Source organism: Camarhynchus parvulus, chromosome 1A, assembly GCF_901933205.1.
Source record: "Camarhynchus parvulus chromosome 1A, STF_HiC, whole genome shotgun sequence".
NCBI classification, from domain to species: Eukaryota; Metazoa; Chordata; class Aves; order Passeriformes; family Thraupidae; genus Camarhynchus; species Camarhynchus parvulus.
Window position 1 is genome coordinate 70,512,361 of NC_044586.1, and position 109,000 is coordinate 70,621,360.

The window sequence follows — 109,000 nt, forward strand, 5'->3', positions numbered from 1 at the left end:
GACGAGGCGGCCAAGGAGCCAAACGGCGGCAGCAGAGCTCTGGGTGTGTTTTACCTCCTTGGAGGGACTGAGCTGTGTTTGGGGGCTCCCCCGCCCCAGCCTCAGCTCCCTCTCCCTTTCGCTGTTCCAACAGCGCTGCCTCCCGGGAGCGTCTCCCCGGCTGGCGCGATCCCCGTGTTCCCGATGATTCCATGCCCAAAGCCCTTTGCTTTTTATGGGCAGGAGCAGCATGTTTGGAGCTTCCCTGGCTGTAAGATCATCCGCGGGCCAGCGCCGGGGCCGGAGCGCTCCTGCTGGGGGCCAGGCTCGCCAGGCTATTTGGGGGGTGCTGAGTTCACGGAGCCGTGACGGGATGTTCCCTGGGCGCTGCGAGGGGCTGGGCGCTGGGAGCCAGCCCCAGGGAGCTCTCTGGGCTCGGGTGACCAAGGGCAGAGCGGGAATGGGCGCTGAGAGCTGCTGGGCAGCGGGAAGCAGCCGGGGCAGGCAGGGCCGCACACGGGCACACACAGGAGCGGGCACAGGGACCGAATCCAGGATGTCCTGCAGCACAGGCACCGTGCCACGACAGCCACACGCGGGGACTGGAGCTCCTCAGGGCACTGGGGACACACGATTGTCCCTGGGCACTTCCACCCTTGCTGGGGCACCGGCCTGGCCTGGCCACTGCTCCCGTGACCTTTCCCTGGGGAAACAAACCCGAGGAGGGAAGGGCAGAATTGATGGGGGGTTTCTCATTGCATTGATTTAGCTGGCGAATCACTTTAATATTTGAAGTGGTTTTAATTAAATTTGGCTGCTCTGGAACCAGGAATTCCCCGGTACAGTTTCTCCTTTTTGGCTGAAACTCTCCCAGTCAAAGGCCCAGTAGATGGAGAGAGCTGGGAAAATTCATCGCTGATGGTGTCATCTTTGACCTCCATCCGTCATCCTGCAGCGGGAGAGGAGGGCGGGGAAAGCCGCGGGGTGGGAGCTGCCGCCTCCCCGCAGCCCCGGGATCCCGGGAGCTCCGAATTCCAGCGGCGTGGAGTTCGGGCTGTACGTCCAACGGGAGCGTGGGGCTCAGAGACCCCCGCGGCATTCTGGGGTGCAAGCGGGGAGCGGGAGGTCTGGCCATGGCCTCACCAGGAACAGAAATCTCTTTTCTTCCTCAAAACACGCCCGAGGCGCGCGGAGCCGCCCGGGTACCGCCGATGTTGCCCCGGTGCCGGGGGCCAGCGGCGCTGTCCCGGGCCGGCAGGACAGTGCCGGGTGACCCGCAGGGGACAGCGCCGTGCCGGGACAAGGACATTTCGGGGCTGGCGCTGCCGCAGCTGGGCTGGCAGCGCCGCCGCATTGCTGCTCCCTGAGATCACGGCTCCAGCGCCCGGCCCGGGCACACGCGGCCGGCCCCGGCAGCGCCCTCCGCTCCCCGGGCCCGGTGCCGCTCCAGCGCCGGGAGCGCGGGGCCCAGCCCGGCCCAGGGCAGCGGCGCAGCCGGCCGAGGCCGGCCCGGCCGAGGCGGAGCGGCCGCACGAGGGGGCGCGGGCCCGGGTCCAGCCGCGGCGGGGAGCGGAGCCAGGGCTGAGCGCGGCCTCCGCGGTTCTTCCCTAAATAGCCGGCGGCGGGCGGGAGGATTAGCCGGGGCATTCCTCGGCCATCGTGCTCCCACCGCCGCCGAGCTCCCCCGGCCGCGGGATTCCTGCTCCTCCCTCACGCCGCCCTTGCCCTGCTCCGCGGGGCACCCACAGCCACCGAGCCCGCCTGCCCTCGTCCCTTTTGGCTGCGGCCTTTGGGCTTCCCCGGCACGCCCGGCCCCGCCGGTGGAGCCCGGGGCCCTTCAGAGCCACTGCCCGTCCCCGGGGGTCACAGCAGTGCCAGCCCGGGGACAGAGCCCAAGGACAGCGTCCGGGGACAGAGCCCAGGGACAGTGCCCGGGGATAGAGCCTGGGGATGGTGCCTGGGGACAGTGCCCAGGGACAGGGCCAGGGACAAGGCCTGGGGACAGTGTCCGGGGACAGAGCCTAGGGATGGTGCCTGGGGACAGAGCCCAAGCAGTGCCTGGGGACAGGGCCAAGGGACAAGGCCTGGGGACAGTGCCCAGGCAGCACCGTGTGGGGCCAGGCCTGGCTCTGGGTTCTCTGGGGTTGGGATTGGGCCGAGGCCTGGGCTGGGTTCTGTGGGATTGGGCCGAGCCCAGCCGTGGAGCTCAGCTCTGGAGTGTGGGATGAGGCTGTGAGGGAATGCCCTGTGCCCGCAGCGGGTCCCACAGAGGGTCCCACCAAGGCACGGGCACTGGGATGGATGGATGGATGGATGGATGGATGGATGGATGGATGGATGGATGGATGGATGGATGGATGGATGGATGGATGGATGGATGGATGGATGGATGGATGGAGGAGGAGATGATGGATGGAGATGAAAATGGATGGATAATGGATGATGGATGGATGGATGGATGATGGAGGGATGGATGGATGGATGGCTGGGGAGGACGGCTGGGGGTGGATTGGGGTGGGGGCTCCGTGGTTTGGTTTCCTGGCACCACCTTCCTTCCCATGGGCTGAGGGAAGCTGAAGCAGAGCACGAGTCAGCCTTTCCCATCGGGATACACCTCCCAGGCAGCCTCCTTGATGGAGGTTCTGCATCCCAGCTTCTCCATCCCTGTTCTCTGTCCCTTCTGTACAAATTCACCCACTGCAGGTCCGTGTGCTGGACCTGGACTATGCACACGCTCATCCAAACCCTCCCGCATTGCTAAAACATTTCCATATTTCCTTTTTTCCCCACATTTCAAGCTCAGGTTTCTCATCCTCTCCTCACAGAGGCTCTGGCACCTCCAGGGGCTGTTCTCATATCCCCCGTGTTTTGTCCCTTCCCAGACCACCCCAGCTCTTCCCCCAGGGGTTCCTCAGGGAATCCACAGAGGTGAAGCCGGTGTGGAGTCTGTGTCCAGGGCCCCGTGGTGGCTGTGGAGGGCGGAGGGGATCGATCAGAGGCAGACCAATAAAATTCCCTCTCCTTTGCCCAAATCCCGAGGCAATCCTCCCTGGAGCTTTGCTGGCCGGCGTGTGTGACAATGAGGCAAACATGGCTGCAGCCAAAAAGCTGGTTAATAAATAACATGCACTCCTAAATTCTGGGATTTGGAAGTGTCTGAAGGTCCCATTAATAAATATCCAGCTGGGAAGTGTGTTAAAATCAGAATTTTTACCCAATTTGGGATCTGCTCTCACCGACAGCTGGGAGTGGGACAAGACCATTGGGGAAGGGAAACGTTGTCTGTCAGTTCTATCTGAGCAGAGAAACCCCTAAATGTCCACAGTTTGGGCAAAACCAGCGGAATTGAGGGACTGGGGAGGTCAAGACAGCAAAACAGGAATTGGGAGTGGGTTTTGCTTTATGATTAATACAGGCAGAGAAGAGGATCCAGCTGCAACTTGTCAATGGCTTTAAAAGACTGAGAACCTGGAAGAACTGAAAAAAGAAACAATGGGAATGGTGTGAGATGCAAAAAAAAAAGAGATTCGTGAGGGAATTGGAGCTCGGAGGTCATTCAGCTCCTCTGGAAGGGGAGGAAAAGGGATTTCCATGAGCACTTCCGTAAGGAAATGCAATAAATCACTCCCAGGGCAGCGGAGAGCTCCGGGCTCAGCTAACATGAGAAAAGGCAGCTGTGCACTCAAAAGGTGGGTGGATCAAATGGGATTTGCTTCCCCAGGAGTGGTCAGACGGGGCTGTGGGGGAAGAGGAGAATCGTCCCTGCCATGGGGAAAGCTGATGGAGGGCACAGAAAGAGCCTCAGACTCGCCTCAGGCCTCGGGGTTCTGGTGGGCGTTGTTGGGCCATGGCCAGGACACCGGGAGCTGCTCCGTGTCCCTGGGAATGGGCACAAGTGCCCACCCCAGAGCCTCCCGGTGCCCGACTCCAAACTGTATTTCATTCAAAAAACCCCTCACATTTCAACCTCCTAAGGCAGTTTTGTTTAAAAAAAAACCAAACCAAAACCAAAATGACCCTCAAACCATTTTTTAAACCCATCTAAACCCCCTTGACTTACATTTTAATAAAAATTAAAACATTTCAACCTTCCTGAGCCAGCCTTTGTTCAAAAACCCATCTCAACCCCCAAGACGTATTTTCTTAGTAAGATACAAATCTCATGCTTTCAGTGCCTGTTCCCCATATCTGGGACCATTTTGCTCTCCAGACTGCGCACTTCCAGCACCAGGGGAGATTTAACGAGGGGAAAAACACAGTGGGCGCTTTTCCAAGGAATTCTGGGCTGCGCTTTTTCAGCCCGTGACTTCACTGCGGGGCCGTGTCCGAGTGTCAGCGCTGGCAGCGCTCCCGGCGAGGCTGGAATTATGGAATTATCTCACTGACTGTAAATATCTGCCGGAGGGAGCCTCTGCCCGGCTCCCCGGGAGAGGAGAGCGCAGCCCCGGGATGCTCCCGCTGCCCTAATTTAGGCATTTCTGCAGGGCGGGTGAATCACGGCGCTGGAAGCCGTGGCTGCAGCGCTGCTGGTTTCCCCGCAGTGTGTCTGTGTCCGGGGGCTGCTCCGGCGCTGACCTCAGCCCCGATGGATGTGTCACGGAGCAGCGGCAGCGCGGGGAATAGAGCCTGACGCTGCTGGGAGCCCGTGAAGCGGCTCCGGGCCCTGGGGACATTCCCTGCCGATGGGGTCACACCCTGTGCAGGGAGCCCGGGCACCGCGGCGAGTGTATTTATAGCCGGGCCGTCAGTGCGGACGCCGAGCCCGGGGGATATTTTGGGATGATGTGGTCATGGCTTGGGGCACGGCTGGAGTGTGGCTGGGAGCGTGGAGAGAGGGGCGGGAGTGTCCCGGGAATGGAGCTGGGAAGGGGCTGGAGAACCAGGAGGGGCTGAGGGAGCTGGGAAGGGGCTGGAGAACCAGGAGAGGCTGAGGGAGCTGGGAAGGGGCTGGAGAACCAGGAGGGGCTGAGGGAGCTGGGAAGGGGCTGACCTGGAGCAAAGGAGGCTCAGGGGCCCTTGTGGCTCTGCACAAGTCCCTGCCAGGAGGGCACAGCTGGGGGGTCGGGCTGTGCTCCAGGGAACAGGGACAGGAGCACAGGGAACGGCCTCAGGCTGGGCCAGGGGCAGCCTCAGGGGGGATTTTGGGGAAATTCCTCTTGGAAAGGGCTGTGCAGCCCTGGCACAGGGTGGAGTGCCCATCCCTGTTGGGGTTTCAGAGCCGTGTGGATGTGGCACCTGGGGACAGGGTCAGTGGTGGCCTTGGCAGTGATGGGGAAACTCGATGCTCATGGAGCCTTTTCCAACCAAAATCAACTGTAAGCTGGCAAAAGTTATCCCAGTTTTCAAGATGGCCCAGAGGCACAAGCTGCAAGCTCCAGGCCTGTTGGTGTCCCTTTGGTGCCCTTACAACCTTGGAATGGATTCCTCTGGGAGTTATTGAGAAGGCTGCAGCCCCCAGAGAACATCCTGATTGCCAAACCTCCTTACCTTGTGCCACAAGGTCCTCCTGAGCTGATCCAGGGAAAACAGAAAAAATCATTTTGCATCTCAGTAAAGCTTTTCCAGAATCTCAGAATCATTGAGCTTGGAAAAGCCCTCCCAGCCCATCCAGTCCCAGCTGTGCCCAGTGCCCACCTTGTCCCCAGCCCAGAGCCCTGAGTGCCACCTCCAGGAATTCCTGGGACACCTCCAGGGATGCGCACTCCAAAGCTCCCTGGGCAGCACCAGCCAAGGCCTGACCCCCTTTCCATGGGGAAATTGCTGCTGCTGTCCAACCTCACCTCCCCTGGCCCAGCCTGAGGCCGTTCCCTCTGCTCCTGTCCCTGTGCCCTGGAGCACAGCCCGACCCCCCCGGCTGTCCCCTCCTGGCAGGGACTTGTGCAGAGCCACAAGGGCCCCTGAGCCTCCTTTGCTCCAGGTCAGCCCCTTCCCAGCCCCCTCAGCCCTCCTGGGGCTCCAGACCCTTAACATCTTTCTTGAAGTTTGAGATGTTTCAGCTCTGTCTCTTTCCAGATCTTTCTGGACAAACTGCCCAGCTCAGTTGGATAAACACCTCAGGATGAAGGGAACGGCTGGAGCTGTGCCAGGGCAGGGATAGCATGGCCATCAGGAAGGGCTCTATTCCAGAGGGTGCTGGGCACTGCCCAGGCTCCCCAGGGAACGGGCACAGCCCCAGAGCTCCAGGAGCGTTTGCACAGCGCTGCCAGGGATGCACAGGCTGGGATTGTTGGTGATAGGATAGGTGTGCACTCATATCGTTACAAACAGTTCCACGGGTCAGGGGGTGGGTGCTGATGTCTTTGACGTGGGCTGAATGCCTGCAGTGGGTTTGTCACAGAGCCCAGCGAGCCCGACCCCTGAAATGACACAGGTCTGCACAGGGCTGAACTGATGGATTGCTGCAGGACTGCTGTGTCCCCTCCATGACTGCTGTGTCCCCTCTGTGCCCACTGTCTCCCCTCTGTGCCCGCTGTGTCCCCTCTGTGACTGCTGTGTCCCCTCTGTGCCCACTGTCCCCTCTGTGTCCCCTCTGTGCCTGCTGTCCCCTCCGTGACTGCTGTCCCCTCCATGACTGCTGTCCCCTCTGTGCCTGCTCTGTCCCCTCTGTGCCCGCTGTCCCCTCTGTGCCCGCTCTGTGCTTTGCACAGCGGGGTTTCCCGGCACTCTGGGTCAGTGTAGGGCCGGTATCTGGCTCGGTGACCCCCGCGGGTCCAGCTCAGGGGGTCTCTGAGTGGGCACCTGTGACTGAGTCTGCAGCTCCACAGCAGCCCGGCCCTTCCACTGGGCCACACTGACCAGCTGGGAAAGGCTGCACTGACCAGGGGTGACCAGAGGTGACCAGGGGGTGGCCAGAGGTGACCAGGGGTGCACACTGACCAGGGGTGATCAGACAGTAACCAGGCACTGACCAAGCACTGACCAGGCACTGACCAGGGGTGATCAGACAGTAACCAGAGGGTGACCAGGCACTGACCAGGCACTGACCAAGCACTGACCAGGGGTGATCAGACAGTAACCAAAGGGTGATCAGACAAGGGTGATCAGACAGTAACCAGGCACTGACCAGGCACTGACCAGGGGTGATCAGACAGTAACCAGAGGGTGACCAGGCACTGACCAGGCACTGACCACAGCGCACACTCGCCCCCGCTGCCCCAGCCCCGCCTCGGCTTTCCCGCCTTTCCCGCACACGTGACTCTGCCTTTCCCGCGGGCGCGTGCGCAGGGTGGCGCGGGGCGCCCCGGTGGGCGGGGCCGGCGGTCGGCGCGCGCCTGAGGACGTGGCGCTTTCCAGCCAATCAGCGCCCGCGTCCCCGGCGGGGTGGGCGGGGCCGGAGGGAGCGGGGCCGGAGGCGGGCGCGGGGGGCGGGGCGCGGGTCGGGGGGCGGGCAGAGGGGCGGAGTGGCGGCAGAAGAAACCAATCGAAACGCGCATCGGCGCGGAGGAGGAGGCGTGGCCCACCCGTGATTGGTGGGCGGGGAGGGCGCGCGGGGGCCGTGCGGCGTGGCGCGGCGCCGACTTCCGGTGCGCGGAGCGGCGGCGGCAGCGGCGGCGGCGGAGGGGACGGTGAGGGACGGGAAGGGACCGGGATGGGCACCGCGGCCGGGGCCGAGGCTTGGGGCGCGGGGAAGCGGCGGGAGCGGCTCTGCGAGGCCGCTGCGGTGTAGCGGTAACGCGGCGGCGGCGGCGGCGCCGGGCCCGGTCTCCATGGGAACGGGCGGGAGCGGCGGCGCCGCCGCGTCCGCGACTCCTGCGGCCCGTCCCGCTGCGCGGTGCCGTGACCGGGCCCAGAGCGCGTGGGCTGGGCCGGTCGGGACCGCCGGTCCCGGGGACGGAGCCCCGTCCGCATCTCGCGGCCCGGGCGGGACCGGCCCGCGGGAATTCATTGCCTGTCCCGGGCGTTATCCACCGGGATAACGGGCTGTGGGACCCCCGGGACACCGGGATAGCGGGCTGTGGGACCCCCGGGAAAGGGGGTGCGAGACCCCCGGGACACCGGGATAGCGGGCTGTGGGACCCTCGGGACACCGGTATAACGGGCTGTGGGGCCCGAGGAGGTGCCGCCCCAAGCCCGTGCTCCTCTCCCGCAGCTCTCGGTGACCCCAAGAGGCCGGGGCTAGTTTGGGCAGGAGCAGCCCGTTTGTGCCCCGGGGTTGTTCTGGCTCCCCCACATCCGAACATCCTTCTCAGGGCCCGAATTCCCCTCGGCCTCGCCGTGCCCCGGGGCGGCACCCTGGGGTCCCAGTTAATTGTTCCCTGGCTGCTCCAATGGGATCCATCCCGTGAAAAACCAAAGCAGGCTGATTCCCAAACCTGAACAAGTTGCGTTGCCTCGGGGGGGTTTATGGGATGCTGTTGGCCTCCCACATGGGAAATGTGTGTCCAGAGGGGCTTCTTCCCATCAATTTTCTCGAAATGTCACCACAGTTCCAAGCCCAGTGCAGGATCCTGAATTCCATTGTCAGTATCCTAGCAAACTCAATGGGAGTTCTGGGTTTTTCCGTCAACATTTCAGCAAACCCACCTGGAATCCCAAGTTTCTCCATCAGTTTCCTTGGAATCTCAATGTCCTCCATCTGTATCCCACCTAGCCCCGCTGGAATCCCGAGTTCCTCCCCAGCTGAGGGTCTGGGCCCCCATTCTGACCCCCACATCTTCCCACCACTGGTTCCTGCTCCCGACATCCCTGCAGCCCACCCAGACACCCTTTATCTGGGAGGAAAGGGCCAAAGGGCCCCTGGGAGGAGAGGGGCTCTGCTTTCCCTCAGGTTGGGATCTCCACAGGGAGTCCAGGGCCCATCCCTTGGTCAGCAGGAGCTGCTGGTGCTGCCAGGCTTTCCTGGAGAATTCTTTATGGATAACTGTGGTTTGTGGGTTTGGGTGTCTCTGAGCACCTTTCGTGGCACCCGGCCCTGCCCGGAGCTGGGATTGTCCCTCTTTGGTCACTTCCAAGTGCCTCGGGCTCTGTGTGGACACTGGCAGATAAAATCGGGCTGTTTGACCCGCTCCAGGTCACTCTGTGCTCCAGGCTGGGCTGATCCTGCGATCAGCACGGAGCTGGGCAGGCCCTGGCTGCTGGGATGTGCCCAGAGGAGCAGGAGTTGGATCCTGGGGAGGGGCCCCGGGCTGCTGGGATGTGCCCAGAGGAGCAGGAGTTGGATCCTGGGGATGGGGATACCCAGGGGAGCAGGAGTCAGCTCCTGGGGATACCCAGGGGGAGCAGGAGTGAGCTCCTCAGAGATACCCAGGGGAGCAGGAGTCAGCTCCTGGGGATACCCAGGGGAGCAGGAGTCAGCTCCTGGGGATACCCAGGGGAGCAGGAGTCAGCTCCTGGGGATACCCGGGGAGCAGGAGTCAGCTCCTGGGGATACCCAGGGGAGCAGGAGTCAGCTCCTGGGGATACCCAGGGGGAGCAGGAGTCAGCTCCTGGGGATACCCAGGGGAGCAGGAGTCAGGGATACCCAAGCAGGGTCTCCTGGGGATACAGGGGGAGCGGAGTCAGCTCCTGGGGATACCCAGGGGAGCAGGAGTCAGGGATACCCAGGGGAGCAGGAGTCAGCTCCTGGGGATACCCAGGGGGAGCAGGAGTCAGCTCCTGGGACAGGGATACCCAGGGGAGCAGGAGTCAGCTCCTGGGGATACCCAGGGGGAGGGAGTCAGCTCCTGGGACAGGGATACCCAGGGGAGCAGGAGTCAGCTCCTGGGACAGGGATACCCAGGGGAGCAGGAGTCAGCTCCTGGGACAGGGATACCCAGAGCTCCACGTACGCCTGGCACTGGCTTTCCCTCCTGGAAGGTTTCTCCTCCCCAGAAACACTAAAATAGTGACTTTTACTCTTTGTAACCCAAATCCCCTCACCATGCCTCCTCCTCCCCCACTTCCAAGGGATTGAAGCTTGTGGATTTTCTGAATGGTCTGAGAAATCCTCATTCAGAAACAGGAAGGAAAGGGCTTTTCCACGTCCTTTCCCCCATGTCCTGCCACCACTGCCTTGGTTTGATGTGGGACCAGTCCCAGGTCACTCCTGGTCATTCCTGGGTCACTCCCAGGGCAGAACTCCTTGGTGTGAGTTCAGGTTAAAGGGCTGAGGTTCAGGCTAAAGGGGAATACCTGGATTTTAAACCACACACTTAAAGAGATAAGGAATGGCAATACCTGGGTTTACAGTTATCTTTAAGAGCTCTGGATGTGCGAGACCTGGATGTAAATATAAAGGGGTAAGGATGGGGAATATCTTGGATTTAAATTTAGTTTAAAGCAATAGAGGTGAGGAATATATTGAATTAAATTTGCATTTAAGAGCTCTGGATGATGACTATCTGCATTAAATTTAGAATGAAAGAGTTAAAACCCAGAGATGTCTTGATTAAAATTTAAGGGTAAATACACCAGGATGATGAATACCTGGACTGAAATTTAAAGAGATCAGGATGGGGAACACCTGGATCTAAGATGGGATCTCAATGATGAGCACGGGGAACACCTGAGTTTCTGCTGGGATCTAAAGGGATGAGCCTCTGGAATCCTTCCAGAGCTGCCATGGGTCCCAGGCCCGTTTGGGTGGTTTGGCCAGGCGGGTCCTGGTGTGGGGGAGCAGGTCTGTGGGGAGGATTCACCCGCAGCGGGTCTGGGGGAGCACCAGGGCTTGGGGAGGGGATGTGGGGGAGAGCAGGGGGTTGTGTGCACGTCCTTCATTCCTCCATCTGGATCCTTCCCTTCCCCTTCCCCTTCCCCTCCTTTCCCCACCCCTGGATCCCTTCCCAGCCCAGCTGCTGCTCTGGGATGGGGTCGGGAGCAGCTCTGGGGAAACGGGACATGGCCCACGTGCACGGGGGCTGGAAATTCACTGTGCCCCATAATCTGGGTTAATTAATCCCTGTGCCCCAATAAGCTGTGTTAATTAGTTACTGTGCCCTGATAATCCGTGTTAATGGATGCCTGTGCCCTGATAATCCGTGTCAGTGAATCACTTTTGCCCAGATAACCCATATCAGTTCATTACAGTGCCCTGATAATTAGGATGAGTTCATCAATTTGATCTGAGACTATTCATCATTTTCCCCAATAATTTGCATTTATTAGTCATTTGTGCCCACACAAATCTGCACTAATTCTCTATTTTCCCAAATAATGTGCAGTAATTCCCCATTTTTCCCAGACAATCTGCATTAAATCATCATCTTTGCCCAGACAATCCACATTTATCATTTCATCCAGATCATCTGGATTAATTAATCATTTTTGCTCCCATAATCTGTATTAATATTAATCTATTTTTTCCCCGAAAACATGCCCTAATCCCCATTTCTCCCAGATAATTTGCCCTAATCCCCAATTTTTCCAAGATAACTGGCCCTTAACCCTATTCTTCCCAAACAACCCATCCCACAGCGGTGTCCCTGTCCCACAGCGGTGTCCCTGTCCCACAGCGGTGTCCCTGTCCCAGTGTCCCTGTCCCAGGATCCCTGTCCCATGGCAGTGTCCCTGTCCCAGTGTCCCTGTCCCACAGCAGTCTCCCTGTCCCATGGCACTGTCCCTGTCCCATGGCAGTGTCCCTGTACCCTGGTCCCTGATCCACGGTGGTGTCCCTGTCCCATCATGGTGTCCCTGTCCCCTGTCCCCGTCCCACATTGGTGTCCCTGTCCCATTATGGTGTCCCTGTCCCACGCTGGTGTCCCTGTCCCATCATGGTATCCCTGTCCCACGCTGGTGTCCCTGTCCCATCATGGTATCCCTGTCCCATCATGGTGTCCCTGTCCCATGTTGGTATCCCTGTCCCACGCTGGTGTCCCTGTCCCATCATGGTGTCCCTGTCCCATGTTGGTATCCCTGTCCCACGTTGGTGTCCCTGTCCCCTGTCTCTGTCCCACGTTGGTGTCCCCTGTCCCACGTTGGTGTCTCTGTTCCACGTTGGTGTCCCTGTCCCCTGTCCCTGTCCCATGTTGGTGTCCCCTGTCCCACATTGGTGTCCCTGTCTCTGTCCCACATTGGTGTCCCTGTCCCACGTTGGTGTCCCCTGTCCCACGTTGGTGTCCCTGTCCCACACTGGTGTCCCTGTCCCATCATGGTGTCTCTGTCCCACGTTGGTGTCCCTGTCCCCTGTCCCACGTTTGTGTCCCTGTCTGACGTTGGTGTCCCTGTCTGACGTTGGTGTCCCTGTCCCCGCAGGCAGGCCCGGCACGATGCGGTTCCCGTGGCTGCTGCTGTGCGTGGGCGTGTGGGCGCTGTGCGGCTCGGCCAAGCCCACGGAGCGCAAGGAGCGCGTGGTGCGCGAGGCCCCGCTCAGCGCCCGCGAGCACGACGACGCCCAGAGCTTCGACTACGACCACGACGCCTTCCTGGGCGCCGACGAGGCCAAGAGCTTCGACCAGCTCACCCCGGAGGAGAGCAAGGAGCGCCTGGGGTAAGGGCAGCGTCCCCACCCTGCCCGGAGCGGGAGTGCACACACGGGCACGCTCCCCCTGCGGGAATTCCCCAAAAAGCCACCCTGAGCCATTTCCTGTGCCCGGCATTCCCCAAAACTCCAGAGCAGACAGGGGCGTTCTGCATTGTGCTGTGCTCGCTCCCTGTTCTCTGGGTGCCTCTGGAGCCCCTGGGATCACTGGTATTTCTTGGTTGGAAGCTGGCTGGGAGATGGGGAAACAGAGCCTGTATGGAGATTCCCCCTCCAGGGTCTCTGCTGGGACCCCAGGATGATCGTGCCTGCCCTCAGATCCAGGATGGCCATGCCTGGGATCTGGCCGTGCTTCCCCTGGGATCCAGCCGTGCCTGCCCTGGGATCTGGCTGTTCCTGCCCTGGAATCTGGCCGTGCTTCCCTTGGGACCCAGCCATACTTCCCATGAGGATCCGGCCATGCCTGCCCTGGGATCCAACGGTGCTTCCCTTGGGATCTGGCCGTGCCTGCCCTGGGATCCAGCCGTGCTTCCCTTGGGATCCGGCCATGCCTGCCCTGGGATCTGGCTGTTCCTCCCCTGAGATCTGGCCCAGGATGGTTCCGGGAGCCGTGCAGGGCCGGGTGCCCCCACAGCAGCTGCTGCCACAGTTGTTCTGGGGCTCAGGGTGGCTCAAACCTGGGACCTGCAGCCTCCAGCGGGGTGGGGGGCCTGGGGCACAGAGGCTCCCTGGGGAGCTCGGGACATTCTCAGGATGCTGGGCTCCAGTCACCTTGGAACTGGGTGCCTTTGGCTAGGTTTTCATGGAATGGTTTGTGTGGGAAGGGACCTCAGAGCCCCTCCAGTGCCACCCCTGCCATGGCAGGGACACCTCCCACTGTCCCAGGCTGCTCCAGCCCCAGTGTCCAGCCTGGCCTTGGGCACTGCCAGGGATGCAGGGGCAGCCCCAGCTGCTCTGGGCACCCTGTGCCAGGGCCTGCCCACCCTCCCAGCCAGGAATTCCTCTCAAGATTCCACCTGATTCTCTCCCCTTTTTTTAGTCAGACTTGATTTTTTCAGCCAAGCATCCCAACCTTTCTCTGCTGCTGGAGCAGCACCTACCACAGCCCATGGTGAATCTTGGGCTGTTTTTTCGGAATGCTCCCCGATGGGAAAGAAAAGCTCAGCCACGTGTGGCTGCTGGGGACACCTCCAGAGTGAGCCAATTCCCACAGCAGGATGTGCAGGGCAGGGGGTGCCAGGTTCCATCCCTCCCTATAGATCGTCCAGGCCCCCAGTGGGAAGGAGGTGCTGGCCTCTCCCCCAGCACTTCGTGGCCAGAGGGAATTTCCTCCCTCCAGGGACAATTTAAACTGGAAAACCCCTTGATCCCTTGGAGCCAGGCCCTGGTTCCTCCATAAGTTTCAAAATACAGGATCCAGGAGGCGTTTTGTCTCCTTTTTTGCCTCCTGGCACAATCAGAGGGAGTGCCTCGATGCCCCTGGAGCAGTGTCAGATGGGAGGGAAGCTGTGCCTCTGCCGATGCCAGGGCTGGGTCCCAGAGCCCGTCACGGCTCAATCCCATTGTTCTGCCGAGTTACCCGGAACGCCTTTCCATGGGGGATTTACAGCCCTGCGCACAAACAGCCCAGGGCTGTCGGCAGGGCCAGCTCCGGCCATCCCAAGCCCAGGAGCTCTGATAAACCCCTTATCTCGGGGGGTTCTCTGAGCTCTGTGTCCCAGAGGGGCTGTGCTGCAGCAGGGGCCGCTTTTCCTGCCGGAGCTCTGCCTCGGCTCGCTCCCCTCCTGCCCTGGGACTGCAGCTTGGGAGCGCTGCTTGCCCCGGTCGGTGTGTCCGTGTGTCCGGAGCAGTGCCCGTCCCTTGGAGCGGGCAGTGGGAACAGGAGTGGGCAGTGGGAATGGGGAGCAGCTGCCGCCCTCCCCAACATCTGCTGCCCGCCCTTGCCAGGGGCAGGACGGGCCTTTGGCAAAGTGAAGGGGTTTGGTGGCTGCTGCCCTGGGAAAGCAGCCGCGAGCAGCTGGTGCCAGCCCCCGGACCAGGGTGGGGAGGAGGTTTGGGAGCTTCCTGAGCACTGGAGAGGGTTTGACTTCCCTGGGAAGCTGTTCCCTAATTAACCCCGTAGAAACTGCCCTGGAAAAACTGCCTGGCCATCAACCCCTGCCGGCTCTGGTCCTCCATTCCAGGGATTTTCCCTAATAAATCCCATGGATTGCCAGTGGTGTACCTTCTTGGGAGAGGGCAACATGGAATTTTTTCCCTGAAATAGGAAGGATTTGACAGATTTATTTGTGGTTTATATGTTTACATGGACAAATGTTTAATATCCATGTGATATTTTACATAATTCTATAATATTGATTGACTTGTTATATATTTATACAGAAAATTTTGAATATTTGTGTGACATTTTGCATATTTCTGTATTTAATCAGAAATATTGGAAGGGACGCTTTGCACGTTGATATATAAAATTCTGAAATATTTCTATAATATTTTACATATGTGTGCATAAATTTGGGCACTATTGATGAGCTATTTTTTATATTTACATATTTATTTTATATATTTCTCTATAAAATCACTCAGGTCTCCAAGCCCTGCCCACTGCCCCCACTCTGGCCTCTCGCTGTCAGAACTAAATTCCACATTTTCCCTTTGTTCTTCCAGTCTCTCTCCAGCTTCTCATTGCCAGGAACATCCTTTGTGCCACAGAGGAATTCCTGGTTTTCCTAGACCAATGCAATTCTGAAACACGGAAACCTGGGCGTGAGCATGGGTGGCTCCGGTGCCCGGTTTTCCCTTTGCGTCAATATTTTTGGAATTAATACTCCTAGCGGCGATCTAAAATTTAAAATTCCTTGTTTTCCACCTGTCTTCTAAAATTCCCCAAATACCTGGGCTGGAGCTCAGGATTCCTGACCTGTTTTCTGTTAAACCTTCATGTTAGAGGAGAAAAACAGGATCCTGCTTCACCAGACAAAGGATTTTGGGAGCGTTATCCCTGATTTTGATCCGAGGAGCCCGAAACATCCCCAGCACAGAGGCAGGAGTGCTCCGGGGAGCGAGCGCTGCTGCGGATCAAGCAGCCCCCACCCCCCGGCTCCATCTGCCCCTGGATCCCGCATTCCTGCCGGCCTTTCCTACAGCTGCTGCTAAAAATAACGGAGGCACGCGGCTCCGGAGGCTCCGGGGCTGCGGCTCTGGTGTCTGCCCGGCCCAGCTCCGGCCTGCTCTACTCCGCTGGGCTTGGGCGGCCCCCGCTCCTCCCGCAGAGCCAAACTTCCCCAAACTTCCCGGCTTTAGCAGAAATGTGTGTCCATGCTCCTCGCCCAGCGCCGGCGAGGCAGGAGGACGTGCAGATGGAGCTTTCCTAAGGTTTAACAGGGAAGGTTTACCCCTAAAACTCATAATTCCTGAAGGAACCACAACCTGAGTGGTTCAAGAGTGGCCAAGCTGGTGATTTCTGTGTCTGAGCCAGTGTTTTCTGTGTCCAAAACAGAGTTTTGGCAGCTGACCTTGCTTATCGGCAGCTAACCCAAGCGTTGGTTTTAATGATAAACTTTTCAAATGGAATTTGAATTTGCAAATTCATAATTACCTCAAACTTTCTCCTGGCATCACCAGGAGAGGCAGAGCCGATATTCCCATTTTTAATATAAATATGGGTCCGTACTCATCACCTGCACCATCTTGGTCGAAGGACGCATGGATGGGTCTTTCCCAGGGGCTTGAAAGGAAGCTTTTCCCCTAAAACTCAGAATTTCTGAAGAAGCCAAAACCTGAGCGGTCCAAAAGCCAGGGATTTTCATGTCTGAGCCAAAGTTTTGGCAGCTGAACCATACATTGGTTTTAAGGATAAACTCTCCAAATGGTTGAATTCCCAAATTCTGTAATGACCTCAACTTTCCCCCTCTGACCCTTCCCATTCTCCCTGCTAACCTCTCATTTTTTTAACTTCTGCTGCATTTCTCTGTGTTTCCCTTAGGAAGATTGTAGGGAAAATAGATGAGGATGGAGATGGATTTGTGACAGTGGAGGAGCTGAAGGCCTGGATCAAGTTTGCCCAAAAGCGCTGGATTTACGAGGATGTGGAGCGCCAGTGGAAGGGCCATGACCTCAATGAGGACGGGCTTGTTTCCTGGGAGGAGTATAAAAATGCCACCTATGGATATATCCTGGGTAGGTCCTGGCTCTTGGCATGGCCCTTTCCTGGAGCCAGCAGCTGGGACATCCTGCTCTGCTTTGGGTCACCAAGGGTCGGTGGGGTGGAGGTGGTCGGGATGGGTTTGTGACACTGTGGTCAGTGGGGCTCAAGGAGTGATGGTCAGCGGGTGGTCATGGCTCAGGGTTTGCTCGTGGCACAGTGGTCAGTGGGTGGTCATGGATTTGGTATGGGCTCATGGAGTGATGGTCAGTGGGTGGTCATGGATTTGGTATGGGCTCATGGAGTGATGGTCAGTGGGTGGTCATGGATCAGGGTGGGCTCGTGGAGTGATGGTTGGTGGGATGGATGTGGATCCAGATGGGATTGTGGTGGAGGGGGAGTTTGGGGCCTGGATTAGGGAGGCCCAGAGGAAGTTGTGGTTGAGAATGTGGAGTGGTGCTGGGCTGGCACTTGGCTGACCTGAGATGGATTTGTCCCCTGGGGTAAGCACAGGAATATGATATAGGATGTGGCCTTGGTATAGGTGGGGCCAGCTGGAGCAGATGTCCCCAGTGTTACACTTTAAAACGTCTAAAACTCTACAAATTGACCTCCTGGTGGCATTAGCAAAGAGAAATCCAAGGAGAAGAACCCAAAATACATGGAAATCTCCCCAACAGAAAGTTTACCCACCTCACACCCTCCATTTCCCCTCTGCAGCCACACTTGGGCATTAATAATGGCCCTGGTGACAAATGCAGCTCTGGGCTGAATCCAGGTGATTTTGGGATGAATGGCATGTGGGAATGGGGGTTTCCAGCCCTTTGGAATTCCTGGTTTGTGGGGGAATTTGGGACCAGCAGGTGGAACTCACTGATCCGCAGTTGTGGAGTTGCCTTGGTGTGTCCATTGTGTCCCTAAACACAAAAAACCACTAGCAGAGATTTCAGTTGCTTTCCCTTGTCCTGGGAGCAGTGTTAGAGCCCAGAACTCAGGGATTTTGGGACAGGTGCTGGGCCAGCAGTGTGGCATGGCTTCAGACATCCCTGGGAGTGAGGGAAGCAGCAGCTCTTTTGGGGTTAAAACCTTAAACTGTCAAGCCCTGTGCCAGCTCTGGCCTCCAGCGCTGTAGATTGGCCCGGGTGGAGGAGCTGCAGCTCTGGAGTGTTGAATCCACTCTTAATTTCCTAAATATTGCCAAAAATAGTCAAACTGCTCCGCGGGATGTGCAGAGGGGGAGCCGCTGCACAGGAGGCTCATCCATCTCCCTTGGGATCCGGGAGGATCTGGATTTGCTGTGCTGGTGGCCAGGGAAGGCCCTGTGACACCCCTGGGCTGGGGCAGCACCTCCCAAAGCTCCCTTTGCCATGGGTTTCTGGGCTAATCTGCCTGTGTGAATCCAGCCTGGAAGGGGCAGAGAGGTCCTGGGAAGGCTTTGAGCTCAGTTTGAGGGGTCTGGGGTGGCATTTCGGACCTGCAGGTGTTGGATAAGGAAAAGTGAGCATTCACGAGGAAAAGCCGTAACGAGAGAGCCCTGCATTAACAGAACCCCCTTGATGAGCTGGAGGAGCAGTTCCCCCGCAGTCTGGCAGGGTGTGGGGAGTGCCCAGCCCCCAGCACAGCCAGTTCCAGAGCTGGAGCAGCTCTGTGCCCCTGGCAGGCCCCGTGCAGCCTCCACTCCTGCTGCTCCCACATACTTGTGTCCTTACGGAGCGCCGGGAGGATCCTGCCTCACGCTCTGGCTCTGGCTCCTCTCGGCAGGAATTACTTTTCCACAGCTCCTTGCTGCTCAAATGTTCCCCTGTCTTCTCCTCGCTCCCCTCCCTGGCCAGAGTGGGGCTGGAATGCCTCTGGAAGTGCCTCCTGAGTGTAGACCCGCGGCCAAGGGATGCATGGGGCCAGGCATTGCCCTCAGCTGCTCTGGAGCATCCAGAATGTGGTGTTTTGTCAGCAGAATGAGGTGCTGGGAGTGGTTTTATTAATTAATTAATTACTCACCAGGATGAGTCACTGGGTGGCCCCCAGAAGTGTCACAGAGCAGTGTGGGGTTGTGCTGGGGGGAGACCTGGGAAGCAGGGAATATCAAGTGATAAACGTCCAAGAGCTTCATCTGAGACTGAAAATTCCTTTGAGACTCCCTTCAAAATCAGAATATTATCATCATCATCATCATCACCACTCCTATTTTTGTTAATTCCTCAATCCCATGGTGGGATCCAAAACCAGGACACAAGATGTTGGGTTGACTTTGTGGCTTTGCTGCCATACTCTGAGCAAAACTCCCCGGCTCTGTCTGCTCCTCTAAACCTCTCCCAGCCCAGGGACCAAGGCAGGAAGTAACTTTGGGGGCTTTGGGAGGGTTTAACCCTTTTTAACCCATCTGCTCCGCCACCACTCCCCCATCAAACCCATCAATTAGGTTTCCTTGTTTGGGGCTGTGCTGCTTCTCAAGGCCAAACCTTGGGAACAGAATGGGGAATTTGGGTTTCATTCTGCCCTAGAGTTGCCGTAAAGTCAAAATCTTTGGATATTTAATGGACGCTCCAGAGTTCCTTAATCCTGAGCCCCTTAATCCAGGGCTCTCCAATGCCTGCCTTTTGTCCCAGGTAACAGAGGAGGGACACAGGGGCTTAGAGACCTTGTTAGATGGGGCCTAGCTCTGGTTTAACTTCAGCAGAGCGTGGCAGTGTCCCCCAGGATCCACATTCTCCAGGGCTGCTGGACACTCTGTGTCTGTAAGTGCTGTCCTGCTGCTGGCAGGGCTGTGCCAAGCGGCCACGCGTGCCCCGCGGTCCCACCCGGCCGGTGCCTGCTGGCCCTGCCACTGCCGGCAGCGAGTGAGATCCCCTTACACATTCCCCTCCCAAAATAGTTCCCGTTGAGCCTCTGGCCGTGCCGGCCAAAGCCCCCAAGGCCTGTCTTTTGGGGCCTCTCCCTGGGAATGTCATGGTCCCAGGGCTTGCGCAGCTCCTCCTCCTCCTGGGAGTGGGCACGGCAGAGAAGGGGTGGCTGCAATTGAGCTTTTGCTGGCAAAGCATCAGGAGGTTGTGCTGAGAGGGAGGAAGTTGAGTTTGAGGTTGGGTGGAGGATGTTGAGGTTGCATTGAGGAAGTTGAGGATGAGAAGGTTATGTTCAGGAGGTTGAGTGGGGGAGGTTGAGGTTGGGTTGAGGTTGGGTTGGGGAGATCGAAGTTGTCTTGAGGTTGAAGTTGAGAGGAAGCCGAGGTTCAGCAGAGGAGGTTGAGGTTGAGCTGAGACTGTTGAGCTGGTTGAGGCTGTGTTGGTGGTTACGAGTGCTCGCCCTGCCCGAGCTGACCGGGTGCTCCCTGTGCTCCCCAGACGATCCGGACCCTGACGATGGCTTCAACTACAAGCAGATGATGGTGCGGGACGAGCGGCGCTTCAAGATGGCCGACAAGGACGGGGACCTGGCCGCCACCAAGGAGGAGTTCACGGCCTTCCTGCACCCCGAGGAATACGACTACATGAAGGACATCGTTGTGCAGGTGGGGCCAGTGCGGAGGCACTTGGGGAAGCTCTGGTGGCGGGTGGTCACTGAGGGGCAGGAATTGCCTCGGGCCTGGCTCACACAGGCACCTTCTTGCAGGAAACCATGGAGGACATTGACAAGAACGGCGATGGTTTCATTGACCTGGAGGAGTACATTGGTGAGATGCTGGTGCTGCTGCTCCGTGTCCTGTCCATGTCCCCTCAGTGTCCCCGTCCCCTGGGAGCCACTGCTACCATGTCCTTCCCAGTCCTCCCCCTCACAGAATGTTCTTCTCTGTCTCAACTTCCACCTGCCTCTAGGCCTCCACCGAGGATTTTCGGGTGAAATCATGACCCAGGTGGTGCTTTGGGGTTTTGGGGATGGATTTAGGGAACTCAAGGCTTTGGGTCAATCCTTGGGGTGAGGACAGGGCCGTGGGGCTGATGCTGCTGTCCCCCCAGGTGACATGTACAGCCAGGATGGTGATGCTGATGAGCCTGAGTGGGTGAAGACAGAGCGGGAACAGTTTGTGGAGTTCCGGGACAAGAACCGGGACGGGAAGATGGACAAGGAGGAGACCAAGGATTGGATCCTGCCCTCGGACTACGACCACGCTGAGGCTGAGGCCCGGCACCTCGTCTACGAGTCCGACCAGGACAAGGTGGGCCAGCAGCTCTGGGGGGATTTGGGGAGCAGGAGGAGGAGTGGGGAGATAATAGTGGGAAGTGGGATGGGGAAATAGCGGGATGGGGAAATAGCGGGATGTGGCGTTCCCTGCAGGACGGGAAGCTGACGCGGGAGGAGATCGTGGACAAGTCAGACCTGTTCGTGGGCAGCCAGGCCACGGACTTCGGGGAGGCGCTGGTGCGGCACGACGAGTTCTAGGCTCGAGCCGGCAGCGCTCGTGGGCTCCGTCCCTGGCCGAGGCCGCTCCTCCGCGGAGAGACCCCATCCTGGCTCCCGGGGATGGGGCTCGGGAAAGCCACACTCCCCCGGCACCTGGGGCTCGTCTCGTTGTGGGTTTTCCCCGGATTTTAACGACTTTTGGGTTATTTTTGTATGTTTTGGTTTTACCACGTGTGGGGACAGCTCCCCTGGCGCACGGGGCAGCGACGGGGCTGCCCAGGGCTGCGGGGCCCGGGGGCCTGGGGGGGAGTGGGGAATTCACAGAGGGATTGGGGTTGGAATTGCAGTTGGAATAAAAATTAGAATTGGAATTGGAATTGGAATTAAAGTTGAAATTGGAATTGAAATTGGAATTTGAATTGGGCTGAAATTTGAATTAAAAATGGAATTGGAATTAAACATTGAAATCAAAGTTGAAAATTGAAATTGAAATGGAATTGGAACCAAATAAGCGAAATTGGATTAAATGGAAACACTGATGTGAAATTGGAATGAAAAGTGAGCACTGAAAACCCAAAAACCATCAGGGCAGCAGCAGGACCCAGGGGTGACCTGGAGGTGACCCCAGGGAGGTTGGACCCTCCTCCCCTGTCGCTGCCCCTCCCCCCAGCCCCGCTCCAAGTGCCTTGAATCCCCCAGACCCCTGGGGGAGGGCCTCATCCCACCCCGCTCTGGGACAGTTCCCGAGGTTTTCTCTCTTCTGTGTTGCTTGTCCCCCTGCAGCCACCAGAGCTGCGTGGAATCGGGCCCGGCCATCTCCAAATCCCCAGGTTTTCCCTTAAATCCTTTCCCAAAGGTTTCCGAGGGCTGACCGGATCCTCCCATCTCCTCCTTCTCTTTCTACTCCTCCTTTTCCTCCCCTCCCTAAATCCAGTGGTAAGTGGGTTGGGAATATGGCCCCATGCAGGGCTTGGGAATCTGGGAATGCTGGGGGTGATCTGGGAATGGCAGGGTTAGTTTGGGACATCAGGGATGATTTGGGACAGCAGAAGTGATTTTTGGAACCCTGGGAAAGCCTCTGGTGCAGCCACCCAGCCCTGCAACAGCCCCTCTCCTAACATCCCCCGGCTCCCATCCACGAGGATTTAGGCCCCTGTGGCAACTCTAAACACGGATTTTTCGCCTCCTCCGGGTTTATTCCTCGGTTTTCTCCTCGGGCTGATTGAAGGGATCCGGATCGGTTGGAACTCAATAAAACTGTTCACCCCCCGATGGGCCGAGGGGGACGGACCCTAGTTCCCTGTTTCCCCCTAAGCCGGGGTCTGGGAGGGCCCCTTGGACTGAGCCTGAAGGGTTCGGGGAGAGGGGGCCTGGGTGGGGTGTGGGGACACACGAGGCCTGTGGGAGTTCTGCCCCTGGGGCTTGGGGCCCTCAGCCCCACAAAGGGAATCCAGCCCCATGGATGGGGCGGCTCAGTCCCACCCCCACCCCACGGGGGGGGGCCCAGCCCGAGCCCCAGCCCCATAGATGGGGAGCTCAGCCCCGCAGATGGGGGCCCTTGGGTCCCACCCCAGCCCCACAGATGGAGATGGGCGGCACCATCCCACCTCCCTGCCCTCCCTGTGTGTGAGGCCTAAAGGGGGACAGGGGAGCAGGGTCCCACCATGGCACCACTGTGGAGCATGGCCACCTCCGGGACCCATCCTGCCCCACCGTGGTGCACAGTTTCCCCTGGGACGACCCTCTGTCCCTGCCGTGGGGCACAGCCACTCCCAGGACCTGTCCCGCCCTGCAGTGGGGCACAGCCACCCCTGGGACCCCCATGCCACCCAGCCATGGGGCACAGCTCCGCCAAGGCCTCCATCCCATCCCACCATGCGGCACAGCCAGCCCCAGCTCCCCCATTGCCTGTGTGGGGCACGGTGCCCCTGGGTGCCCTGTCCCACAGGTCCCAGGTGCTCAGGGGTCCCTGGGTGCCCGTGCCATGGGTGCCCTGTCCCACAGGTCCCAGGTGCTCAGGGGTCCCTGGGTGCCCGTGCTGTGGGTGCCCTGTCCCACAGGTCCCAGGTGCCCCTGGGTGCCCGTGCTGTGGGTGCCCTGTCCCACAGCTCCCAGGTGCTCAGGGGTCCCTGGGTGCCCATGCCATGGGTGCCCTGTCCCACAGGTCCCAGGTGCCCCTGGGTGCCCATGCCATGGGTGCCCTGTCCCACAGGTCCCAGGTGCCCCTCGATGCCCGTGCTGTGGGTGCCCCGTCCCACAGGTCCCAGGTGCTCAGGGGTCCCTGGGTGCCCGTGCCATGGGTGCCCTGTCCCACAGGTCCCAGGTGCCCCTGGGTGCCCATGCCATGGGTGCCCTGTCCCACAGGTCCCAGGTGCCCCTGGATGCCCGTGCTGTGGGTGCCCCGTCCCACAGGTCCCAGGTGCTCAGGGGTCCCTGGGTGCCCGTGCCATGGGTGCCCTGTCCCACAGGTCCCAGGTGCCCCTGGATGCCCGTGCTGTGGGTGCCCCGTCCCACAGGTCCCAGGTGCTCAGGGGTCCCCGTTGCGCTCAGACCGCGGCCATGGTTTATTGTCCCACCCGCGCTACATCCTAGGCTGGCCGGGGCCCCTGGCCCCCAGGGCAGAGCCAGCCCCACGGGGGGCAGCTGGGGGAGAGCTGGGGGGCAGCCGGGGGTCCCGGGGGCTGGGGCGGTGCCAGAGCCCCTCAGCTGGGGCCGACCTGGCTGGAGGACACAGAGGAGACCTCGGTGCGCTGGGCAGAGCTGGACACCTCGGAGTCGTCTGACATGGGCCGCCCGCACACCGTCTCCATGATGCAGGCGCGGAACTGCGGGGACACAGGTGACACGGGGTCACAGGAGGGGGGACAGCTCGGCCTGGGGTCCCACCGCTCCTGTGTCTGACCCTGGCACTGTCCTCACACCCTCAGATGCCACACTGGCCCCATCTCCTGTCCCTGAGGTCATGGTACCCCCAGCCATGCAAGTGTTCCTGGATGCGCCATCCCCTGGTGTCCCTGGTCCCCCAATGTCCTTGGGCACCCCTGCACGTCCCTGCTGCCCCAATGTCCTGGGGTGTCCCCATCTGCTCTCTGTCCCCCTTGCCAATGTCATCCCCTTATCCGAATGTGCTGAGGTGCCCCCTCACACGGGTATCCCTGGGTGTTCCCCGTGCTTGGGTCTCCCTGAGTGTCCCAGGTCCTCAGATATCCTTGGGCAACCCTGGATGCCCCCATCACCAGGTATCCCTGGGTGTCCCCCTCCCCGTGTCTGTGTCCCGGTGTCGCTGGTGTCACCTGTTTGTTCATGAAGCAGTAGATGATGGGGTTGTAGACGCAGGAGCTCTTGGAGAAGAAGGCAGGGATGGTGACGAGGCGCAGGTCGATGCCGTGCTCGCGGTTGTTCACCATGTACATGGCCAGCGCCGCGTAGGGCACATAGCACATGCAGAAGGAGCCCACCATGACCACGACCATGCGCGACACCTCCCGCTCCGCCTTCTGCGTCGTGGCCGACTCCTGCTGCTGCGCCGCCACCTGCCCGGGGACAGGGACACCTTGGGCCTGCCCGGGCTGCCGGGCCCCTGCCCATCCCCTGTGCGGCCCCCTGACCCCTGCCCATGCTCCTGCCTGTGCTCCTGCCCAACCCTCTGTCCAAGGAACCTCCCCTCCCTTCCTGCATCCCTTCACCCCTCCAGTCACCTCTCCCTCCCTCCTGCTCCCCATCCTGCCCTCCCTGCTCACAGTCAGTTCTCCCTCCCTCTCTCCCTCCCTCCTGCCCCCCAGCCCCTCTCCACTCTCAATCCCTTGCTCTCAGCCACAGTAGTGCCTGACCCCAGTGCCCCCCGTGCCCCCCGTGCCCCCAGGACTCACGGCCCGCAGGGCGCTGAGCAGCTGGGAGTAGGAGAAGATGATGAGGGAGAGTGGGACGATGAAGCAGAAGATGAAGAGGAACCAGGTGTAGTACTCGCTCTTGTACTTGGTGCCCACCGTGTACCAGTCAGGGCCGCAGGAGCACTGCAGCCCCTCAGGGATGTACCTGCAGACCCGTGCTCAGCCCCCGCTCTGCACCGTGGGGCACCCCCGGTGCCCCCGCAGCGCCCCGCGGCACTTCTGGTGCCTCAGGCACTCACCTGGCACCCCCGCGGCACCCCCGCGGCCTCCCACTTGCCCCTCTGTCCCACCCCCTGCCCCTTTGCCCCGCGTCCCACCTGCTCCAGCCGAAGAAGGGGGGGATGGCGACGCCGACGCCGATGATCCAGGTGGCCGCCACCACCAGCAGCGCGTGGCGCGAGTTGAAGCGGAAGTTGCCGAAGGGTTTGCAGATGACGATGTAGCGCTCGAAGGCCAGGAAGGCCAAGGACCACCCTGTCACCAGCCCTGGGGGAGCAAGGCCACCGCTGGCCTCACACAACTGCCCGTGGCCACCAGGGTGAGGGGTCACCACAATTCCCACAGCCCCCCAGGTCACCCCAAGTCCTATGACCCCAGCAGAATGTGGTGATCGCCTCTCCCTTCAGGCCTCAGTGGTCACCCCTGCTCCTCCAGCCACAACAGATCACAGGGCCCAGCCCTACCCATGGCCTTTACCCATTCTGCCACCTTCAGCCCCACCAGACCACAGTGATCACCCCAACTTCCCCAGCCCCAGAAGAACATGATGGGCACCCCCACCTCCAGCTCCACCAGGCCCCAGTGGTCACCCCGACTCCTACAGTCCCACCAGACTACAGTGTCACCCCAACTCCTACAGTCCCACCAGACCCCAGTGGTCACCCCAACTCCTATAGTCCCACCAGACTACAGTGGTCAACTCCTAAAAGCCCAGAAGGTCACCCCAATGCCAGCACTGCAGCAGCCCATGGTGGTCACCCCAGCTCCTAAAGCCTTAGCAGAATGTGGTGGTCAACAGTACCTTATGCCCCACCAGATCATGGTGGTCACCCCAAGTCCCACAGCCCCTGTTGGAGATCACTGAGGCCACCTCTGGCCGCAGCAGCCCCCAGTGGTCACTCCATCGTGTGTGGCCGCAGCAGCCTGAGTGCCCCACGGTCCCCTCGTACCTCCGGTGGCCCCTGCAAAGCCCTCAAAGGCACACATGTGCTTCCCGAAGACAAAGTATCCCTGGGAGCTGGCCACGAAGACAGTGAAGATGCAGAAGACGCAGCACATGAGGCCGCTGACGGAGATGTTCACCAGGATGTAGTTGAGCGGCTGCCGCAGCTTCTTGTACTTGATGGTGACGATGAGGACGATGGCGTTCAGGGGCGTGCCGCCACGAACACCAGCCCCATGAAGATGGTCTGCAGGTAGAAGGCCCACATGGGCGCGATGTGATACTGGGGCCCATCCCAGGGCCCCACCGACGACTGGTTCTTGAACAGGTAGAACTCTTCCTCGTCCATGGCGGCGGTGCCAGGGGGGGCGCCCACCCCCCTGATATACCCTGCGCCCCCAAAGCTGCTTAGGGGGGATCAGGGCTCAGCCCGGCCAAACTTGGGGATTAGGGTGGGCTAAACCGGGCTCAGCCCCTAATCGGGCCCCTGAGCCGGCTCGAGCCGATTGCCGGTGCTCTGGAGGATTTGGGGGGGGCAAGAGGGCTCCCCACAACATTTGGGTATGGGGAGGGTCCCCAGGGGTCTCCAAGCTTGGTCCTGCTCCTCCTGAGGTGTTCAGGTGTCCCCAGGTGTTCCCAAGCCCAAGTTTCGGTCCCACCACAATGGCCAGAGGTCCCCAACCTTAGTCCTGATCCCATCAGGGTCCTCAGTGTGCCCCAGGGGTCCCCAGGCTCTGTTCTGGTCACCCCCAGAATGGCCAGGTGTCCCCAGGTGTCCCCAGGGGTCCCCAGGTGTCCCCAGGTGTCTCCAGCCTTGATCTCGCTCCCCCAGGAGGCCCAGCCCTGATGCCTTGGGAAGAGCTCGGGGTTTCCCTCGTGAACCCCCCCACCCGCTGCCCCCCCCCCCCACCCCAGGGTGCCCCCAAGTGTCTCCCCCTCACGTGATTGTCCCCAGTTCTGGGCTGGGGGGATCTCTGTGCTGGGGAGACCCCAGGCGAGGTGGGGGAGTCTGGGGGTATCAAGGGGTGGGGGGAAGACTGGGGGGACACTGCTTGAGGTGAGGTGGGGTGTCTGAGAGGCGGTGTTCATTCTGGGGGCGCAGTGCCGGGGGTCATTGATGGGGGTCACTTTGGGGGTGCACTGCTGGGACTCAAGTCCCAAAGACTCCCAGCGTTTCCTGCCCTTCCTCCCCCCTCTTTCCCTCCCCCAGGCTGTGGCACCCCCGGGGAACAGGAAGGATGAGCAGAAGCTGCTTAGGGGGGGATTACAGGGCCCCCCCGGGCTGGGGGCGCCTATAAAGGCCGGAGCTGGGACCTCACTGTGGCACTGGGGACCCTCAGGGAAGGGGGAGCTCAGTCGGGGAGGGGGACACGTCCAGGGGACGCTGTGCCCCTGGGGAGAGTGTGTGGGGTGCCCACCCTGGGGGTGCCCACCCTGGGGGTGCCCTGGGGCACCCTGGGGGTCTGTCCAGCTCTGGGGCAGAGATGGGACCGGGGGGGCTCAGGGATGGGGCCAGGGGAGGAACAGGGGGATGGGTGGGCTGAACCCCCAGCCCATGTTTTACTGGGCTGTACTGGATCATATTGGCCTGTACTGGACTGGTTTGTACTGGACTGGTTTGTATGGCTTTGTACTGGGCTATACTGGACTACACTGGGCTGTACTGCACTGTATTGTGCCACGGGATTGTACTGTGTCCTATCGGGTTATACTGGGTCTGGTCATACTGTACCAGGCTGTACTGGGCTCAACAGGGCCGTACCGGGCCATACTGGGCCGTACTGGGCTGTACCGGGCCGTACTGGGTCAGGTCAGCTCCGCTGGCGCTGTACTGGGCATCCCCGTGGAGGGGCACCCCAAATGGGTGCCACAGGGTGGTGACGCAGGGGACAGATGCCGCACCGAGGTGGAGCTGCGGTCACTGAGGCCGGGGGCTGCGGAGGGGGGGACACAGCGCAGGGCCTGGGGGGCCACGGCAGAGAGGGGGCACGATGGCAACAGCCAGGCTTGGCTGGGGCTGCCCAGGGAGCCTTGGGGTGCCCATCCCTGCAGGTGTCCCAGGAATTCCTGGAGGTGGCATGCAGGGCTCTGGGACAAGGTGGGCATTGGGCACAGCTGGGACTGGATGGGCTGGGAGGGCTTTTCCAGCCTCAGGGATCCTGGGATTCTGTGATTCTGGGAGGGTGGCCATGGAGTGGGGAAGGGACTTGGGGGTGCTGGCAAGCAGCAGGAGGTGCTGGGCGTGGAGCTCTGGGGCTGCAGTGCCGGCACTGCCAGCCCTGCCGGGACCCCCGGCACCCACCTAGCACCCACGGGTACTGGGAGCACCCGCCGGTACCAGCAGCACCCACCGGTACTGGGAGCACCCACGGGTACTGGGAGCACCCACCAGCACCAGCAGCACCTGCTGGTACCAGCAGCACCCACCGGTACCGGCAGCACCACCTCCACACGGGTCCCACGCCCCCCCGGCCCCCCAGCTCTGTCTCCAGCCCCGTGGCCCTCCCGGGACTCCCAGGGCCTCCCAGTCGCTGCTCCCGTGCCCTCCTGGATGAGGCCCCACACATGTCCCTGCTGTCCCCACGGCCGCATTCCCTGTGTCCCACTGCCCACGTACCCCTCGTTCTCCTGTCCCTTATGGCCCTCAGCCCTGGTCCCCTCGTCCCCGTGGCCTTGTCCCCAGTGTCCCCGTGCTCCCCTCTCTGTGCCCCAGGCTGCCGGGTGGTCCCCTCCCCGTGTCACCGCACCTGAGGACCCTGAGTGCTCCCAGCCCCAGTGCCCATGGCCAGGGACAGCCTGGGGGACGCTGCACTCAGGGTGTCACCACAGGCAGCAGGGGCTCTGCCCTATGTCCCCTCCCCAGAGACACTGGCGGGGTCACTGGTGGGGTCAGGTCCTTTGTCCCCTCATCGCGGCCTCCACCATCATCTTCCTCTGCCCCGGCTGCGGTTCTGGGACGCCCCTGGATCCCCCTGATGTGCCCCAGCAGCATCCTGAACCCCCATCCTGGACTGCACTGACCCCCCCCGCTCCTGGATCCCCCCAAACATCCTGGCCCCACCTCCAGCCCCCCCGACCCACTCCCCTTCCCACCCCTGCCCTGGGTTTGGGGGTCCTGCTGGGGGGCCCTGTTGCTTTTCGCCCCCCCCCCCGCGTTGTGTGCCCCCTGCCCGGGGTATTTGGGTGTGATGTGTGGGGGGGGTATTTTGGGTGATGATGTGTTGGGGGTGCACCCCCCGTTGTGTGCCCCCTGCCCGGGGTATTTTGGGTGATGATGTGTTGGGGGTGCCCCCCCCGCGTGCCCCCCCGGGTATTTTGGGTGCCGGTGCGTGGCTCTGACTCGGCAGGTTATTTTTAGGTGTTGGCGCAGGCGCCACCACGTCACCCCCCCCACGTCACCCCCCCACGTCACCCCTTGTCACCCGTTGTCACCTCGGGGTGCACCTGCCCCCCCTCCCGCCGTTCTCTTGGAAGCTTCCAGGGCAGGCACCGGAACAGGGGGAACACGATACTCCCCAAATCGTCCCCCCAAAGGACCCAGATGTGGGTCACCCACGTGTCCCCCCAAGGACCCAGATGTGGGTCACCCAAGCGTCCCCCCCTTCCGAGGGTGTCAAGGAGGCCTTGGGTGTCTGGAATGGGGGGAGACACAAGAGAGATTCGGGGGGCAGCGGGATTCAGGGCGCACCCCAAATCTGAGCAAGCCCCCTCCCCAGGCATGGGCCACTGCCATGGGGAAACTGAGGCACGGCCGGGGGACCCACGGCTGGAGTCACCGGGGGGGAGTGGGGCACAGCCGGGGGGGCTGGGGGGTTCCACGGCGGGGGTGGCTCTGGGGAGGGGTCCCGGGGGGTTTCCCCAGAGGGGATCCCGGGAGGGTCTGTGGGGTCTCGGTTGTGCCCCTCGGGGCTGGGGAAGAGTTTTTATGGGAGTTTTTCAGGGGTTCCCAAGGGGGAAGGGATGAGTGAGGGGGTTCTGAGGAAGTTTGGGGGGCCTCTTGGGGGGGGTTTGGGGTGCGTTGTACTGTGGGGGCTGCGGTGTTGGGGTATCAAGCACAGCTGTATCAGGATAACGGGGTGTTGGGGTGCCTGGGCTATAGGGTACCGAGGTTTTGGGGTGTCGAGGTTGCAGGTATTTGGGATTAGTGGAGGTGGATTCTGGAGTTTGGCGGTGCCTAGATTTTGGGGTGCCAGAGTTTTGGGGTGCCTGGATGCTGGGATTTGGGGTACCAGTGTTTCAGTGTAGGGAGGCTGGGGTACCTGGGGGCCGAGATTTCGGGGTGCTTAGGTTTGACGGTGCTCAAGTTTAGGCGTGCAAGTGGTTCAGGGTGCAAAGGTTGGGGGTGCCAATGTCTGGGGCAGGGGGTTCCGAGGTGCCGGAGTTTAGGAGTATGTGACGCTGGACTTCAGGGAATTTGGGGAGTTTTGGGGTGTTGGGGTGCCCGTGTTTGGGAGTCTGCGGGTGCCGGCGTTTTGGGGTGTTTGTGAGTGTCGGTGTTTGGGTGTGCCCGTGTTCGAGGTTACAGAGGTTTTAGGGATGTCAGAGGTTCAGGGGTGCTGATGTCTGTGCGGTTTTGGAACTGCCGGGGTTTGGGGGTTTGGGGGTGCCGGGGTTCGGGGGAGCCTGGGTTTGGGGGTGCCGCAGTCGGGGGCGCCGGGGTGCGCTGGGATCTCGTGTTTCGGGAGGTGCCGGATCCGGGGTTCTGGGGGTGCCGGAGTGCGCGGTTTGAGGGGTGCCGGGTCCGGGGTCTGGGGAGTGCCGAATTCGGGCGGTTTTGGGGCGCCGGTGTCTGGGGGTCCGGCTGTGAGGCCGGGGCTGTAAATAGCGAGGGCCTGGCCCCCCACCCCCGGCCGGCCGGGCGGTCTTTCCGTCCCTCCGGCTCGGTCCCTCCCCGGGACGGGGCGGGCCGGGCCGGGGCAGCGCTTAAAGCCGCCGCCGCCCCCCGGCCCCGCCACTTGCCGCCGTCGCCCCTGGCCCAGGAACGCTCCTGGGAGACACCGCGAACACACCGGACCCCGCCGCGAGCCGCCGCTCCGGGAACCCACCGGCAACCGAGCCGGGACCCTATCGGACCCCCCAGCCCTCCGGGACCCGCCGCTCTGCTCCGGGAACCCGCCGGGAACCAACCTCGCCACCGGGAACTTGCGCCGGGACAGACCCAGGACACCAGCCCCGACCCCGGCAACAGGGACCCCTACCCAGGACACCGGTACCGAGCAGCGAACCCCTCTCGGGACAGCGGGGCTGACACGGGACCCCGTCGTCAGGCACCCGTACTGAGCCCGGGCACCGGGACCCTCCCTGGGCACCGGCACTGACCGAGGACACCGTCCCCCATTGCCGGGAGCTGGGACCCCATCCAGGACACAGACACCCACCCGGACCCCTCCCCAGGAACCGGGACTGACCCGGAACGCCATCCCCCAGCCCCGGGACCCACAGCGGGCACAGCACCCAACCAGGGCCCCACCCGGGACACCAGCTGTGACCCAGGACACCGGCCGCGACCCGGGACACCGGCCCCAGCGCCAGCTTTGCCACCGGCACCCAGCAGCCCCACCCCGGGCACCCACAGGACCCCCACAGGACACCGGCCCTGATTCGGGACCCACCCCACGGTACCAGGATCCCTTCGGGACACTGGGACTGACCCGCGACCCCCACCCAGCTCCAGGAGTGACCCAGGACTCCCCCCCCACCCACTCGGGACCCTCCCCAGCACACAGGAACCCCCTGCCCACCGAGGAGCCCCCGAGCCCCGCAGGATGAACTCCACTTACGAGGCAGCACCGGGCGAGGACCCCGAGGAGCTCCCGGCCACCGAGAAGGACCTTGCGGAGGACGCGCCCTGGAAGAAGATCCAGCAGAACACGTTCACGCGCTGGTGCAACGAGCACCTCAAGTGTGTGCAGAAGCGCATCGTGGACCTGCAGCGCGACCTGAGCGACGGGCTGCGCCTCATCGCGCTGCTCGAGGTGCTCAGCCAGAAGAAGATGGGGCGCAAGCACCACCCGCGCCCCAACTTCCGCCAGATGAAGCTGGAGAACGTCTCGGTGGCCCTCGAGTTCCTGGAGCGGGAGCACATCAAGCTCGTGTCCATTGGTGGGTGTGCAAGGGGAACAGTGCCCGTGGGTGGGTGTGCAAGGGGAACGGTGTGAGGGGGAAAGGGGAATGGGCACGGTGAGTGTGCAAGGCAGGGCAGGGGTGGTGCCCTGGCGAGAAGGTGGCTGTGGGTACAGAGTGAGGATGGGGCTGGCCGTGAGCGTGCAAGGCCCATGGACAAATGAGGATGAGGAATGAGTGTGCAAGGGTGGGAGTGATGGGGGATGGGAAATTGCGGGTGGGTGTACGAGGGCAGGGATGAACAAGTGAGGACATGGATGAGTGTGTAAAGGGAGGGATGGATGGGTGTGAATAGGGTGAGAGTGCACGGGGGGAATGGAGGAGTGCGAGTGAAGGATGAGTGTGCAAGGGGCATGATGGACAGATGAGGATGGGCCCGTGGGTGAGTGTGCAAGAGCAGGGTGGTGGATGAATGGGAATGGAGGATGTGTGCAAGAGTGAGGCCGACGGGCAGATGAGAATGGGGATGGATGTGCAAGGGCAGGGGTGACAGGAGCAGGAGCGGCATGAGTGTGCAAGGGCGGTGGAGGGATGGCAGTGGGGGTGAGCGTGCGAGGCTGGAGGCACCGGGTGGGTGTGCAGGGGGTGCGAGTGCGAGGGCGGTGCGGTGTGCGGGCCGGCCCGCGCGGGGCCGTGCGGAGCGGGGGGTCCGGCCCGTGCCGAGCCGGGCTGTGCCGTGCGGGGGGGTCCGGCCGGCCGAGCCGAGCCGGGCTGTGCCGTGCGTGCGCGACCGACGGTGTCCCCGTTCCGACTGGTCCCCGTGCCGAGCCGCGGGCTGTGCGTGGGGGGGTCCGGCCCGTGCCGGCCGAGCCGAGCTGTGCCGTGCGGGGGGGCTGAGCTCACGCTTGGCGCAGGGCCGGGGCGCTGAGCTCACGCGCGGGGGGGCCCGGTCCGCACCCGCACCCACCCCTGCCGGGCCCCAGCGCCCACCCCCACCCGACAGCTGCAGGGTGACCCCCCCGGCACGGGGCAGGGCTGGGGCCCCCCCGCGCGCCCGGAGCGGGGGGTGCCAGACCCCCTCCCGCGGTGTCACCTCCCCTCCCACGCGTGTCCTTTGCCCCCCGGGACCCCCCAGGTGTGACCCCGAGTTTTGGGGCCCCCCCAGGTGTGACCCCGAGTTTTGGGGCCCCCCCAGGTGTTGCCCCCGGAGCTCCCGGCGGGGAGGGGTTTGTCCGCCCCCTCCCACATCCCCCCCATTTCCTCCCTGAAACGCGATCGCTCGTGGGGGGAAGCGGCGGGGGAAGGGAGCGGGGGAGGGTCCGCTCCGCGGGGCGGTGGGGGAGGGACGGGATGCCTCGGGCCCCCCTCCCCCCCAGCCCTCCCCTGCCTCAGTTTCCCCACGGTGGCACTCCAGGAATCCCTTGGCGGTCGGGGTGTGGCGTTCCAGGGCGCGCACTCGGGGCCCCCCGGGCGCGGCCGGGGTTGTGCCCCCCCGGGGCGGGTCTGAGCTCCCTGCAGGGTGTGGGGGCTCGGGGGGCACTGTCCTGGGGTCCTCCCTCACTTCTGGGATGTCCCCAGGCAGGTGTTGGGGTGCAGCGTCCCGTGGCACTGCCGGGGGTGTCGGGGCGCCCCGGGACGGGTCTGGGGTCCGCCCCGCTGTGCCGCGGCATGTCGGGGTGTCCCAGGGGTCCCTGTGGCGGTGCTCTGGGCTTTCGGGGTGTCAGGGGTCCCCGTGCTGGTGCTGTGGGGTTTCAGGGTGTCAGGGGTCCCCGTGCTGGTGCTCTGGGGTTTCGGGTGCCCCAGGGGTCCCCGTGCTGGTGCTCTGGGGTTTCGGGGTGATCCCTGTGCTGGTGCTCTGGGTTCGGGGTGATCCCTGAGGCTGGTCCCACGGCTGTCAGGGTGCGGGGGTCCCTCCAGCGGGTCCCACAGGGTGTCGGGGTGCCCCGGGGGGAATCCCAGGGGATCTTGGGGTTCAGCCCCCCCATTTCTCCCCCACAGACAGCAAAGCAATCGTGGACGGGAACCTGAAGCTGATCCTGGGGCTGATCTGGACCCTCATCCTGCACTATTCCATCTCCATGCCCATGTGGGAGGAGGAGGAGGACGACGAAGGCCGCCACCAGACCCCCAAGCAGCGGCTGCTGGGCTGGATCCAGCACAAGGTGCCGCAGCTGCCCATCACCAACTTCAACCGCGACTGGCGCGACGGGAAAGCGCTGGGAGCGCTGGTGGACAACTGCGCCCCGGGTGAGCAGCGGGGCCGGGGCCGGGGGGCACGAATGGGGCACGAATGGGGGACAAATGGGGGACAAATGGGGGAACAACTGCGCCCCGGGTGAGCAGCGGGCCGGGGCCCAAAGGGGGCACGAATGGGGCACAAATGGGGGGGAAACTGCCGCCGGGGGAGGGGGGAGTAGGGGGCAGGGGTGCAGGGGGTGCGGGGAGTACGGGGTGCTGGCTGGCTCGGGGGGCATCGATGCTGGGGCAGCAGGCACAGAAAGGGTGTCAGGATGGGGGTCAGGATGGGGGTCAGGACGGGGTCAGGACAGGGTCAGGATGGGGACAGGATGGAGGTCAGGATGGGGGTCAGGATGGGGGTCAGGACGGGGGTCAGGACGGGGGTCAGTATGGGGATCAGGATGTGGGATCAGGATGTGGGGTCAGGATGGGGATCAGGATGGGGACAGGACGGGGATCAGGATGTGGGGTCAGTATGGGGATCAGGATGTGGGGTCAGGATGGGGACAGGACGGGGGTCAGGACGGGGGTCAGGATGGGGATCAGGATGGGGGTCAGGATGTGGGGGTCAGGATGTGGGGTCAGGACAGGGACAGGTTGGGGCTCAGTATGGGGATCAGTATGGGGATCAGGACAGGGACAGGACGGGGACAGGACGGGGGTCAGGACGTGGTGCGCCCCTGACCCTCCTGCCCCCCCAGGTCTGTGCCCAGACTGGGAGAAGTGGGACCCCAACAAGCCAGTGCAGAACGCTCGGGAGGCCATGCAGCAGGCCGACGACTGGCTGGGAGTCCCCCAGGTACGGCATGGGGGGCGTGGGGGGCACTGCGGGGGTCTCCCAGGTGCGTGGGGGGCACTGGCACTCGCCCAGATACGGGGCAGGGCAGGAACGGGGTGGGGGCACTGAAGAGGATGCTGCGGGTGCAAGGACGTGTCTGGGGGTGTCCTTGGGGATCCACAGGGGTCCCGGGGCATTTGGGTGCCCCATGGATCCCGTGGGTGTGGGGGGTTCCCCAGCAGGGTCCCCCTGGGTGGGGGTGCCAGGAGGGTCTGACGGGTGCTGGGCTTCCCACCAGGTGATCGCCCCCGAGGAGATCGTGGACCCCAACGTGGACGAGCACTCGGTGATGACGTACCTGTCCCAGTTCCCCAAGGCCAAGCTGCGGCCGGGGGCCCCCGTGCGGCCCCGGCTCCCCGAGCCCGGCCGTGCACGCGCCTACGGGCCCGGTACGGGGCTGGGGGGCCTGGGGGGTCCCAGGACAGGGGGGCGGCACAGGGGGAGGTTTCTGGGGGCACCAGGGGCTGGGGACCTGGCACAGGCAGGACATGCGACACAAAAGGGGCACAGAGCCCACACAGGGGGAGCTCAGGGGCACGGGGGGCACATGGGGAGCTCAGGGGCACGGGGGGCACACAGGGAGCTCAGGGGCACACGGGGAGCTCGGGGGCACACGGGGACTGGCACAGGGGGCACACGGGGAGGGTACCGGGTGGGGGCCATGGGGGCTTTGCAGCCCAGCACAAGAGAATACCTGGGGGCTGTGGCTGTCAGGGCATGAGAGTGAACCATGGACACCATCCCCCAGGCCCAGGGACTCCTCTCCAGTCCTGGGGTGTCACTGTGCCCAGGGACACCTGAGGGCAACCCCAGGGTCCCCACTCCCCAGCCAGGGCTCCCCAGGAGTTCCCCTATGAGCAGGGACCCCTCAAAGTCCTGCCAGGCTCACCTGCCCATGCTCAGGAAACCACCATTGATGCTCTGGACCCCCCTGGTACCACCAAGGATTACCTGGGGGCCCAAAGTCCTGGGGGGTTTCGGAGGTCTGGGGCTCCCCTGACTCCCCTCACCATGCAGGCATCGAGCCCCAGGGGAACGTGGTGCTGCGCCCTGCCCAGTTCACCGTGGAGACCCTCGAGGCGGGCGTGGGTGAGGTCCTGGTCTATGTTGAGGACCCCGAGGGACACACTGAGGAGGTACAGGGGCCTGGCCCCCCTCTGGGGGCTCCCCAGTCTCCCTCTCTGGGAGACCCCCAGAACCCCCCCAGTGCCCCAGCTCTGTGTCACCCCCCATTCCCCCATTTTGGGGTCTCTTCCACTGCAGGCCAAGGTGGTCCCCAACAATGACAAGAAGAGAACATACAGCGTCACCTACGTCCCCAAGGTTGGGGGGCTGCACAAGGTGAGCCCCTTGGGGACCCCCCAAGGCAACCCTTCTGTGCTACCCTCCCTGCAATACCCCCCTAACAGGCCCCCTGTGATGTCCCTGTGACACCCCCACCCCGTGACACCCTGGAGATGGCACTGGGTGGCCCTGGGGTGCCCTGTAGGGTCCCCAGGGTGCCACACTGAAGTCTGTGGGGGAAGGTCCTGTAATGGGGGACCCTGGAGTGTCCTGTTGGCATTCCTGGGTGTCCTGTGCTTTAGGGTCCCTGGAGGGGACAATAGGGAGTCCCTGGGGGGGATCCTGTTCAGGTTGTCATCCATGGGGGTGTCCCTGAGGTGTGTCAGTGCTGTCTGTGCGGATCCATGGGGTGTCCCTGGGGTGTGCCGGGTGCTGTCCATGTCCATGGGGATCCATGGGGTGTCCCTGGGGTGTGCCGGGTGCTGTCCATGTCCATGGGGATCCATGGGGTGTCCCTGGGGTGTGCCAGGTGCTGTCCATGTCCATGGGGATCCATGGGGTGTCCCTGGGGTGTGGTGCGGCTGTGGGGGCCGTGGTCCCCTGACGCCCTTGGTGTCCCCTGACGCCCTTGGTGTCCCCTGACGCCCTTGGTGTCCCCGTGCCCTGCAGGTGACAGTGCTGTTCGCGGGGCAGAACATCGACGGGAGCCCCTTTGGGGTGAACGTGGGCATGGCCCTGGGCGACGCCAGCAAGGTCACGGCACGCGGCCCCGGCCTGGAGCCCGTGGGCAACGTGGCCAACAAGGCCACCTACTTCGACATCTACACTGCAGGTGGGGCACCGGGGGCTCTGGGGACGCGTCCTCGGGCTGGTGCTGCCGTGGCACGGCCAGGGGAGGGGGACGTGCCTTCATGGTGGCACGGCCATGGCACAACCCAGAGACTTTGAGGACGTGTCCTTGTGGTGGTGTGGCTGTGACATGACACTCTGGCACTGTCCATGTCCTCATGATGACGTGGGGTGCCTGGTGGCTCTGGGGATGTGTCCTTTGAGTGGCAGGGCCATGGCATGACCATGGCATGATCTCATGGGGGCTCTGGGGACGTGTCCTCAAGGTGACCTCGATGTAGCATGACCTGCTGGCCCTGGGGCCACACCTTTGTGGTGACATGGCCGTGGGGTGGTCTTATGGTGACAGGGCCATGGCATGGCAAGTGGCACCAAGACTGTGTCCTTGTGCCATGGCCATGGTGGTCTGGTGGCTGTGGGGCCATGTCAGGGTGACAGGGCCATGGCGTGGCTGGGTGACTCTGGGGACGTGTCCCCACGGTGGCCTGGCCATGGCACTGAGCGCGTGTCCTGGTGATGGCAGGGGCTGGCTCGGGCGATGTGGGGGTGGTGATCACAGACCCCCAGGGCCGACAGGACACAGTGGAGGTGATGCTGGAGGACAAAGGGGACAACGTGTTCTGCTGCACCTACCGGCCCGTCCTCGAAGGGCCACACACCATCTGTGTCACCTACGCTGGTGCCCAGGTCCCCAGGAGCCCCTTCACTGTCAACGTGGCTGAAGGTGAGGCTCCCTCCTGGGTCCCCATGTGGCTCCAGAACATTTGTGACCGCTGTAGCTATGACAATGACTCCTCTCAGCAGCCCCATGTCACCCAGCTGTGACCACGGTGGCCCCAGGGCACCCAGTGGTGACCGTGGTGGTCCGTGACACCAATAAGTGACCACGGGTGAACCATGGTCCCCTCACACTCCCCAGGGTGTCCCTCTGGCACCTCTGTCCCCAGGGGTTGGTTCCTTGTGTCCCTGAGAACACCGTGGCACTCTCCTGTCCCCAGGGCATCCCCAGGGCATCCCTGTGGGCCGCTGCCAGCCCTGGGACACCCCCGTTCCTGTCCCTGGGGGTTCCCCAGGGTCCCCCTGGTCTTGCTGGTGCTAACGTGAGTTTGCAGCCTGCACCCCCTCGGCGGTCCGGGCCACGGGCAGGGGGCTGCAGCCACGGGGGGTCCGAGTGCAGGACGTGGCCGACTTCAAGGTTCTGACGCGGGGCGCGGGCAGCGGGGACCTGCGGGTGACGCTGCGGGGACCAGGTACGCGCCACGTGTGGGAGCATGGCAGGGCTGGCAGGCTGGGGGCACCACGGGCATTGGGGACCTGCGGGTGACACTGCGGGGACCAGGTACGTGCCATGTGTGGGACCATGGCAGGGCTGGCAGGCTGGGGGCACCGCGGGCTTGGCCACTGGAAGGATGTGGGGAGGGTCCCACTGGGGGGCCATGGGGTGAGTGTAGGGGTGGGGGTCCCCAATGGAGGATACAGATGGGGGACCCATGGGGGTCTAGGATTGGGGGACACCGTGGGGGTGGCCACGGGGCATGGGCGAGGTTGTCCATGGAGGTTGGATGGCTGGGGGCCATCCTGGGGCTGACCATGGGTTGGGGTGGGTGCCCCATCTGCCCCTCGCACAGGGGGCACGGAGGAGCCGGTGACGGTGCGCGACGTTGGTGACGGCGTCTACGAGTGCGAGTACGTGCCCCGGGTGCCCGGCACGTACCAGGTGTCCATCACCTGGGGCGGCTACGCCATCCCCCGCAGGTCAGTGCCCAGCACGGGGGCAAGGGAGGGGGTGGGCTTGGGCGGAAGGGGGGGCGGGGGGAGGTACAAGCCCACCCCTCACTGCCCCACCACCCTCCCAGCCCATCCGAGATGCAGATGTCCCCCTGGGGTGGGGTTTTGGGGAGTGTGGGGTGTGTGGGGGGTACAATTTGAGGTGCAGGTGTCCCCCCAGGGGTGGGAGATATTTGGGAGACTGGGGGGTGCAGGTGTGTGCAGGTGTGGTGTGATCCCCTCCCTCCCATTCCCCCAGCCCGTTCAATGTGCAGGTGTGTGAGGGGTGTACAGGTGTGTTACAGCCCCCTCATACCCGCCTGTCCCCCAGCCCGTTCGAGGTGCAGGTGTGTGAGGGGTGTGGGTGTACAGGTGTGTACAGGTGTGTTACAGCCCCCTCACACCTGCCTGTCCCCCCAGCCCGTTCGAGGTGCAGGTGTCCCCCCAGCCGGGGGCACAGAAGGTCCGGGCCTGGGGGCCGGGGCTCGAGGGCGGGGTCGTGGGGCGCCCTGCAGACTTCGTGGTCGAGGCCGTCGGCACTGAAGTGGGGACCCTGGGTGAGCAGGGGGGATGTACAGGTGGGGGGCACTGTGGTGGGGACCCTGGGTGAGCCCTGAAGGGGGGGACATGGGAACAGGGTCAGGGGCACTGTGGTGGGGACATGGGGACAGGGCTGGGGTCCTGTGGTGGGAACAGGGTGGGAGCTATGTGGTGGGGTGACACCCTGTTGGGGACACGTGGACAGAATGGGGGGCACCATGGGGCAGCGTGGCACTGTGGGGGGTGTCAGTGTGGTGGGGACTAGGGCACGGAGTGTGTGAAAACCCACTGGGGACACGGGGACAGGCTGGAGAATGGGCACCATAGTGAGGTCCCCCCGTGCTGTGGTGACACAGGCATGCAGAGGTGGTGACATGGGGCAGGTTGGGGGTGGCACCAGAGGGGTCAGGGGGACACGGGTAGTGCCACACTGGGGGGACACGGTCACAGAGAGGGGAAAATGGTCTGGGCGTCCCCACTGGGGGGACATAAGGACATGTTAGGTGTCACCCTGCTGGGGGCACAGGCACAGATTGGGGACAAGGATGAGCTCTGGGGGTGGTGGCTCCGGTGGTGGTGGCACAGGCACAGAGAGGGGGACAAGGACATGCTCTGGGGGTGGTGGCACAGGTGCAGAGGGGGGGACAGAGATGAGCTCTGGGAGCGGTGGCTCTGGGGGCGGTGGCACAGGCGCAGAGGGGACGAGGACGAGTTCTGGGGGCGGTGGCTCCGGGGGTGGTGGCACAGGCACAGGGGACAGAGATGAGCTCTGGGGGTGGTGGCACAGGCACAGGGGACGAGGACGAGCTCTGGGGGCGGTGGCTCCGGGGGTGGTGGCACAGGCACAGGTCACAGTGGCTGCGGTGCCCCCAGGGTTCTCCATCGAGGGCGTCCATGGCTCGATGACAGGCGATGGCTGGGGGCCCGCTACTGGCCCACGGAGCCAGGGCTGTACGCCGTGCACGTGGTCTGCGATGACGAGGACATCAGGGACAGCCCCTTCATGGCTGATATCCGCCCCGCTCCCCCCGACTCCTGGCCCGACAAGGTGCTGCGACCCACGGCAACCCACGGATCCTGCTGTGCCCCACTGCGCCCCATTACACCTCACCTGTGGGTGCTGGGGGTGCCAGCACCCCATTGCATCCTTCTGACCCCCCTCTCCACAGGTGAAGGCCTTCGGGCCAGGGCTGGAGCCCACTGGCTGCATCGTGGATCGCCCGGCCGAGTTCACCATTGACGCCCGTGGTGCCGGCAAGGGGCCCCTCAAGCTTTATGCACAGGTGGGAGCTCTAGGGGCTGCTGGGTGACATTGGGCGGTGTTGAACACCTTTGAGTACTGTATTGAGCACCCTTGGGTGTCATTGGCCAATGCTGAGAGCCTTTGGGCACCCTTGGGTGCCATTGGCCAACGCTGAGAGCCATTGGGCACCCTTGGGTGCCACACTGAGAGCCATTGGGCTCCCTCACCTCCCCCCTGCTGCTCGCAGGACGCCGAAGGCTTCCCCATTGACATCAAGGTGAAGGACAATGGTGACGGCACCTTCCACTGTGTCTACGTCCCCACCAAGGCCATGAAGCACACAGTCATCGTCGCGTGGGGGGGCGTCAACACCCCCAACAGCCCCTTCCGTGTAGGTGTCGTGGGGCCCATGGGTGCTGGGGTGGCCGTGGGGGTCCCTTGAGGTGTAGGGAGGGGGTGTTAGTCATGGAGGGTGTTGAGGTGTCAGGTGTGGGGCTGGGGTTCAGGGTGGGGCTGGGGGCCCTTGAGGTGATGTGGATGGAAATGGGGGTCCCATGGGGTGCTGGATGTGGGGATGGAGGTCCCAGACCTATAGGGTGCTGGGGTAGGGCTGGGGATCCCATGGAGTCCTGGGGATGGGAGTCTGGAGGGGTTGGATGGAGGCAGGATGCTAGTGGTGGGGTTGGAGGTCCTAGTCCCATGGGTGCCAGGGAAAGAGAGGTCTGTGCCCCTGCCCCATGAGACACTGTGGGCCCACAGGTGAGCGTGGGTGAGGGCAGCCACCCCAGCAGGGTGAAGGTGCACGGGCCGGGTGTGGAGAAGACGGGGCTGAAGGCCAATGAACCCACCTACTTCACCGTGGACTGCAGTGAGGCTGGACAGGGTGGGTGCAATGGTGGGGGCCACCCTGGAACTCCTCTGTGGGCATGAGACTTGTGTCCCTGGGCCAGCACCCCTGGTCCTGCACCATTACTGCCAGTCCTGCTCCATCATTTCTGGATCAAGGGTTCTTCATCCTGGGCCCATCAGTTCTGGTCCTGGTCCTTCATCCCTGATCCTGGTCCATTGTCCCTGCTCCTGGGCCTGCATCCCTGTTCCTGCACCTGCATCCCTGGTCCATTATCTCTGATCCTGGTCCATCATCAGTCCTGGTCCTGTCCATCACCTCCAGCCCCGATCCAGCCCCCTGCCCCATCTGCCCGGTCCCACTCCTTGGTGTCCCCCTGGGAGCGGGGGCCACTGACCCGGCCACCCCCACAGGTGACGTCAGCATTGGCATCAAGTGTGCCCCGGGTGTGGTGGGGCCGCTGGAGGCCGACATCGACTTTGACATCATCAAGAATGACAACGACACCTTCACAGTCAAGTACACGGCGCCGGGCGCGGGGCTCTACACCATCATGGTGCTCTTCGCCAACCAGGTCAGGGTTCTGGCACGGCCCCACACCCCCTGGGGTCCGTCCGCACTCTGTGGGGTGTCCCCAGCCCCCGGGGGCCAGGTGGGGCCAGGGCTTTGGCGCCATGGAGCCCCCGTGTCACTGTGCCCTGGTCTTGGTCCCCAGGAGATCCCTTCCAGCCCCTTCCGCATCAAGGTGGACCCATCCCACGACGCCAGCAAGGTCAAAGCCGAGGGACCTGGGCTCAGCCGGACAGGTGAGGAGCCAGTGGGGTGGGGGACATGGGGTGGGGTGCCGGGTGCTGTGGGGCAGGTGCTGTGAGTGCCATGGGTCCCACGGGGCTGACACTGGGGGGCGGGGGTGGAGGTGGGGACCCCCACCCACTTCTGGGTGCCGTGGGGCAGGGGCTGTGGGTCCTGCAGTGACCTGAGCTGATGCTGTGGTGCAGGGGTGGAGGTGGGGACCCCCACCCACTTCCGCGTGCAGACGCGGGGCGCGGGGAAGGCCCCCCTGGACGTGCGGTTCGTGGGGTCGGGGCCGGGCGCGGCGGTCGCTGACTTCGAGGTCATCGACAACCACGACTATTCCTACACGGTCAAGTACACCCCGCTGCAGCAGGTGCGTGCTGGGGGCACCGGGACCCGGGGACATCCCATGGAGGCACCCAACCACTCTGGGCACCCCAGCCCGCAGGGTCACCCCACGGGGGAATGTATGCCCAACATACAGGGGCTCCCCGGCCCGTGGGGTACCCAAGAGGGGCCCCCTCACCCACATCCCATTCCCTGGGCTCCCCCAAGGACACCCACCCATAGAGCCCAGTGTGCAGGGACACCCCATGAAAACCCCCTCCCCATAGGCACCCCCAGCTCCTGGGCAACCTACCCCTATGAACCCCCCACTGCCGTGGACACCCCACCTCTGTGGGCACCCCTTGGGGCAGCTGCAGCCCCACATGTGTACCTGTCAACCCAGGGCACCCCCAGGTCCATGGATTCCCCCATCCCAATGGGAATTTACCTTCCCCAGCAGCCATGGGTGACCCCCAGCCCCCCTCAGCCTTATGGCTATGGGTCCCCTGGCACCCCCTTGGAACCGCCCAGCAGCGTCCCCTGGGTGTCTGCCCTCTGCCCCATGGCTGGGTGCTGTGTGGGGGTCCCCAGGCAGCACCCTGAAGTACAGTTGTTCCTGCAGGGCCCCCTGTCCGTGGTGGTCACCTATGGGGGGGACCCCATCCCCAAGAGCCCCTTCCCCGTCACTGTGGCTCCCCCACTGCAGCTGGGCAAGGTCAAGGTGCAGGGGCTCAACAGCAGTGAGTGCAGCACGGGGGGAATGGCGGGGGGACCCCGAGGGAGGGGAGCGCCCTGCATGTGGTGTGGAGCGGGGGGTGGGCCCTGGAAGGGACCCCTGAGCACTGGGGGCACCCTGGGGGAAGAGACCTTGGGGGGACACCTGGGGGGCAGGATCAGCCTGGGGGGGCACTCTGAATGTAAGGCCACTCTGGGGGAGGGCACTCTTGAGTGTGGGGTGCAGCATGGGGTGAGAGCACATGGGGGCACGGACACTGCGGGTAGGGGTGCCTGGCTGGGGGACACACACCCTGGTTATGGGGTGCAGCTTGGGGGCACCAAGGGTGGGTTGGGGGGCACCCTAGTAGGAGAGGTTTGGGACTGCAGGGGAGCAACCAGGATATGGGGGACAGATATGGGTGGGGGCACGGGGGGCACACACCCTGTGGGGAAACAATAGCCTGGATATGGGGACACACCCTTGGGTGGAGGTGACACACCCTGGGACAGACACACACGCCCTGCTCCGGATCTGCGGGACACATCTGGGTATGGGGTTCTCCATAGGTCTGGGGGCACCCCAGGGTGTGGGGTGCCCCTCTGACCCCCCACTCCCCTGCAGAGGCAGAGGTGGGGCAACTGCAGGAGTTCCAGGTGGAGGCCCAGGGTGCAGGAGGCCAGGGGCAGCTGGAGGTGAAGGTGACGGGCCCCTCGCGGCGCCCCGTGCCCTGCACAGTGGGGCCTGCCCCCCCTGGGGGCCCCCACCCCGTCACCTTCACGCCCTCCGAGGAGGGGCCCCACCGCGTCGAGGTCACCTACGATGGGCACCCGGTTCCAGGCAGCCCCTTCCCTGTGGAGGCTCTGCTGCCCCCTGACCCCTCCAAGGTGAGCCTGGCATGCGCGTGTGCCACAGGGATGTGTGTGTCCCAGGGATGTGTGTGTCCCAGCCCCTGTGTGTCCCTCTGCTCTCCTGACCCCCGTGTGCCGCTCACAAGCCCCAAATGTGCCTCTACCCCCATAACCCCTGCATGTCTCCCCGACTCCCAGTGTTCCTGTGCCTGCAGGTGGTGGCCTCGGAGCTGGGGCTGCAGGGCAGTCACATGGGGATCCACTGACCCCCACCTGTCCCCATGTCCCCCTTGCCCCTTATGTGTCCCCCTGTCCCCTTGACCCCTATGTGTCCCTGTGTCCCCTTGACCTCCTCCTGTCCCTGTGTTCCCCTGACCTCCACCTGTCCCTGGGTCCCCCTTGACCCCTACGTGTCCCTCTGTGCCCTTGCCCCCTACGTGTCCCTCTGTGCCCTTGACCCCCACCTGTCCCTGTGTTCCCCTGAGCCCTGTGTGTCCCTGTGCCTGCAGGTGGTGGCCTCAGGGCCGGGGCTGAAGGGCGGCCGTGTTGGGGTGCCAGCCCCGTTCTCCATTGCCACGCAGGGCGCGGGCAGTGGGGGGCTGGGGCTGACAGTGGAGGGGCCCTGCGAGGCCAAGATCGAGTGCCAGGACAACGGGGACGGCTCCTGCGCCGTGTCCTACCTGCCCACGGCGCCCGGGGAGTACCACATCAACATCCTCTTTGCCGGGCGCCACATCCCGGGCAGCCCCTTCACGGCCGCGGTCACGGCGCCCTTCGACCCGGCCAAGGTGACGGCCTCAGGGCCGGGGCTGGAGCGCGGCCGCGCCGGCGAGGCCGCCGTCTTCTCCGTGGACTGCTCCCAGGCCGGCGAGGCCGAGCTCACCATCGAGATCCGCTCCGAGGCCGGCGTCAAGGCTGAGGTGCTGGTGCAGAACAACCGCGACGGCACCTACGCCATCACCTACACCCCGGCCTGCGCCGGCGCCTACACCATCACCATCAACTACGGCGGCCTCCCGGTGCCCAACTGCCCCGTGCGCGTCACCGTGGACCCGGCCGTGGACACCAGCAGCGTCAAGGTCTACGGCAAAGGCGTGGAGCCGCGAGGTGAGCGAGGGGCCGCTCACTATGGCGCCTCCTCCCGTCCCTGTGGGCATCTCTTCCTCTTGAGTACCCCTGTGGACACCACCACAGGCATCTCCCCTCTATGAGCATCCACGTGGGCACCCCAACCCCGTGGGCATCCCATCCCTGTGGGCACCCCATTCCTGTGGGTGTCCCCTCTCTGTGGACATCCCCACTCACAGGCATCCCATCCCTGTGGGCACCCCATGGACAGCTCTTCTCATGTGGGGGTTTCTGGGCACCCTCTAGACACCCCTCCATGGGAACCTCCCCCTTGCATGGACAACCCCGTGGCTATGGGCACTCCCGTGGTGACAAACATCTCCTCCCCATGGGCACCCCCTCTAATGGGGGCTCTCCTGGGCACCCCACAGGTGTCTCTCCTCCCCCTGTCCCCTTGCCACCACCACTACTCAGGGTCCTGGTGGTTTTCCCCTCATTCCTGGGGGGAGGTTCTGGGGATGCAGGGGGTGTGGGGTGGGACCCCAAGGGTGTGCCAGTCCCCCCTGAAGCCCCTTTGTGTGCCGAGGGGGACATGGGCTCTCAGAGGCTGCTGTTAGGGACCCTCAGCTGAGCTCTGAGCCCCCTTGACCACCCTGTACCCCTCAGGGGTGCTGCGGGAGGTGGGCACCGAGTTCACGGTGGATGCACGGGCACTGGCCCCCACCGGGGGACCCCACGTCCGGGCACGGGTGCTGAACCCCTCAGGGACCCCCATCGACACCTTCGTCACCGACCTCGGCGATGGCACCTACCGCGTGGAATACACACCCTTCGAGGAGGGTGAGGGACCCCCACAACCCCCGGGAGCCCCAACACCCCCAGAGACCCCCAGACCCTCCTGCAGAACACAGACATCCCAGGGGACTCCCAAACCCCTCGGGACCCCCAACCCCTGGGAACCTCCAGGGACCATGAGCTCCCCCCGGGACTCTGCTCCTACACCGGATGCCAACTTCCCCCCAGGACCCCAAGTCCTGGCCAGGCATCCTCCATTCCTCATGAGGGACCTTCAGAGAGGGAGGGACCTTCCCATACCATGTCCAAGCGGGGACCCCCTTGAATTCCCGCTGGATACCCAGAACCAGGAACCCTGAGACATCCCCAGATCCCAACTGGGGACTCCCAGCCTCCCCCAAAAACCTCATCCAGGGATCCCCAAAACCCCCAACACCTTTCAAACACCACTAAGGGACCCCCAAACTCCCCTGAGAATCCCCGTCCCAGAGACCCCTTGTGCCCCCTCCATGGGCAGTGTGTGATGCGTCCCTGTCGCAGGGCTGCACCTGGTGGAGGTGACATACGATGACGTGGCGGTCCCCAAGAGCCCGTTCCGTGTGGGGGTGGCCGAGGGCTGCGACCCCACCCGCGTTCGGGCACACGGCCCCGGCCTGGAGGGAGGCCTGGTGGGCACGGCCAACCACTTCACTGTGGAGACCAGGTGGGCACTGACCCCCAGCCTCGATCCAGCCCTGCTCCCCAAGGACCCCAACCCCTGCTCTACAAATGCCCTGCCCGAGCCATGTTCCACACCCAGGGACCCCTCATGCTGTCCTTGTTGGGGGGTTCGGGGTGGGAGTGGCTCCCTGCTTCAGTGTGGAGACCAGGTGGGCACCAACCCTGGGTCCCTCCATTCCCACATGCACGGACTCCTTCCCCAGAGATATCACCTCCGTCCCAAGCCGCCATCTCCACTGCCTGTCATGGAAGTGCCACCACTATCCTCTTGCACCTGTGCCCTTCATGTGCATGTCCCACCTCTATCCCATGTCACCAGCCTGCCACCTCCATCCTATGCCACCACTCTGGCATCTTCATGTTCTGCCACGGAGTTCCCACGCCCAACCTCTTGCATCCTCTACCACCTGTGTCCTTTTCCATGGATGTGCCACCTCCATCCCATGTCACCAAACAGGCATCTCCCCCCTGCTATGAAAGTGCCACCTCCATCCCATGTCACCAGGATATCATCTCTGTCCCCTTGCCATGGAGGTGCCACCTCTGCCAGGGAGGTGGCACCTCCATCTCCACAGCATGGCAGTTGTTCCCCCTGGCCCCACCCTGCCCGTGTCACCTCTCTGAGCGGTGGCTTGTCCCCAGGGGCGCGGGCACTGGGGGGCTGGGCCTGGCCATTGAGGGTCCCTCAGAGGCGAAGATGTCCTGCAAGGACAACAAGGACGGGAGCTGCGCGGTGGAGTATGTCCCCTTCACGCCTGGTGACTACGACGTCAACATCACCTTCGGCGGCCACCCCATCCCCGGTGCGGGCACACATAGGGACAGGGGGTGGGGGTGGGGGGAGATGTCCTGACTGTCCTCTCTTGGTCACAGGGCTTCACTGTGGGAATGCCACCCATGGTGGCCCCACAGCCAGGTTGTCCCCTGCCTGTGCTGTCCCCATGACCATGGCTTTGGCACCCCGTGGCCACACTGACCGATGGTCGTGTTGTCCTCGTGGCTCACATTGACCCTATGGCCACACTGACCTTATGACACACTGGCCCTACAAAGTGTCCATGCACATGATGGACACGCCAACTGTATGGCCATGCTGTCCCTGTGCCCCTGTGAACCTCATGGCCATGTTGACCTTGTCCTCATGCTGACCCCATCCCCAGCTGTCCCCATCCCCACGCTGACCCCATCCCCACACTGACCCCACACTCACATTGGCAGCAGCCACACCGCCCCCATCCCCAGCTGCCCCCATCCCCACACTGACCCCACACTCACATTGGCAGTGGCCACACCGCCGCCATCCCCAGCTGCCCCATGGTGCCTCCCTCATGCCCTGACCCCTCTCCACACAGGGAGCCCGTTCCGGGTGCGAGTGCGGGATGCTGTGGATGCCTCCAAGGTGACGTGCTCAGGGCCAGGGCTGGGTCCCAGTGTCCGTGCCCGGCTGCCCCAGAGCTTCACCGTGGACGTCAGTGCCGCGGGACGTGCAGCCCTCGAGGTGACGCTGCTGGGGCCCACTGGTACGTGGGGACATGGGGGCAGGGGGAGCCTGTGTCTCGTGGGGTGTCCTGACCTCTGGGGTGTCCTGCCTCTTGTCCTACTCTGTAGGATGTCCTGGCCCTTGGATCCCATGGTCTATGGAGAGTCCTGCCCCCTGGGGTGCCCTGACTCCTGGCTTGTCTGGCACCATGGATGCCCTGTTCCAAAGGGTGTCCACTCACAGTGCCTGTATATAGGTGCCCTACTGTGGCACCTGACATAGGGTCTACTCAGGACATCCAGTGCCATGGATGCCCTTCTTCATAGGGCGTCCAACTCCATGGGGTGCCCTCCTCATGGATAGTCAGATCCACCCAGGGAGGTTGTGCCCTACATGCTGCTCTATACCCCGATGTCCTCCTGTCCCACACATCTCCCTGCCTCACATGTCCCCACCCCACATGTCCCACTGCCCCACAGGGCTGCCGGAGCCAGTGGAGATCCGAGACAACGGTGATGGCACCCACAAGGTCACCTACACCCCAGCCACCGATGGGCCCTACACCGTGTCCGTCAAGTACGGGGGGCAGGAGGTGCCACGCAGGTGAGACCCCACCCCGGGTGGGCACAGGGGGACAGGATCCCTGCACAGCCTGGAGACCCTGGCACCCTCCTGACTCCCTGCCTCCCCCAGCCCCTTCAAGGTGACGGCGCTGCCCACCCACGATGCCAGCAAGGTGCGGGCGAGCGGCCCCGGGCTGAGCGCGGGAGGGATCCCGGCCAGTCTCCCTGTGGAATTCACCATTGACGCCCGCGACGCCGGCGAGGGGCTGCTCACGGTGCAGATCCTGGTCAGTGTGTGAGGGGAAACGTGGGGAGTGTGAGGGTTGTGGGGGGGCACACTGAGGATGGGCTGCTCACGGTCCAGACCCTGGTCAGTGCAGGGAGGAGTCATGGCTGCTGAGCCCCACAGGGTGCCCTTTCCCCACATCCCGGGGTGCTGAGCCCCACAGGGTGCCCTTTCCCCACATCCCGGGGTGCTGAGCCCCAGAGGGCGCCCCCAGCACAGGGCACTGATGCGGGTTGCCTGCAGGACCCCGAGGGACAGCCCAAGAAGGCCTCAATCCGGGACAACGGGGACGGCACCTACACGGTGTCCTATGTGCCCGACGTGCCGGGGCGCTACACCAGCACTGTCAAGTACGGGGGCGACGAGATCCCTGCATCGCCCTTCCGGGTCCTGGCCGTGCCTTCTGGCGATGCCAGCAAGTGCCTCGTCACAGGTGGGGCTGCCCCCCAGTGTCCTTATGCTGACCTATGTCAACCCCTTGCTGGCCTCTGGCATCCCCTTGCTGACTCACAGCATCCCCTCACTGCCCCACGATGTCCCCTTGCTGCCCCACCGCTCCCTGCCCCACAGACCCCTTCCTGCCCCACAGCATCCCCTCCTGCCCCACAACACCCATATGCTGACCCACAGCGTCCCCCTGCTGTCCCACAGCACCCACCCCAGACACCCCTGCCTTACCCCCACCACCCTGTGGCTGCCCCCCAGCACACCCCCTGCCCCACTGCTGCCCCCCAGCACCCCTGCCACCGCCCCCAGACCTGCCCCGCGGCGCAGTGGGGATGAACGGGTGCCCCCAGGACAGGATGTGCCGGCCCCCCCGGAGCCCCCCGGCCCCCTCGGCACCCCCGGCCCCCCAACCAGCCCCCCAACCCCTTCTCACCGCTCTCCCTGGTCTTTCTTGCAGTATCCATTGGGGGCCATGGACTGGGTAAGTGGTGCCAGGGGGCAGTTGGGGGGCTGGGAGGAGGCAGTTGGGGGATAGGTTTGGAGCCCCCCTATGGCCCTGACCCCACCCTCCCCCGCAGGTGCCTGCCTGGGCCCCACGATCCAGATCGGGGAGGAGACGGTGATCACGGTGGATGCAAAGGCAGCGGGACAGGGCAAGGTCACCTGCAAGGTGTCAACGCCTGATGGTGCCGAGCTGGACGTGGATGTGGTGGAAAACCACGATGGCACTTTTGACATCTTCTACACCGCTCCTGAGCCCGGCAAATACGTCATCACCATCCGCTTCGGTGGGGAGCACGTCCCTAACAGCCCCTTCCATGTCATGGTGAGTGGGGCACTGCGGAGGGCACTGTGAGTCTAGGGGGGTTGTGATGGGTCAGACTTTGGGAGACCATGCTGTGGGCAGCATGGAACTGGGAGACCACGGTGGGTACCATGGGGCAGAGAGCTGGGACTATGATGGGCACTGTGGGGTTGGATGATCATGGTGGCTGCTGTGGGGCAGACAGGTGGGCCCGTGGGGTTGGGAAACAGTGGTAGGGGGACCCAAGGGGCAAAGGGTCGAGGGCACACGACAGCATGGGACAGATTTTGAACACCAAGGTCACACCATGGTGGGGTTGGAACATCGTGGTAGGCATCAACAGACAGAGGACTGGGGCCATGGTCAACACCAAGGGACAGGGAGTTGGGTCAGTCAGCATGGAGTTGCAAGAGCACAGTGGGCCCTGCAGGGTTGGGTGACCATGATGGGAGTTATGGAACTGGGGGACCATAGAGGGGCAGTGTTGGGATACTGGTGACCATCATGGAGCTGAGAGTTGGGAGACCATGGTGGGCCCTGTGGGGCTGGATGACCATGGTGGGCACTGTGGGGCCAGGGTTGTGGTGTTGAGAGTTAGGGTCATGGTGGACACCATGGGGTTTGGAGGTCATGAGGATCATCACAGGGCTGGGAGCACACCTTGGGCGTTCTCATGTCCCCTCTATGGCCACCCTGGGGCTGGGAGCCCACCATGAGGTTCTCACCCTCCCTCTCTGCCCCACGATCAGGCCACAGAGGAGCCCCCAGCCACCACCGAGAACCTCCGGCCCTTCAACCTTGTCATCCCCTTCACGGTGCAGAAGGGTGAGATCACAGGTACAGCACTGGGTTGTGGGGATGGGGACCATCCCTTCAGTCACCAGCCCCCTCTTGGTGCCCCTACTGACGAAATACCCCCAGGTGAGGTGCGGATGCCCTCGGGGAAGACAGCACGGCCCAGCATCACCGACAACAAGGACGGGACGGTGACAGTGCACTATGCCCCCTCCGAGAAGGGGCTGCACGAGATGGACATTCGCTATGATGGCAACCACATCCCTGGTGAGCCATTGGGGGGCACTGGGAGGTGGCTGAGGAAGGTTGATACAACTCTGCCCTGTCTGGGCTCCTGTGGGGCAGGCACACACCACGGTGTGGAATGTCCCTGTGGAATGTCTCTCTGGGGTCCATGGTTGGTCACCCTTATGTTGGGGTGTCCACATGGGTTTCTGACCATTGTCCCTTGTGTCCCCAGGGAGTCCCCTCCAGTTCTATGTGGATGCCATCAACCCACGCCACGTCAGTGCCTATGGGCCTGGGCTGAGCCATGGGATGGTCAACAAGCCATGCACATTCACCATTGTCACCAAGGATGCTGGCGAGGGTGAGTGATGGCCGAGGGGGGCTCAGAGGTCATGGGGACCCCTCCAGAGCCATCAGGAGGGACTGGAGACCCCTGTTGTCTCCTGACACCTCTTATCCAGCGCCTTCTGACACCGCCTGTGCCTCCAGGTGGGCTGTCGCTAGCGGTCGAAGGTCCCTCCAAGGCGGAGATTACCTGCCAGGACAACAAGGACGGGACATGCACCGTGTCCTACCTGCCCACAGCCCCTGGCGACTACAGCATCATCGTGCGCTTTGATGACAAACACATCCCAGGCAGCCCCTTCACTGCCAAGATCACTGGTGAGACAGGCTGGGGGCCCTGTGCACACTGGGGTCTGCGGGAGTTCTGGGGGTTCTTGGGGGCTCCACGTGGCCATGGGGGCACCTGGTTGGCCATGGAGACATCTATGGAGTCAGGGCCATGAGGGCACCTGCGAGGCTGTTGGGGGCACTTGTATGACCTTGGGGGCACCTGTGGGTCATGAAGACCATGACATGGTCATGGGGACACCTGTAGGGTAATGGGCACACTTGCCCCATTGCCATTGGGACAGCTGTGGTGTCTCTTGTCCATCCCTGACCACCAGGATCCCCCCTCCCATGGCCTTAGGGACACTGTGAAACCTTGGAGTCCCCAACCCATGGCCATGGGGGTGTCACAGACCTTTGAGGACCCCATCACAGGGCCATGTAGACCTTGTGGGGACTCTATCCATGGCCTTGAGAATGCTATTCACATGGCTTTGGGTGAGCCCTGATTCTGAGGACCCTCTCCATATGTCCATTGGGACCTTGTGGGGCTTTGGGAATATTCCATCACCCCTGGGATCATATTAATCTTGTCATCCACCTTGGGTTGATGTGCCTGCTGATGGCATCTCTGCAGGAGATGACTCCATGCGCACGTCCCAGCTCAATGTGGGCACCTCAACTGATGTGTCCCTGAAGATCGCAGAGACAGACCTGAGCTTGCTGGCAGCCACCATCCGCGCACCCTCGGGCAACGAGGAGCCATGCCTGCTCAAGCGGCTGCCCAACCGCCACATCGGTGTGCAGGGACACGGGGACACCACGGGGACACAGGGACATGCAGATGTGGGCACAGGAGAACTGGCACATGGGCACATGAGAGGAGGATATGGGACCTGGGAACTTGTCGGGACAGGGAACAGCGGGGCTGTGGGGTCACAGGGATGGGTGGCCTTGTGGCATTGGGCCAGCAGGGGATTGGTGGCCATAGTCAGGGGACTTGGATGGTGACCAGGGGCTGATGGAGGTGGCCAGGGGCTGGTGGTGGTGGTTAGGGGACGGGGATGGTACATGTGTGGTGGCCAAGTCTGGTGGTGGTGTGTGACCGTTGTGTCCTTCCCAGGTATCTCATTCACACCCAAGGAGGTGGGCGAGCACGTGGTGAGCGTGCGGAAGAGTGGGCAGCACGTCACCAACAGCCCCTTCAAGATCCTGGTGGGACAGTCAGAGATTGGTGATGCTGGACGGGTCAAGGTGTGGGGCCAGGGGCTTCTGGAGGGCCACACCTTTGAGGTGGCTGAGTTCATCGTGGACACACGCAGCGCTGGTGAGGACATGGTGGGGGATGGCCATGGGGGAGGGGGTAGCCATGGCCAAGGGCAGGATGGGGTGATGGCCATGACCATGAGTAGGTTGTGGCCACCCAAGGATGAGGTGGTGGCCATGGTTATTGCAGTGGTGTACTAAGGCCACATGTGATGGTGGCCAAAGCTACATGTGGCCAGGAAGGGATGGTGGCGATGGTCATGGCCAAGGCAGGATGGTCCCTGTGGCTGGGGTTGGATGGTGGCTGTGGTGGCAATGTGGCCATAGCCAGGATGATTTGAGGACCATGGCCATGCTACAGTTGTGGCCAGCACAGGATCAGGTGGTGGCTATGCTGTGACCTTCTTCTAAATGGGATGGTGACCATGGTCGTGGCATGGCCAATGCCCAGGTGAAAGGTGGCTAAGCCATGCCATGGCTGTGGCCAACACAGGATGGGCTGGTGGCCATGATTATGGGCATGCTATGACCATGGCCAGAATAGAGTGGTGGCCATGTCCATGGTGCAGCCAAGAGGGTGATGCTGTGGTGACCTGGCATGGCCATGGCCAGGGCAGGGGTGATGGCTGGGATTGGGTGGTGACTATGGACAGTTTGGGCTTGTGGCCTTGGTGTGACCATGACCAGGACAGGGACAGCCTCCATAGGACACCGCTGATCATGTCCCCATGTCCACCCAGGTTACGGCGGGCTGGGCCTGTCCATTGAGGGCCCCAGCAAGGTGGACATTAACTGTGAGGACATGGAGGATGGCACCTGCAAAGTCACCTACTGCCCCACCGAGCCCGGCAACTACATCATCAACATCAAGTTTGCTGACAAACATGTCCCAGGTGGGGCTGGGGGAAACATGGGGGACAGAGGGTTGTGGTGGGGAGGGGTGCTAGGACCCCCAGGGGTGACTGAGGTAACTGTGTCCCACAGGGAGCCCCTTCACGGTGAAGGTGACGGGTGAGGGGCGGATGAAGGAGAGCATCACGCGCCGGCGGCAGGCGCCCTCCATCGCCACTGTTGGCAGCACCTGCGACCTCAACCTTAAGATCCCAGGTAGGGTTGGCCTTCCTCCTCCTTCTCCTCCTCCTTCTTCTCCTCCTTCTTCTCCTCCTCCTACCCCCTCCTCCTCCTACCCTCCCTCCTTCTCCTCCTCCTTCTCCTCCTCTTTTCCTGCTCTTCCTCTTCCTTCTCCTCTTCTCATCTTTCATCCTCCATTATCCTCCTCTTCATGCTCCATCATCCTCCTCTCTTCCTCCTCTTCTTCTCCCTTCTCCATCCTAATCTTCCTCCTCCTGCTGTGTGGGCCATGGGGATGGAGACACATCTCAACCACTCCAGCTCTGATTTCTTCTTGCTTCCTCTTTCTCTCCCCTCCGTGCGTCTGTGTCCATGTCTGTGTCCCCCTGTGTGCCTGTGCCTGTCCTTGCATCCCACTGTGCATGCCACCCCACACTGATACCTCCCTCCACATGTCTATGTGTCCATTTGCACCTATCCACGTGTCCATCTCTGGCTTCATCCACCCTTGGCTCCACCCTTCCCTGCACCATTCTCTACTTCCAACCCTGTGACCCACCCATGTCTCCACCCATCATGATTCCATCGTCCCTGTGTCCATCCTTGTCTCCGTCCCTCCGTGTCTCCACTCTTCCACGTCTCCTCCCATCACTACATCCATCCCTCTGTCCATTCATCCCCCCGTCTCTCCATATCCTTCTGTGTCCCCGTCATCCCTCTGTGCACCCTTCCGTTCCCCCTCCGTGCTCACATCCCGTGGTCCCCACGTGTCCCCACGTGTCCGCACTGTCCCTGTGTGTCCCGCGGGGCGTTCCCCAGGGAACTGGTTCCAGATGGTGTCGGCGCAGGAGCGGCTGACGCGCACGTTCACGCGCAGCAGCCACACGTACACACGCACGGAGCGCACCGAGATCAGCAAGACGCGCGGCGGCGAGACCACGCGCGAGGTGCACGTGGAGGAATCGACCCGCGTGGGCGGTCGCCTTCCCCCGCGCGCCCCCGGAGCCCTTTGGGGCCTTCGGGGCCTTCGGGACCCGCGAGGGCATCGGCGCCTTCGCAGCCCCCGCGCGCGCACACGAGGGTGCGTCCTGCCCCGAGCTCCTTCCTTTTTGGGGTGCAGCAAAGTGGGATTGCACAGGGGCTGCATGTGCACGAGGGACAAGGGCGCACCTGGGCTGGGTGTGCAGGGCACTGCGTTTGCACGAGGGGCGGGTGGGCACGAGGGGAGTGTGAGTGCAGGGAATTGTGCTTGCCCAAGGACTGGGTGCACTGGAGCACCAGTGTGTGTCTGCACAGAGCTGTGCTTGCACAAGGGCTGCGTGCACCGGAGCACCAATGTGTGTTTGCACAGAGCTATGTTTGCCCAAGGACTGGGTGCACCAGAGCACCAGTGTGTGTCTGCACAGAGGTGTGCTTGCACAAGGGCTGGGTGTGCAGGGAAGTGGGCTTGCATGAGCGCTGGGCACACTTACCACAGGAGTGCCCTTGCACACGGCTGTGTGTGCTCACACAAGGGCCCACCTGTGTGTGCCCAGGACACACCTGGGACAGACTCCCTGGCGCACGTGTGGGGGCTGCTGTGCTGATGGGGGTGCCCTTCACACGGGATGTGTGCAGAGGAGGGGGAAACTCTGGCTCTTTGCACACGCAGGTGCACACCTGCTTACGGGGTGTGTGTGCTCAGCCCAGAGGGCTGTGGGTCCCCTCGGCACGGGTGTGCAGTCCCTCAAGGGTGTGTGCATGTGTGTGTGAATGTGTGTGTGTGTGCACGCTGGAAAGTGCACGTGTCCTGTGCATGAGGGGGTGCACTTGCAGGGTTGGATGCACCCAATGGGGGGTGTACATGGGCTCTGTGGGTGTTGTGATGTCAGGGCACACTGCTGGCAGGGTGGTGGGATGGCAGTGACATGGGTGCCCTGGTGGTGGGGGAGCAGGGTGTTAGTGTGCCAGGGAGCCCTTGGGATGATGGTGAGAAGGTGATGGGGCAATGGGGTGCCGCAGTGCCCTGGTATCAGACTGACAGGATGTTGGGGTGACAGGATGACACAGTGCCCTGGTGACAGGATGCAGGGGTGCTGTGGTGCCAGGGTGATGGCTTGATGGGGTGACAGGGTGTTCCAGTGACAGGTGCTGGGGTGCCATAGTGACATGGTGATATGGAAATGGGGTGCAGAGGGGCTGAGGTGCAGGGGTACCCGGCTTACAGGATGATGGAGTGATGTGGTGACAAGGTGCTCTGGTGACAGGATGACAGTGTGCCACGTAGTGATAGGGTGCTGGAGTGCCATAGTGGCGCAGTGGTGGTGTGACAACAATGGAGTGATGTTGAGGTGCCCGAGTGCCTGCAGGGTGATGTGGTGTGTGCCAGCAGGCGAGGCGTCGGTGCAGGAGCTGGGATGCCATAGCGGGAGGGTGTTGGGGTGCCGATGTGTTGGGGTGCCCATGGTGACGTGGTACGTGCCTGCAGGCGAGGCGATGGGCAGGAGCTGGGATGCCATAGCGGTGGGGTGTTGGGGTGGCGCTGGGGTGCCGCTGTGTTGGGGTGCCCGGGGTGACATGGTGCATGCCCACAGGCGAGGCATCGGCACAGGAGCTGTCGGCGCAGGTGCTGAGCCCGTCGGGGCAGCAGCGCGAGGCCGAGGTGGTGCCGGGGGCCGCGGGGGTGTACAGTGTGCGCTTCGTGCCCCAGGAGACGGGCGCCCACACCGTCAGTGTCAAGTTCCGGGGGCAGCACGTGCCCGGGAGCCCCTTCCAGTTCACCGTGGGGCCCCTGGGCGAGGGCGGCGCCCACAAGGTGCGCGCGGGGGGCACCGGGCTGCAGCGCGCTGTGGCCGGCACGCCAGGTACGGGGGGGCTGCCAGCTATGGGGGGTGATGGGGGCCTGGGGGCGATGGGGGTGATGGGTGTGTGGGTGTGGTGGGGATGTGGGGGCAATGAGGGAGGGGTGCTCTTGGTGGGATGCGTGTGAGGTCTGGGTGCTGTTGGGGGTGTGGGTGACTATGGGGGGGTAGGTACTATGTGTGTGTGGGGTGTTGGTGAAATTTGGGGGCTCTGGGTGTGGTGATGGGGAATTTGGGTACAGCTGGGTGTGGGGGCAATGGGGGGGTGTCATAGGTGCTCTGTGTTCCATGGGTGGCATGTGGGTTCTTTGGGGGGGTCTGGGTGCCATGGGGAGGTGAGTGCAGTTCTATGCTGGGTGTCACCGTCCTGGGGTGCCATTGAGGGCCACGGTGACCCCCCCAGCTGAGTTCAGCATCTGGACACGTGAGGCGGGTGCGGGGGGACTCTCCATTGCTGTTGAGGGGCCCAGCAAGGCCGAGATCTCCTTTGAGGACCGCAAGGACGGCTCCTGTGGCGTCTCCTACCTGGTGCAGGAACCAGGTGAGGGGGGGCTGTACCCCAACACCCCCAACCACCCTAACCACCCCTAACATCCCCCAGGGTGCTCAGGCTGGGGCTGGGGCCACAGGACCTTCATATGAGGAGGAACCCACATGCAAATGTATCCCCAGTTAAGGGTGTCCCCCCAGGAGGATGTCCCCAAATAAAGGTGTCTCTCTGCACAGGTGTCCCCGTGGGAGGGTGTCTCTGTGCATGGGTGTCCCCACATAACAGTGTTCCCAAGGGAAGGTGTCCCTGTGTGGGGGCTCCCTGCCTGACTGTTCCCTGTCCCCCAGGTGACTACGAGGTGTCCATCAAGTTCAACGAGGAGCACATCCCTGACAGCCCCTTCATTGTCCCTGTTGCCTCCCACTCCGATGATGCCCGACGCCTCACTGTCACCAGCCTGCAGGTACAGCAGGGGACAGCCCCTGTGAAACCCTGGGGCACCCCTGGGCTCACATGCCACAGGATGGCCTCTGGGTCCCCAGGTCACTCTTGGGCTGCTCTGAGCCCCTATTGCACTCTTGGGATGCCCACTGTGTGCCACCATTGGATTTCCTGTAGCACCCTTGGACCCTCTGGGGCCACCTCTCCCTCCCTCATGTAATTCTTGGGGCCACCTCTCTCTCCCTCCTGTCACCCCTAGACCACATTTATGTCCCTCTGTGCTAGCCTTGGGACCCTCTCTGGTGCCAGTCTCATGTCCCTTGTGTCACATTGCACCCCTGTGTCACCCTTGGGCCCTGTGGTGTTCCCCCTGCCCCACTGCTCCCCGTCATGTCCCCTCATTCCCTGGGGTGAACCAGCTGGCATCATTCACGATGTCCCCCTGTCCCCCCCATCCCTGATGCCACTGTGGTGTCCCCACAGGAGACAGTGGCAGTGAACCAGCCAGCGTCCTTTGCAGTGCAGCTGAACGGGGCGCGCGGCGTCATAGACGCCAAGGTGCACACGCCTGCAGGGGTGGTGGAGGAGTGCTACGTGTCCGAGCTGGACAGCGGTGAGGGGACACCATGGGGACACCACGGGGACACCACGGGGACAGGGGGCTTGAGAGCAGTCTGCAGATGTGGGGTTGTGGGCACAGGGTGCAGGACACAGGGACATGTGATGTGGGGACATGGGGCTTGAGAGCATGGGGACATGGGGTATGGGGACAGAGTGACACAGGGACAGGGGGACACAGGACATGGTGACATGATGGCATCCCCCAGACTAGTACACACTGGGGTTCTTGCGTGGGGTGGGGAGATACAGGGATGTGGGGACATGGGACACAGGGACATGGGGACATGGGTGTGGAGATACAGGGATGTGGGACACGGGACGCAGGGTTATGGGGACGTGTCTGTGTCCTGTGTCCCCGTGATATGCACTGGGGTTCCTGCTGTGCAAGAACAGGGGTGTAGGGACATGGGGACACAGGGACATGGGAATGTGGGGACATGGGGACACAGGGACGTGGGGGTGTAGGGATGTGGGGACACAGGGACGTGGGGGTGTAGGGATGTGGGGACACAGGGACGCGGGGGTGTGGGGACGTGTCTGTGTCCCCTGATATGCACTGGGGTTCCTGCTGTGCAAGAACACGGGTGTAGGGACATGGGACATGGGGGTGTAGGGATGTGGGGACATAGGGACATGGGGGTGTGGGGACATGGGGACACAGGGACACGGTGACATGTCTGTGTCCCCCAGACCGGTACGCCCTGGGGTTCCTGCCACGTGAGAACGGAGTGCACTCCATTGACCTGCGCTTCAATGGGCGCCATGTGCCCGGGAGCCCCTTCAACATCCGTGTGGGCGAGCAGAGCCAGGCCGGGGACCCTGGGCTTGTCACTGCCTTTGGGCCAGGCCTCGAGGGTGGCCGCACAGGTGACACTGCTGTGGAGACAGGGATGGGGCTGTGGGAGGCGGGTGGGGACAGACACGGCCGTGAAATGGTGATGGGGACAGAGCCACGATGGAGATGTGGCCATGGCGTTGCCATGATGGGAACATGGCTGTGGGTGATGACCGCAACAGTCTCTTGGTGTTCCCCCCATGATGCCATCCCCATGTCCATCTCCCAGGGGTGCCCTCAGAGTTCCTGGTGCAGACAGCCAATGCAGGGGCAGGAGCACTGGCTGTCACCATTGATGGCCCCTCCAAAGTGGAGCTGGACTGTACTGAAGTCCCCGAGGGCCACCGCGTCACCTACACCCCGATGGCCCCTGGCAACTACCTCATCTCCATCAAGTATGGGGGCCCCCACCACATCGTGGGGAGCCCTTTCAAGGCCAAGGTCACTGGTATGAACAGGGGGGACATGGGGCTGGGAGGGGACATGGGTATTGGGAGGGACGTGGGGACAGAGAGGAACATGGAACTAGTGGGGACACAGGAACTGGGGGGAACATGGGGACACTGGGGCCACATCACGGGCAGCCCCTTCAAGGCCAAGATCACTGGTACAGATGGAGTGGGAGCAGACTTGGGGATGGAAAAGGGAGACTGAGGGAGGAGAACACGAGAGTCCCCCGTGTGGGGTGACAAGGGTCAATGATGGCCATGATGGAGAGTTGCAGGATGGCCACCCTGCAGGAGCCCCAGGGGGAGTCCTGGGGGTGACGTGGTGTAGGAGCCCCAGGATGACAGGATGGGGGTCCCAGGGGGAGGGGGGTTGTCCCCGAAAGATGTCCCCCAGCATGGTGTGATGGGGGTGTCCCATGGTGGGGGCTGACTGTGTCCCCTGGTACTCCCCAGGCCCACGGCTGTCAGGCGGGCACAGTCTGCACGAGACCTCGACAGTGCTGGTGGAGCCGGTGGTGAGGGCAGGCTCGCGGGGCCCCCCCGCCTTTGGGGGGGTCACCAAGGCCCCATCAGATGCTGGGCAGGTGGTGGCCCGGGGGCCAGGGCTGGCAGCCGCCCGCCTCGGCCACAAGAACCACTTCACCGTGGACTGCAGCAAGGCCGGTGAGGGCACTGGGGGCCCTGGGGCTGGGGCAGCTGGGAGGGGGCATGGGGCTGGAAGGGCAGATGGGGGCTCAGCAGGTGCTCCAGGGACACCAGGGAGTCCTGTGAGGGCTTGGAGGAGAGGTGGGGGGTCTGTGGGGTGTTCAGGCAATTCTGGGGAGTCTGCAGAAAGGATGGGGTGGGTTAAAGGCGGGCCTGGGGGCCCTGGGAGGGCATGGAGTGGGTGAGTGGGGGAGTCTAGTGGAGGGTCTGGGATGCAGGAGGGAAGTTTGGGGCGACCCTGGAGTCTCGAGCTCAGGGTTCACCCTGCCCATGTCCCCCCAGGCACAAACATGCTGCTGGTTGGGGTGCACGGCCCCAAGGCGCCGTGTGAGGAGGTGCACGTGAAGCACGAGGGGAACCGCGTGTACACGGTGACCTACAGCGTGCGGGAGCGTGGCGAGTACGTGCTGCTGCTGCGCTGGGGCGACCGTGACGTCCCGGGGAGCCCCTTCCGCGTCACTGCGGCCTGAGAGCCCCGGCGTGCGGGGGCACGGGCCTGGCAATAAAGCACTGGGAGAGGAACGGCGTCCGCGTGGTGACTGGGGACACAGCACACGTGGTGACTGGGGACACAGCACACGTGGTGACTGGGGACACGGCACACGGGGGGCTGGGAGCGGGCCAGGGCTCGGGCCATGCTGGGGAAGGACGCCAGGTTTAGGGGTGTCCTGAGCAAGACACCACAATTGTGGGGTGTGCAGAACAGCACAGCAGGGTTTGGGGTAGCCCTGGGGGTCCGGGGCAGGATGGTGGGGCCCGGTGGGGTCCAGAGCAGGACATCCTGGTCCTGGGGGATGGGGGGGATCCTGTGGGCTGCACGATGGGACCATGAGGGCCCGGTGTGAGATGGTCGGGTCTGGAACAGAACACCGGAGGTGATGCCCGCGTCCTGAGGGGTCCAAGGGGATTCCATGGAGGAACAGCGGCAGCCTGGGGGGCCCGGGGGGGTTCGGGGGTCCCGGCCAGCGTGGTCCGGGGTGCCTGCGGGGCCCGTGCCGTCCGGTAGGGGGCGCTGTGCAGGAGAGCGCCCCGCGTCCGCTCACGGACACGACACACTGCGCATGCGCGCGGCGCGGGGGCGGGGCCGGCGGCAGGGGTGGGGCGAGAACGCGGAGGGGCGGGGCCAGCAGGGACGCGGGTCCTCCCTCGGCGGTGGGCGGGGCCGGGCGCGTTGCCGGGCAGCGGCGGGCGGGGCGCTCCGGGAGCGGCGGCGGCGGAACCCGGAAGCGGCGGCGGGTTCCGGTCGGTCCCGGCCGGTCCCGATCCCCACAGCCGCTCCCGCCGGCGCATCCCCACTCCGCCGGCTCCTGGCAGCCGCTCTCCTACGGTCCGTGTCCCGGCGGATTCCGTTCCCAGCGGGCCCCGGGCATGGCGGGCCGCGGAAAGCTGATCGCGGTGATGGGCGACGAGGACACGGTGACCGGGTTTCTGCTGGGCGGCATCGGGGAGCTGGACAAGCACCGGCGGCCCAACTTCCTGGTGGTGGAGAAGGAAACAAGCCTGGCGGAGATCGAGGAGACGTTCCGGTGTGTGGGGGGAAGGCGGCCCGGGGGGGCCGGGGGTGTCAGTAATGTTCGGGGGACCGAGGGCGGCCGGCAGGGTCAGTAAGGTTCGTGGTGCCTGAGGGCTCCCTGTGGTGCCCGTGCGAGCCCACAGTGGGGTCTCTGGGGGGGATCCAGCCAGGCTCTGGGCTCCGGGGGCTCGCAGAGTTCCGGCAGGGGAGGGAGAGGGCCGGCCGGAGTCTGGGCTCACGGTGCCCGGAGCGCTCAGGGGCCCGAGCAGCGTGTCCCGCCTGGCTGGGCCGCCCACGGCGGGCGCTCCGTCCCCTCACTCTCCCTTTTTCCCCTTGGCAGGGGTTTCCTGGCGCGGGAGGACGTGGGCATGATCCTGATCTCGCAGGCGCTGGCGGAGCAGATCCGGCCGGCGGTCGCAGCCCATGCCCGGGCGCTGCCCGCAGTGCTCGAGATCCCCTCCAAGGACCACCCCTACGACCCGGCCCGGGACTCGGTGCTGCGCCGCGCCCGGGGGCTCTTCGCACCCGATGAGCTGCGATAGAGCCCCCCGGGAGCCCCAGCCCCTCCCCATACCCCCCCAAATCCCCCTCTAAGCTCCCCCAAACAGTTCCCCCAGTACCCCCCGTGTGTGCAAGCCCCCGTGGCACGCCCAAGCTGTCCCCTGCAGCCGTGGCCTCTTTGCACCCAGCAACGGGTGACTGGCACCCCCAGACTGTCCCCAGTACCTTTCCAGCACCCCCAAAAGGTCCTTCACCACTCCCCCAGCTTCTTCACTCTCCACGACCTGTGGTAGCCCTCCCTGGTAGCCCAAAACAGCCCCTGGCACCATCTGGGGTCACAAGCCAGCCCTGGGGGTCTCCATCCCAGGGAAGCCCACCCAGGGGCCCCCAGCCCACCTCGGGCAGTTGTACCCCATGCCTGGGGGTCCCCAGCCCATCCCAGGGTGCTTCTGGGGGGTCCCTGGGGTTCCCAGGGTGCCCTTCGGATGCTGGGGGGCTGTGGTTGCCCGGTGGGTCTGAGGGTGACACGGGGAACCTGGCATGTCTCTGAGGGTGCCTGGGGCTGCCACAGGGGCCCTGAGGGTGACCCGTGACGATGTCTCAGCCATGTCCCGTGATGGGGAAGTGCCACCACCATATCCTGCTGAATCCTGCCAGGTCCTGCCTGTAGGAAGGGAGGGACGCCGTGGGGGAGGAAAGGAACACCCCAAGGACACTGGGAGTTGTCACTGTGACCTTGTCACCGTTCCCCCAGCTCCTCCCCAGCCTCCTCAGCCCCAGCAGAACCTGGGGGGAAGGTTATTTATTGTCCTCCCCCAATGCCCAAATGTCATTTGTGTCCCCCGTGTGTCTCCCTGACAGTGTCCCCAACATGTGCTGACGCCACTCACTGTCTGCTCTGCTCTGCTCTGTGGGGTGCTGTGAGGGATGGGGACGGGGGGACGTGGCACAGGGGCATGCAGTGGGGCACGGGGACAGAGCCGTGGAGGGCTCAGGGCACCCCATAGCCCCCACCCTCGGGGGGACAGCAGGGGTGAGCCCTCCGCGCCCCACAGGGCCTGAGGGCGTTGGTCTGAGGGCCTGGGAGCCCCGTCCAGCCAGGCCTGCCCCCATGTTTGTGTTCCACCTCCTGAGCTGTGGCCCTGCAGACAGGGGTGACCCCTGGAGGGGCACTGAGGGGAACCCACATCTCTGGGGCCCTGGGCAGTGGCCGTGCTGGGGACATGCACTGGGAAGTGGGCAGGGGTGAGCACGGACACAGTTGTCACAGATGTTCTACACACACACAAGTGCCACACACAGGTGTCACACACATACCACAAATACACATTTATGGCACGCAGAATCCCAGAACAGTGTGAGGGGGAAGGGCCCTCTGGTGATGCCCCAGCTCAGCTCCTGCCCAGGCAGGGTCGCCTGGAGCAGGTGACGCTTGTCCAGGTGGGTTAGGATGTCTCTGTGGAGGGACACCCCTCACTCTCCTGGGCAGCTGTCCCAGGGCTTGACCTTTCCATGATGGAGGGAGGTTGTGGCTCATGCTGGGCTGGGACTGTTGGAGTCCAGGGCTGACTCCTCATCCTTCGCTGGGCAGGACGGGGCTGGGCCTGGCACCATCCTCATAACCTGGAGAGGTCTGGGCTTGCTGGGATCCCCCCTCAGATGTTTGCATGGATTGGTGCAATCCCCTCAGGTGAGGGATTAGCGTGGACATGTGAGCAGCAGTCCAAAGCTCCACGTGGACTTGGGAGCCCTGGCAGCCCGTCAGGCACAGAGGGGGACATTGCCAGGAGCAGGGGGAGATCAAAGTGGCTCCAGGCTGTGCAGGTGACCCAGAGCATGGTGACTGGGGGAGGCAAATGGACATGGAGCAGCAGGACATGGTGTTGTGGCGGCTCAAGCAGCAGGATTTGTAGGAGGCCACAGCCACCCTCCTGACCCTTGAGCTGTGCTCCTCTCAGATGGGGATTATTTTTTTCACTTGTCCAGCTTGATTAGACCCAGCAGTAGTTCACACACTGACAAAAGCCATTGCTGGCAGGAGTAGGGAGAAGCAGACAGAGCTGCCCAAGAAACACCGGGCTGCAGGGGGTGTCTGAGCCTACTGTTACTGCTGGAGCACAGTGAAACAGCACTGCATGTGGTGTGAACAGGTGGGGGATCTCACAGAGGAGGTGGAGAGGCTGAGGATTATCAAGGAGTGCCAAGAGAAACAGACTGGTGGAGTTGCACCTTCCATCCAGGAGAGAAATGCACTGCATGAAAGCTCAGCAAGAGTCAGGGTAGCCCTGACCCTCTTGCCGTCAGGCAGGAGGAGGCCTAAAAGGTGGGGAATGGAAGCAGGTCCCTGCTTAGGGAGGCAGCAGAATCCCCCGCTGGCTTCCCTTGCCTTCCCAGGTGCCCTTACAGAACCCATACGAGGTCCTGGAATTTCAGGGTCAGACAGTGGAAAGTTGAGAAGAAAGTCTCCTTGGTGGGTCTCCCAGATCAGTGCAGTCAGTCAGACAGATCACAACTACAGTTATTAAGGAAAAAAGGAAGGGCAGTTGTAGTGTGGATTCACTTCTGAGGGGGGCTGAGGAGCCTGTGTTCCAACCAGACCCATCCCACAGAGAAGTCTGCTGCCTCCCTGAGGCCCAGGCAAGGGACATTGCTGAGAGACTCCCTGCACTAATTCAGCCCACCAGCTGCTGCCCACTGCTCATTGTCCTGATGAGAGAAGTACCAGGGTAGCAAAAAAGGACTTCAGGGCATTGGGTTGCCTGGATGAAGGGACAAGAGCGCAAGGTACAAGAGGTGGTGGTCTTGATTCCTTCAGTAGTAGGGATGAATGCCAAAATTAACAGGAAAACCTATGGGATCAAAAAGTAGCCTAAAGACTGGTGCCATTGGTGGAATTTTGGGTTTTTTGAACATGAGGTAGTTTGTATAGCACCAGGCTGGAGATAGATGCGTTCACCTCTAGAAGAGGCAAAAGGGTTCCAACCTGTGGATTGGCAGGGCTGATTGAGAGGGCTTTAAACTAGATTTGAAGGGAGAGGGGGATGAGAGCACACTCACTAGAAATGAAGCTGGAGGCAGCAGGCCAGTGCTGGGGAGAAATTGATAGCACAGCTGAAGTGCGTCTGTGTCACTGTCGAGGCAGTCACGACACAAATCCGAGACCACAAGCAGTCTCAGATGGCAACTCTTCATTATTGAACATGGCTGACCTTTTATACACTTTCCAATTGTTCAGGCTTCTTCTACCCTAACTATTGGCCACAATGAGTCAACATAACACTATTGGTGAAAAGTTACAGTGACTTCAACAACTTTCTAAAAATACTTTGTCCAGCTGCAAAATTCTCTTATCTTTCTTCAATTCCTCACTTCTCTTGGTCTCCTTGGTTACAGCCTTGGAGAGAGCTCCTTATCAGCTTCTTCTTGCTTCTCAGCTTCTTCTCGCTCCTTTAGATAACAGGGCAGCTGTTAGCCCCTTCCACACATCTACACCAATGCAGCAGTGTGGGCACCACAGGAGGAGCTGGAGGCCTTGGTGCAGCAGCAAAGCTCTGAAGTAGTTGCTGTCATGGAACTGTGATGACTCCATGACTGGAATGCTGCAATGGATGGCTCCAAGCTCTTTAGAAGGGACAGGCGAGGCAGGAGAGGTGCTGTGATGACTCTGTACCTTAGGGAGGGTTTTGGCTGTCTGGAGATTAGTAATGAAAAGGATGAGTGGTCGTGGTGAAAATCAAGGGGAAGGCTGGCAAGGCAGATATCCTGTTGGGGGTCTGTTCTAGACCTCCCAACCAGGATGAAGAGGCAGATGAATTATTCTATAAAGTGCTGGCTGATGTTTAGTGGTTACCAGCCCTTGTTTTTGTGGAGGTCTTTAACCTGCTGGATGTCTGCTGGAAGCAGCACAGTGGAGAGGAGACAGTCTGAGAGGCTCCTGGAATGTGTGGAAGAGAACTTCTGGCTCAGTAGCTGAGCAGCCCACCAAGGGTGGGGCCCCGCTGGACCTGCTGTTTGCAGACTGAGAGGGGCTGCTGGAAGATGTGGTGGTTGGAGCCATCTTGGGCACAGTGACCCTGAAATGAAGGAGTTTTCAGTCCTTGGAGAAGTAACAAGGTGCGTCAACAAAACCTCTACACTGTCAGAGGGTGAATTTCAGCCAGTTTGGGACACTGATTGGGATAGTCCCTTGGGAAGCAGCCCTTAAAAACAAAGGGTCCCAGGAAGGCTGGGCATACATCAAGATGGAAACCTTTAAGGTGCAGGAGCACCTTATGTCCCTATGTGCCTAAAAATGAGCTGGTAGGGAAGAAGTGATTGTCCCCCTGAACTTGGCATTGGTGAGGCCACACCTCAAGTCCTGTGTCCAGTTCTGAGACCCTCAGTTCAAGAAGGACATTGAGGGGCTGGAGTGCATCCAGAGAAGGCAACATAGCTGGGGAGGGCCTAGAGGGTGAATCCTCTGAGGAGCAGCTGAGGGAGCTGGAGAGGCTCAGCCTGGAGAAAAGGGGCTCAGGGGAAACCTTCTCACTCTCCAGAACTCCCTGACAGGAGAGCAGAGCCAGGGGAGGCTCAGCCTCCCAGGGAACAAAGGACAGGACAAGAGGGACCGGCCTCAAGTTATGCCAGCAGAGGTTCGGGGTGGACTTCAAGAAAAATTTCTTCATGGAAAGGTGGTCAGGCATTGGAAGGGGCTGCCCCATGGAGTCCCAGTCCCTTGAGGTGTCCAAGAAATTATGGAGGAAAAAATGTTAACCTTCATTTCTCGAGGTATTTAATCAAAGTCAGATGCCTTTCTGAAATGGATGCAAATAAACATTTGTAAAAGGTGAATGTAGGTGAACTAGCAGAGCACTGCTGTTTCACAGTAAGGATCACCACATTTAAAATATTCATTCAGGGTAGGAAGAAGGGTTGACAGGCTGAGAGAGTTATGGCTGGTCAGCCTGGAGAACAGAAGGTTCTAGGGAGACTTTGGTGCCTCTTCCAGTACTTAAAAGGGGCTTAGTAAAAGGCTGGAGGGGTACTTTGGACAAGAGCCTGTAGTGATAGGACACAAGAAAAATGGCCTTGAGCTGAAGGTGGGGAGATTTAGATTAGGTGTTAGGAGGGAATTTCTGACTGTGAGTGTGGGCAGGGCCTGGCACAGAGCAACTGGGGCTGCCCCTGGATCCCTGGCAGTGCCCAAGGCCAGGCTGGACAGGCCTTGGAGCACCCTGGAATAGTGGGAGGTGTCCCTGCCCATGGCAGGGGTGGCACTGGGTAGTCATAAAGTCCCTTCCACCCAGAGCATTCCACGTCTCTATGACTCTGTGCTGCCCCTCCCTGCCATGCCCAGCACTCAGAACCAGCCCCTCTGTGACAGCGGCCCTGGCCCGGGCCCTGTGAGCACCACGAAGGCTGTGGCTGCTGTGGCAGTGGCCGCACTGGAGGTGACACCTCTGCTCTGGCTCTGCCACCTGCTGTGCTGGCACCGATGGCTTTGCTGGGGCTGCTCGTCCTGCTGGCCCTGGCCGGGCCCGTGTGGGGCACCTGGGACACCTGCAGGTCAGTGGTTCCAGGCTCTGGGAGGGAGCTGGAGGAACACTTGGGGACTTCCCTGGCAGAATTGTGGTGAAAAATGCCCCTCGGGGTTGTCTGGCCCTGCTGCTGCTCAGCACCAAGTGGGACATTCAGCCTGAGCAGCAGCAGAGCAGGGCAGTGATGGCTTTGTGCTTCCAGAGGGACCTGCGGGCTCCGGCCCATGGCCTCTGACCACAGCTCTGCTGCTCTTGACTACAACTCCGTGGTTTCTGCTGCTGGCACGTCCCGTGTGGGTGTCACCAGTGTCCAGCCCGGGGCCTGGCCCGGCATCGTCAGCATCCAGGCCACCTGGGAGAACGGCACGTGGCACATGTGCACGGGTGTCCTCCTCAGCTCCCAGTGGGTGCTCACGGTCGCACACTGCTTCGCCAGGGCCGGGTAAGAGACAGCAGGGACAGAGATGTCCCCAGAGCACGGGCAGGCGCCCAGCTCCCAGCACCACGGGCCACTTCCCTGTCCACCTGGGCAAGCAGAAGGCCGGGAAATGCTGGGCTGCTGCAGCCCGTGGCTCTGCTCCCTGTCACCCCTCTGTCCATCTGCTCCCCAGGGGCATCTCCATGTGGGATGTGGTGATTGGGGCCATAGATCTGAGACAGCCAGGCCCTGAGGCTGTGGTGAGACGCATCCAGAGGCTTCTGGTGCACCAGCACTACGTGGCTGCCACGGCCAGGAACGACATTGCCCTGGTGGAGCTGGACCAGCCCGTGGAGTGCAGCGACTACATCCAGCTGGGCTGTGTGCCCGACGCCTCGCTCAGGGTCTCAGAGCTGAAATCCTGCTACATCGCCGGCTGGAACTTTGCCAGAGGTGAGTTCCCCAACAGGATGTGTGCTCTGAGGGTGAGCTGGGCACCTGGGGACACGGGCTGGGCACAGACAGGGCCACGGGCTGGGCACCCGGGGACATGGGCTGGGCACAGACAGGGACACGGGCTGGGCACCTGGGGAGATGGGCTGGGCACAGACAGGGACACGGAGTGGGCACCTGGGGACATGGGCTGGGCACACAGGGACATGGGCTGGGCACAGACAGGGACACAGGCTGGGCACAGACAGGGACACGGACTGGGCACAGACAGGGACACGGGCTGGGCACAGACAGGGACATGGACTGGGCACAGACAGGGACATGGGCTGGGCACAGACAGGGACATGGGCTGGGCACCATGGGGACACGGGCTGGGCACCCTGGGGACATGGGCTGGGCACAGAGAGGGACACGGGCTGGGCACAGACAGGGACACGGGCTGGGCACAGACAGGGACACGGGCTGGGCACCCTGGGGACACGGGCTGGGCACCCTGGGGACATGGGCTGGGCACAGAGAGGGACACGGGCTGGGCACAGAGAGGGTCCGGCGCAGAGAGGACGCCAGTGGGGCCAGGCTCGGAGCAGCCCAGGCTGGGGGAAGGAGTCCCTGCCAAGACAGGGCGTGGAACGGGATGAGCTGTAAGGTCCCTGCTCACCCAAACAATTCCTGCTGGCCCTGTGAAACCTCGGGGAGATGGGTCTGGCCCCTTCCCCAGGCCAACAGCAGGGACACAGCTGGACATTGCTCTGTGGGGAAGGGGCAGGGACACAGCTGGACATCGCTCTGTGGGGAAGGGGCAGGGACACAGCTGGACATCGCTCTGTGGAGAAGGGGCAGAGCCAGGCCTGGGAAGGGAGTTCACCCCAGGCTGGGGAGGGGATGGGTACCGAGCTGCTGGGGCTCATTCCCCTCTGTGCCCACAGCTCAGGGACCAAACATGGTGCTGCAGGAGTCCAAGGTCCACCTCATGGACACGGAGCTCTGCAACAGCAGCCCTTGGTATGCAGGGGCTGTTCATGCTGACAACCTGTGTGCTGGGTACCCGCAGGGCGGCATTGACACCTGCCAGGTAGGAGCGTGTGATGAGTCCCTCAGCCCCCAGCAGCACAGGGACCCCCTCATCCCCCACACGCAGCCCAGCCTGTCCCCTGCCCACCCCTCCCTTCCCCACAGCAGCCCCCCACAGTCCCTGAACCATCTCTCCTGGCACAGGGGGACAGCGGGGGTCCCCTCGTCTGCAAGGACAATGAAGCTGACTACTACTGGCTGGTGGGATTGAACAGCTGGGGAAGAGGCTGTGACAGAGCCAGGCACCCCGGGATCTACACCTCCACTCAGCACTTCTACAACTGGATCCTGCTCCAGACGGGACTGAGCCCTGCAGAAAGAGCTGGTCCGGCACCGGAGCCAGCTGTCACCTCGGCCCCTGAGGAGGAGCCTGAGGAACCAGAGGAACCAGAGGAACCAGAAGAACCAGAGGAACAGATCAACTTGACCCCTGAGTACAGCCAGAAACCAGCAGTGACATCCTCGGGCACGTCACTGCCCATGGCATTCCCACACCAGATCCTCGTGCAATTCTGGAATCTGGTGCAGGAGTTCCTGCAGTTTTAGAAGGACAAAAAAGCCTGAGCAGCAGCAGGATGAGCAGGATCCAGGGCTACAGTGGATCACGGCAGCTCCAAGGCAGCCTTGGGGCCAGAGGTTTCTGTGTCCTGCCCACGCTGCTGCGCTGCAGCCACAGCGATGCTGACGTGACTGAGGTGTTGAAGTAAAGTTTCTGTGTTCATCATTACCCGTGTTTTCAGCCCTGCTCAGTGCACTCGCAGGCTTGCAGAGTCCCTGCTCTGTCTGTCCATCTGCTGTGCTGTTCACATTCATTCTTCAGCCTGGAGAGGGCTCCAGGGAAACCTCAGTGCCCCTTGCATTGAAGCAGGTTCTAATAGTGGGGGAGAGCGGCTTTTTGCATGGGCAGGCCATGATAAGACAAGGAGGAATGGATTAAATCTAGAGGAGGGGAGATTGAGATGAGGTGCTGGGAAGGAGTTTTTACTCAAGGGGGTGGTGAGGCCCTGGCACAGGGTGCCTGGAGAAGCTGTGGCTGCCCCTGGATCCCTGGAAGTGCCCAAGGACAGCTGGACAGGACTTGGAGCAACCTGAAATAGTGGAAGGTGTCCCTGTCCATGGCAGTGGGTAGAATGAGGGGACCTTTAAGGTCCCTTTCTAACCAAACCATTCCATGTTTCCATGACTGTTTTAAGAGTGTGTGTGTGTATCCAGCTCTCTGGAATGCAGCATCTTGTGCACACATGCACACACAGACAAGAGCCACGGCTACATCCAACAAGCTGGGACAGAACCAGCCCCTCGTGTGAGCTCACCTGTGTCAGCTGTATGGACCAGGAAGGAGAAGCCTCCTGTGCTCAGCAGCCCCTGGGATCTGGCTGTTCTGGGGCAGAACGGAGACAGCAGCCCAGGGATGGCAGCAGAGGTCATGGGTGGACTGAGGCAGCACTGGCTCAGCTGGAAGCAGGCTGGGCTGGCCTGTGGCCTTAAACAACCTGGGACCTGCCTCCTTACAGCAGCAGTGCGGGAAGGATGCCATCATAGCTTTGTAAAAAATATCTTTTAGTGTTTGCTCTCTGCAGCAGGTACCACTACAGTGCCTGGGGGCAGGATCCCTCCTGCAGGTCCAGGATGGCTCACTTCTCCTAGGCAGCTCTGTCCTGAAGGAGCAGTAGGAATGAGCCACCATCCATGTGGAATCATGTGGATCCTCCCATTCCTCTCCTGAGCGAAATGTGCAGCAGCGAGGGCCGAGCCAATGAAGATCCTGCCCAGGTAGGCTCCCACAAGAAGGGAAGAGGCCCAGCTGCCCATCACCACAGCTCTAGGGCATGAGAAGCATCACTGTCCTCCACACAGGCCCCAGAAGTCCAGAGCCAAGGGGAAAACAGGCTCAGTGTCCAGGCCTAGGCAGATGTGGGCTCCTCTTCAGTGCAGCTCTTCTCTTTGTCTGGCAAATCCTTGCTTGTGTTCTGCAGGTCAAAGCTCTGCAAAGGAGCAGGACAAGGAACTGCTGAGAAAAGACACAGACTGCAACAACTGTATCTGCTGTGGCTCTTTTAGACTCTGCCTAGGGCAGTGAGAGCTCTCGGGATGGTTCCCACTTCCCCCCTCCTAGCCCAGACTGAGCAGCACACAAAGCCCATCAGAGGGCAAAGCTTCCCGTGCTGCACAGTTTCCCCCCTTTGCCACAGGGGAAAAAGAGCAGAACTGCTCAGACTGAGCAGGGACAGAGCCTTCCCTACCTCCAGCTCCCGCAGGACCTCGTCCATGAAGTCTCCCGATTGCTGTTTGTAAGCCACGGCCAGTCTGATGGCGTCGTTGAAGAGCTGGTGGGAAGGACAAGGCTGTCACTCACAGGATGGGGCACACGGGCATTGGGTTTCTGTAGCAGATGGAGACTGTTCCCACATCCCAGGGGGAAAAAATCCCTCTGCAGCTCTCCATAGCCACTCACATGGAGCTGAAATGATGGACCATTTCCTACTGTCTGTGCCCACAGCAGGCCCTGTGTCCCTGGGCTGCCAAGGGGCCTCGTGGACACCAAGCCCAGCAGTCAAACGCCCATCTCACCTTCACCACGTTGGTGCCATCAGCAGCAGACACAAAGTAAAAGGGCAAACTGAACTTCCGGGCAAAATTGAAGCTTTTCTGGGTCACCTTCATATCGGCTGAGGCAGACAAAGAAGACATGGTCAGTCAGACATGGCAGGAGGTGCAGAAGGTGGTGTCTTCTGTGTGACACGTCAGCCCTGCTGAGCCAGACGAGCCACAGCCCTGTGACAGCAATCACCAAGGGCTGGCTGGCATTGCCCATGGGAGGGAACCTTCCAGCATCCTGCAGAGCCAGGTGAACAGTTCTGTCAGCAGCTACATTGAGACACTTCAGCACAGAGGAGTCTGTGCAGGCTGAAGGAGCACCAAGGCCATCCCTGACTGATCCAGGGAAGCCACAGAACAGCTTTGGCTTCCTTTTGCTGCCATTTTTGATCAGGTGCTACTCCAATCATTTTTGGGCTCTTGATGGATAGAATAGGCAGTGTGATAAGGACAGAACTAGAAGAAAAACGCTTAAATAAAACTGAAATGGATGAAATTTGCACTTTTAATTGCTGGTGACGCAGGACAAGTACCTGTAAGACAGCAGCTGAGGTCAGCACAGGACCCAGCCCTGGGGGACTGAGGAAATCCTCTGGACCCAACAGACAAGGGACATTGGTTCTCAGTAAGGACAGGAGTGAATCCCAGCATGACCCTGGCAAGCTGGGAGCAGAAGGCACACTCACCATCAATCTTGTTGGCCACTACAATGCACGGAATCTCTGGGCGGAATTCCCTCAGCTCCTTGTACCAGCTGTTCAGGTTCTTGTAGGTGACCTTCCGCTGCACATCAAACACCTTCCAAGAGAGAACCACCTATCCTAGGGCCAGCCCAGCACTGACTGACCCAGGACAGCTCTGACCAACACAAGGACACAATCCAGAATGTTCCCGGGAACACAAGACAAAGGGACCTGGGCGTTAATAGAAAGGGTGAGAGAGAAAAGGACAGTATTGCCAAGCCCAGCCAGCAGGAAACAGCCCTTTGATGTCCTTTACACTGTCCTGTGTCCTGCGCAAGTCCCTGCCACCCACACAGGGAGCTGGCACTGGGAACAGTTTGTGCCAAACAGGATCAGATGTGGCTTCCTCTGTTCTGACAACTAAACCACCATGAAAATCACTGGTGGAACAGTGGAAAGTGAGAGTGACAGGACAAACTAGGAGATCTGAGTAGGAGAGGAGCCAACAAAACTGGCAACAGGGGCAAACACAAGGACACTGAGAAGACAGCAGAGCCAGGGGATAGAGGAAAAGGGTTACCAGGAGAGACAGACCAGAGCTACCCAGGTCCATCTACAGGGGGTTTATCTGGTGAGAGAAGAAAGAACAATCTAGGAAAGTTTTTTAAACCACTGAAGAGACAAGGAACACATGGCAGTGTAACCATCAAAGTAACACAAAGGCCAAGTGTCCCGGAGACCACTGTGCACCCAGGTCCCACGGGTGCAGCTGAGACCCCCTCACCATGATGCAGGCATGGGCCTGGTGGTAGTACGAGGCGTGCATGCTCCGGAACCGCTCCTGGCCCGCTGTGTCCCAGAAGTCTGTAACACAAAAACAGCTCACAATGACACAACTCACCAAGCTCTGTTCTTCTCACAATTTACACCCAGGAGGCAAAGCATAGCCCACCTGCTCAGAGACACAAACTGAGCTTCACCTTACCAATGTGAAACACCTCAGGGTTAAGAAATTGTGCCAAACTGGGACCTTTCCTTACTGGGCTCAGCTGTGGGCTGTGCTGGCACTGGCCAACAACAAAGGAGAAGACACCAGTGACACGACAGTGTCCCTGTGGGACAGCAGGACCAAGACAGGCAGAAGTGCACAGAGCAGTAGCCACATCTGGCACTCTGTCACTAGGGATGACAATGGGAAACTACCTAAAACTCCAGGAGCTGCTGGGCACTGCTGATTTCTGACCCAGCGATGGTCAGCTGGGGCCTTGCCGTGGGAAATGCTCCAGCTCCTCTCACAGACATCTGACTCTGCTCTCCCAGGGGCAGGAATCACTCTGAAGTGCTGAAGGTAAGTCAGCCAGAGGCAAACAGGTCCCAGTCCATGAAGTTCTGTGTACACCAGAAATCATGGGGCAAACCTGGACACAGCCGTGCCTTTAGCTGTTGGTGCAGCTCAGGTGGAGATCCCCCACCTCTCACTGGGTTTGTAGGTTCATATCTGGCTCTGGTTTGCTGTATAAATTGGCACAGCTTCAGTTAAGAACCTCAGTGTAGTCACACCTCTTGTCAGCTGGCACCAAGCATGGTGCTGTACCCAAAGCCAAATGAGCATTTTCCTTAGGAATTCCTTTGCACTGATACTGTGACTGGACTCTGTGTCAGACCTACTGGACAGTGACTTTCTTAAACTGCCCAAATACAGACAGGTCCCCATCAGACCACATTTGCATTCACTGTCCGTGTCACAATGAAGATGTTGAGCAGTGCCAGCCCCAGCCCCACTGAGCCATGACCAGTGACTACATGCAGAGTGCATCCAGAACATTCTTTATCCTCCGACTGTCCATCCAACCCCTGTCTCTCCAGCTCTGAGTCCAGAACATCGTGGGGACAATGCCCTACGCTTTGCCAAACCCAGGAGGATGATGGCAGTCACTCTGCCCCATCCACCGATGCTGCAGCCCCGTCCCAGAAGGGCACCAGATTTGTCATGATGCTGTTGGCTATCAAAACACGTAACCGAGACCTAGACCAAGGGGATCTGCCCTTCCGTGCTGTTCCCTCTGCCATGGCACCCCACGTCCCCGGGCTGGCCCCACTCACCCACGCGGACCTCCTGCCCGCCCACGCGGGCGCGGTGCTGGTACAGCGTCAGGGCGAACGTGGAGAGCTGCTGCGGCTGGCTGCGGCGCGTTAAGGAGCCACCGAGAAGGGCAGAGCCGCTCCGCCGCGCCCACCGTGCCCGCCCCGCTCCCCGCCGCCAAGGATACAAGCCATCGAGCAGGAACCGCTCCAGCAGCCTGCCGAGAGAGCGAGCACGTGTCCCGGTGAGCCGCGGCCACGCCCCCGCGGCCCGGCTCCGCGGGACCCCCGCCCCGACCCGCGGGACGCCCGCGCCCCACGCACTTGGACTTGCCCACGGCGCTGTCGCCCAGGCAGATGATCTTCACCGTCTCCTCGGCGCCGGCCGGGGCCCCATCCCGGGCCCCATCCCGGGCCCCGTCCGGGGCCTCCTCCCGCGCCGCGGCCCGGCCCTGCTCCTCCGCCGCCGTCGCCATGGCAGCGCCTGCGCGTCCCCGCTGCCGCGCGACGCGCCCTGGCCCCGCCCTCGGTCCCGCCCCCGCCCCCGAATCCGGTCCCGCCCTCGACCCCGGCCCCGCCCCCATCCCGGCCCCGATCCCGCCCCCTATCCGGCCCGGCCATGGCGGCCCCCGCGCGGCGCCTGCAGCTGACGCTGGCGCTGCTCAAGCCGGACGCCGTGGCCCATCCGCTCGTGTGCGAGGTGAGAGCCGGGCCGGGCCGGGCCGGGCACGGCACGGCACAGCACAGCACAGCAGGCCTCGCCACGACCCCCCCCAGCGCCGCCTCTTCCCGCAGGCCGTACACGCCGCCATCCTCCGTCACCGCTTTCTCATCGTCCGCGCCAAGGAGGTGCGGTGCGGCGCGGAGCAGAGCCGCCGCTTCTACCGGGAGCACGCAGGTACGAGCGGGGCTCGGGGGGCCGGAGCGGGGTGCTGCCCCGGGCCGGTGCCGACTCGGTCCGTGTCTGTCCGCAGGGCGTTTCTTCTACCAGCGGCTGGTGGAGTTCATGGCCAGGTACGTGCCGTGGCTCTGCGCTGCCGTGACCCGTGTGCGGAGGGGCTCGCCGGCATGTGCGGAGCTGGGAGGCTCTCGGCATCGTAGCCTGCTGTGACAGCAGCGATACCTGGCGGGTGGCACCCCCGGAGGTGCTGGAGGGCATCATGTGGAGTAGGCCAGCAGTGCCAACGCCGTGGGCTCGGTGCCGCGCTGGGACCGTGCCCGTCCCCACGGCGTGGCAGGGCAGGCCAGGGCCCAGCGTGGCAGCCCGTGGCAGCTGTACTGTGCAGGTTTGTAAGGACGAATAACCTGTTTGTAATGAGCTCTTTGTAATCTTTTCTCCTGCTGTTCCCTGGCCCTTGCTGCAGTGGCCCCATGTGGGCTTACATCCTGGCCCATGAGAATGCTGTCCCTCTCTGGAGATCCCTGATGGGACCCACTAAAGTGTTCCGAGCCCGACACAGCGACCCAGACTCCATCCGAGGTGCCTACGGCCTTACGGACACCAGGAACACGACCCATGGCTCAGGTAGGCCTGGCATTCCTGGATGGTTCTTGGGGAGGCAGGAACGATGGTGCTTTGACTGCCTTTGTTTTAGTTCAGGGGCTCTACGTGAGCAATTTGTTCCCTTCTGCAGACCCCACACACACCCGGCCAGGTGCAGCCCAGCCAGGCACCTTTGGAATGCAGCACGTGTTTGTGGTGGCAGACTGGCATCTCATTGCCTTTCCCTCTCTTTTGACAGACTCACCTGCCTCAGCCAGCAGAGAAATTGCCTTTTTCTTCCCCGAGTTTGACGAGCAGCGCTGGTACGAGCAGGAGGAGCCGCGGCTGCGGTGCGGGCAGCTGTTCCACAGCACCCAGGAGCGCCTGCTCGGGGCTCAGCCCGCACAGGTGACCCCAGTGACCGGGCAGGGGGTGCTGTGCTGGCCTGGCAGCCCTGTGGGCACTCTCCTGGGCAGCAGACACAGAGCTGTGCTGCGTGCCGGGGAGCGTGGGCGGGGGAAAGCAGCCTTGTGGGTCAGATTATTGGTGTAACAGGCAGGTGCTGGGGGCTGTAGGAAGAGTTCCCTCAGCAGTGCTCATGCTGACAGTCTGGCCGTGCAGCTCAGTGGCTGCCTGAGTTTTTGGGTGTGAACAGGACAGGTGAGTTGGTCAAGGGCCAGGTGAAGGATGGGTTGCTTGTTCCAGGTGGGATTGGCCTGGGTTTGCTGATGGGAAGCCTCAGATTCTCCCAGCTGGCTGTTCCCACAGCGCCTCAGGGAGAAAAGAAGGAAGAAGAATGTGAAGAAAAACGTCATCAGCAGGGCAAGATGAACTGTCCTGTCCTTGCTCACCTGCAACTGGGCTGGGAAATGAGGAGCTTTGCCAATAGCTCTGCATGTGAGAGCACTTGGAGCCCTCAGTGTCCACGGCCTGACTGGGTGCCGGGGCAGTTCCGTGTCCTTGGGAAATGGGATGAACCACGCCATGGAATTACCCAGATATGTGGTGGAACAATGACAGGGTGGTGCAGGAGGGCTTAGTTGGGAGGTACAGAGCCAGGTCCTGGCGGCTGATTTGTGTTTCTCTCTCTGATGCTGTGTGAGATGTGTTCCTCAACGGGGTTTCAGTCCGTTTATGCTGTCTCCCTATGGGCTCCTTGCAGTGCTGCCATTTTAGTTACAGTGCCCTGTTGGAATTTCCTTTGGGCAGTCCCAAATGCTCGGGCCGGGGAAGGTGTGCTGTGCTGTGCTTGGGGCAGAAGAGCTGAGCTGAGATTCAGCAGAGCTCTGGCACATCACAGAGCCAGGGCAGGGACTCTCCAGGTGCTTCTAGAACCCCGTGAGCTCTTGGGTAGTGACTGACTGACTCTGTGGTGGAAAGCACAGCCCAGACTCGCCCAACTCACGTGTTTGTGCTCTCTCCTCCTCCTGTCTGGGATCAAATGGTCGTTGTTCTGTTCCAGGTACAGATCCAGGGATCTGCAGGACACCACTGCTGTCCCTGTCCTCAGCGGTGTCCAGAGTGGATCTGCTCAGGATCCTGTGTGTCTTCACACAAGTCTGAGAGCTGTTGTCCCCAGTGCTGTTGATACTTCATTGATATTTTGTCATGTTTTTTAATTGATTCCCAGAGGTTTTGCTCAGATCTGTGTGTTTTTCTTTAAACTATTAAACTTTACTATTTTTCACTTTTCTTCTTTTATGTTGTGCTTTCCTTTTGGGATATTCCTTGGTAATATCATTAACTGATAATTCCTGGCTCACTCTTGCCACTTTTGACGTTTCAGTCTTTTTTCCTACTCATTTATAATGGTTACACTTGGGAAAAGGGCCCTTTTGAACATTGCCAGTGCAGAGAACTCTGCCAGCAGGATTGTCACAGTGACACCACCTCACAGCCACCGTGATTCAGGTACCTGCTGGGTGGCACCTTGACACTGCCCTGGCCCTGAGGCTGTACCTGAGCACAGGTGCTCACACTGGGCAGCCCATTGCCCCAGACAGAGGATTTGTTGTGTGAATCTAAAGCTGTCCAGCAGACTTTATCAGAGACCTCAGGCTGAAGCACTTGGTGTTTGATGCAGGAGACAGTGTCAAAACGGATTTTTTCTCTCCAAGGAAGTCTTAAAAAATGTAACTCTGCTTGGAGGGCTCTTATCAAAGTGGGTTTGTTTGCTTTGGGTTTTTTTTTTCTCATTTTCTTTTTCTTTTCCTTGTAAATACCCAGTAAGTGATTTTTTGCTTTTCCAGTGGTGCTTGCCCCATCGCTGGCAGTTTCCTGGGCTGAGCTGGATGGGCCTGGAGCAGCCTGGTGTAGTGGGTGACATCCCTGCTTGTGGCAGGGGCATGGAGCTGGATGAGCTCTATGGTCCCCCCCAGCCCAAGCCATTCCATGCTGATGGGTGTGTGTTACAGCAGTAAATCAGTCTCCCAGTTGGTCTCAAACCCAGACAATGTGGCACCTCAGTGCTGGTTTGAAGGGCAGTTTGAGATCCCTGGAAGCTGCAGGTGCCTGGCCCAGCTGTGGGGTCTGTGCACAGGGCAGGTCACAGCTGTGTGTCTGCAGCAGCTTCTGCCCCAGGTGCTGCTGCAAAGCACTGCCTGGGGCGCCCCTGCAGGGACACCTCAGGTGTGGAGCTGGGACTCCTCCTACCTGTGAGTTTGGGCCTCAACTTGATCTGCTCTTGGAAGAATTGAGCAGGTTTGTGTCAGTGCTAGAGGGGGCAACACGGTTCGGCCTGGGAAGAAGGGAAGGAAAGGCTTCAGAGGGAAATCAGTGCTGCTCCCAGCCCAGGCCTGACCTCAGTCCCTGCCACCGCGGGCAGAACCCTCTCAGCTTGAGGAATTTCATTTGATTTATTGCTGTAACACAAACTTTTAGTTTCAGGTACCAAGGAAAACCCAAGATAATGACTAAAGAAACACCTGGGGAAGCACCTTTCCTCTACTTTCCCAGGTTCAGCTTCAGTCCAGCATCTTTTCTCCCCTCTTTTCCTGCAGGTTCTGCCTCCTTTCTCCCAGTCCCTGGGGGAGGTGACACAGCACAGAGGGCTGGGGCTGGGCTGGGCTTTGCTTTTCTACTTATTTCTTCCTCTTTCCTTCTTGTTTACTCACTCATGGCACACCCACAGGCTTCAGTCCCTCAGGTGTGTACCTGCTCCCTGGGCTGGTCTCTTCAGGGAGAAATGGGCCAGTGGGGATTTCATGAAGTTTCTAGAGGAAAACGCCGTTTCCTGCACCTGGGCAGGGATGTTTCCATTTGCCAACACTCACGTGAGGGACCAGAGAAGCATCTGGCTGTCCTGATGGCCATGAGCCCCCCCTGAGGCAGCAATGCACCTCTGTGGTCTGACAGCATCCTCAGGTGTGGGAGCCAGGGCACTCGCCCACAGGTTACCCCCATCCCCTCCTGGGGCACAGGTAAGGTCACATCTGGAGCACTGGCACCAGGTCTGGACTCCCCAGTGCACGACAGCCTGGTCAGAACTGGAGTCCAGCATGGATTGATTAGGACATCTGAGAATCTGGCAGGTAAGGAGAGGCTGAGGGCTGGGGCTGCTCAGACTCAGGAGCTCGGTGGGGTTTATCAATGGGTGGAAATCCCAGGTGTGAGCAGTGAAGGGAACCTCAGGTATCCCAGGTATGGACATAAGGCAATGGAAACTACCTGAAAACTGGCAATTTCACTGAGACATAAAAAACCCTCCTTTATTATTTTTATACTGCAAGGGTGATAAAATAAGGTCAGGAGCCCCTATGCCAAGGCAGGGCTTTGGTCTCAACACCCCCTGAAGTTCCTTTCTGTGCTCCTGGGCAGGTGTGGGCCCCGGGGTGTTGCTGCAGTGGCAGGAGATGCCCCAGGGCCACGTGGGCACCTGGGCAGCAGGTCAGGCCTCTCCTTCCTCCAGCAAGGCCATGATTCCTACCAGCCCCACCTGGGGGGCTCTGCTGCTGTTCAGTATTTCCCTCTCTGCAGCTGATCTGTGTTGGACCCCTGGATGCTGAGAATTTCAGACTTTCTGTGCTGACATGCACTGATCCCCAAGAGAACACAGCATTTGACCTGAGGCTGTGGAGAAGGCTTCCAGAACTGATTGATAGCACTTGTATAATGGGTGTGTAGCTGGTTAGAAGTGTGTGATATCACAGGGTGGAAAACTTAGAGCTTAAGATTTTAGAATATAGTAATATATGTAGAGCAAGATGGAGGTTTTAGCACGGTAGCTTGTCCTTCTTCACCTTCCTTTTTCTTCATGGGTTTGGGTGATTTTGTGTAATTGAACAGAAAAGTCTGCATTGCAGACTTTGAGTGATTAGTTATTAGGTTAAACATCAAAATAATTTAGGTACCATTTCTTAATTGGATAGTTTAGCCTTAAAAGACCATGTACAGAAAGATTGTTAGCCATTTTGTAGCTTGTTAGTAGAATGCTGTAGAACTCACCACTTGTAATAGAGATAAGAAATAATAAACACCTGAGTCTGGACACAAAACACTGCCTTGAGTGCTTGAATCCCCACCTGAGAGAGGAGCCCCAAAGAGAGAGAGAGAGAGCAAGAGGAAAAGAGAGGCTGAAAGAGAGCAAAGTTCTCGTTACAATACAATAAATCTTCTGTGCTGAACATTCTATTTTTCAATAACCGGTTTAGTACAAGATACAAATCCTTACAGCCTGTAAGAATCATTACATTACCATACTCTGTTACATTTTAAACCCTAAAAACTCCTCTTTGGGCCCCTTCTGCCAAGCTGTAGGGTTTGCTCTGAGCCTTGGGCCTGTCTGCAGGCAGAGGGTGTTGTTCCATCAAAAGGGGATTACCTTCAGCCAGCCACACCATTGTTTTCCAGTTGTTCAGTAACTAAGGTATCTCAAAGCTTGCTTTCATTTCAATCTCGCTTATAGTTTCCATATTCTCAAAATCTTTTGCCAGACAATCACATTTAGAAGGCTTTCCTGTTTCATCTTCCCCAACAGTCTCTCACTTCATGCCCCAGACAGGCCAAGCATGGGCTGGATCTGGACACTGACCAGATGTAACTGAGCTTGATGTGATGCCACAGACCAGGAAAACCCCATGGCAGGCCAGACTCCTGTCTACACAGACAAGCCATCCACCTGGGCTCCTCCTCACCTGCGTCCAGACAGCCACATCTCTGTGATACACTGCCCAAAGCCCTGGCAGGCTCCAGGAAGAACCAGTTTTCATCTCTCCTTCATATCCCGATCCCAATTATCAACACGTCCAGGATCTGATTGGCCCCTCCATTCACACATGGCTATTGAGTGCTTGTATTAGCCAGATTTCCTCATTAACGCTCCCCTGCCTTCCAAAACATTCCAGATAAACAAAATACAGTTCTGTATCTCCCACAGCACCTGGAGAAAGTTAAAAGCCATCAGTTGTGCAAAGCAGCTGCTGCTGGAGCTGAATATTTAAATTTAACATGGGGCTGTGTTGATCCTTTCCAGACAGCAGATGTTTTATGTAAACACGTCAGAAATCCATCCCTCCCCTGAGTACAGGAGAGTTCTGGAAGCAACGGGAGGGATGAGTTTTGGTGACAGCACTGTTCTGGAGCAGCTCCTGCATGCAGCAGCAGCCATGGTTCAGCATTTCCCAGTCCCATCCCTGGGTACCTGCACAGGGACAACAGTCAGGAGAAGTTTAAACACTGGACAGAAGGAAAACACCAGAAAAACAATAGATGTGAGATTGTGGCAGCACCATCCATCACAAAACTAAGCTGAACCAGAATTCAGATTATTATTTTTGTTATTTTGTGACACAAAGTTTGGAGGTCAGATAAAGCAACTGAAAATCTTTGTGACAGAGCATAACAAGCCTGAGGCAAGGCCCAGGTCTCTGGTTCCAGCTTGGTCTGTACCCACAGATCAGGGATGGGAAAGGGGCAGCAAGGAGAGAAAAATTAGATAAATTGTGTTAAATTAAACCCTTTGGAAGTTAAAAATCAGAGGTGACTCAGCATAGGACCAAGAGGCACCAGAATGACTCGAACAAGTCATGCAGGAGGTATGCAATGCTGTAGTAACTGCTCCTACCTACTGTGGGATATACCTGCTGTGGCTGGAGTAGAGCAAGAATTTGGGCAGGAGGTTCATTCAGGATTGCAAATAGCCCTGGAATCTTAACTTTTTTGTTGTTGTTGTTGCAAAACCAGATGTTTTCAAAATGCTTCCTGTCACCCAAATATTTCCCAGAGCCTGTCAAAGCACTGGCCAGTTACTTACTGTTTTCTCTTTTTGTTTTACTTCAGCAGTTCCAGGTGTGTGTCCTGTGCACAGACATTTCAAGCGTGGTAGGTCTGTCCCATCTGGGGCCTTCCAGCTCCAAGTGCCTCTGGGATGTGACTGATTCCAGCAGCTGTGGAGTAAGTGGCTGCCTTGAACCTTTACCAGTCCAGAGCTTTTAACAGCCTGCTATGGGCCTCATTTGCACATTCACAAACATGCAGGTGAGCAGGTGGAGTGCTCTGGGCTTTTGTAATTGGCCCTGGAGCTCCTGCTCCCACAGACAGGAGGCTGTGGGGAATGGGACCAGGCAGGCAGACTGGGAACACAGGAACTTCTGTCTCCAACTTCAGCCTTCTGGTGAAAGTGCACTGATTGGCCTCAGGGGCAGAGCTGGTGCCCACACCGGGATGAGGAACCTGGGGCTGGCCCTGTGCAGCTGGGGACAGAGCAGTGGGGAGAAGGGGACAGGCAGCAGGTGCCACCACGGCCCAGAAGGACCATGAGCAACCACCAGGCAAAAGTGCTGGTCAGTGATGACAGAAGAGACTTTCCTTGGTGCTTTCTGAGCACAAGTCGGCCAGGAAGAGCCAGTGGCCCCAGGGCTGCTGCCGTGACCACACTTTCCATGTCCAGGCCCCTGCAGGTGTTGGACCCCCCTGGGTAAGAGGCACTCGCTTTGTGTTTGTGAGTGCAGTGGTTTGGGCTTCTGCAAACATCAGCACACTGCAAACACCTGCAGATCCACTCAGCTTTGGCCAGTTTTGGTTAGACCATAAAACTGCAACCCCTCTTGCCCAGTCTTCTTAAACACAAGTGTAAATTACACTGGACAAAATCTTGGAACAGTACAATTTTCCTCAGACAAAAATCTCCTTGTCAAGTGTTGGGAGAGGAGTCTGGCAGGAATCTACGACCTCTCCCACAAGATGTGGGGTGATGCTGTTGTCCTGTCTTGGATAGGCCAAAGTGGAAATGCCAAATTTAGCTTATTCTTATTCCTTGCCTGGTTCCAGTAACAGGTGGCCCTGACAATTTAGCTAAAATAATTTGAAAAATCCTGAAGGAAGTGCTTTTCCTGAGGAAATCATTGGGAGAAACGCCAGAAATATTATTATTGGAAAACCTGCTGAGAGTTTGATTCCAGCATCAGACTTGTGCTGGGCAAGGACTGCTGGTCCAAGCCATGCTTTGAGCAGGCCCTTGCAGCAGAGGTGGCTCATCTGTGGCCAGGTGAGTGCTGAGAATCTCCAAGGTCAGAGTCCAGGGCCTCTCAGGGCCTTGATCCAGTGTTCCACGGTTTTTTTCCCTGAGGTCCAGTGAGGATGTCTCCTGTTCCAGCTTGTCCAAGTTGCCTTTCTGGTCACCATGCAGCTGTGAGCAGTCTGTACCCGTCACCTCTCCCAGTGACATGAGGCAACTGCAGACTGTGGTCAGGGCCCCCTTTTCCTCCCTCCAAAAACAGTGGGACATGAGGAAGTCCTACAGAAGAGTGACCATGGAGAGCACTTTAAAAAGTGGTGCTAGAGTCACAGACTCTCAGATTGATTTAGGTTGAGAGGGACCTTAAAGCTCATCCAGTTCCACCCCCTGTCTGGGGCAGGGACATCTTCCACTAGACCAGGTCACTTCAAGCCATGTTCAGCCTGGTCTTGGACACTTCCAGGGATGTGGAAGCTGAACTGGAGAAGAAAAAGGGAACACAAAAGCACAAGCTCTAGGTTGTATGAAATCTGCTGGAACTGCTGTCTGGGTGATACCTGCAGGACAGGACAGTTTTAGTGCCCTCAGAACTGCATCTGACACAACCAAAACCACTGAGGGGAAAAACCTGAGCATGAAGCTCTTGCAGCCTCAGGGAGAATCATGGCTATCAACACGAGCCAGGTGTGGCTGCAGGCATCCTGGGCAGAGGCTGCCTGGGCAGCAGCAGGGTAAGCAGGAATGAGGGCCAGGAGGGCTCTCAGTGGGCACGTCAGAGCAGCAGCAATGTCAGGGAAAGCACCTGCCCGGGCCACCGGGTCAGAGGGTGTGAAGAGGTCATGCTCTATCTAGAGGGCAGGGACAAGTGGAATGTCACCAGGATCCCTCTTGGCACATGTCCTGTGGAACATCCCATTCAGTTGTAGGAAAGAGGTGACAGAGGGCTGTCCTGTCAGGGTTGTGGGTGACACAAGTCAGGGGGACCAGTGCTCCAGGGCAGGGCCAGAAGGATTTGGACAGGCTGGGAAATGGAGCCAGAAGGAGCTCGTAAAATTCAACAAAGACAAATGCCAGGCCCTGCATCCAGCGCTCCCTGAAAAAATCCACACCACCATCTCAGGAGAGGTCAGTGAGTACCCCCCAAACAGGCTGGGGGTGAAGCCCCATGCTGAGAGCAGGGGCTGGAAGTGCTGAGTGGACTCTGCCCACAGCAGGAATGGCTCTGGAGACACCAAGGAGCTGTTTGTCTGCCAGTCCCTATCAGGAGGTTACCCCAAAACCGGTGCCACACTCACTGCAGGGGGACACGCAGGGAGGAGGAGGAGCAGCAGGCAAAATCCAGACAAAACCCACCACATTCTTGTCCCCATCCTCAAAGGAAGCATTTGTGCCCATGTGGAGACCAGAACCAGCTGAGATACAAGCGATGGTGATTTCTGCTGGAGAAAGAATTCTTGAGCAGGAAGGTGCATCCCTCAGAACAGCCAAGGAAACAGGACTGGGAGAAGCTACTGGGGCTACAACCGTGCCCTTGGCTTTGGGAGATATGACACATGCTTGGAGAAGGTAAGTTAAGAGTCTGATTTTCAGAAGGGACAAGTATTTATAGGCTCTGGGCCCAATCCTGAAGGCTGCACCCCCAATTTGAGGTGTTTGGTTTAAAAAAAGATCTCCCTTAACATTTCACAAGTTCATGGAGATTTGATTTACTGCTGCACACCACTGGCCAGGTTTGATATCCATCAAGAGACCAGAGGGGGACACAAACATGATATTTATTATCCTAAAGGCTGTTCTGAAGACGTGGACTACCAGAACTGAAGTTTCTGGCATCCAGGGAGACTTCAGTATATTTTAATATTTGTGCTAAGTACTGGTGGTCTCAGAAAAGTCTCTTTTCAAATATCAAAGTGGGAGGGGGTTTCTGCAAGTGCTGCCAGGATGTGCCTTCCCTAAAACCTTGGGAAAGTGACCAGGCTGTATTGGAATGCCATGGCACCAAGTTTCTGTGTGAAACAAGGAAATGCTCGTCACTGCCACAAGCAAAAGTTTAATTTTGTAAACTCAAAGCAAATGAGTGAAAAAGTCCCATAACCGTGGCCCCTCTGCCCTGCCAGCTCAGCTGCCCTGCCTGAGAGCTGCTCGAGAAAGGCAGAGCCCAGAGTCAGTGTTCCATGTGCACACAGGACACAGATCCACAGCTACACACACACACAGGGCCACAGCCACAGCTGCTCTTTTTTTACACTTGCTGCTTATCTTTTTCAGCCCCAGACACTCTCTGACCTGCATTTCCCCTCAGTGAGGCTGCCCCTCCCTTGGTATCTGTGCTGGATTTCCACAGAGTGTTCATCCCCATCTGGGGCTGTACCTACACTTTCCCTACTTCCCAGAAGATGTTACTGTTCATCCTCTCATCTCTTGACACTGCAGATCCAGAGTTTATGCATGGACCATCTCCTCTGCCCCACCATCAGGAGCAGAAGCTGCAAGGACACTGAGGCAATAGTGCTTCCCTGCTGCAGAAACATCCCGGCGCTCTCTCGACCTCCAGATTCACTCCCTGCAGCAGCCCTCGTTTCTGGCAATACAGGGTGAACTCCAGCTGAACTCTCCTTTTTCAGGAATAGCTCCAGGCTCTGAGCAGGCAGTGCTCACCCAGCCATTTCACTGAGCTGGAGCCATCTCACTGCTGAGCCCTTCAAACCGCTGGGCACTGCTTGGTGCCTTCTGTGTTCAGCCAGTGCCACTGCTAGCGCTCTGTCCCTCCTGTCCAAGTCCTCTCCCGGCCTCTGGACCACATCAGCTCCCCCAGAGATCTGTGCCTTGGGCTGGGTGGGCACGGTTAGCACAGGCAGTGAGAGCACAGGGAGCGTAGGTGCCATGCAGTCACCTCCTCTGTGCCCCTACAGCCGTGGTGCTGCCAGCCTGGCCAAAGGCCAGCCCATCACTGCTCCTCTCTGCTGACTGGGGCAGGTGCAGGCACCTCACAGCCCTGCAACAGGTAAGATGGGGCTGTAGGAAGGACTTGGCACCCAGGAGCTGCAGCTCCCAGCTCCTCCAGCAGCCTCCCCCCGTGCCCAGGTGCCGAAGAGCTGCAAGGCTGGAGCACGAGTCCGGCACTGCTCGGCACCTGGCACAGCCCGGGCAAGGCTGGAGGTCAGCATGGGGACTGTGTCACAAGGGCTTGGTCCCGTGGGCTCAGCTCCCACTGCTGCAGGCTGCTGGGTGCTGCTCCTCGCTCCTGTCCCTCAGCAGGAGCCACCTCTGGAAGCCACTCCCCAGGGCCCCCTCCGGGTTAAAAGCTTCTGCTGCGCTTACAGCACTGAGGACACATACACGGGCTTCTTCTCACGCAGGTAAGACAAACCAGCCAGCACCTGGGGCATGGCTGCCACATGGAACATAGGACAGCACCTGGGGACAGCTTACTAAGGACTAGGTGCATCCAGTCTCTGCTCTTGGCTGTGGAGGTGAGGAGGGGTGAGAGGGCAGGGCTTCACCAGGACCCTGTGTCGTGCACTGCTGGGAGGAACCTGGTGCTGGCCCCCAGGGCTCTGGGTGGTCTGGGCAGGCTCTGGCTGCTGCTGCTGCCTCCAATAGAAGCATCCAGTCCTTTCCAAGAGAAATGAATCCCGTGTTGTTATCTGCTCCCTCAGTTCAGCTGTGCCCTCGCACTGGGCCACGGCTATGCCCAAGGCTCAGGACCCACCTCCCAGGGCTGAGTGCTCCAGGCTGCCTGCTCTGCTCACCTGAGTGGGTACAGGTGCAGTGGCTTGCTGAGGAGAACCACATCCTCCTGCAGAGCAGCTTCCCTGTGTGGGTACGAAGCACAAATGTGCTCCTGCACCAACAGAGCTGGGTCTCTGGCTGGCTCACATGGCACTGTCACAAAGGTCTCTCCCACCTCCTGAGGGAAGGACAGGAACCTGCCTGGCACTGGTGGCATTTGTGTTCCCTCTCTGCTCCCCATCCAGCCTTTCTGGCCTTGTCTTTTTTTTGCTCACTGCATTTGCCCACTGAAGCACCTTGGCCCTGTCCATGGAGTCCATGGCAGGGGCAGGGTGGGCAGCAGCAGCCCTGGCTGGATGTGCCCAGCGCACGCCACCCCCTTTAGCCCCTGGCTGAAGTTCTGAACCAGAAATGCTTCCTCAGGCCTCCTCCATCTCTTGGACATGGTAGTGAGCAAACCCCTTGTGTCAGGGTGAAAATTGAAATAGGATGATGGAAAAAAGGTGGGGAGTTCCAGGCCAGGAGATCCCTGCTGGCTTAAATTTTCCTGTGGCTCAGCAAACTCCATGTGATGAGTTGCTCTTTGTTGGAACCTGTAAGTGGAACCCCTGCTTTGTGAAAGCTGGTTATTACAGAGCAGGAAACAGGATAAAGAAAAAAAAATTAATTGGTGCAGGGTGATGCCATATTCCCGGGCTGGGGAAGAGCAAGTTCAGTGACAGCATCTAGGAGATGCTGTGACCTGACCAGGGGCAGGGAAACATTTACTCAGAATAAATACATCCAGGAGGGGGAGAGACACATGCTTGAAAAAGTCATCAGGACGAGGGGCTGGGTAGGCAAAGAACTCCAAGAGGTGTGGGTGGATGCCCCCTGGTCTTGGGTTTTTCTGTGTGCTTCTTCTGCAGTCAGGTACCCAACCTGGGACGGCAGCTCTTTGGACTCCAAAATCCCAGCATGTGTGAAATCTGAACTCAGGAAACTTTCACCCACCAGGGAGATGGGATCAGAGCCGTACCATTAGGGACCCCCTTGCCTCACTGGGGGCTGTGCTCTAGTTTCCTGGCTCACAGTCGGGGAGAGAGCCTCCTCAGGGCTTACTTCTGCCCAAAGCCGGACAGCTTGCCCCATGGCAGGTATGAACCAGACACAGGTGACGGAGTTTGTGCTCCTGGGCTTTTCCCATGGCCGGCCCTTCCTCTTTGCTCTTTTCCTGGCCATTTACCTGGCCACGCTGCTGGGCAACTCTGCAATACTCTTGCTCGTGTCCCTGGATCACCACCTCCACAGCCCCATGTACTTCTTCCTCGGTCACCTGTCCTGCCTGGACCTTTGCTACTCCTCAGTGACGGTGCCCAAGATTCTGGCGAACGCTTTGCGCCCGCGGGCCACCATCTCCTACGGGGGGTGCCTGGTGCAGATGTTCCTGCTGATGTGGTGTCGCGGGGGCCGAGTGCGCGCTGCTGGCCCTCATGGCCTACGACCGCTTTGCCGCCGTGTGCCAGCCCCTGCGCTACTGCCAGGCCCTGCGCCGCAGCACCTGTGCCGCCGCCGCCGCCAGCTGCTGGCTCTGGGGGCTGCTGGACTCGGCCGTGCACACGCTCCTGGCGGCCCGGCTCTCCTTCTGCGGGGCTGCCCGGCTCCAGCACATCTTCTGCGATGTGCCGCCACTGCTGGGGGCCGCCTGCAGCGACACCCGCCCCAACCAGCTGGCCCTCCACATCTCCAGCATCTTCGTGGGACTCAGTCCCTTCCTGCTCGTCGTCATCTCCTACCTTTGCATCCTGGCCACCGTCCTTGGCATGCCGCTGGCCACCAGCCGGCACAAGGCCTTCTCCACCTGCTCCACACATCTGATCGTGGTCACCCTGTACTTCGTGGCAGCCAACCTGAACTACAACCGGCCCAGCTCGGGCTACTCCCCGGCAGCCGACACGCTGGTCTCTGTGCTCTACTGCATCATCATCCCCATGCTGAACCCCCTCGTCTACAGCCTCCGCAACCGGGAGGTGTGGGGGGCCCTGCGGAAGGCCGTGCGGGTGGGTGCCACACCAGGCTCCCCAGGCAGCAACGCCTGAGCAGTGCCAGGGCTGCCACAGGCTGCCAACACTGCAAAGTCCATCTGTGGGACGTCTGCGGCAGCACAGCGAGCCTGGGGCTCCCAGCCCAAGCACGTGGCACACTGCTATCGCTCATTTCACCCTCTGCGCATCACTGAGAGCAGAATGGCAAAATAAAGCCAGGAACAAGGCTACAGGTCCAGGATTCCGTCTTTATTTTCCAGATGCCGTGTGCTGAGCTCGGCACAGGATGTGCTGCAGCTGTGCGACTGCCAGGCAGCTCTGCAAAAGGCAAATTCATGTGGAGCCAGACATGTGCTGGCCCTGAGCATAGCCACGAGCTCTGCCTCAGGACTGCCCCAGGTCTTGAGTCAGGCTCTGTGCACAAAAAGGGCAGTGCCTTAGACTGCAAAACCTGGCCTGGGCAAGAGGGGCTGTCCCACCATCCACTGTCCCCATGTGCCTTGGCTTCAAATCTGATGTCTGCTGGGTTTCCCCAGGCTGCCAGGGAGGCTCTGCAGCACTCTGTACATAAGCACAGCGGCTTGCACAGGCCACCCACGGCCTCAGTGCTGCACTCAGACACGGAGGTCTTGGCACTGAGCTGAGAGCTGGTGGCACTGAACTCCTCACCAGAAATGCTTTGCTTTATGGCCAGAAAAATTTCCCTGTGCAGCTGTGGTGTGTGCTGTGGCTCTGGGTGACGCTGGCTGAGGACTGGCTGGGGGCCTGCAGCTGGGTCCAAGCTCAAATGATTCTGTGGCTGTGGGGGCAGCAGCCAAATCTGCAGGTGTGCGCATGAAGCACATGAGCAGAGCCAGGAGCACGGGCTCACTGGGGCAAGGGAGATGACACAGGCAGGTGACACCTGCAGTCACACAACCTGCGTTGGCTGGACCCAAACGCGCTCATCTGTAGCTCAGTTACCAAGAGATACCCAACAGAATCTAATCTGTTCCCAAAGAAACCCACTGGAGAGTCAGAGCTGGGAGTAGGAGGCACACAGCCTTGTTGAGAGAAAGCAGTTTGCCATTTCTTAGTGCACAACACATGCTGATTTTACGCTTCAGGGAAAGAAACGTTTCTGTAACCCGCCTGTTGGGTTGGGCTGTTGCTCCTATCCAGACAGGCTGTGAGCCCCTCAGCCCTCCTCGCTATACACCCCTCTGGATTCTAAAAAGTCCTTGAAGCACCCTCAGTCCAGTGTCATTGGACACATCAGTCTGACCAGTGGACACCTTTCTAAGGAGCCCCTGGAAGGGGACAGCAGGAAACAGCAGAAACCACACAAGGAAAAAGACTGGGGAAGTTGCCTCAGAGAAACAAAACACCCACAGCACTCCAAACAAAAACCCCAAAATCAACCAACCAGAAACCCAAACAAGAAACCTCCAGAAAAGTTACATTAAAATTGATAATTTTTAACCTGAATCCCAATGCACCTTTCCTGTGACAGACAGACAGCACTGGGTGTTCCCAGGATCAAACGCTGAGCAGGAATGCCACACTCCTGCACAGGTAGTGCAGGCTTGGTCAACTGCAGGGTGGTCCAGAACTCACCTGCGAACCACACTGCACTCTAAAGCTTTAGTGCCACAGAGGCAGCCTCTGCACACACTGCTGGCAGTGGCAGTGATGGGGTGTGTTCCCACAGCACCTCAGGTGTTTCTGCAGCCTCTCAGGTGTGTTCCCACAGCCCCTCAGCCCCTCAGGTGTGCTCCCACAGCCCCTCCGTCCCACAGCCCCTCAGGTGCTGTTCTACTCAGCTGTCCCTGGTTTATTCCTGCTGTGATGGTACCTGCATCCCACAGAGGAACAATTCCCACAGCTGAACATCCACCTAAGAGGTACCGGCTTGAGGGAGGGCTTTACTTTTGCATTTCTGAAAACTGTTTTTTAAACATTAGCAATAAAATGTTTCCTCCTGTCCTACTTCCCACATGCCCCCAGCCTTTTCCTCACATCTGTGATGAAGAGTCAGGCTTTTCAGGAGCCTCCAGCAGGCACAGAGGACATGAGCTGTCACAGAATCACTGGGACACAGTTTGAGCCAGGCCAGGGCAGAAGCTGGGAGTGAGGGCACAGCCCCAAGGACAGACACACCTGTGCCCAAAAGGGTCCCACAGACCATGTTCATGTTTCTCTGGTCCACACTGCAAACACGGCTCATCCTAAAAATGGAAACCCTTCCTTGGAATAAACACAAATTTGGCTTTCTCACGGCTCTTTTCCCTGACCCCTGATTAGGATGAGATCCAGGGCCACAACAACTGCCAAAGGTCCCACAGCTCACATCCCTTCTGCCTTGCCTGGGCTAGATTTTGTATTTCTGCTCTGGGAATTGCCCCACTGGGAACAGGAGACTCTCCCACAGGCTTGCTGGCTGACAGGTGGGGCAGCCTAGATAGAAGAGACCTTGCATTGCACTCATATGCTCTTAAACCATCCCACCTTTCCCACCTGGAAGTGGATGGGAATCAAAATCCTCTTGGGCATAAGACAAAACATTCCCTCTGGCACTGCCAATTTGCTCCTTGATATTTCTGTGAATGTGGATATACCAAGCTGAGCCAAATGAAGCTGATAACACAGGAAAGGCTAAAGCAGAGAGAGGCTGCTGTGATTTGACACTGGCCAAATGCCAGGCACCCACAAAAGTCACTCACTCACCTGCCACAGAGGAGAGAAAAATTTAAATGAGAGTTCATGACTTAAGGACTGTGAGAAAACACTTCACGCCATGGTCTCACCATGGCCTGCAGAGGAATCTCAGCTCTGGCACCTGGTGCACCTCCTGCCCTTCCTTCCCCACTGACCTTGCTGTCTTCAGGTTGTTTCCCTCACATGTTCTCACCTCCCCCTCTTCTCTGGCTGGAAAAAACCAAAACAAACTGTGCCCACTTTGTTTTGATCTTCTTCTTCAATATGTGATTCACAAGAGGTGGAATGTGTTGGTTTTGCACAGCCTGGTTTTTGGTAGTGGGGGGCACAGAGGTGGCTTCTGTGGGAAGATGCTGGAAGCTTCCACCATGTCCAGCAGAGCCAACCTCTGGTGGCTCTGAAAATTCCACAGGGAATGCAGAGATCCACCCCCAGCCTGTGGGGATCCACGGAGGATGCAGAGATCCACCCCCAGCCCACGGGATCCATGGGGGATGCAGAGATCCACCCCCAGCCCACGGGATCCACAGAGGATGCAGAGATCCACCCCCAGCCGTGGGGATCCATAGGGGATGCAGAGATCCACCCCCAGCCCACGGGATCCACAGAGGATGCAGAGATCCACCCCCAGCCCATGGGTGAGGTGCCCGTGGCAGAGCAGGTGATGCCTGGAGGAGGCTGTGATCCAGTGGGAGCCCGGTGGAGAGAGGGGCCCTGCTCCCAGGCTGGAGCAGCCTGTCCTTGGAGGGCTGCATCCCGTGGAACAGTGACCCTCACTGCAGCACTTTTGGGAGGACTGCTGCTCATGAGAGTGGACCTGCGTCAGAGAAGTTCACATAGAGCTGTCTCCCGTGGGAGGAACCTCACGATCTCACAGGGGAAGGACTCCTCTCCCAGAGCAGTGGAAGAAAATCTCAGTGATGAAACAACCAAAACTCCCATGCCCTGTCTCCCTGCACTGCTGGTGGGAAGGAGGGAGGAGTAGGGGGAAAAAACGTGTTTTAAGGGCTTCTTTTATTTCTCATTATCCTCCTCTGACTCTGTTAGTAATAATATCACTTTGTACCTCTAAGTCAAGCCTATTTTGCCCTTGGAGTGTTTTCTCCCAGTCCTTAGCTCACAAAGCCTTCAATATATTTTTCTCTCCTCTGCAAAGTTGTGGCAGAGGAGGGTGAATGAGTGACTTTTGCAGGTGTCTGGCATTTGGCCAGTGTCAAACCATGACAGAGGCAAAAGTTGGGAGGGAAGCAGCTTGCACTGTGCTAATTTCATTGCAGAAGCTTCACATAATTTGCTGGGAAGAGGCCGACTCTGCCATGGCACTGTCCCCGCCACCAGCCTTCATCCACCATCTCAATGTGCGTGATTGTGTCATCAGGATCAAAAGAAATCTCATCATCTCCATCTGCAAAAATTTTCAAGAAAAGACAGTCACAATGCAAAGAGAACCCCAGAGAGAGCTGGTTCACATTCTTCTTCCCACCTTCCCCCAGGCAGGAGAAGACAGAACAAGTGCTCTGATAACCCCAAGAGTTCATCTCACCCAACCCCATCCCACAGCACAGATAAAGCAGAGAAAGAGCAAGACCTCACAGATGAAAGATGAAGTTTCTCTGTTCCTGTCCTGCTCTGGGCCAGGACAAGGCTAATTTTTTGCAGTTGTTGGGAGGGGCCATGGCCATGACACGGAGGTTGTCATTCCCACGGTGGGGAAAAGGGACTCTCGATTCCAAGGAACACTGGGTTGAGAAAATGTGGTGGAGGGAGCCACCCAATATTGTCTATTAGTGGGTGTTTTTCCATGTGAAAAATTTCTTTTCTTATATCTTTTGTTATTAACATTGTTGCTGTTACTTTTCACTTTCTTATTGCTGTTTCCAAAATTCTTGTTATCTCAACCTGTGATCTTTGCCTTTTTGCATCTCCAATTGGAGAGAAGTGATGCATGCTGGGAGTTCTAAACTGGACAGGAATACCATTCCTACACCATGATGTTCCCAGGCCAGGTCTCATTCTGCTTCCCAGGAGGAAGAAATGTAAACCACCAGGTCCCATCCTTTCCCCGCTGCAGTGAACCCCCACGCACAGCCCTGCGGGCACAGCGCCGTCCCCAGCGCTGGGGGCAGACCCACCTCCCTGGTAATCATAGAGAGCCACTGCGCACATCCCGGAGCTCTGCCCCTCAGGAGCATGGTCCATGTTCCCTGCAGGACACAGGACACACAGATGAGACAGAGGCTGAAGCATCCACACAGTCCTGGTCAGTGCCACCCTCCAGCCCAGCTCTGGGGAAGCACCTGTCAGCAAGGAGAGGTGCACCACAGCCCAGAGCAAGGACTGACTTCCCTCCCCTCCAGCTGGGTCCTGATGTTCATGCTCCTGTCCCAGGAAAAAGGCTGGGAATAACTCCAACCTCTTCACTTGCCAGCAATGCCAGCTGTGATGGAAGCACTGACAGCAGCCCATGCAGTTTGCTCCTGTGCGTGCAGAAAGGCTCCCTGCACTCCTCACACCAGAGCCTCCACCAGAGCAGGTCGCAGGAACAGCAGCCATATGACAAATGGGCTGAACCAGAGGCACCCCCAAGCCCCAGGGCAGGACTTGCCAGGAAACTGCAGCCAGAGCATTGGTCCACACCCAGCTTCTGCCAGGCCTGTGGCAGCCTCCTGCCTAGACCCTGATCCAGCAGATTCCTGCTGTCCAGTCCAGCATCCCATGCAGCTCATCTGCACCTTAGAGCTGGGCAGGGGAGCGGGACACAGCCAAGTCTCTATCACAGAAGCTGCTATCCTGACCGTAGATTTTATCCTGACAGTAGATTTCAGGATAAAAATTCCCTCTGCAGTTTGTCCCATACATCCAGTGAGGTTAGTGGACAGGTACAAGCTTCCCAAGACATGGGCTATTCCATCAGTACTCACCCAGGTGGGGATGGCTCTGTCTGGGCTCCTGAGGAAGGATCACCTCATAGTCTTCATCTCCATCTCCTCCAAAGTCGTAGGTGGCATCCAGCTTTCCCAGTGGGGCTGGCAGCTCCTCGTACTCAGCACCTCCACTGGTGCTGTCACAGTAGTCAGAGGGCTCTGGCAGCTCCTCATAGTCTCCACCAACATCCAAACTTACATCGTAGGTGGGCTGACCCTGGCTGGGGACCTTGCACAGCTCCACATCCAGATCTGCTGGCCTTGGTGGCAAAGTGGGTGGTACTTCTTCATCCTCCCTTCTGGCCTCCTGCCGTGAGGTTGGAAAGGGACAGCAAAGTCACCTGCAAGGCACCCACCACAGGCAGCTCTTTGGTGACTCCCAGCACCTGACACAAGGGAGCCCCTTTACTGCTGCCAGGGCACAAAAGGAGCACCATTCCCTGCACACCAGGGAAACAGCTGAGCTGCTCGGGCTGTGCTGAACCAGCAGCTGGGATTGTCCCAGAGACCCTTAGGACTCACATGTCTGAACTCTGTTCATACTTCACCACAGCCAGTGGTAGTGCCACTGCACTGACTCGCTCCCAGAGCTTGTCCCATGGGGTCAGCAGTGTCCCATGGGGTCAGGTGCTGTGCAGCCATGGCCCATCCCCAGCCCAGTGCTCCCCCTTATCCTTCCAAAGCCTCCCGCACCCTGTGGCTATGCTCCACCTCCTCCTGCAGGGCTGCACATAAAGCACAGCTCCTGCCAGGTGCAATCCCATCTTCCTGCTCCCCTCCCAGCTCTCCCAGGCTGCCTTGGTACCTGCTCTCCTGGTGACATGGGCTGGTCCCCAGCAGCGCCCCTGGGTCCCCCTGCTGGCACGGCTGCAGGGGCTGCCCCAGTCCCAGCGGGCTCCTTCTCTCTCGGAGGGATTTCCTGCTGGAGAAAAGCCATCAGACTGCTCAGTCCATTTGAACAATGGCTGTTCACGTTCCCAACAGAGCAACTCAGAATGTTCTCCTCCACCTACAAACCTGCTCTGGGCCTGGGCACTCGCAGGTTGGTGACAACAGCTGGGCAGCCCCAAAGAGGAGCAATGTGGAGGGGACAGCTCCACCGTTAACACCCCTCTGTCCTCTGAGTGCAGGAACAGCACCAGGGGGAAGGTAGGTAAACACAGGGGCTGGGGGCCATATCCAGTTTGCTGGGATGCATCCCACATAGACTGCTGGGATAGCAGTGCTGGGGAGCAGTAACCACACTGTTTGCCAGGCACCTGAGGCAAAAGAAGCTGAGGCCAGAGCACAGGTTGAGTGCAGGTATGTCCTTGTACGAGTGTTTGGTGTGCTGAAAAGGAAAGTCCTGTGACAACTGTAAGCTCAGTGGACATTCTTGGCAGATGCAGGGAAGCAGTTCAGGTAGGAGGTTACCCTCAAGAGACCAGACAGAAGGACATGGAGCTGCGAGGCTCCGAAGAAAAGTCTGTGTCACGAGTGTTGGAGGCCACGGCAAGACAGCCCTGGCTCACCTGCTGCTGAGCCCGCCGGTGCTCCCGGGGCTGCCGCCTCAGCCGCTCCTCCTGGGCCTGCCTCCTGCTCTCCTCCTCCGCCGACTGCGCCATGTGCTCAAACCGCAGCCGCAGGCTGCTGGTGCCACTGCAGGCTCCTGTGAGGAGACAGCTGATTGACCCAGCCCTGTGTCCTTCCTTCCACCACCCCAAGCATCCAGGAGAAACCCAGACCTCTGCCTCTTCCAGAGAAACTTGCAGTCAGCCTCCTTCTCCTGCCCTCCAGCACAGGTTAAACCCCTATCCCACCACAGCACACACCTGCCAGCAGGCCGCCACAGAAGGACTGTGAGGCCCACAGCTTCCTAAGCCCAGGGTCAGGTCTCAGGTCTCAGGTCTCACCTGCCTCCAGGGGTCTTGTTTTCTCATAGGAGGAGGCAGGAGCTGCCATCTCATCAAAGCCAGCTGCACTCTGCAAGAGGAAGTGAAGGAACTGTTCAGCCCATTGGGCAATGCCAGTGCTGGCTTTGGGTACTGATGATGGCAGGCTTTGTTCCCAGGTATGTTTGTCCTCACCTGCACACCTGCCCTGGCCCTGTGGGGGCTGTTGGCTGCAGTCCCCCCTTCTGACACCTCCCTGTCCTGGGGATGTGCCTGCTGCCCCCCAGCCAAGGACACAGGTGTCCCTGCCCAAGAGAGCTGGACAGGTGCTGTGGAGCCCAGCGGGGAAGGCTGAGCACTGACACAGGACAGCAGCACTGGGGATACTCCCTGTACCATAGCAAGGAGTTGGGGGGATGCCTGGGGGGATGCCTGGCCATCTGCCTCTTCCCCAGGCCCAGGGACAGTGTGCATCCACCCCGGCACTCCCTGTGGCATGAGGCCTGAAAACACTTCCCTGCTGGACACACAGCTGCTGCCTCACCTGCCACCTGTGTGCAGTGGCACAGGCTGGAAAGCAGCACCTGTGTGCAAATACCTGCGGCACCACCGGCTTCAGGAGGGATGGAGAGAGGCTGGACTGGGAACAGGATTGGTGGGGGAGGGTGCAGGAAGGCCAAAGTGATATATAAAAGGCTTAAGGGTTTATCTGCTTTCATGAGAAAATTATTTCATGCAAAAAGGAACGAGCAGGTAGGACCCACTTCTCAGCCTGACACTTTACAGCAGGTGCTGCCTGCAGGCGTCACAATAGGCTGGTGGCCGACTGTGGCAGCAGCTCTCTGGCCGCAGAGAGCAAGGCACAACTTTCCCAGGCGTTTTCCTGGGGAAGGCTGTGAGAAGATGAGAGAAAAGAATGTTAAACAATTCTTATCTTCATTTATTGTACTTGTTGTTGTGAACATGTAGAATGTGTTACGGAGATTTCTTTAATAAAGGGTGATTTCTTGACAGGCCGCTAGTGATAGTGTTTCGATTCAATTGACCAGTCTGGTCTGTCTGTATTGGACTGTCTGCAAAGGACAATGAGCTTCTTAATAAGCATAGTATAGTATAATAAAGCGATTGATCAGACCTCTAGAATCATGGAGTCAATGCTAATTATTACCTGGGAGGGACCCATGCTACGATAGCTGACTGCAGCCATGGAGCCCAACAGCAGCTCTGCCCTCCCTGCAGAAAATGCACCTGAGCAGGTAAACCAGCCTGCAGGCTCAGAACCAGGTGTCCACAGGTCACAGCAGAAGCCTGGACATGCTGTGTATATGACAGCATTTTTATTTTGTGTGAGCTTTAGTCTGATACTGAGTGTCCAGAACTTAACCAAAGGGGAGTTCAGGCTGCCTGAGAGTCTGTTATGCTCTTCTCTGGTGCAGCAAACTCAGCATTTCTCACTTCCTAAGGACCAGGCAATCTGAAACTTAGTTACTTGCCCAAATAATCCTTATTTTTACCATGTTTGTTTATGCTTCGGTATTCTTAAAATACACAAATTCATGTTCACTTTCAGCCAAACAAGAACTGCTTATCTCCTCTCTGCATCCTGCTTCCCAAAAGAGCCACAACCCTTTTACCCAGCCCTCATGTGCTTTTGCACGTTGTTTTTGACCACATACAAGGTGTGCGTTTTGTCAGTGCACCTCCATTTGCTGCGGTTAAATTCAGAGCTAGCACTAATCTCTTCTGAGGGCAGGACACCATTCCCTCTCTGGGGCAGGCCCAGCCAGCACGCAGCACGGACAGGACCATGGCGGTGCTTTCAGTGTGCTTGCATCCTCCCCTGCTTCCTCGAGCTCCCGAGGACAGTGGCGCTGCTGCTGTACCAAACACAGCCCTGTGCCCCCAGCAAAGGAAGGAGGTTTCAGCGAAGGCACCCTCCCTCCTCTCCCAAATGCCCAAAGCCCCAGGATCTGCATCTTTTAGGCTATCACATGCATGCAGATCACAGCCACTCTGGACCCCCTCTGGGGACCAAGCCCTCCGGGCAGCCTGCCAAGCACAGAACTGGTCTCAGTGCCTCGCTCTGAGATGGGACTGTAGATTTGCCTGGTGTCAGCCCAAACAGAAAACCTGAACCAGCAACTTGGTGACCTCTTCTCATGCACAGCAGATTGATCTATGCCAATCCCATTCCTGCTGGAGTTTGTCAAGGTGCGCAGGAAGATTTAGCACCTGAGCAGACCATGAGGCACTCCTTGATAGGAGTGAAAAACCTGCAGAGGGTAACAAACAGCAGAGCAGTGAGAGGTGACAGAGAGTGCCATGAGGAATTCCTGCATCACAGTCTCCCCAGGCTGCATTCCTCTGCACCCTCTGGTTCCATAGCTCTGCACTGGGATCTCAGTTCCACTGGGGGGAATCTCTTCTCTTTCAGCTGGGCAAAAAGCAGTGGTTACAAGGAAGCAATTGCAGGCTGCAGCAGTCTTACCTTATCCACTCTATCCTTCTGGACCCCATAACGGCCTCCAAACCCCTTGGCATAGTCTACATTGAAAAAAAAAAATGTTATTTTAGAGTATTTTGTATTTTGTGTGCACCTCTGACTTCAGTATGCTGTGACCAGTGAAATGAGTTTGCACGTGTTATCTCTAGTTAATTCCATACGTGATGAGACACAGATAAAGCTAAGTGCTCTGGACAGTAGCTTTTAGGACTAATCCCTCCCTCCTTTCAGCTGAGGGCACAGGCGTGCAGGGCTGTAGCTGCCAACCCGAGCCCAAGGCACCAGGGTGAGGCCAGTCCCCTCAGCTGAGTGCAGCTGGCCCTGTTCAAACATGCTGCACACAAGGCACTCCTGGGATCTGCTCTGCCTCATTCCTCTGTGAGAGCTCATCACTTCAGAGTGTGTCTCGTGTGTGCAAAGAGCAAATCTGTGTGGAATCGGGGCAGGGAGGTTACAATGAGCTCATGGTTAGGAACGTCCCTCGCAGGGAAAGGCAGAGCCTGGGAGTCCTGACTGAGGGACCCACACTGAGTGTCCTCCACTGATCCAAGCTCCCACCGACTCTGCCCTTGTGCTCTGGGGTTCACTGCGTCTGCAACGTGCTGGACACATTCTGCTTTCAGCAGCTGGATCTCTTACTACGAACCACAAGCTCCAGACACAGGTCTGTGTGTGCTCCAAGGAAACTGCTACTACCTCTGGCAATATTGCCTGACCTCTTTGGGATGCATGGGGCTGCACTTCTTCCTGGTGGTCCCAGCCAAGGGCATTCTTGTCCTGACGATCCCTCTGGACCCCAAACTTCCCACCAAAGCCCACAGAATAGTCTTCAGCCACAGGAATCCAGATCAGGGCATGGAAGAGAACACACAAGGGAGGGAAGGAGACAAGTGGCAGCAGTGTGAGCTCAGGCTGTTCTCACAGCAGTGCGAGCTCAGGCTGTTCTCACAGGTTTTCCATGCCCAGAACTTAGAGAAAGACATGGAACAAGCCAGATTTCCCTGCCGGTGTTGCAGCAACCGCCCTCCCTCCTCCCTGGGATATGCCACCCGCTATTAGCACCTGCCTGAGCTTCCCCTTCACCCTTCCTTTGGTGATATGCTGTCCAAGAGATCCCTGTGCCCACAGAACTCTTCTGCTCCTCTTCCTTTAGCCTGAACTCTTTTTAGCAGCCATGCACTGTGCAATGGCTTTCCTCATCTGGCCCTTCCCAACAGCTCCCTGTAGCTCTTCTGCCATTCTTGCAGCAGATTGCAAACGGCCTGCACTGCCCTGCAAGTGTCCATAGTACCAGTGGGCACAGTCCCCAGCTCCAGCCCTGACACTGCCTGCTCCCCCCTCCTCAGCTGGCTCCCCCACCAGCACCCTCAGCCCCTCCAGCTCCCTCAGTTTTCCCCAGCTCACCTGGCTGCCAGGGCTCACCTTTCTGAGAGTCATGCTTCTCTGCCTGGCTCTTGTAGTCAAATCCCACAGCTGCTTTGTCCACCTTATCCCTTTCCACTCCGTAACGGCCACCAAAGCCCTTGGAGTAATCTGAGGTGGAGCATGGAGTCAAATGCTGTCCCCAGCATGAGGCTGGTGAGGAGAGGACAGGGAGCAGCACTGGGGAGGAGCCCCAGGGAGAAGGCAGAGATTATGGAAAACACCACAGAAAGTGAAGGGTTGGAGGGGACAGGGTGGATGGTAGGAAGCACCATGGATGAGAGCCCACAGGAATGGGAGCACAAGGCAAACGGGCAAAGGGCACCAGGAGACACAGCAGGCCAGGAGGAAAGAAGAAAACAGACATGCCAAGGACAGTGGCACATGGGGCCACAAGGGAGACGGACTGGTAACAGAATCTGAAACAAGAGACAGGAGACTGTGCCACAGCCAACAGCACAGGATACTGGGAGCAGAAGAGAAGCTCGGCAAAGAGTCAAGGGGCCACATATGCCCACGGACTTGCCTTTCTGGGACGAGTGTTTCTCCACCTCACTCTTGTATTCAAAGCCCACTGCTGACTGGAACAAGAAGGGGAGGACTGTCAGTCATCCTGAGGGCCAAGATGGGTCTCAGCCTCCCTCCCTTGGGGCCAGGCTGTCACTGGCTGCCTGTCTTATGCTGCAGCACACGAGGGCAAACACCACAGCCCCTGGAGAAACAGTGTTCTGCCTGGGTGGGACAGGCCCACCACAGCAGGGCACACCAGCTACCTCCACAGGTGCCCCACACCGTGGGGCCACTGCCCTCACACCAGCTGAGCTGTGCTTCAGCGAGACCAGGGCACAGGGCACGCCCTGCATGCCCTGAGCTTTGAGAACAGCCCAGGCTGGCCCGTGGCAGTGCTCCAGGGCCAGCACAAGCCACAGGTGTGGATTTCAGTTGCACTGTCCAACACACCTTATCGGCTCGGTCCCGCTGGACTCCGAACTTGCCACCAAAGCCCTGGGCTGCATCTGTCTGCGAGGAGTGCTTCCCAACATCAGCAACGTATTCGTGTCCCACTGCACACTGAGAGGAGAGAATGTGACGTGAGCATCCATGGGGGACAGGCAGAGGCACCACAGCTGCTCCCACACGCTGCTGGCATGCTCGCAGCCACAGGTGGCAGGTCCACGCTGGCTGGGCCATGGTGCCCAGGCTCTCCACGTGGCCTTTGCCAGCAGCAGCTCTGCTCAGAGGCCTGGCAGGAGCCTCGAGGGCTGGCATCTCAGAAACGTCCCCACTGCCAGTTCATTAAGCACAGCGTGGGATGCTGAATGCCACCTGCTCTCAAGTGCTGGTGGAGTTGCATGGTGGATAATCACAGGGTAGACCAAGAGAAAAGTGCAGACAGGCACATAGAACCAAGAACTCCAGGCAGAGCTCAGGCATCCATCTCCTGTTTCTGTATCTGACAGTGAGGGCCAGCAAACCTGGCCACAGGCCAAGCCAGGAACCCACTCTCCCTGCTGGAGGTGCCGTGGCCAGGAACCACAGACACTCTATGCCACAATGGAACAGCTGCGCTCAGACTCTGCTGGACCACAGTGAGGGTGCTCCTGTTGAGCAAGTTTTGGCCTTTGTCCAGTTTCACCAGGATGCTGCAAGTGTTCAGCTTCTGCCCCTTTTCCTGAGGAGCGTGTGCAGTTCCTGACTACAACAGCTCTGGCAGGGAGAGCAGGGAATTTTTCAGGACAGTCTTTCTCACCCTGCCATCCTGGTATTGTTCAGTCCCACAGTGACCACACCTATGGAACTCTATCTAAACATCTCACTTCTGAGAAAGACACATTAAATGCTGAAAGGCATAGGAAGAAGCGTGATAATGATTATCACAAAACATAGACCAGATCTGATGTCTAGGGCTTTATCTCAGGGAGATATGAGCCCTCTAATGCAGAATATGAGGAGGGAATTACTACACATCAGTTCTGCAAGAACAAGTAGGGAGGCACCAGATTTAATTTTTAAGCAGCAGGCTTGAACAGCCCCAGAAAGCCTTTCACAGCTAAAGGGAGCATTGCAAAGAAGTTGTAGAGACGAGTTACACAAATGAATTCAAATAGATCCTGGAGACAGACTATGGGCTAGCAGGACATGTGTGAATCCATGCAAACTCTCCATACTCTCCCTTCAGGGTCAGGCCAGAAAACAGAGATACCCCCTCCTTTATGAGAAAAGCACTTTTCCACTGAGGCTCAGGGAAGCCTCGCACAGCTGTTACCTTATCCATTCGGTCTTGCTCCGTTCCAAATTTGCCCCCATAGCCATAGGATGCCTTGGGGCCAGTCTCCAGCTCCTTCTTCTTGATGACCTCGTGTTCCTCTGATACCTTGTTCCTCAGCTGATGGATGCTGGAGACAGAGACAGGGCAGGGAGGTGTGGGATTTTGCAGAGCCAAAGCCCAGCAGGACATACAGGCAGGACCAGCTGTGCTGTGTCCCCGCGGGGCCGCTCCCCCCGGCCCGGTCCCGGTCCCGGTCCCGCTGCACTCACTCGATGTGCCCGGCGCGGCCAGAGCCCTCGATGGTTTTGGCTCCCCAGCGCTGCTCCTGCTCGGAGATGTCGTTCTGCGGACGAACCGCGGCCGTCAGCCCCGGCCCGCACGGGGCTCGCTGCGCTCCGTCGCACCCGGCACGGCCCGGGGGTCCCGCGCCCCATCCCCGCCGGGCCGGGGGCTCCGACCCACCCCGCCGAGCCGGGGCGGTGCCGGCATGTGCGGAATTCACTGTTCGGGAAATCACTCGAGAAACCGCAGTGACCCCAGCCCTCGGGCCTGGCCATCACGGCCTTGTGTTGTAGCTTTGTGGATGCTCTGAACATATATGCGATAAAGTGAAGCATCAATAAAGTATTTACTAATATACAATAAAGCTGAAAATATGTATTGTGAAATAGAATGAAAAAGTTAATACAAAGTCTTATTGTGTTTACACTTAGTTTGAATGCTTCCACAAATAGAAGAAATAAAGTAAGCAAAAAAATTTGACAGTGTAGACTTTTCCTAAAACATTAATAACTTGAAACTATGAGAAAGGAATTTGATTTTCTGCCCCAAACTAGATTTTTTAATGGAAATATTTAGGCAAGACTGAACCTCACAAACACAGGACTCTTGTCCAACAGGAGAGGCTTATTAGGAAAGTAATAGAGAAACAAATGGAAAATGAAAATCATGATCCTGTATGAATGCAGAGGGTTCCCCAGCCTGAACCCTTCTGCTCTCTCACCAGCTCAACTCAGAGTTGAACTAGATAGAAAACAAGAGTATAAGAGGCAGAGAGTTGCACCTGCACAAGCTGACTGTAAGCAGAGTAGGATTTTTCACCTGGAAAAAAGGTAAATGAGGGAAATCCTGCATCCTGTTCAGTAATGAACAGTATGAGAAACAGAAAATTTATTTGCTGTGTCTTGTAACATATGTTGTAGAGAGGACAAGGGAGTTAACCCTTGTAACGAGGGAGTTTCTTAAACTAGCAGGTTTGAGAAACCCTGCATATTCTGTACTCCTAAAGTGTCATTACTTGTGGCCAGACATGGGGTATGCAATGGTGTAGGAAGTTCTGGAAACTAAACCTGGAGATATGTCAGAAGTGGCTGAGACAGGTGAGCTGGCAGTGCCTGCGAAGAGCTGATGGCACTCGGCTGACCCTGCCCTGCCCGCAGAGCTGCAGCCCTGCCGAGCCCCGAGCCCTGCCCCAGCAGCGAGAGCCCAGGGCCAGGAGCTCTCCACACCCCACCATCGGTGGAACAGTTTCCACACCAGACACTCACCACGAAATCAGGGTCCGTGTCCCAGTCGTCTCCCTCGGCCTCCACCTTCACTGACACGTTGTGTCCCACAACTGCTTTCCACATCTGCACAACAAGGACATGCTGTCACCCAGGGTGGCCGCACACGGCCACAGCTGGCTCACATTCAGTCACAGCAGAACCTGGGCTGGAAGGGGCCCTTACAGGCCACCTGTCCTCACACATCTGTCCCTCGTATAGCACAGGACACCCCAAGATAGCTGCTCCTGAGCCCCAGCATGTCTTACAGCAAAGCACACAAGGAATATAGGTGTAAACCATGGACTTGGTGCACCCTGACTGCAGTGGGAACACACACATTATAATGCAAACGAATGCTGGCATCCAGTTACCAGAATCTGCTTTTCCAACACACATTAATTTCTGTGCTGTGGGAGGCTGTTCCCTGAGTTATCCCTGCTATTAGTTCCGTTGCACACACCATGGCATGCTCCAACACCATGACACTGTGCTGTTGGAACTGAGGTGGATTCCTCAAGCCTCCGTCTGCTTTTCAACGTTTTAATCCCTGTCCGTAGACTAGAGAGGGGTCAGAGCAAGGCTGGACAGTGGTGTGACAGAGCCGGTGCTGTGTGGGGTTCATGTCTGTCATGTGGAGAAAATGGGAAATGGGGCTAAAAGCACTCAAGATGTAGGGCTAAACTGGCTGAGGCTGTGGTGGAACTGCTTCTGCAGGCCTGGAGGAAGTGATGGGCCCAGGAAGAGGAAGTTAAAAGTAATGTGAAATCTAAAACTGCTACATTTCATTTTCAAGGTGACAGTGAAAAAAACAAGATGAAAAAGCCCCCCCGCCCCCGAAACTACTGAGTTTTTCCAAAATGAGAGACAGAGAGGAAAGATTAGTTTGCTGCCCCTACACCCCAGAGCAATCACTCTCATCAGAGCTCCATCCCTTCATATCTCACCCCTTTTTCTGCCTGCAGTATAGAGAAACTGCAAGTTCTCTGTGTCACCCAAAGCAGCTTTTTTGTGGGGCAGAGAGAAAGATGGAAGAGAATGTGCAGGAAAGACTGAGCTGAGCCCTGTTCTCCATCACACCAAACTGTGACCAAATCAGCAGGAAGGAACAGAGCTCCTGTGTGCTGGATCTTCAGTTAACAGCAGCTTTTACCATGTGCTCAGCTATGCTAACCCCTCACTCCCATGGCTGTGTGGAAGCCTCAGACAGCCCTGAGCTCTTGGGGCAGTTGCCCTCCGTGAAAGCAAATTGCTTATGCTGAATAATTAATAATTCTCTGTTTATGCTAAGTAATTAACTGTCCCACATCAAAATGGGACTGCTTAAGTGAGTAACCTTCCGGTTTAGTGAGTGCACTGCTCAGTTCCAAGCTGTCCTTTCCAGAGAACCAGCGCTGTAAGATCAGGGAGCGAAGAGAACAGAAACCAAATAAGCACAGCAGTGATGATTCTTTCTTTTGTTAAACGAAGGCCAGGTAGTCAGCTAAGAGAGAAGATGAAGGGCTAAGGCAGACACACAGCGCAGACCCGGTTTTAGGCCTTCTCCAGATGCCTCAGGATCACAGCCAGTCTGTAACATTGCCCACTGACAGCAATCCAGTGCCAAACTGGATACAGTTAATTGCAATTAGAAGCAGGGGCTGTGGAAACGCTCATGTGGACAACACAGCCCCTTCTAACACCTTTCTTCTCCTTTTCCTGTCTCTCATTTTTTGGCATCTCTCGCACCAAAGATTTTTAAAGTTTGTTGCTCATTTTTGTAAAGCATAAACCGGCAATAATAACCAGCTAGCACAGGGCTGCTCATCATCAGGGCAGCTGATTTGAGCTCAAATAAGATGGTGCAAGGTTTTAAATACTGCTGTAAATGGTTCTTGACCACCCATTCTCCAAAGCCACTTGCCATGCATTGTGGGAACCATAACAAACCACAGGCTGTCATCTCATCACAGGGCTCTGTCATATGAGAAATATCAGCCAGGGTAGCATATCAATCCTTTTTTGTTCCATTTTCCCCTAGGAAAACATCCACTACAGCACAAATATAGGGCTACCACACAGCACAGTCGTGCTGGTAGATTTGGAAATGTGGTTTTTTAGAGCCTCAAACACAAGAACCACAATGATGACAGGACAACAGCCTGAGAAGCAAATGTCGAGCATTGTCCACTTAAACATGCTCTTAGCCCACCAAAAACTACACTTTTTTGTAGTAATTTCTCACTTTCTACTCCCAAAACCCCCTCAAGTTTTCTTACCTTTAAAGGCTCACCAGTTCCTGCTGGCAAACTTGCTGCTTTTTGCTCAGGCACCTGCTGCCAGTGTCAGCTTTGGGCCTGTGTCTGCTCTGAGTTCCTGTTTTAACTTCAGCACTTTTCACTTCCTGCACCCCAGCCCCCAGCTCTGCTCAAGTCGTGAGTCCCAGAGCTGGCCCCAGGGCTGCAGTTCCCCTGCAGGCTGCCTCTGCCCTGAAACACCAATGCAGTGCAGACACACGGTTCCCCCATCAGCACACTGGAGCCCATCAGATCCCAGCACACTTGTGTTTTAAAGAAGAGTCTCAGATGGGTATAAAAACCTGGTGGAGGCACAAATTCTGGAGCCACGTCTTGAGCATGCCTTTTATTTTCAATATCTCTCGCCACTACTTGGGGGCTTGAGGAGAATACTAACTGTGCTCCTGAACCTTTTCCCATTCTGCCCCGGGGCCTGAAAACTGCTTTGATCAAACTTGGGCTTCTTGTAGCAGCAACACCAGTACCCACATGAGAAAACCAGAGTGCGCACAGTCCAAAGGCTGCACTGAACTGAAGTCAGCTGTCCAGTGACATCTGTGTCTCGGGCTCCTGGGGGGCAGCAAGCACGCCTGAAAAGAGTCTAGCACAGGGGTGCTTTCATTGTGCTCAGGAGCAACTTACCTGTGATTGCACCCTCTGTTGTTTCTCCTCAGCACTGGCCTTAATGCAGCTCTCATTATCAGGGGTGGGTTGATCTGCCCAGGGTGAGGGCACCTGCACAGGTTCCTCACACCTCATCATGAGCTTTGTCTGCCATTCCCAGATCCTCACAGCTGTCCTGTAAAGGGAGCCGAGAGGATCAGGAGGGACCCCTTTAGAGTTCCATGCAGTAACTTGTACCCAGCCCTCCCTACACCCCTGATGCTGCCTTCTTCCTGGCACATAACCAGACCTGTCCCAGCCTCAGTGGTGCTGCTGAACTGGCGTGGGTGTCCGAGGATGACAGAGCACAGCTTTGTTGGCTGACCTTCCTTCTCAGCCTTTATTGAAGATAGATCAAAAATCAAGGCAGGGCAGGTCTATTGGACAAGAAACAAAGTGTTGAAATGTTTGAGACAGGAACCATCAGCTAAAAGGCCCCATCTTTCATCAGGTCAAACCACAAAGCTGTTCAGTCAGACTATGCTTAACAGACCACAAGATCCTTTTGAGGTTTTATTCCTATATT

General features: G+C 59.6%; 9 protein-coding genes across 10 annotated transcripts; 6 read left to right on the plus strand and 3 right to left on the minus strand.

The window, feature by feature from the left end:
* Positions 1-7,491: 7,491 nt before the first annotated feature.
* On the plus strand, positions 7,492-21,081 carry CALU (calumenin). The gene is made up of 7 exons (XM_030960669.1): positions 7,492-7,544; positions 12,148-12,382; positions 16,359-16,552; positions 19,856-20,022; positions 20,124-20,184; positions 20,468-20,667; positions 20,787-21,081. The coding sequence occupies exons 2-7, from the start codon at positions 12,162-12,164 to the stop codon at positions 20,889-20,891; spliced, it is 948 nt and encodes a 315-aa protein (XP_030816529.1). The 5' UTR covers positions 7,492-7,544; positions 12,148-12,161; the 3' UTR covers positions 20,892-21,081.
* Positions 21,082-23,431: 2,350 nt separating this feature from the next.
* On the minus strand, positions 23,432-26,253 carry OPN1SW (opsin 1, short wave sensitive). The gene is given in 6 exon segments (XM_030959519.1): positions 23,432-23,677; positions 24,146-24,385; positions 24,722-24,887; positions 25,060-25,228; positions 25,912-26,124; positions 26,127-26,253. Coding segments are annotated over 6 exon segments (1,038 nt in total). The 3' UTR covers positions 23,432-23,554.
* A 4,586-nt stretch (positions 26,254-30,839) lies between these two features.
* Positions 30,840-61,294, plus strand: FLNC (filamin C). The gene is given in 49 exon segments (XM_030959839.1): positions 30,840-32,006; positions 33,966-34,214; positions 34,907-35,004; positions 35,282-35,432; positions 36,061-36,179; positions 36,307-36,384; positions 36,997-37,159; positions 37,700-37,900; positions 38,289-38,426; positions 38,805-38,931; positions 39,364-39,500; positions 40,357-40,398; positions 40,401-40,531; positions 40,653-40,766; positions 40,974-41,117; positions 41,486-41,609; positions 41,987-42,147; positions 42,289-42,379; positions 42,572-42,741; positions 43,318-43,435; positions 44,035-44,297; positions 44,771-45,368; positions 45,996-46,169; positions 46,665-46,827; positions 47,487-47,647; positions 48,197-48,364; positions 48,804-48,927; positions 49,018-49,174; positions 49,417-49,606; positions 50,078-50,101; positions 50,199-50,446; positions 51,175-51,262; positions 51,347-51,487; positions 51,681-51,809; positions 51,938-52,111; positions 52,698-52,859; positions 53,184-53,387; positions 54,067-54,219; positions 54,311-54,433; positions 55,217-55,377; positions 55,379-55,478; positions 56,971-57,240; positions 57,641-57,778; positions 58,075-58,190; positions 58,652-58,781; positions 59,480-59,656; positions 59,854-60,072; positions 60,527-60,736; positions 61,061-61,294. Coding segments are annotated over 49 exon segments (8,046 nt in total). The 5' UTR covers positions 30,840-31,669; the 3' UTR covers positions 61,249-61,294.
* A 667-nt stretch (positions 61,295-61,961) lies between these two features.
* ATP6V1F (ATPase H+ transporting V1 subunit F) lies at positions 61,962-63,681 on the plus strand. Its single transcript, XM_030960627.1, has 2 exons — positions 61,962-62,304; positions 62,632-63,681. Exons 1-2 carry the CDS (start codon positions 62,147-62,149, stop codon positions 62,831-62,833), a joined length of 360 nt encoding a protein of 119 aa, XP_030816487.1. The 5' UTR covers positions 61,962-62,146; the 3' UTR covers positions 62,834-63,681.
* Positions 63,682-63,739: 58 nt separating this feature from the next.
* On the plus strand, positions 63,740-71,050 carry LOC115910452 (acrosin-like). Its single transcript, XM_030960625.1, has 4 exons — positions 63,740-68,750; positions 68,920-69,179; positions 70,106-70,251; positions 70,395-71,050. Exons 1-4 carry the CDS (start codon positions 68,533-68,535, stop codon positions 70,794-70,796), a joined length of 1,026 nt encoding a protein of 341 aa, XP_030816485.1. The 5' UTR covers positions 63,740-68,532; the 3' UTR covers positions 70,797-71,050.
* Positions 71,051-71,795: 745 nt separating this feature from the next.
* Positions 71,796-76,095, minus strand: LOC115910091 (rab-like protein 2A). Its single transcript, XM_030959929.1, has 8 exons — positions 75,938-76,095; positions 75,802-75,831; positions 75,635-75,714; positions 74,316-74,395; positions 73,535-73,646; positions 72,822-72,919; positions 72,494-72,577; positions 71,796-72,235 (listed from the first exon to the last, which is right to left on the minus strand). The coding sequence occupies exons 1-8, from the start codon at positions 76,087-76,089 to the stop codon at positions 72,155-72,157; spliced, it is 717 nt and encodes a 238-aa protein (XP_030815789.1). The 5' UTR covers positions 76,090-76,095; the 3' UTR covers positions 71,796-72,154.
* A 108-nt stretch (positions 76,096-76,203) lies between these two features.
* LOC115910213 (nucleoside diphosphate kinase 6-like) lies at positions 76,204-78,787 on the plus strand. Of its 2 annotated transcripts, XM_030960168.1 has the most exons (6): positions 76,204-76,313; positions 76,409-76,511; positions 76,588-76,627; positions 76,978-77,138; positions 77,356-77,504; positions 78,559-78,787. In XM_030960168.1, the coding sequence occupies exons 1-6, from the start codon at positions 76,233-76,235 to the stop codon at positions 78,682-78,684; spliced, it is 660 nt and encodes a 219-aa protein (XP_030816028.1). In that variant the 5' UTR covers positions 76,204-76,232; the 3' UTR covers positions 78,685-78,787. The 2 variants fall into 2 exon arrangements, with proteins under 2 accessions (XP_030816028.1, XP_030816027.1); XM_030960167.1 differs by having other exon boundaries at positions 77,356-78,672.
* A 10,623-nt stretch (positions 78,788-89,410) lies between these two features.
* On the plus strand, positions 89,411-90,359 carry LOC115910118 (olfactory receptor 5V1-like). Its single transcript, XM_030959977.1, is given in 2 exon segments — positions 89,411-89,722; positions 89,724-90,359. Coding segments are annotated over 2 exon segments (948 nt in total).
* A 3,671-nt stretch (positions 90,360-94,030) lies between these two features.
* Positions 94,031-107,868, minus strand: LOC115910252 (hematopoietic lineage cell-specific protein-like). The gene is made up of 15 exons (XM_030960235.1): positions 107,794-107,868; positions 105,539-105,622; positions 104,261-104,334; positions 103,989-104,118; positions 102,683-102,793; positions 102,249-102,303; positions 101,723-101,833; positions 101,017-101,127; positions 100,286-100,341; positions 97,819-97,888; positions 97,438-97,574; positions 96,732-96,848; positions 95,924-96,233; positions 95,135-95,206; positions 94,031-94,407 (listed from the first exon to the last, which is right to left on the minus strand). Exons 2-15 carry the CDS (start codon positions 105,620-105,622, stop codon positions 94,271-94,273), a joined length of 1,575 nt encoding a protein of 524 aa, XP_030816095.1. The 5' UTR covers positions 107,794-107,868; the 3' UTR covers positions 94,031-94,270.
* Between the last annotated feature and the right edge of the window lie 1,132 nt (positions 107,869-109,000).

Bases quoted from the DNA above. Each gene is read 5' to 3' on its own strand.
- LOC115910452 (XM_030960625.1), top strand. From the start codon at position 68,533: ATGGCCTCTGACCACAGCTCTGCTGCTCTTGACTACAACTCCGTGGTT. The intron at 68,751-68,919 runs GTAAGAGACAGC...TCTGCTCCCCAG, and splicing joins CACTGCTTCGCCAGGGCCGG to GGGCATCTCCATGTGGGATG. The intron at 69,180-70,105 runs GTGAGTTCCCCA...CTGTGCCCACAG, and splicing joins CGGCTGGAACTTTGCCAGAG to CTCAGGGACCAAACATGGTG.
- ATP6V1F (XM_030960627.1), top strand. From the start codon at position 62,147: ATGGCGGGCCGCGGAAAGCTGATCGCGGTGATGGGCGACGAGGACACG. The intron at 62,305-62,631 runs GTGTGTGGGGGG...TCCCCTTGGCAG, and splicing joins GAGATCGAGGAGACGTTCCG to GGGTTTCCTGGCGCGGGAGG.
- CALU (XM_030960669.1), top strand. From the start codon at position 12,162: ATGCGGTTCCCGTGGCTGCTGCTGTGCGTGGGCGTGTGGGCGCTGTGC. The intron at 16,553-19,855 runs GTAGGTCCTGGC...TGTGCTCCCCAG, and splicing joins CACCTATGGATATATCCTGG to ACGATCCGGACCCTGACGAT. The intron at 20,185-20,467 runs GTGAGATGCTGG...CTGTCCCCCCAG, and splicing joins TGACCTGGAGGAGTACATTG to GTGACATGTACAGCCAGGAT.
- LOC115910252 (XM_030960235.1), bottom strand. From the start codon at position 105,622: ATGTGGAAAGCAGTTGTGGGACACAACGTGTCAGTGAAGGTGGAGGCC. The intron at 101,834-102,248 runs GCAAGTCCGTGG...GCTCCACCTCAG, and splicing joins GAAACACTCGTCCCAGAAAG to ATTACTCCAAGGGCTTTGGT. The intron at 94,408-95,134 runs GTGGGTCTGCCC...AAATTTTTGCAG, and splicing joins TCTCTATGATTACCAGGGAG to ATGGAGATGATGAGATTTCT.
- LOC115910213 (XM_030960167.1), top strand. From the start codon at position 76,233: ATGGCGGCCCCCGCGCGGCGCCTGCAGCTGACGCTGGCGCTGCTCAAG. The intron at 76,314-76,408 runs GTGAGAGCCGGG...CTCTTCCCGCAG, and splicing joins CCCATCCGCTCGTGTGCGAG to GCCGTACACGCCGCCATCCT. The intron at 76,628-76,977 runs GTACGTGCCGTG...CCCTTGCTGCAG, and splicing joins CTGGTGGAGTTCATGGCCAG to TGGCCCCATGTGGGCTTACA.
- LOC115910091 (XM_030959929.1), bottom strand. From the start codon at position 76,089: ATGGCGACGGCGGCGGAGGAGCAGGGCCGGGCCGCGGCGCGGGAGGAG. The intron at 73,647-74,315 runs GTGAGGGGGTCT...CTCTCTTGGAAG, and splicing joins AGGCCCATGCCTGCATCATG to GTGTTTGATGTGCAGCGGAA. The intron at 72,236-72,493 runs GTAGGGAAGGCT...GCTCCTTTGCAG, and splicing joins AGGTCCTGCGGGAGCTGGAG to AGCTTTGACCTGCAGAACAC.